At 42.6% G+C, this 144,179-nt stretch overlaps 2 protein-coding genes and 1 long non-coding RNA gene across 9 annotated transcripts; 2 read left to right on the top strand and 1 right to left on the bottom strand.

The window, feature by feature from the left end:
* The first annotated feature begins 40,111 nt into the window (after nt 1–40,111).
* SLN (sarcolipin) lies at nt 40,112–42,164 on the top strand. The gene is made up of 2 exons (XM_089775699.1): nt 40,112–40,239; nt 41,593–42,164. Exon 2 carries the CDS (start codon nt 41,690–41,692, stop codon nt 41,783–41,785), a length of 96 nt encoding a protein of 31 aa, XP_089631825.1. The 5' UTR covers nt 40,112–40,239; nt 41,593–41,689; the 3' UTR covers nt 41,786–42,164.
* Nucleotides 42,165–63,249: 21,085 nt separating this feature from the next.
* On the bottom strand, nt 63,250–127,647 carry ELMOD1 (ELMO domain containing 1). Of its 7 annotated transcripts, XM_089775695.1 has the most exons (14): nt 127,215–127,647; nt 126,747–126,778; nt 110,875–110,965; nt 107,203–107,339; nt 99,646–99,791; nt 99,488–99,516; nt 96,608–96,705; nt 82,334–82,463; nt 78,002–78,135; nt 77,012–77,080; nt 76,548–76,571; nt 72,512–72,562; nt 71,035–71,168; nt 63,250–64,580 (listed from the first exon to the last, which is right to left on the bottom strand). In XM_089775695.1, the coding sequence occupies exons 5-14, from the start codon at nt 99,788–99,790 to the stop codon at nt 64,408–64,410; spliced, it is 987 nt and encodes a 328-aa protein (XP_089631821.1). In that variant the 5' UTR covers nt 99,791; nt 107,203–107,339; nt 110,875–110,965; nt 126,747–126,778; nt 127,215–127,647; the 3' UTR covers nt 63,250–64,407. The 7 variants fall into 7 exon arrangements, with proteins under 7 accessions (XP_089631821.1, XP_089631819.1, XP_089631822.1 ...); XM_089775693.1 differs by lacking the exon at nt 107,203–107,339; XM_089775696.1 differs by lacking the exon at nt 126,747–126,778.
* LOC149525927 (uncharacterized) lies at nt 83,184–94,249 on the top strand. Its single transcript, XR_016348557.1, has 3 exons — nt 83,184–83,683; nt 87,125–87,291; nt 92,969–94,249. It is a non-coding gene; the product is annotated as an uncharacterized LOC149525927 (long non-coding RNA).
* Nucleotides 127,648–144,179: the final 16,532 nt, after the last annotated feature.

Here is a 144,179-nt window from a genome sequence, read left to right as displayed (position 1 = left end):
GTTCAGGCTGGCATGAGCCACTGGAGCTCAGTGCTTAGTGCAGTATCCAAAGCTGTGTCAAATTCCTCCTAAAAAGGAAGATGGTGAGGAGCTCCTGGAGGCGCAGGTCTCATCTCTGGCTCTCTGGTAATTGGTCTTGAGCCACTTAATTCTCTCCCTGAACCAGTCACTGGTGCAGAGGATCCCCACCACAGCCAGCTTACACATGGTAATTTCTGGTACTCTGGCACAGGAGTCGAATGTCTTGCTCACCTCATGCTACATATTTATCAGAATCTGACAGGTGTCATGAGAAGTAGCAGTCTGCTGGTTGATGGCCATAACTATCTCAGGAGAGAGGTCCTTCTGTGATAAGTGTAACTCCCTTTTTCCTCCCTGGGTTACTCAGGAGCAGGTCACACTCACAGGTGTGCCTGAGTGCCTGATGGTCTTGACATAAAAGGAGATCCTGAGTACCCCAGTGGTGATTTTGTTTGGTTGGGGAAAACCTATCCACCTCCTTGCTGCAGTCCCTTGCTCATAAAGAATGTACAATGGCAGTGCCTCCACCTGACTGGCCCTGTACACACTTACTGGTGTCCCAGGAATAAACTTGTTCCAGCAATAAACTGGATCTAACTCCAGAACAACAATTACAAATCATAAATAATATACATCTAATAGATTGCATTAGAATGAACAACTTTTACTTAACTTAAAGAAACAGGATCTAACAATTAACAGTGAATAACATCAAAGTACACAAATAAAAGGAACTTATCTAGCTGTCATTTGCACTGCCAATATTTATCCTACCCCAGGGGGTGCACACCCCTGGACTCAGAGTCCTAGACTCTTGCTTGCATGGGTACGCTTGAAGAACTGCAGCTGTAATGGAGATTCTCTGTAGGTAATGTGTATGTGGGTCCAAGCTATGCAGCAGCTCTGGTTCACCGGGTTGGCTTCTCTTTGAACCCAAAGCTAGTCTGACTCTCTGAGGTCTGTCTCAGGCAGCATTTTCCCAAAGATCCCAGTTATTCACAGTCTCCTTCTGTGTGCTGGATGCAGATTAGCTTCTAGCCACAAGTACAGCCAAACGGCCTCCCCTCTAGAACAATCAGAAGCAGTCTGCTAGATCCCAGTTCCAAAGGCTCTCTGACCCAGTCTGTAACTGCAATATAACAGCTCCTAGACTGGATAAAAACTCCTCCACAGCAGCCTGGCTCTTTTTTTTTCTTCAAAAAACAAAGGGAAGAGTCCATAGACTGCTGAGTCTTCCTCCACACAAGTGGAGAGACTCAGATCTCCAAAACAAAAGTCATTTCATTCCCGGTTTCCTCCAGGGCTCATGGGAATTGTAGTCTGTGGGGCTAGATTGCAGCACACAGGGTCTTCCCAGAAAATAAGTAGACACACTTTTAGTAAGGGGACTACATAAGGATAAAATGGAAGGGTTATGTGTTGAGTAGCTGTGGTTGAACCAATGGGTTCTTGCTGTTTCCTAGGGAAAATGGGATAGGAAGGCTAGGAACACTATTCCATGGGATTGTGGGATAGCACAGGACATGAGACTGGAGGAACTGGTCCCGAGCCATGTCCACTCTGCCTAGAACACTTTACCACATGTTTAAAATCAAATACAGTAGACTTCCGATAATCCAGATCCTTTGGGACCTAGGGGGTGCCAGATTATCCGATATACCGGACAATCAGGAGGTACTATAAGATGATTATATATATATATATATTGCTGTACATACTGTAATGCATAAATTTAGTCATAGATGAAAGTATAAATGTACAGTATAGTACTGACCATTATTGTTGCAAAGCCTTTACATACAGAAAGCAGAGGATACTATGTACAGTAGTGTACAGCACTGGCTAATCACTTAAACTAAATTATTAATACAGTAACTTAAAACACTTAATACAGCACTTTATTCACTTAAACACAAAAATTATACACTTCAACACTGATACAGTCTGTAAATTATTTACTTAAACACTAAAAAAACCCTAGGCTCTTGCCATTTTGATGTCAGACTATCGGGAGTGCCGTACAATTGGATGCTGGACTATTATAGTTTTACTGTAGTGCCTGATGCTGCTCCCACTCAAGCGAAAGGGGAAAATCCTATTGATTTTCAGTGGGAGCAAGTCTGAGCCTGAATCTGACAGCACCAGTGATAAAAGGCAAGACACAGAGATTGCTTCAATCACCATCAGTCCTATCACACATGAACAGAGTATTGGTCTTTGGGCCTATAGCCAATCTCTGCCTCTGATATATTTTCAGAACTTCCACTGTCCTTTTTAGCAGTATGCTAAGCCATTTCCCAGTCCTAGCCACTCACAGGATTACTTAAGCATGGGAGTTGTGACGTAGTGGGGGTACTTGCTGGGCTGTGGTGACCCCTGCTGTCTGGAGCAAGACCCAGCAGGGAAAACCTCACTATGCAAAGGTAATGCCAAACTTGTTGAACCAGACACCCCCCATGGAGAGGAACAAAGGAAGGTGGATGCTGCTCTGGCTGGGGGGCAGGGCTGGAAGAGGGTTAGTGAGTTGTTGGCTGGAAGCATGGAGGAGACAGCCTAGGGAAAGGGACTGGAGTTTAGGGGCCCAGTCTCCCCCATCTCAAGGGGGCCTGAGGCATCCTAGCCCAGCTCTGTGACCAGATTACATCTGTGCTGTGCTGTATCCTGGAGAGGCAATAAACAACCTCCATTACACCAGCTGGTGCAGTCTGTTTGTGCCATTTCGGGGTGCAGGAGACGGGGGAACCCCATCGCGCCGTCACAGGAGTATTTAAAATAACAGCATAAAAATGAAAGTAAGAACAAACCTATCTATTTCCTAACACTACAGAGGCAGATCCCACAGGAAGTTAAATGCCTATATACTTTCAGGCCCTTGGTCTGTATGCTTATAACAAATTTGGAAATGCAGGCCTTGCAGGGTATCAAGGGATTATCAAGATTAATGTACAGCACCTGCTGGTGCCTATTAAAAACGCCTAATAGCTTAACTACCCCAGAGATCTCAATTACAGATTCTTTCTTTTGTGCTGTTAGTAAATAAATGAAGGAGGAGCAATAAACTTGAACCATATTCAATCCAAATTCGTTTTCTGTCCAGTTATTCTGATTCTAATAGTTCTTTTGAGGTGTTGACGAAAAAGGGGGCCCATATTTTTAAAAATATTGTCTATACATGCAAATTATCCATCAATGGAATATGTGTTAATGTGTGACTTTTACTAATATTAAAGTTAGTGTATTTATTAAAATGTTTGTTACTGCCAGTTGTTTTACTGCTTTGTGCAATTTTTTCAGTGTACTGTAATTGCTTTTAGTATTTGTGCTTCTTGATTTGCTATTTCTACTGTATCATAGCTCATCTGAATCACATTTGCTTATCTCGCTTTGCTGACTTGATGACTTCAGGGTTAAAAACAGAAGTCCCATTTCCTGGTCCTAATTTATCTGCAAACAAGGTCTGATTTTTACAAAGGTATCCATTATTATTGGTAAAATGTCTGATGAATCTTTTTGTGACTAAATCAGGTTTTCATAAAGATTCAAAAGAATTTTCAGCATAAACATTATTGCAAGTATTTATTAATATAATAATACTAATTATTATTATTATTTTATTGTTCTTATTATTGCTGCTACTACTACAGGCAAGATTCTATAGGAACCAAGATGGAGCTTGATAAATTTCTGAATGGGATTATTAAACAGAATTGCATATGATAGCTGGGAGATTGGTTTCAATGACTCAAGAAGTCCCTTCCATTTCTATGTTCTAGTGGTCTTAAGCTAGTTCCTGAATGAACGTATACTAAAAAAAGTTCTTGACCTAAAGAACTTACTGTCTAACTATAAGAGTACCAGCCAGGGGTAAATGAAGCATACAGGGAAGTACAAGGAAACAATGAGACAATATTGGTCATCATGAGAAACAACAGGTGTCCCAGAAATGTGTTCATATTGTTTTTGCTTTCCTTACATATTCTTGCAACTAAAACTTTGCTCGCCCAAATATTTGCAAAGTAAAAGGGAGGCTTGGCTAGCAGTGAAATGAATCACTAAGTTTCATTCTCAAGAATACACTCAAATACTTTTTTGTTGTATTTATCTACTTCTAATCATATCACTCTGCGAGGCAAATCATGCATTTCCTTGCGCTGTTGCTGAGTCTACCAATTGAATTGGGTGTGGTGATGGGTTTTTGTGTCATGGACACGTGGGTCCTTGGGTCTGGACTGAATCATTTATATTTCACTGAATTTTTCTCTATTTTTTTCAATATATTTTTGGAAGCTTGGCAACAAAAACTGCACATGCTGAAGTAGGTCCTTGGGATAAGACAAGACAGTCTACTCAATGGAAGACTCGGTGAGGGAAGGAACTGAAAAGGTTGCATCTTTATCTCTTCCCTCCCCAATTCTGATTTCACTGGGGGCTATTTCCCCTCCCCCATGCTAGATAGAGTAGCCTCTGGGCTGCAGAGGAATGGAAAATTGGGCAAGATTCTATAGGGAGCGATACACAAAAACATCTTGATAGTAAGCAAAGGGTTACATGTAATACAGATCCACTCTTCTTCCTCTTAGGCAGTCAAAATGTTACTAAACTACTTGCAAATATATATTTATATTACAAATTACATCTGCCTCTGAGTTTCTTGCTCCAAAAAGGAAGGAGGAGCTTTAAACTGAGGACAGCTGTTCTGTTTTTGTTAATGATCAATATGGGGCCCAGTAACCAAAATCACTAACGGGCTTGGAAATTAAGACAACGCATGCCAATTAAATCATGCAAGTAATTTTTAATGGAAAAATGTAATTGCTTATTAAAATCCAGTTTACTTCACATTCATGTTTTTAATCAGACTAATTGCTCTTGCCTCTGAAATGTATAGCAAGGCCGAGATGTAATTGTCATTGAAGTTTAAAGCTAATGTATAACCTCCACATTTGAACTGTGGTCTGCAGCAGCTCAGTGGAACTGCCTTCTTGTTTGACTAGATTCAGGGAGACAACAGTGTCTTGTAAGATTGGTGATGTGTAGCAGTGCTGTGCTCTTGCTTCCTTCTGTAAATGTTAATCTAGTGTCACCAAGGGTATGTCTAACAAAGAAGTGACAAATACATGAATTGAGCGTTTATTGCAGGGCTGCGGAACCCTTTTAGGATCAGGGGCCACTGACTCACAGACACTCCCCACATTCCCCTTGCACACCAGACCCTAGGGGGGCCCAGGCTAGTAGATTTTGTGTTCTCCAGCACTGCAGGGGCTTGTCAGTGAGAGAGCTGGAGCACCAGCACAAGCTCCTCAATGCTCGTTGGGGAAGCCCTGAGCCTCTGGGGCTGGATGGAGGCAAGGGGGGAGGGAGGGGGCACATCCAGTCCCCAGGCCTTAGGTTCCCCACCCTTGATTTATTGTATTTTTGCATCTATTATCTCCTGCTCAAAGTGAAGAGCCAGAAGTTTAGGGTCTTGTAGTTAAGACTTCATGCCACATACTCCTTCTCTTCTCTCCTTCATGTTTGGGACCCCCTCTATATATTCAGGGGATATAAATTCAAAGAAATGCACCTGCCTTTCCCAGGCCTTATATACTTGGGAAAAGTGACTTTGATCTGGATCACTCAGGGAGCTATTCTAGGAATCAGGATCCCTGTGCCAGTTTGCAATCAAAGAGAGCACAACGGCCAAACACAGTCCTGAACACACCAAATTCCTCATGTCCTGCATGAAGAGACTGTCTTTCCTTTTTACAGGACTCAGTTTCATTCACTGGACATCACCTTTTAAAGCAGAAACTCCCATGTAGAATAAGTCGCATTGGAACACCCCAGGGCAGTAATTCTTTTCTCTAATTCTGTTTCACTATTTTCATGCATCGGACATTGTTTTTCAGTTTCAGGACCAGTTTCTTACATTTATACATTTAAATGTTTTTTGAGTGTAAGAGGAACAAAAAAATCAATCCTGATGTGGTACATGTGGTTTACCATACTTGTTCTTCACATTCAAGAGTAAAGGGAATCACTAACCTACCTGCAAGTCACTCCCTGGAGAGTCATTTCAAGCTGTCACAGCATGAGTCTGACCTGTGGAGACAATTTGTTCTTTTTTATTGTTCTGTTTTAAAATAAAAATCATCCAGACTGAAAGTGTGTGTTTGTGCTTTGCTTTTGAAAAACCAATTCACATTTCAAAGCATAATATATATATAAAAACCTTGGCAGCGTTTAGGCCAATGCTGCTGTAAGACCACACCCTACCTACCATGTTGATTGGCTCTGTCTCATAATTTCCTTGTACTATGCCTAATATATCTGTATCTATCTGTTGTCTCTTGCTTTATACTTAGATTGTAAGCTCTCTGGGTAAGGGAGTGTCTATATTGTTCTGTGTTTGTGTAACCTACAAACCTAGGCTATGTCTATACTGCACCCATTTTGCACAAGAAATATGCAAATGAGGCTAAGCGTGGAATATCGCCGGGTTTCATTTGCATAATTGAGTGCCTGCTTTTTGCTCATAAGGCTTTTGTGCAAAAAGGAGCCATCTACATGGCTACTTTTTGCACAAAACCCCCCTCTTGCACAAGACCCATTCTTCCTCATTTTTTTCCGGATGAATGGCTATTGTGCGGGGGGGGGGTGCACGGCGCATGTGCGGGCCGGCCATGGCCGCTGGCACGCATCCCGGGGCCCACCCCCTGGGGCGCACAGCGCATGTGCTGCCCAGCCCGGCTCGGCTAGCGCTGCTGGAACATGCACTGGGCTGTGCAGAGCCCTGCGGCCGTGGGGGGAAGGGTGCTGCGGAGGCCGGCACTGTGGAAGCCGGGCGCGTGGCGCCTGATGGCAGCTATAAGGGATGCCGTGCACCCCTTACAGTGGTTGGTGCCCCAGGCAGGGGCCTGGCTCGCTCATGCCTCAGTCCGGCCCTGGATGTACCCCTAGTGTGTTCAGCGTCCCAGGTTTAGTGGCACTGAGACCACTTACAGCAAGAGTTAAGAGCAAGGGAGTGCTACAGCCCAAGCTGAGAGCCAGCTGGTTTTATAACTCAAGCTGTAGAGGTTCTTAAACTAAATTCTAGAGGTCTCTGGTTCAAATCTGCCCAGTGGTGGTTACATTTGTACAGAACTTAGCAAAACACAGGGGCTGGTTCATGACCTGGGCACATAGGTGCTACAGCAATATAAATACTAACTAATTATTTTCCAGTCATAGGTTTTCTGAAGCACAAGAGATACCCAGAGAACCTCAGATGGAAAGTGCCGTATATGCTGAAAGGCAGAAGAAATAAACATTATAACGAAAAACTGTAATGTCTTCTGTTGTCCTCAGAAAACACACAGTTGGAGTTCTCTCTGGCAAAGATTTGTTGCAGCTGAGTTCCAAAACAGTAGCAGTTCATAATGGAAAGAAAGGTGCAAAATCTGGGCCTGATGCAACCTTGTTGAAGTCAGTGGGAATGACTAAAGATAGTTGGATGTGACTATATTTGTTATTAGATGTAGTAATAAATTAAGACTTATAGACCAGTGCTCTCATGGTACTGGGAGCCTAAGTTGAAAGCAAAAGCTGCTGCAGGTGATGGGGTGCAATAGCTTGTACACAACAGAATGATACAAATGCTTTCTCTAATCAAAAGCCTAGATAAGCTTAATTTGTTTGGGCTACAGTTTTTGTTGCAGGTGGTGTGGCTCTGAGGAGAAGAGAGATGACAAGGGACAGAGCAGGGCTGAAAATTAATGGCTGTTTAGGAGATGAGGTTTGGCTTTACATTCAGGGTACAGGAATATATTCTGCTGCACAAGCCATAAGCAATCAGGAATGTCCACTCTTTATTTGTGAGACTTCCTGAATGCCATATAAGGCAGATGGTGATGTGAAGAGGCATACCGAACAGCCATTTGAATTTAATAAAGCATTGCTTATGTTCCAGGGAAAGATTTCCTACGTGCAGAAGCTTAGCTATTTATATGAAAAAAATCTATTTTTTTTATCAGTGTGATTTTATAAAACAGGCGGGAAAGAGAGTATGACAGAGAACACATATAGACATATGCAAGCACAGATCTATATACATGCACACCTGTTCAAGAAGGAAAAATTTACAGTATATTCAACAGAGGGGTGAGAAGAGAAGCATGAAGCACAGTCATCTGTCTGCAGAAGTGAAACTTATAGAGGAGTCCCTCAAATCTAAACATGGTGAGGAAATAGAAGAGGGTGTCACCTACTTCATAGTTTCCCTCTTGCTGTCGCTCCTTTCTTTTACTAACCACACTGGATTTTGTACAAGGACATTTTTAGGTCATAGTTGTTGTTTTTAATTAATGTATTTCCCCCTCAATAACAGAAACCTAAAAAGGGGAAAAAAAGTTTCTTGTAGTTCTCCTTAAGTGGAATCCCCTCTTCAAAGTATGTCAGATAGTGATCTCATAAACAGCTGTCAGTTCTGGCAGGTGGCAAGAAGCCTAGAATGTACTATTCTTAGATCAAGAAAATATAAGTAGGTCAAGTTACAGTGGTTCTTGTAAACATCATCTCCAAGAGAATCAGAAACTGATACAAGGTCAGAAAGTTCTTCTAAGCTGAGTACAGAGAGGAAAGAACGACAGGGTAGAGTCAGGCTTCAAACATTCAGCCTTCTATTTATTCTCAAACTTTACCAAATTAGTTTTTCTTTCATATTCTGCCTGCAATGGAACTGTCTGAGGAAAGTTTTATACCACAGAGCCTTCATGCAGGCAATTGGGAAAGTGATTTTGGAACGGTTTTTTTGTTTTAGCAACCAAAGGAAAGCCAAAGAGATTGAACAGACCAAAAAAGGAAGTTGCGCCTTGATAATTAATATTTACTAGCAAAATATAATGTTGGAAGGTCTGTAATAACCATATCAATTATAGCACTTTAGAGACTCATTTTATGGTATCTAGATTAGTGCTCCTCTAAATGCATCACCTGCCCCCAGAAATTTAAAATGCAGCTCTTTGCAGACACTGTCGTGATACAACCAAGAATTATTTGCTCCAACCTATAGATTGGGCAACTGAGTCACGGTGAAGTTCAGGACCAGATTCTGCAGCTCTTGCTCAGATTTCATTAGCCTTTCCATGGAATAAGTTGCTAATTATCAGAAAAAGGGTAGTCAGAACTTGGCTTTAGGTGGTTTGCCTATGGCTGGTCAATAGCTGAGACAGGATTAGAATTTAGAAATGCCTAGTTCCCAGTTTTATTATTAGGCCAGACTATAGTGTTGTTTCTCCTGCAGAAATTAACTGGTTTTTTTCTTCCATTTCTGGTGATCAGCAAGTCACTTGCATAAATACAGTTAGCTGTGATCGATCTATTTACCTACAGGGTTCCCCCCCCCTTTAATAGTGCATCACCATTGTATCTAAGCACTTATACATCATCTTTCACTTCCCATCCCAGCCAGTCTCTCAAAACATTTTGATCTACTTATACCTCCTGGCTGTGTAATATTTGGGCAGAGCTGTAGGGGTACGGGGGCTGCCCATGTAAGGCTGCTCACTGGGAGCAAGTCTCCTGAAAAGGAGGAGTTGGGGCAGGAACAGATTGAGCAAGCTGGCCAGTTGCACAGGGAGAGTATGCTACACCTCTGACAGGGCTGTAGCAAGCTATTCCCTCCTACCTCCTCAGTACAGACAAGCAGCTTCAGGAGAGCCTCTGAAACAGAATGCTCCCAGATGCCCTGCCTGGGGTAGTGCAGCTCTGGACTGCCAAATGGCCACTGACCCAACACTTCCTTACTGCAAATACATGGAGTCACAGCCTCCAGGGTAACCAAACAGTCTGCACAGCATGACACATTCAAACACATTTACAAGAATCTACCATCAACAAAATTCCAAGGTTGAAAATAAAGTTAATGCTGTTAGTCAGCTCCTGTTATCAGTTCTAATAGACACTCTCAGCCTTGACAGACATGTACAGAGAGTTAGCAAATTCTTACTTCTCACTTCCTTTTTCATGGCAATGTATTATGCCTCCTGCTTGCTCCTTAACATATAGACCTAATAAGAACATTTGCAAATTGAAGTATTTTAAATTAAAGTGTATGGTAATCTTTTCCATAGTGAATTGAATGCAGATTTGAACCCTGCTTCCTTTCATTTATTTCCACGCTTTATTCTATGTTTTATCTCTTTGCTTCCAGGCTGTTCCCAGAAAACTTCTTAAATCTTTTTCTAGTTTCTTATGCATTAAAATGTTGTTTCCATACTTATTTTCCTGAAGTGTTATGTAATACCTCAGGGATCTCCTCTCCCTAGATCAGGCATTATCTAAATTCTTCTCAAGTTTGCATTTCAATAGCTATGAGACCCTTTTCAAGTAATGTTCAGCAATGCATTCTCAACTGTTACTTTTTACTTACAGACATAGAAGACAGAGATTAATGTTCCAGACCTTTATAGTCACCTTGAAAGAGTCAGTGAGCCAGAAACATCATGCTCTGTTTTACATTTGTAGGGATGACCCTGTGCAAAAGGGAAACTGCATGAGACAGAACTTCTGTTTTTAGTGGCAAAGGAGCACAAGCAAATGTCACTCCTCAAGGATGTTTCAAAGTAATCCTGATGGACAAGTCACCATGAGAAATATAAGCAAAATCTTTCTCTGAATGATACATTACTATTTATAACTGAATCAAGTGACCCAGTTACAGCTGGGTTGTTCCTTGCCCTCACTGAAACATGATTAAAAATTGTAGCACAGCTGAGTCCAAACTATATCCCAGAAACCCAATTAATGTCTTTGACGGTCCAGGGTTTTCATATAGACGATAGATACAGAATTGCCAACTCTTTGAGATTTCATTAGGAGTCACATGATATATAGTGTTTTCCCTTAAAGTTCTAGTTCTTAGAGTTATGCTATTTCATAAATGTCAGCTTTTGTTTTAAACAAAAAATAAATTTCAGGTGCTCATGGTTGTAGAGGAAAACTTCAAAATATGAATCTTAAGGGCTCAAAAATCTGAGGACAAAAGAAGAAAACCCAAAATTTATTTATTTTCAAATCTCATGATTTTGTGGAGTTTGAAAGTTGACAATATTGTAACGATGAGGTCCTGGGTAGTACTTAGTCCCACTAACGCTTTTTAAGGGAAGGGGACAACTGTGCTCTAACCAGCTACCCTGTTTCAATTATAGGTGTACTGTAGATGAGGCCTACAGGCAGGTGTACAGGTAAGTCAAAGAAAGCAACTTCACATAACATAAGTAAATAGTGAATCAACTATAAGAATATTCAATTGTGAAACTTCTGTGATTATTTAAAGAAAACGACACTAAAACAAGTATTGGAATGACTGTGAGCATTGCCATACAAGTTGCTAAAAGTCTTCTGATGAGCAAACAAAACCAGCTATGGTTAAACCTGACGAAGACCCACTCACCTGTGGCAAATCCCAAAAACAGCTATGTTCACAAGTAAGAGGTGTTCCTGTGTCGCGCTTTCTTCAATCACAGGTTATTAATTCCAAGTTTTATAGTGCACATGGAAATTGCTAGTGGCGGGATAAGTTCAACTGAGTCACTTATTAATTTGCATAGAAAAGACACAAGTGGTTATTGGCAGAGCTCACTGCATCAGGTGATGATGTAGCTATTCGAAATAATGACTTGTGGTCCTTTTTGAATCGGCTGTATGATTGTGCCTCAGCGTCAAATGTTTTACTTTAAAAAAATAAAACCTCTAGCTTTGTAGTTGCAAGGATAACCTTCAAAGCATGAAATGAACGTGTATTAAGGCAGCAATGACCACCTAAGTCTACAGACAGCCTGAAAAAAATCACTCTTTTCTGGTCTACACCTAAAACTTGGTTTGACCTAACTTCCTTGCTTAGGGCAATGTCATGCCTTGTGTGACTTATTAGGTTGACTTCACCTCCAGAATAGATGCAGTTCTTCCATCAACCCACCTACTGCCTCTCAAGGGGGTGGGTTTAGTACTATAGTGATGGAAAAACCCCTTTAGTGCTGTTGTGTCTACACTTCAGTAGGTAACATAGCTGCAGCATATCAGTTGGGTAGTCATACTGTGTGAGAGAGGGACAAATAATCCCATTCATTTCAACAGTTCATTGAACTGTGAAGCTTAATGACGCTAACATTATTAATGGCGAGGAGTCCTGTGGCACCTTATAGACTAACTGAAGTGTAGGAGCATAAGCTTTCGTGGGCAAAGACCCACTTCGTCAGATGCATGTAGTGGAAATTTCCAGAGGCAGGTATAAATATACAGGCCAGGATCAGGCTGGAGATGATGAGGTGGATCCAATCAAGGAGGATGAGGCCCACTTCTAGCAGCTGATCTGGAGGTGTGAATTCCAAGAGAGCAGAAGCTGCTTTTGTAGTTAGCAAGCCATTCACAGTCTTTGTTTAATCCAGAGTTGATTGTGTCAAACTTGAAGATGAACTGTAGCTCAGCAGTTTCTCTTTGAAGTCTGGTCCTGAAGAAGAAGAACTCCACATGGACTCCTCCTGAGGGCCGAAATGACAGTCTGGACCTCTACATAGAATGCTTCCGCTGATGTGCACAGGCAGAAATTGTGGAAAAACAGCATCGCTTGCCTGGTAACCTCCGTCGTGCAGAACGCAATGCCATCCACAGCTTCCGGAACAACTCTGACATTATAATCAAAGAGGCTGACAAAGGAGGTGCTGTTGTCATCATGAACAGGCCTGACTACCTAAAGGAGGCTGCCAGACAACTCTCCAATACCAAATTCTACAGGCCTCTTTCCTCAGATCCCACTAAGGAATACACTAAGAAACTGCACCATCTGCTCAGGACACTCCCTACACAAGCACAGGAACAAATCAACACACCCTTAGAGCCCGGACCAGGGTTGTTCTGTCTATTACCCAAGATCCACAAACCTGGAAATCCCGGACGCCCCATCATCTCGGGCATTGGCACTCTCACTGAAGGACTGTCTGGCTATGTGGACTCTCTGCTCAGACCCTAGGCCACCAGCACTCCCAGTTACCTCCGTGACACTACGGATTTCCTGAGAAAACTACAATGCATAGGTGATCTTCCAGAAAACACCATCCTAGCCACCATGGATGTAGAGGCTCTCTACACAAACATCCCACATGCAGATGGAGTACAAGCTGTCAGGAACAGTATCCCTGATGATGCCACAGCACAACTGGTGGCTGAACTCTGTGAATTTATCCTCACACACAACTATTTTAGATTTGGTGACAACATATACCTTCAGACCAGTGGCACTGCTATGGGCACCCGCATGGCCCCACAATACGCCAACATTTTTATGGCTGACCTGGAACAACGCTTCCTCAGCTCCTGTCCACTTACACCCTTTCTCTACCTACGCTACATTGATGACATCTTCATCATCTGGACCCATGGGAAGGAGACTCTGGAAGAATTTCACCATGATTTCAACAGCTTCCACCCCACCATCAACCTCAGCATGAATCAATCTACACGGGAGGTCCATTTCCTGGATACCACGGTACAAATAAGTGACGGTCACATCAATACCACCCTATACTGAAAACCTACCGACCGCTATACTTACCTGCATGCCTCCAGCTTCCATCCTGGACACACCACACGATCCATTGTTTACAGCCAAGCACTGAGGTACAACCGCATATGCTCCAAACCCTCAGACAGAGACCTACACCTACAAGATCTTCAACAAGCATTCTGTAAACTGCGATACCCACACGAGGAAGTGAGGAGACAGATTGACAGAGCCAGACGTGTACCCAGAAGCCTCCTGCTACGGGACAAGCCCAAGAAAGAAACCAACAGAACACCACTGGCCATCACCTACAGTCCCCAGCTAAAACCTCTCCAACGCATCATTAGAGATCTACAACCCATCCTGGACAATGATCCCTCGCTTTCACAGGCCTTGGGAGGTAGGCCGGTCCTTGCCCACAGACAACCCACCAACCTGAAGCATATTCTCACCAGCAACTACACACCGCACCATAATAACTCGAACTCAGGAACCAATCCTTGCAACAAACCTCGGTGCCAACTCTGCCCACATATATACACCAGCAACACCATCACAGGACCTAACCAGATCAGCCATACTGTCACTGGTACGTTCTCCTGCACATCTACCAATGTAAGATATGCCACCATGTGCCAACAATGCCCCACTGCTATATACATCGGCCAAACTGGACAATCCCTACGTAAAAGAATCAATGGACACAAATCTGATATTAGGAATGGCAACATACAAAAACCTGTAAGGGAACACTTCAATCTTCCTGGACACACAATTGCAGATCTAAAGGTAGCTATCCTGCAACAAAAAAACTTCAGGACCAGACTTCAAAGAGAAACTGCTGAGCTACAGTTCATCTTCAAGTTTGACACAATCAACTCTGGATTAAACAAAGACTGTGAATGGCTTGCTAACTACAAAAGCAGCTTCTGCTCTCTTGGAATTCATACCTCCAGATCAGCTGCTAGAAGTGGGCCTCATCCTCCTTGATTGGATCCACCTGGTCATCTCCAGCCTGATCCTGGCCTGCATATTTATACCTGCCTCTGGAAATTTCCACTACATGCATCTGACGAAGTGGGTCTTTGCCCATGAAAGCTTATGCTCCTACACTTCAGTTAGTCTATAAGGTGCCACAGGACTCCTCGCCGCTTTTGCAGATTCAGACTAACACGGCTACCCTTCTGATACTTAATATTATTAATGAGTCTCTGCTTTTCATAGTAGCATCAACATCAACATAACACACTTTCCTACCATTGTGTGATATAGTGAAAGCTATTGAGAAGAGGTGTAGTGGAATAGGTATTTGTTGTCATGGTTTGATGAGGTGTGGGGTGATGAACTCGACCCCAGTTGCCAAATTTAAGGTCAGCTCTAGCTCTGTCCAGGACAAAAAAGAGAAGACACATCCCCTCCTGGGTAACAGGAAGCCTGCCTACCCATCTGCCAGCCCTCTGGCTCTTCCCTTGGCAGCTTCTCAGACGCTGTTACAGGAATCTGCAGAAATTTGAGCATATGGCTACAGCATAAAATATCTACATATATTTGAAGAAGTACTGTATGGCTCATGTTGCATTGGATTATAGGTGAGTATAATCTGGGGTCAGTGCCACATTAATTAAGCCTCCCTGCTGTATTGGTCATTCAAACCAGGCACATCATTTCAAACTAATGTTCCTCATAGGACAGGTTTAACCGATAGGACATGGGGAACTAGTGAAGAGTTAGTTTAAATAATTTAAATAATCAAAGTGATAGATGTGGTTTTTATCTCAATTTTGTATTTATTGAAGGATGCCTTTTGGTTTAATTTATTTTTTTAAATAGTCACCAAGCTTGGGAGAGGAAGAGGATCAGTGTGCAAGAGAAGTTAAATAAGCACAATGTGATGTTTATGAGAAAGTAATCTAATCAGCTGTTTCATAAATTCATTGAGTCTAAGTCAGAAGAGACAACTGTGATCATTTAGTCTGACCTGGACAGCTTTTCGCCAAACTAACATCTTTTAGAAAAACACACCAGTCTTGATTTTAAAAACTGCCACTGAAGGAGAAGCTACCCTTATTATATTGTTCCAATAGGTAATTACTCTCACTGTTAAAAAATTATGCCTTACTTCCGATCTGAATTTTTCTAGTGGCTCCTACTTCCAGACACTGGATCATGTTGTATCTTTCTTTGTTAGATAGAAGAACGCAATGCTAAATATTTGTTCTACGTGTAGGTAGTTATAGAGCGAGATCAAGTCATCCCTTAATCTCTTTCTTAAGCTAAATAGATTGAGTTCCTTGAGTCTGGCACTTTAGGCCATGTTTACTAATTCTTTCATTGGTCTTGGATCTGAACCCTCTCCAATTTATCATCATCCTTCTTGAACTGTGGGCACCAGAACTGAACACAGTATTCCAGCAGCAGCTGTACCAGTGCCAAATACAGAAGTAAAATAACTCTCTAGTCTTACTTTAGATTCTCTTGTTTATGCCTCCTGGGTTACAGTAGTTCTTTTGGCCATTGCATCACACTGGAAACTAATGTTCAGCTGATTATCCCCCATAGGCCCCAAATCTTTTTCAGAGTCCTTGCTTCCCATGATACAGCCCCCCCCCCCATCCTGTACATATGGCTGACGTTCTTTGTTCCCAGACCTATACATTTACAAGTACTTGAATTAAACATGCATATTGTTTGCTTGTGCCCAGTTTAACAAGTGATTCATATTGTTCTGTACCAATCAGCTGTCCCCTTCATTATTACCACCCCCCATAGATGCAGAAACTAGGAGTGTGGGGGGTGCTTAGGGTCCAGCCCCATTGACAACTTGCTGCCAGCTCCACCAGCCCCAGGTCCCGTCAGCTGCACAATTTCCTGGGCACCACTGGCAAGGGCACCATTTTGGGAGGGCAGAGTGGGCTGCATCTGCACATGCTGGGACACTGCTGCTCTTCTTCCCATTCCCCTGACAATCAGGGAGCGAGGGAAAAGTGCACAGCTTGCTTGCATTCCTCTTACTCCCGGCCGGTGAGGGGACAGGGCAGAGGAGTAAATCACACAAGCTGTGTACTTTCTTCTCGCTCCCTGATTGTCAGGGGAGTGGGAAGAAGAGCAAGCAGCATCCTGGTGTGCGTTGCTGCAGCCCACCCTCCCCTCTCGAAATGGCACCCATGTAGTAACCCTTGGGCTTGCAGCCCACCACATTTGCCCTGGATGCTCTGCTGCTGCTCGGGGTCCCAACACCAGCCCCAGGCTTTACAGCTGCCTCCAGCTATGGCTGGATGCCGTTGCCACAAATGATGTCCAGTTTGTCCAGTCCAGGGGAACTGGCAACTCTACATGTGACCCCAGCCTGGAGAAATGAGGTGATCAGGGTAAGGGAGAGCACAGCTCAGCAACCCCACCCTAAAAATAGTTCCAGTGCCACTGCCACGCTCCCCCCTCCCCCATTTTTTTTTGTCATCTGCAAACTTTATTGAAGATTTTGGTTTCTCCTTTATGTCTAATCTATGTTTAATACACGAAGTGGGATAGAATCCCACTTGTCACTCAACCAGAGGGGCTCAAAAATGCCTAATCTGAAACAAAATACATCCTGGAGAGACTAGTTTCCTGCTTTTCTGTGGCAATGTGACCTGATGAATAACTATCGATGCTGAAGATGTGAGAAGCACAAGTGTGACACTGGACACATACTATAGGCAAGTCTCTGCCTATACTTAATATAGACCGAGATGAGTGACGTTCTGAAATGTGTATTTGGACACCAACACTCTGCTTTGCCATTTCAGTACCATTAAATAACTTCCCTCAAATCACAAGCCTCTCCGCCCCAAGGAAAGTGTTGGCAGCTAGTGCAATACTACGTGTTAAATGATTAAGGCTACCAGGTGGTGCAGCTGCTCCCATACATTAAAAAAACTGTGGATGGGAAAAAATATCCTTTGAAAAACTAATAAACCTGCTAAACGACAATCTGGCTAAAAGCAGGGGACCCATTTTTCACCTTTCTGTTCCTGCTGCGTTTGAGTTGTGATCCCCACCAATCTCACCTTCTCCACTCAGTGAGCACAAAACCCTCTGACTTTGCTGCAGAATCCATGACCCCTTGGCGGGCTGCTGTAAATGTTCATCATCTGTCCACTCTCCCTGCTATCTGGTTTTTAAAATTAAAAGTTACGTCTTGCTGTGCCCGAGGAATTCATAGCTCTGTTGTGAGGGGGGAAAATACAGACTGCACTTCAGCCCATGTGAGTTTTCTTGCAGCAAATGGCACAACTTGTAGATGAGCAACATGAAATGTTGAAACAAGACAGAGGCTACAGGAGCATGATCGCACAGTGTGCGTGTGGTAGGAGTGGTGTGCCTTAATATCAGCCTGTTTAGAGATGAGCAAAAGGATTGCAAAGAGCTGGGATTTGATATCCTGGAAGCCACTAAGAAGAATAATGATAAATAGAAAAGAGAACTTGGGAGAATATATTGTGCCAGGGCCTGCCAATAATATATAAAACTGAATTTAGTGCTTATGATGGTTTAGGACTGACAACTACCCTAAAAGAAAAACCTGCTGTCCCCAGAATGAGTTTAGCTCAGGCAGTGGCACAGCAAACTTCCCGACTCTGCCTTGGTAATATGCCTTAATCCTGTCTTAAAGGGACCACCAGGTAAGAGAGTGTTTTGCTTTTCAGGCCCATTCAGTAGTTGTCCTTTCTGGGGCACAGCCAATGAAATGTCACTTGCAATAGTGGTTCTTGTTTTGCCAGTACTTGCTCTTTAAGAATTGGCATGAGATCACTCACTGATGTCACAGAAGCCACAGAACAATTGCCAAATTCAACTCAGTGCCTCAGCAGTGTAAGTGCAGCACAGGTTGGTGGTCCCCAGAACTAAAATACTCTGTGCTTCATTACCAGCCTCCTTGAACTATCACTTTCCACTTATTTAGTGATTGTTCCAAGTAAAGGGTTCAGGATTTGGGACATGAAGATGTAAATGTGAGGATTTTTAATTCATTTTACTTTTAAATTGTTTAAATGTTTATTTCATTTTTATTGCACCAATGATGTTCTACAGGGCCCAGTCTTGTTCACCATGTGGTAAAGCTGCAATTGACCACAAAAGGAGCAGGCTCAAGGCCCTCATTCGGAATTGCCATTAGCAGATTTTAACATGCAAATATAGAGACTTGTGCTTACTAAGGCCCCGATTCAGAAAAACACTTTAAATATGCTTAACTTGAAGCACAGAAGTCATAGAAAAGCTAGCTGGACTGCTTATGTGCTTAAAGTTAATTGTGCTTAAGCACATTGCTGAATTAAGATCTAACAGTGTGGTTCATTGCACCCTAGAACATAAGTAATCAATTATTTTTGTCAAGGTCCAAATTTCTTGGTCAAGGCTTGAAAGAAATATTTTTCGCATCACAATAACAATAATATTGAAATAAAAAGATTTTGTGGTCCATTCAAAAGCATCAGGCGGTCTGGATTTGACCCATGATCCACGTATTGACTACACCTGTCCTAGAGCTGTTCAATAGCTCAGCCTGCAGAACTATGTATTTTCTGCAGTAGGGCAAAAACATTCAAATTTAGAAAACTAAAACCAATACACACTAAAATAAAACTGACTTGATATTGAGCTACTCCTACTGGACACTCAAGAGGCTTGCTGTTTTTGGACTCTAGGCCAGGGGTTGCAATAATTTTTTGCCAGGGACCACTTCAGAAATTTTTGAAGTGGCCCCAGGTCACCCCGGAAGGGGTGGGGCCTCAAGCGGAAGGGGTGGGGCCAGGATACTTCCCTGGGGTATGTCTACACTACCCCCCTAGTTCGAACTAGGGTGGTTAATGTAGTCATACGAACTTGCAAATGAAGCCCGGGATTTGAATTTCCCGGGCTTCATTTGCATGTTGCCAGGTGCCGCCATTTTTAAATGTCCGCTAGTGCGGACTCCGTGCCCGCGGCTACATGCAGCACGAACTAGATAGTTCGGACTAGGCTTCCCATTCTGAACTATCTGTATGCCTAGTCCTAACTATCTAGTTCATGCCGCGTGTAGCTGCGGGCACGGAGTCCACACTAGCGGACATTTAAAAATGGCGGCGCCCGGCAACATGCAAATGAAGCCCGGGAAATTCAAATCCCGGGCTTCATTTACAAGTTTATATGACTACATTAATCACCCTAGTTCGAACTAGGGTGGTAGTGTAGACATACCCCTGCTTCCCCACCTCCAGACAATGATTATTCTGGGGGTGGGGGAGGGCGTGAAGTCTTTGCCCCCCCCGCCAGAGGTTTCTGCTAGGAATTCATGCTCCCGGGGTGGGAGAAAACTTCACACGCTTCCTCCCACCCCCAGGCCAATCAGGGCTTGGGGGCAGGGGAGTGTGTGAAGTCTCCTTCCACCCTACAAGGAGCACGTGGCACTTCTAAGTGCCGCACACTCCTTGCAGGGCGAGGGCAGGGTGGAGGAAACTTTGCACACGCCCGCTGCCCCAATCAGGGCTTGCTTGCCATGTGCTCTTGGCAGGGCTGGAGGAAACTTCGTGCACTTACCCTCGCCCTTGACCCTAATTGGCTTGGGGAGTGTGAGAACAGCAGGGCCTCCGCGGGCCAAATCAACCCACTTGGCAGGCTGGATCCAGCCCACGGAGGCCCTTTTGCTCACCCCTGCTCTAGGCCAATGTGCTTTTTTATTCACCACTTGGTCATTGGGTAGTCGGGCACATTTTCCTGTCACTGACTCTTTGTCTGATACACCTCATTGGAAGTGGGGGTCCTTGGCGCTAATGGAGCTTAGGTATGTCTTTCCTCAAAGGCATCTAAATCCATAATTAGCCACCTAAATAAAAGTGACTTGATATTGCTGAGCAACCGCAGCTCCCATTGATTTCAACCAAGGCCCTATTTCTTGCACTGCCCCTACTCCCTGAGTCCCCCATTCCTCCCCAAAGTTCCACCCTTGCACAGACTCTTCCTCCTGAGACACCCCCACTAACTCCTCTGTGCTCTCTTCCCCCCGTTACTCACTCTTACAGCCAACAAAAAGTGATGGTGCCATGGTCCCTGGCTCCCCTGATGAAAGTGTCTAACTTTTAGCATCTGTGTTTGGCTATATGCAGGCCATCTGTAGCACTATAGACCCTCATTTCTTTCACCAAGCAATTAAAAGTATCTTTTTGCTTTCTTCAGATGCAGTCCTCTACTGCATGGGGCAATTTTAGTGGCAAACCTCAAACCATATATAGATTCATGCTCTTGTCTGTTAGGTCAACCACATCAACTAAGTACACTTTGAGCTGACCCTTTGTCGCTTCATGTATTAATACCTTATGAGGAAATGAAGGCTTTTCTTTAGTAAAATGTTGTAGTGGATTATTCTCCTGTACCCTTCAGGGGTCATCTAACCATTCTAATGTTTCTCGATATGGCTTTGTCATCTGAAAGAAAAATTAAATCTAATTTCAACTGAAACATTAAACCACAAGATCCCACTGTAACAACAATTCATCCAAGCAAGTTCTGGAGTCAGGGTTGGGGAATGTAAGGTCCAGGAGCAGGATGTGGTCCCCGGTTTGCCTCCAGCATTGGGGAGCCTGAACTGGTGCTCCAGTCCTCTGCCATCCCATTCTGGGGCTAGAGCACAAAATCAACTAGCTTGAGCCTGCTAGGCTCTGGTGTGCGAGGACAATGTGGGGAGTGTCTTTCTCCTTCTCAGTTGTCCACCATATCAGTGAGGGTTTTTGTTTGTTTTGGGGTTTTTTTTGCTTCTCACTTGTGTGAGGCCCTCGGCTGATTTTTTTTTTTATTTATTTTTTTGATCGGCAGCTACCAACCCAGACAAGGTTCCCTCTTGAAGCAGAGAGTGACAGGCAATTTGTTATCTGTGAACCCTGCTCCCCGCCCCCTCCACATACACCCATGAAGTGGTTTACCAAGGAAACTTAAATTGTAAAGAAATATGGTGACTATTGCAAAAAGATATCACAACCCTATTATTCACAGTGTGTGTTTGCTGCAAGTTATATTTTTGTTGTCTTTCGGACTTATGGACAGCAGCAATCTGGGAAATCAGCCAAGTCATATGCATATATTGAAATAGGCTCAATGTGAATACATGTAACCACAAGCAGCAATGAGAAGGGTGCTTTGAATGCAGGTCTAACCAAGTACGGAAAGCTGCACTCTCTCTGGGAAGCATTCTGGAAGACTGATTCATTTTTATCCTTCAGGAAATTATTGTTAGCTGGAGCAAGGCTGGCTGGGAGAGATTGGCCCCCAGTCCTGCCCCTTTCATCTGAGGCCCCATCCCTCCCAGGAACACAAAGTTGAGACTCTCCACTTTGCCCAGGGGCCCACCAGTTTCAGGGTAACTGCAGCTCTCTGCCTCTGTGTAGTGGACTCCAGGAGTCAGGTCTCAGGTCTGCAGCTATTACCTGGACAGGGACACTTGTCCCATTCATTTTGGCTGGGGATTTAAAGTAAGGGTGTTAAATATTGAGTAATTTATTAGTCTAGTAGTCGATGGAATTTCCACTGACTACTTGACTAGTTGATAGGCACTTCCGCATTCCTCCTTTGAAGTGTACATTTCAAAGGAGGACTGTGGAACTCTGTGTGCAGCCCAGGACCAGTGGGAAGTCCTGCTGACTCTGTGCTTCATGCGGGTGTGCCAGCTTTGAAATGTACCAGCTTTGAAAAATCCCCAGCGGGTGCTTTTAAAGGTACTTTAAAGTGGCAGCACCGCATGGAGCCTGGGGTCAGCTCCTTGTGGCTCTGCTTTGAAATGCCGAGGTGGTGTTTCAAAGGGGCTGTGCTGCACGAAGCTCAGTATGGGCTCTGCGCGGTGCTGCTGCTTTGAGGAACCTCCTCTTTCCTGCCCCCCTTTTGCTGCCTCTAGCTGATAGAGGCAGCAATAGGGTAGGGGATCGACTAGTCAACTCAACTGTCCAATAAGCATTTGCTTATCGGATAGTTGACTATTCCTTAACATCCTGGCTATGTCTACACTGGCAGTTTCTTGAACAAGAACTCTTTTGCGGAAGAGTTCTTGTGCAAAAACTCTTCCACAAGAGAGCGTCTACACTGCCATATGCTTTTGCGCAAGACGTGCTTTTGCACAAGAGCATCCATGGCAGTGTAAATGCTCTCTTCTGCAAGAAAGCTCTGATGGCCATTTTAACCATAGGGGCTTCTTGGGCAAGAAATTCATGTTGCCTGTCTACACTGCCCTCTTCAGGAAGAGCTCTTGTGCAAGAGGGCTTATTCCTCGTGGGGAGAGGAATAACTCTTCTGGAAGAAGCCCTGTTTTATGACACTATACTGTAAATTTACTCCGGGAAGAACGCTCGTGCCGTGTAGACAGCCGGCAAGTTTTTGCAGAAGAACAGCTGTTCTTCTGCAAGAAGTTGCCACTGTAGACGTAGCCAGCCTTAGTTTAAAGGCTGCACAACTTCCTTATGTTTCAATGTCCCCAAAAGCCACCTGCCTAAAGACCAGTGCCTATGTTTCACTTTCTCTTTGAGGCTATGAACACTGTGTTGCCCACAGTTACAAGCTACCACACTGCTCTTTTAAAGTAAGCACATTTATTCTTAAGGTAAGAGTTCTGAAAAGCAAAGATAATAAAAACAATAAGATTTACACCCAAGGGCTACGTCTACACTGGCCCCTTTTCCGGAAGGGGCATGGTAATTTTTGAGATCGCAATAGGGAAATGCGCGGGGGATTTAAATATCTCCCGCGGCATTTAAATAAAAATGTCCGCCGCTTTTTTCTGGCTTTGAGAAAAGCTGGAAAAGAGCGTCTACACTGGCCCTGATCCTCTGGAAAAAGCGCCCTTTTCCGGAGGATCTTCTTCCTACTTCAAAGTAAAAATCAACTTCAAAGTAGGAATAAGATCCTCCGGAAAAGGGCGCTTTTTCCGGAGGATCGGGGCCAGTGTAGACACTCTTTTCCGGCTTTTCTAAAAGCCGGAAAAAAGTGGCGGACATTTTTATTTAAATGCCGCGGGGGATATTTAAATCCCCTGTGCATTTCCCTATTGCGATTTCAAAAATTACCATGCCCCTTCCGGAAAAGGGGCCAATGTAGACGAGCCCAAAACTGAACATGCCAGGAGTCACCCCTCAGTCTTATGGGACTTCACTAGCCCAAATGTTGTTTGGCTGGTGGTGAGGCAAAAGTTCAGACCTTCATCAGGATTGAGGTCCTGTGATAGGGCAGCCAGCTCATGAAATGACATGGTGCATAATTCTCCTGTTCCAGTCTGGCTGCACCCTATAACAAGCAAGCACATGAGAATGAGTTCAGAACCCAGAGTTCAGAAAGGGAGAGGAATTCAGTGAGGTCAGAGAAGGAGCAGAGTTGGACTGAGCACTAAAGGAAGAAGATACCCCGAAGGCATCATGAGATACAGCTCACTTCCTCTGATGCTGAAGAGAAAAGAAAAGAAAAATGGGAAGGGATACAGAGATGGGAGTGTGACATCAGTGCCAATTTAATCAGAGTGGATTTGGCTCATCTCCAGCAGGGATGAGAAGGTGAGAGTACCTGAAGCGGAAATTGTATTGTAATGGGAGAATCCCTCCATGTTTCAATTTAAACCTTGTTTCAGGGTGTCAAATTTGCATATTTTCTTTTCTTTTCTCTTCAGCATCTGAGGAGGTGGGTTGTATCTCATGAAAGCTTATGCTCTAATGCCCTAATACATTTGCTAAAGTGTCACCACACAAATAATAATAAATGAGGTGTGACCACAATATGCTTTCCTTCTTAGTCAGCCTTTCCTGCCAGAGTGCGACCTTAGGCCTTTCCAGTGCATCACTTCTCAGAGGAAGTGACAGCGTATTAAAAATCCCAATCAAACTCCAGAAGTCTATTTTATAAATATTTTATAGGCTGTAAATTAAACAGCGTCTCTCTTGTGGCGATGCTAATAGCATTAGGCCAGTCTTCTGGGATTCTCATTTCTCTGATGCATGTGATGAGCATTGTGGCTCTCTCGTAAACTTTCTCTCACCTGCATGAACAATACACAAGTACTGTCGTCATCCCCCATTGTGTCTTGTTTCACTAATCCCATAGCATCTCTACAGGAGTTAAAAGGTGGGAAACCCTAGGAAAGGGGAAATGCAGCCATAGGGTAAATTTGGATTGTGCACTTCTTCAAAGTATAGAAGCAAAGGGGGAATTTGGTTTGGCACATGGTAAAATTTGGGGCCATTTGCAAAATGTGTATTTGTGTTCAGTTTTCAACATCCCTAAAATTCAGTGCAGACCCATTGTTTGTGACGAGACTGTGCCCCTTTGTGCTCTAATCTATCATTGTGGTCCCGGCCAGTCTCTAATATCTAAGCACTGTCGGCAAACCTTATTAATTTGTTAGCTACTAATAAAGAGGGAGAAGAAGATCATTTATTTTAATATTTAAATATCAATCTGCAGTTCAGAGAATTTGGGGCACCATGTTTCATTTCAGACCTCATGCAGCTCACTCAGGGGAAATGAATTACGTGATTAGACGTGATTTTATCTCTGGGTATATCTAAGTGCTCAAAGGATGGCAGAGGGAGAAGAGTGACTGCTGAGCTAAGCTCAGATCCATCCGTGCTTTCCTTCATATGGCGGAGGAGAGGAAATGGGGCCCAGCGATTCAAAGGAGCCCAGGGCTCCTGGCTGCCCCTGCCACTACTGCGGCAGTAACAACAACTAGGCCCTGGGCCCTGGGCCCATTCAATTGTCACTGGAGCCCTGTGCAACGTGCTACAGAGCCCTGGGCAGCATGCTTTGGATGGTGCTGAGGGAGGAAGTATGAGGGTTAGCTGCCCCGGCCCAGCCTGAGGCCTTTCTCCTTCTAGGAGCACAGAGCCGCACCTTCCCCTTGCCCAAGGGTCCAGCGAGTCTGTCAGCTCACCTGCCTTCATACCTCTAGAACTGGAGCCAACTTCATGTTACACAGTTCCAGCGGCTGATACTGCTCCACTGATGTAAGTGCCCGCTCAGCGCCCCTGCCTCCAAAGCCCTCAATGGCCATTTTTCTTGGTGCCCTAGGCGACCTAGGCAGTCACCTGTTTTAACAGGCCACCACTGCTGCCACCTGAGCCCTGCAAGCCTGAGTCAGCTGATCTAGGTGCTAAGATTCAGTGCTGTGCATTTATTATCACAGTGTAGACCTACCCTCAGTGGGCTAAGGAATGTGAGGCAGGCCTATAACCATGAATAGAAGATAAATGTAGCTTTCTGAACATGACTTAAATTAAGGTCATGCTTGCTATGGCATTTCATATTTCTCTCACATATCTGGCTTCTGTGTCACTGTGGTTACTTGTTATTTTGCACAAAAAAATCGATTTCAGTCTGTCAAGGAAATAACAGAACTGTAGAATTATAGGATCGAAGGGACCTTGAGATGTCATCTAATCCAGTCCCCAGCACTCATGGCAGGACTAAATATTATCTAGATCATCCCTGACAGGTATTTTTTTAACCTGCTCTTAAAAATCTCCCATGATAGAGATTCCACAGCCTTCCTCAGCAAATGATTCCAGTGATTACCTACCTTGACAGAAAGTTTTTCCTAATGTCCAACCTAAATTTCCTTTGCTGCAATTTAAGCCCATTGCTACTTGCCCTATCATCAGAAGTTAAGAAGAATAACTTTCCTGCCTCTATCCTTTACTAACCTTTTATACACTTGAAAACTGTTATGTCCCCTCTCAGTCTTCTCTTTTCCAGACTAAACAAACCCAATGTTTTCAACCTTCCCTCATAGGCTGTTTTTCTAGAACTTTAATCATTTTTGTTGCTCTTCTCTGGACTTTTTCCAGTTTTTCCATATCTTTCCTGAAATGTGGCACCCAGAATTGGACACTATTCCAATAGAGGCCTGATCAACTCAGAGTGCAGTGAAAGAATGATTTCTTATGTTCTGCTTACAACATTCCTGCTAATATATCCCAGAATAGTCTTTGCTTTTATTGCCACTGTTGACTCATATTTAACACGCAGTCCATGATTCCTTCCTCCAGATTCCTTCCTGCAGTACTCCTTTCTAGGCAGCCATTTCCCATTATGAATGCGTGCAACTGATTGTTCCTTCTTGAATTGAGTACTTTGAATTTGTCCTTATTGAATTTCACCCTATTGACCTCAGACCATTTCTCCAGTTTGTCCAGATAATTTTGAATTATAATCCTGTCCTCTGAAGCACTTGCAACCCCTCCCAGCTTGATATCGTCCACAAAGATTGAAAGAGTACTCTCTATGCCATTATCTAAATCACTGGTGAAGATATTGAACATAAGAACGGCCATACTGGGTCAGACCAAAGGTCTATCCAGCTCAGTACCCTGTCTGCCGACAGTGGCCAATACCAAGTACCCCAGAGGGAGTGAATCGAACAGGTAATGATCAAGCCATCTCTCTCCTGCCATCCATCTCCACCTCTGACAAACAGACCCTAGGGACTCCATTCCTTACCCATACTGGCTAATAGCCATTAATCGACTTAACCTCCATGAACTGAACTCAACCCAGAACTGATCCCTGTAGGATCCCACTCAGTATGCCCTTCCAGCATGACTTTGAACCATAACTACTCGCTGGGAATGATTATCCAGCCGGTTATGAACCTACCTGATTCATCTAGGTTGTATTTCTCTAGTTTATTTATACTGTACGTAGGCAGTAAAGAAAATAACACAAATTATTTATAGCAAAGATCTCCAGAATGGCTCAAATCTATAAAAAAGAGAACTACAGGTACTGAGGTAATTTCCCACTTGCTTTGGACCCATTACATAAATTATCATCTTTGCTGATTTCTCTGGAGCTGTACCCATCTATTCCAGCTGAGTATCTGGTCTGGTAATTGAAAAGTGAATGTAACAATAATACTGTGATTAACCCCATTTCAGTGAGCGTTGTGAGATACTGGCCTCTCTGGTGTTTGGTAATGTGCTCTGTTTATCACAAGCCCATAGGCAAGTGCTCTAGGGAATCTCATATGCTATCTATATTTTTAGGCACGGGTATTTTATTAAAGCATCTAAAATGTTGGTTCCTTCTTGCCTTTCTCTCTATCTAATAAGCAAGGTGGCACTAGCGTGACCATATTCCTCAAAGAGAAAATGGGACACTACCTGGAGCTATCTCAAGCCCCCCTCCCCATGTGGGGCTATCCTGAGCCCTCCTGCATGGGGCTGGCATTGCTGCTTTCCCAAGCCCTGCCTGCCCCTGCACGAGGCTAAGGCTGGCACTGCTGCTCATCAGCCCCCTGCCAAAGTCCTGCCTCCCATCCTGTGCTGTCATCTCGGCTCAGTCCCCCTCATATCCTACTTTGTGATAAAAGTGGACATTTGTCCCGTTTGCACTTGGCCAGGATGGCCGAGACAGGGCTAAAAAAAGGGCCTGTCCCAGCCAAAATGGGACCTACAGTCACTCTAGCAGTAGTCTTCCACTTCTGTGTTCAGGGGAGCCACTTTGCCAGGCTGGCTTTGTCCAGCCTTTGAGCCACATCGCAATCTGTCCATGTGGCCTGAAGAAGCCGCACTTCTCGGCAGCATCCCCAAGTATTTGCAGTGCAGTGCTGCTCATAGCCATTATTAATCTGACTCAGTGCCTCCAGACAGCCATAATAAAGAATTAAAACAGTAAAGAGTTTCACAGAGGGAGCCATTTGTGCTGCACAGCAAGAAGAAAGGTAATTGATCCCACAAAGCTCATTAATTAGAGGGTCATAGCTCTTCAGAGCCACCTACTGCCACCTTCTCCATTAACAACTTACATATATATAAGTGGTCCTGTGACACCTTAGAGACTAACAAACAAATCATGAGCTTTTGTGGGTAAAACCCACTTCTTCAGAAGTGGAATGGAAATAACAGAAACTAAGATATATAGATACAGGGAGGTTAAAATGTTAAACATGTTAAAATGTTTCCCTCCAGGTTTATGTGTGTTCCATTTCGGATACAGTAATTCCTCATTTAACACGTGCCCGCTTAACACGTTTTCGCGATAGCATGATTTTTTTTTTAGGGAATGTTTTTTTAATTACATGACTGTCCCCGGAATAACACGATTTCCCCAGCCGGCCCGTTGCTGGCGGCTGCATGGGGCTTCCCCCGCCTTCCTGCAAAGCGATGGAGGGTTTGCTGCTCGCTGTGTTGTTCCCCGCTGATTCCCCCTCGCCGGACGTCTTGCCCCTTCTCCTCCGCCCCTGCTTGCTGGCTGGCAGCTGGGTTTCCCCAGCTGGCCCGTTGTCGGTGGCTGCGCAGGGCTTCCCCCACCTCCCTGCAAAGTGGCAGAGGGTTCACCGCGCCGTTCCCCGGCAACCCCCCCACACCGGACGCAGTGCGGGTCCCGGCAGACCCATCCCAGGGGCATACTCCCAACCCAATCCCCCTCCCCTCTCCTCTCTTTCCCTTCCTCAGAGCCAAACACCTCCCCTCCCTGCTATAACCCAGTCCCCTTTCTCTCCCAACCTTATGTCCCAGTCCCAACAGACACCACTGCTAGAAACGCAACCCCCACCTTTTCCGTTATTTTCAGTGGGAAAATTGACCCCGCATAACACGTTTTCACTTAACATGATCATTTTCTGAAACATATTTATAGTGTTAAATGAGGAATTACTGTATTTGTTTTGTGTCCATTTATCCTTTGTGGCAGACATTGTCTGGTTTGGCCATTATACATGGCAGAGGGGCACTGCTGGCACATGATGGCATATATATCACATTAGAGGATGTACAGGATGTATGAGCCCCTGATGTGGTTGCTTATGTGGATAGGTCCTGTGATGGTGTCGCTTGTATAGATGTGTGGACAAAGTTGATAATGTGGTTTGTTGCAGAGGTAGTAGGTTCCTGGGTAAGTGTATCTGTGGTGTGATGTATGGCTGCTGCTAAGTATTTAGTTCAGGTTGGGACTGTCTGTAGGAGAGGACTGGCATGTCTCCCAAGTCTTGTGAGAGTGAGGAATTGTTTTCCAGGACAGGCTGTAGATTGTCAACGATGTGCTGGAAGAGTTTAAGCTGGGGGCTGTAGGTGATGACCACTGGTGTTCTGTTATTTTCCTCATTGGGCCTGTCTTATAGTAGTTGACTTCTGGTTAGTCAATATTTGTAGGTAGAGATTCAAGTAGGTGTAACCCTCATGTTGGGGTGGATAATTGGTTAAAGTAATCCATAACCATCGATAAGATTATAGTACATAGTAACCCAGTGCAAAACTTTCCATGCAGCAAGTATTTACAGGCTCCCTTGTAAATGACTCTGGAGATTTAAGACACTTGAATGACAGCTGTATGAATTAGAGATGAAAGCATCTCACATAGCAGTAGTGCTGATATGGCTACTCATAAGGATAAAAATTGTATTTCTATGTGGTGCCAAAATGTTGTTTGCTACACACCCACCTTTTGTCCTCTAAGGAAACCAAATTTGTTCCTAGGGTACATATACACAGCAGCATTATTTTGGAATAATTGATGTTATTACGAAATAACATAATGAGTATCTACACTACAAGCCTTTATTTAGAAATAATGTCAAGCTGGAGGACTTCTTACTCTGACTCATAGTAATCTTCATTTCACGAGGAGTAAGGGAAGTCAAAGGAACAATCTTTCTTCAACTTCCTGCTGTGTAGACAGCACCTATAGCTGAGTGAAGCTATTTCAACTTAAGTTACGCAATTGACATAGCTGAAGTTGCATAGCTTAATTCGACTTTAGCCCTGCTGTGTAGATCCTGTTCTGAGTATGAACTCACCTTTTTGATAGCAAAGCAGAATGCATTATACACAGTAAGAACTACTGTCTCCAAAGTACATTCAGGTGATTGCAAACCATGCAATTAAACATCTCCAGAACAAATTGTAGCCTTAATGTTATGCAATAGAAGTGTGTAAGCAGAGGCTGAACTGCTGGTTGCTATCAGCCAGCTAATAGGAGGGGTGGGTGTGCCCGCTACAATTGTTTAGCTCTGCAACGTAATTAACTGTTAACTGATGATATGTAAATACAGCTCAGGAGAGAATATGAGGTGTGGCTATGTAAATCCCATTCAGACAGGGCTGAAGGAGGGTCAGTGTTGGAATGGCATGTGGAGGATTGTAAATAATTTGGGACTGTTGTGGGGGTCACTAAGCATGCTACCCCTAAATGTGGAAACTGTAAAACCTGCCACCAGTGCTTCCAGAGAGACACCACCATCATGGTAAGAGGTCTCGGAAGAACAAGCCTCCCCCATTCCAGAGTTGAGTGAACTGAGCTGGGGGGGGGAGAATGGTTAAAGGGCTGGAGTCAGCCTGCTTCACACCTGCCAGGTGTGAGCTGTAAGACTGGCCCAACCTGCCCCTTTGTTTTAAGGACAGACCTAAAGCAGACTCCCTGAGGAGTCTTTTCTTTTGCTAGTCCAGTGGAAGCTGGATTCCTTTGCCAGTCCAGCTGGTGGCTAAAGAGTTGAAATCACTGAGAGCCAGACCCATTACAGCCAGTGAAGTGGCGGTGACCAGCAGAGTGGCTGGTGGGAATCACTGGCTGGTAGCATAATGTGGCCGGTAGGAGCGGCGGCAGGCGAGGAGCGGTGACCAGCTGCGTGGCACAGAGCAGAAGCAGGTGAGGAGGGTGACGGGCAGTGGCAGCAGGCAAGGAGCAGCAGCAGGCGACCAGCAGAGCATCCGGTGGCGTGGGATGAGACAGCTGGTGGAGCATGGCAGAGTGTCGTAAGGTGCCCCCTATCTATCTCCCCACCCCCATTTCTACCCAGGTTGGGAGGTGAAACCCTGTGAAATGCCGTATGACTTCTCTCTCTGTTTCATTAAATGTTTCTTTCCTACACTCAGACTCAGTGCTTGTGAGTGAGGAAGCATTGCCTCTCAGAGGCACCCAGGGGAGTGTGAATTTCCCAGATTACTGGGTGGGGGCTTGAGCTGGTTCTGTGTGAGATGGACCCCAAGATATTGAACCCAGCCCTGGTTACTGCCAGGCCTATCTGGCAGAAGGGTTACATATGGCTAACAATTATAAGGGAAAATATCTAGAAAATTACAAGGATGGTCACACTCCTCTTTGTGCCACTGGTAAATTCTGTAAAGACATTGGTGTGATCACCAAATTCATCACCAAATTCTTCCAGTGAAAAGAGTTGCACTGACAGCTTCTGAGGATCAACTGCTTATGGAGTAACCATTTCAGTAGTGAGCTGTCTGCACCAATGGCACATTGAACGAGGAAGGGCTTGAAGGGGTAGGATTGGTAGAAAACGAGGGAAGTAAGAAGAGTGCATTCTTGTGTCATACGCATGGACATATAGGACACTTAATTCATTAGATTGCTAAAATTCTCTTTCAAGGTCTTAGCAAATGAACAATCTTTCTCTGCATCAGCCCCAAGTGGTTCCCAGGGAAGAATTGAAATAAGAGAAGGTCAAATGGGTTGAGATAAAACATGCAAACAAAGAAACAAAAAAAGAAAACATCCTTGGAAAAGGCCAGGGACTGAATGTTAGGGGATGTTAGAGTGGCGGGGTAGCTCTAAAGAAAAGTCACAAAAATGAAACATTTGGATAGACAGGAGTAGAATAAGAAGAGCAAAGTATTTACCATTCAAGCAAACTGTACCAAGTGGCTGAAGAGATTGTCATGGTTAATGTAATGCTGGAAGTCAAAAAGGATGAGAGGAGAAGGGATTCCTAGCAATGTTCCTTCTAATATTTTCCAGCCATCTGTGGATTTGTTCCATCCATGTGAAGAATAAATTTTCATGTGCTCCAAGGCATGTGTGAATATGCACCGCCAGCAGAAACAAAATCTAGCTGTGTATGCTCTGCTAATCATCTGGATGGCATTTTAATATCTCCTGAGCAGCCACACAAGCGCACAACTTACAGGGAACACTGGTTCCCAGACCTTATTCCAGAAAGAAAGTTCTTTAAGAGATTCGCAGAGCTCACCTAGAAGGGTATATTTGATTCAGCAAAAAGGGTAAGAACAACTGTAGTAAGAGCAATGGGGTCTGTCTGGGAGAGAAGGTCAAGCAAATAAGACGATAGTCTGGGAAGATTTAGGACTATGGTCACTGAACCTGATCCAAAGTTCACTGAAGTCAATGAGAGTCTTCTAGTGACTTGAATGGGTTTGGATTAAGCCCCTAGACTGTAAGCTTTCACTAAATGAGTTCATAAGAATTTAAGACCATAAGAATGGCCACCATACTTGGTTAGACAAAAGGTCCACCTATACCAGTTTCCTGTCTTCTGGCAGTGGCCAATGCCAGGATCTCCACAGGGAATGACCAGAACAGGTATCATTAAGTGATTCATCCCCTGTCACCTGTTCCTAGCTTCTGGCAAACAGGCTAGGGACACCATCCTGCCTACTAGCCATTGATGGACCTACCCTGCACGAACTTATCTAATTTTTTTTTGAACACTGTTCTAGACTTGCCCTTCACATCATTTGGAAAGGAATTCCACAGGTTGTGTGCTGTGTGAAGACAAACTTCCTTTGGTTTGTTTTAAATCTGTGGCTATTCATTTTATTTGGTGGCCCTAGTTCTTGTGTTTCGAGGAGTAAATGTCACTTCCTTATTTACTTGTCCAAATCAGTCATGATTTTATAGACTTCTGTCATATCCCCCTGCTTTATCATATCCCCCAAAGCTCATGAAGTTGCTCAACAAGATCTTCTAGTAAAATTGTGTTTTAAAAAAGAGCAGCGTAAGAAAAACTTTGTTTATTTATTCTATTTGGTCTTATGTTAATTCTATGAGAAGGTCATATGTCATGATACTGCTTCATCAGGGTCATTGGGGTTTTGGTTTATTTTTTTTGGTTTGCAACTGTTTGGGGAATTTGTTATCTAAATGTTTCTGTTTACTTTTCATTTGGATTACACTTGGGCCATCCTCTCACTTGATCTGGATGATTAAAATGTGAACAATTAGTAACATACTATCACCTGTCCTTGGACTCAGCCAAGGAATAACCAAACAAAGGGTGAACTCAAGCAGCACTGAAGCTTGTTTATTAGTACAGATTCTTAAGGGTATGGTGGTACTCACACACACACACATCACGTTCACGCTGGCAGTTTGGAGGCAGGCTGCAAGCATGGTGTAGATTACTTTAGATCTCACTGGTGGATGGAACACTGACCAGATGACAGCTCCCTATGGATCTGCAGGAGGGCTCTACTTCTTCCAGGCTGTCCCTGGGCTTGGTGTGCTGTTATATCTTGAGAGACTTCCACTTGGCCACTTAATGTATGCACTTTGTGGGGTCCTTTCTTGCCTTACAAGGTTTCAAATCCTGGACTGCTTTTTAACTGGGTGTTTCTCATTCACACTTCCCACTCATTCCATAGGCTACATGCATATTCATAAGCATGCATTAAGCAATACGGTTTTTAGGCAAAGTCTGGCCTTATCATCTTTAACGTAACAGGAAGATAGTTCTAACATAACAGCAGGACTAACATAAATTGTATTGAGAGAGCCAGACCTAAGGGAATGGGGTAAACAGGAGTGTGTGTCCAGCCAATTGACTCCAGTGGGCACGGGGGAAGGGCTAGTTCATGTCCAGCTGGCTACACATAAAATTGCCCCAATAAACTAATCGTGCAGTACGCATACATTGTCATAAGTGGCTTTTGACTGGGGTCATTGCCCACAGGTGCATGAAGCTGTGAAAATGCACTGTTGCACTGGGGTATAAAGCTTGTTGATGGTTTTGCACACATGGGGCTATGTCTAGACTGGCATGATTTTCCGGAAATGCTTTTAACGGAAAAGTTTTCTGTTAAAAGCATTTTTGGAAAAGAATGTCTAGATTGGCACGGACACTTTTCCGCAAAAGCACTTTTTGCGGAAAAGCGTCTGTGGCCAATCTAGAGGTGCTTTTGCGCAAAAAAGCCCCGATCACCATTTTCGCGATTGGGGCTTTTTTGCGCAAAACATATCTCAGCTGTCTATACTGGCCCTTTTGCGCAAAACTTTTGCGCAAAAGGGACTTCTGCCCGAACGGGAGCAGCATAGTATTTCCACAAAAAGCACTGATTTCTTACAATAGGAAGTCAGTGCTTTTGTGGAAATTCAAGCGGCCAGTGTAGACAGCTGGCAAGTTTTTCTGGAAAAGCGGCTGATTTTCTGGAAAAACTGGCCAGTCTAGACACAGCCATGGGGTTTGCAAACTGTATTAAGGCAACTGATGGGACTCAGGTGCTTCTTATTTGTCACCCCTCCAATCAGAGTGCAGAAATTATAAAGAAAAAGGCGTATTCATCCATGGTACTCTAAGGGCAGGCAGGCTACCCAGCAGGTTACAGACATAAATGCAAAGTTGTTTGCAAAGGGACCCAGTGCTAGGATCTTTCGGAACTCAAGTCAATTTACCTTAATGAAAAAAGGGATCCTTGGCCTCTGGAGTGCGCGTTTGGTCTTTCGAAAGGAAGGTGATGCTGTTTGTGGGATAGGTTGGAAGCAAGTAAAGAAACATGCCACACACCATAGCAGCATGTTGTTTATGCGTGTGAGAGCAAGGGAAAAAGCTTTGGTGGTGGCTGGGAGACTGAGGAGCACAGTTTTGCCCAGCAGTGTAGGAAGCCAGTAAACTAGCATCCAAAAGGAAATGGAAACAGATGGGTCTATACTATTAGAGATGCCTGATGCTCATATTTTGCGCCTCAGAGCTGAAAATGTGCAGCTGTAAATTCAGCCATTAACCTGTGGAGGGAGACTGGGATGGATTGTGAGAAACGCAGAGTTGTTTATGGGTGATAGAAGTTGTACTCAGATTTCCAGAAAGCCTTTGATAAGGTCCCTCACCAAAGCTCTTACGTAAATTAAGTTGTCATGGGATAAGAGGGAAGATCCTTTCATGGACTGAGAACTGGTTAAAAGAAAGAAAACATTTAGTTAGGAATAAATGGTAAATTTTCAGAATGGAGAAGGGTAACTAATGGTCTCCCCAATGATCTATCCTAGGACCAATCCTATTCCCCTTATTCATAAATGATCTGGAGAAAGGGGTAAACAGTGAGGTGGCAAAGTTTGCAGACGATACTAAACTGCTCAGGGTAGTTAAGACCAGACTGTGAAGGCTTATGGGTTTATGAAACAACATAATGGAATCATGGAGACCAATCAATAAACTATTAAGTAAAGTACATATACTTTATTTTATTTTGTCATGGTGGCTTTTCAATAATGTGGGGTGGGGATGTTAAGGATTAGTAGACTATCCGATAAGCAAATGCTTATCGGATAGTCAACAGGATAGTCAACTAGTTGCTTCCCCCCACCTTGCTGTCTCTATCAGTAATGCTGATGGCAGCGTTTCAAAGGGGCAGCGCCACACGGAGCCCAGGATCAGCTGGAGATTCCGCAGCTGACCCTGGGCTCCATGTGGAGCTGCTCCTTTGAAACACTGCTGCGGCATTTCAAATGGCCAGCACCTCCCTATCGACTAACAGAATAGTCCAGCATTTCCCAAAGTGTGGTCTGTGGCCCAACACTGCTCCTTAGAAAAAAAATACCGGTCCTTAGAAAAATTATCATGCACGATCCTATTAATTTGTGAGATTGAGTAGCAGCACCCCACACTGCCAAGTGCAGAGGCACGGACCTTTTGGGAGACAGCCCGCTGCCACGGCATCTCTGCCGGGCATGCTCCCGGGTGGTGAGGCTAGATCTGGCAGGTGCTAGGACCCAGGGAGAAGGCTGGGCGCCATGCGCACTGACGCAGAATGCCCGGCGCCAGATGCAGCCGGGGGAGCTAGTGCTGGCCGATAAAGCGGCCGGGATTAGGGCCAGGAGGGGGCGCGGAACAACCTGCTCAACAGGTAGGGCCAGCAATACATTTTATTTGCATATTTGTCATTTGCTTAATGAATATGCAAATATGCAAATAAATGTTACTGGTCTTCCAAAAGCTTGTGAATGGGTTTACTGGTCCCCAGTATCAAAAAGATTGGGAACCACTGGAACAGTCAATGCAAAAACGAATCAACTATTCGATTAGTCAATTAACACGATACTTATCCTTAATGTGGTGCAGTAAGCTTCGTATGACTTTTAATTATTAAAGCAAATTCAGAGACCACTTGCCCATTGTTAATATGCTGAGTAATCGAAATTGGTGGATTTTTTTTGTTCTTATATCCAGGTATTGTAATTATATGCAGCAAACACACTCTAATGATTATGTACGTACTATTTTGTGTTTCTTTTTGTGTGTATAGTAAGAGGTAATTTTTTCCTCCAAGTGGATCTTTTGGCAATTCGCTTCTGTTATACTAGGAACAGAGAGTCAAAGACCACCATTGGCCCGACACTAACATTTAAAAAAACATATTAATAAGATCTTATTGAAAAACCTAAAATTACAATGAATACAATCCTCATTATATAAGAGTTACTTGGAAAGATTGCATGGTGCTTGATGTGTAGTCTAGAAAGAATTTGAGACAGACACAGCAACTTTAAATATAACCAGAGTCTTAAGTTTGAATATGTAAGGCATGAGAAGAGAACTTTGGCAGGGTATATGTGAAATATTAGAGCAACCAAATCTGTCAAAAAAAATCAAACGGTCAACTGAATAAATATTTAGTACATCATCAATACCCAGGACCCATATTTAAAATACAATCATTGGCTTTTTCCTTTGCATCCCCTCTTCTTTCTCTTCATCATTAGGGCTTTGTCTATGCTACACAGCTTTTAGCCACACACTTTTGCAGACAAAAAACTTCCAGCCCCTGCCAGGGTGTTTGCTTTGTTAGCAGAGCACTCCTGCCAAAAAAAAAAGCACTGTTTACACTAGTACTTGCTGTGGCAAAGCTTTTATCCTTCAGGGTTTCTTTTAAGTACCTATGAATGACAAAAGCTTTGTCGCTCAACTGCCAATTTAGTCTCCAGTTAAGCTCTTCATAGAACTGTCAGGAGCTGTGGTTAATCATGTGACTGATAGAAATTTTATCGGTTACACAGTTAATTTTTTTCCCCACTTTTTACATCCCTACTGTAAACCATTGAAGGGCAACCTAGGCTAATGAGTGGGCCACAAGATTTGTAGTCAAGACTGTTTCCCAGTATAGTGTAGGTTTCTAATTGTGTTTGTGTACCTAGAATTTGCAGGGTGTTTCGATTGACTTGTAGCAGTGCTTTCATTGGCTACAGAGGAAGCTCATGGCTCCCACAGTCAATGTTATGTGTACTCAGGATGCATTTCACATCATAGCCCCTTGCTTTACATGCATGTCAGGCTAGTAATATTGGTAGGAAAAAACCTACAGGGACGAAAACCAGCAGAATCTGGCAACCTGTGCATGGGCAATAGTAAACAAAATATCTTGTGGGCCAAATATAAAACCCCAATGGGCCACATGCAGCTCCTGGACCACAGGTTGCCCACCACTGCTGTAAACTCCAAGCTGTGGCATAGGTAAGTCAGAAAAAGTGCCAAGCATTGGGGTTTTTTAAAAAAAAAATTACAGTCTATGTCAATGAATGTTCCCCATCTTAATAATATCTAACATGGTGCTGATTAAGCTTAAAGTCTTTTTGCAAACCTTCTGGGTATTCTGCCAGATGGCACAAAAACTAAATGTAATACTGTAGTTTGTCTCTTCTAAAATTACTATGGACTGTATCTGCCAATCAGAAATGGTCTTCCTTTACCAGCTGTGATATAAAAAGTTCTGCCAAATGAGTTGTTTCAAAGTTTCCTATTGCAGGAGGAAAAATAAATTCCTTCTGCCTTGAAGAATACATAAAATAGAAAGGCCTAATTAGGTAGAGTGTTATTGAATTATACTTGGATAGTACCAAAGAAGTACCAATACTTTCTACACAAGCAGAGATGAAGGCAAAGTTCCTGCTCCAGAAACTTACAGGCTATGTCTACACTGCCAGTTTCTTGAGCAAGAACTGTTTTGCGCAAGAGTTCTTCTGCAAAAATTCTTGCGCAAGAGCGCATCCACACTGCCAGATGCTTTTGCACAAGAGCATCCATGGCAGCGTGGATGCTGCTTTGCGCAAGAAAGCTCTGAGGGCCATTTTAGCCATAGGGGTTTCTTGCGCAAGAAACCCCTGTTGCCTGTCCACACTGCCTTCTTGCACAAGAGCTCTTGCGCAAGAGGGCTTTTTCCTCATGGTGAGAGGAATAACTCTTGCACAAAAAGCCCTCTATTCCGACGCTTTACTGTAAATTTACTTGCGCAAGAACGTGCGTGCAGTGTAGACATTCCACAAGTTTTTGCACAAGAATGGAAGCCTGCAGTGTGAACGTAGCCTGTACAGCATAAAGCACCATTCTTAGTAGCAGCACTGAATGGGTGGCCCCTGGTATTGAAAACAATATGGCTCTAGGCCAGCACAGGTCTTGACCTCTCTGCCACTGATTGCAGGATTTGACCTTAAAGTCAGATTCTGTCAACCTCATTTGCATTGACTAGTAGTTTATTCCACAAACAGTTCCAATGAAAGCTTACTGAGTAAGGTCTTACATCACACAAGTAAGTGAAGGATATGATCCCATTTAGACACTATAGAACTAAATGAAGGGATGCAAAAGAAGTGATGATGTTTTGCATATGACTGGTTAGTTACACATTTAAAATTTTTGTGTTTCATTAGCATTTGAAGGAAGAGATTACTGGGTTTTATAGCGATCTTAGAGGAACTGTGGTTTAAAGTGGGCCTGGAGGCAGAAAGGATGGCAGGCCAGATTAGGAAAGGAATTTCTGGTATATTGAGCTTCATAGAAGAAGACATGAAGAAAGGGATGGTGACTAGATCTGCTTTTACCACTGTAATGATTTTTTACTTTGTTAAAATGTTTCAGTTTTTCCCTGTTGGGAAAACCAAAATGAAATATTTTGATTTGTGTTGGTTTGGCTCTAATCAAAATAATTCTGTGGATAGCATTAAAATGACCTAAAATGTTTCATTCTGTGTCAGTTCTATCTTAAACTATATTTCCCCTGGTGCCACAAGAGAAATTCAGCTTGGGTATCTCATGTTTCCCATCCTCTCCTGTGGGCTGAGCGGGTGGTTAGTTGTGTGACTTGGACAGGACTGTATTACTTGTTCTGAAATAATGTCACTCAGTTATGGAGTACAAACTGAGAGTCAGTATCTATTAAATGCAAAAATTTAGTGAAACATTTAAGATTATGGATTTAAATGCATAACAGTCATATGACTTTGTAAATAATTTGTGTAACCCTAGTGTGTAGTATTTGGAAATAATTGTAAGAGACTGATTTGAATGTGGATTATATCAAACACCTTTTTTACATCATGGATGAAGAGATAAACTAGTTAATTAGAAGCACAAAAGAAACATTGTAAAATCTAGCTGGTTTCAAAGGGTTTATACATATCTCTGACATTAAAGCAACTCATCAGAGAAAGAAATGAAATGGTTGCATGTAAATCCATCCATACACCGACATGCATAAATAGCCCTACTGAATCCTAGGGCCAGTGTTGCCTTTTTAAAATATTTACTTGGTGATGTCATCACTTTTGTTGCCAATACACTTGTTGCTCTCCTCCCTCACACTACTTTAGTTCCAACACAGAGATTGGGGCTCCAGACTGCACTGGGAGATAGGAAGAAGCTGAGGAAGAAATAATCTCTACATTGACCTAGGGTTCCAGAAGGTGCAGTACTGTTTCATCTACCCTCTAAGGTAAAATCATGGATTACTTTTTTGGTCTGGCTTTTCCTTTGTATACGTAAAACATGAGACTGGTAGAGCAACATGAGGACATGGGAATTTGTATACATGCATTATCATATATTGGGCTTTTAATATTTCATTATAGTAAATTAAGACAGTTTCCAGTTAAAGCCTTCTGTCTTGCTCTTGTTTTCATCATAGATGTTACTTTTTAATTTAGCTTCTCCTTTAAGAGTTTGTTTGCATGGGTGCTTTTCAACCCCCCAAACTTATTTGATTCTTCTTTTTTTCATTCTTACTTACTCAACACACGCAGGATCAGGCAGCACAGTACTCATCACTAATGTTATCACTTCTCCTTGCGTGCTCAGAGAAACATAAAAAATCTGGACTTTCTGTGATTAAAGTGAATCAGAGAAAAACCATAGCTGATTAAAAGTTTTTGAATATAGATCAAGAAGTATTACAACTTAAGATAACTGTACCAACTGGAAAGTCAGAAGAGCTCAGAGAAAATCCCATTTAATCTACAGGCATTAGCCTGCAATTTTGATATTTTTTAGAAACAAAACTATAATCCTGCCTCTCTCCCTTTGTAGTCATAACAAACATCCTTCCAGTTGTTTTCTTTTCCAAATACTGCAAAGAAAAGCTGAATTCAGTGATTCTCCCTAGTTATATTTACAGTATTAAAGTAAAACTCAGTGTTAGGGAATGAAGAGAGACAGAGAGAGAGAGAGAGAGAGAGAGAGAGAGATGTAAACAATTCAGAGTTTAAGATTAGAGTACTGTATCAGAAAAAAAATTCTAGTTTCCTTATTTTAAAATAAGGATACAATAACATATACTTTAATGTTTAGTAACTTGTAATAGTAATATGTATGTGGTAAGTATCACTGCAAAAGAATATGGCAGAAGTTTTTTAAAAAAATAACTGCCAGTCAAAGCTGACTTCCAAGGATTGCTTGTTATGTGAGATGTATTTTGGGGTGACACTGAGAACATGTTCTCTCAAATGGTGGAAATCAAAGAAGGTGATAAGCTGGTAGAGATATGTTTTGCTTTTTAACTTGTGTAGCACACACTCACTTTTAGCAATAGAGATAACATTTATTTAGGCTATGTCTACACTATGTGTTTTGTCGGAAGATGCAATGCAAATGAAGTGTTGATTAGCATTTTCTCACGCTTCATTTGCATAATCTATTCTGGTCCTTTTTGTGCAACAACATGCAGTGTGGATGTGTCCATTTTGCGTAAAAATCCCTTTTTGCACAAGATCCTTATGCCTCTCCATAGTAATAAATATAGCTATTAGGCTTCCTAGCTTCATATGTTTGTTTTGTTGGGGGTTTCTTTCAGGCAAGGCTCTGACCTGGAGGCTGATCTCAAGGACTCCCGGAGGTTTTCCTTTTGCTTCAACTGTTAGCCTCCGTGCTTCCCCTCATTATTCCTGAAAATGGAACGATCCACGCAAGAGCTTTTCCTCAACTTCATGATTGTCCTCATAACTGTGCTCCTCATGTGGGTTCTGGTGAAATCTTATCAGGAGTAAAAGACTGTGCCATAGTCTGTGAATGAGTTTAAGTTTGTGTCTGCACAAGTATGTGACATCTACTGTACACCTGTGTGATTAGCGTCATGTAGATCTAGAATGTAATCTTTTTTACTCTGAACCACCTGTTGCCTGACATACTCTAAGTGTTCTACATGGGTCTACGACGATGCGTGCTCAGATTTTATTCTTTGGCAATCCAGCTGTAAAATGTACAAGGCAAGATCCTCAGTAGTTGCTACATGTGATTATCCCTCCAACAGTTACTGTCTCCATACTGAGGCAAAAGAAGCATACATGTACTGAGGTGAAAGAAATGTTGAACCTTTTCATTTGCTCACCCCTGTACTCTTCCAAATAAAGAAGAAAATGTAAGATATGTTTTGTAGTAATTTTTATCCCTCCCTTGATCTGATTACTTTTCAATGAAAGATATGCTGTGTTTACTTGAGAAATACAGGGCAACAGCCATGTTAGTTTGGTGGCATGACTGTCGTTAGTTAAAAACTACAAAGAGCCAATTAATTGCTCCTGAGCCACTGTGGAACTCATACTGAGTCACATGAATGCCAAAGGTGTCGATCACAATACAGTAGTTAGTACAGTAAAATGGCCAGGGAAGTTTAATGGCTAGGCCATTACTTATGCTGCCAGACTTTAAAAAGAGAGCTTTTGCCTTACGGAGGGCATTGCCACATAAATGCCTCATCTAAAGATGGTTTTGGGGCATCACCCTCAGGGCCTAATTTGGGGTTTCATAGAATCATAGGGATAGAAGGCAATGCATATAGTCTAGTCTCCAACCCCACAGTTTCACCGAACTGTGATTGGCACACGAGGTGAAGGAAATAGGGGTATGGGCTGGTATAAGCTATTACAGCAGCTCCAAGGCTGCTCTAACTTCAAGAGCTTAAAAAGTTCCACTGCAGCAGCTAGGAGTCACCAGCAGCACCCCAATCATGCCACTGAGCCCTCAGCACTTCCCCTATGCAAAGGGCTATGAGTGAGTGCTGTAGAACTAACTAGGCTGGTTTTATGCTGCTTCACATCTTCTAGCAACAGAGGATTTGTCAGTTACGTATGTTGGCTGCCTTTGGGACTATTACACTGCTGTGCTTAGGTTTGGATCAAGGCAGTCCCATCCATCTCTCTCATCAGTGAATCAGTAGCTAAAGTCTTCCCAAGAATTCAAACATACCAGCCTAATGGCTTCAAAAGGTGCAACATTTTGTATAAAATTAGGCTTGCATTAAGAAGTTTGGATCATTTAAATACATCTCATTGTACTTACCTTGGATGATTAGCAATGCTTTTATTTAGAAGCATAATGGTAGCATGTTTTGGGAATCAGGTTAGTGCTTTAAAAGGACAATATTGAAAATCTCAGTCTGGAGGGAAGTGGTTCCATCTGGTACAGTTGTCCATTGTTTAAAAGTTGTGTTGTTTTCGGTTCAATCTGTATTGTCCATGTTGTTCTATAATATCCCCCCTCATCTGTTTTCTCACAGATGATTGCAAAGTTGTTTCTACAGTTAATAGACTACATCCTCTCCTGTCAAGAACTCCCCTCTTTAGCAGGCCACTTGTTAAAATCTGCAGTGCAGTTGGAGGTGTGTCGGTCCCAGGATTTTAGCAAGACAGGGTGGATGAGGGAATATCTTTTATTGAACCAATCTCTGTTGGTGAGAGAGGCAAGCTTTTGAGTGCTGCAGAGCTCTTCTTCAGTCTGGGACAGGTACTCCCAGTGTGGCAGCAAAATGCAGGGTGGGATACATTGTTTAGCATACATAGTTAGCACATGCAACCATTTGAGGTAGAATGGCTCAAACACCTCTGCAGTCATAGAACAAAATGAGGGAGTGAGTGAGTTACAGATCATTATGCCATAAATCCAGTGTCTCTATTTAGTCTATGATTTTTAGTGGCTAGCAGAGCTGTGAATTTCAGCTCCCAGATTCATCTTTTGAAAGTGTACAGGTTTGAGGATAAGAATTGGAAGGTCTGATTTAGAGTGAGTACTTTGTGAAAACGCCTCCCTCCCCCCCAAGAGACCAGGTGTTTTTGGCTTTGATAAGTTTCCTGTGCAAGTTCATTTAAGAGCATAGTGATTGTCTGCTTTCATCCACATAGTTATTGGGGGCACCTAGTGCTCTAGATGAGGTACACCACTTGTGGTAGGCATGAATAGATCTTTAAAAGGGTGTTGCGGGGGTGGGTGGTGTGTTAATCATTTGTGATTGCTGAGATGCTGGGAGTACCTTTCCTGAAGAAGAGCTGTTTGACTGGAAAACTCTGTTAACATGTAAGTCTTGAGTGCTGTTGGCTATGACTGAGCTCTTTTCCCTAGAATTTCTTTGGGCTGTACCTACTCTAGTGCCCTTACAGCTGCACCACCGTGCTTTGCCCCTGCAAGTTCTCCTGGAAAGCTGGTCTGTGGGAGAGCGTTCTCCCATAGGAATAATTAAACTTCCACCATAGGCAGTGGTATGTCAACAGGAGAGCAACTTCCACCAATATAGTGTTGTCCCAACTGGTGCTTCTGCCAGTGTAGATCAGTCTCAGCTGTGCTTTTTTCTGCACCCCGAGTGATACACATTTCACTGACGAAAGTCTAGCCAGTCTAGACAAAAGTGTAGGCATAGCCTCAGGGATGTGACATTTATTGAGAAAGCTGAGATGACATTACATTAGTCTACGCCAACAGAAACCACAACCTTGGGCTTTGACCCATCTCACACCAGGAGCTGCCATGATTTCATTAATTTACACACTTTGTTTGCATTCTAAGGGCGCACCTGAAACATGCCCCAAAGTGTGGGGAAGGACATGGAAAAATCTATTTTTAAATATAGTGAATACCTGATAATTCAATATGATTCTCATCTTTCACATGCTGTGGCCTTTCTACCTTGCTGTGGCTCTCATCCGGTATTATCAGATATACACTGTGGCTTAAAAATAGATTTTCAGATTCTCTCATGCATCACAGCTTAGATCTTAGAACACGGCAGCTGTACACCCAACTCTTGCCACTTCAGGGGTGAGAAACACACTGCTCGCTACTTGAAGTTGGAAGAATCTTTCTTGTTGATTCATATATTGCATAGTAACACAACAGCATAAGATACTGAGCCATCTTACACAACACAAGACACAGTGATCAAAAATTACAGGTACAGATTGAACCTCTCTAGTCCGACATTCTCAGGACCTGATCAATGCTGAACCAGAGATTTTGCCCAACAATGGGAGGTCAATATTGTCTAGCTGAATTATCAACACTTCCACTGCTTACCTCACTTTTAGAAGACATTTAGGTGTAAATTACAGCAGAGATCACAGAGCCAGGACTAAACTTTATAGGATGAGAAAAAACTTGGCCATACCCATGATAAGTGGACATCCGGCTAACTAAAATCATGCCAGACTATGGATATTACCAGACCAGAGAGTCCCAGACTAGAAAGGTTCAACCTATACTTCACTATCAAAGAAGCTGCTAACTAATTTGGACAGTGTTTCAGAAATACTGAACAATACAACTCTCCCTGAACTGTATGGGAATGTGAAGTATGCAAAATCTTTGGATTTCAACCTATAGTAGTAAATAGATATGCAGTATGTGCTTGGCTTTTCAAGCTTTTCTAACTTTCTGGAAAAATTTGAATGAAATTCCTCCTGCACACATGTTCAGTGCAGGGGAGAATTGTCTTTGGAAAATTGAGAATATTTCATCTGGCCTTTTTTGAACTACTAGATTTTGAAAAAGTGACAGAGTTAAAGCCAGATGTTCTCATGGTTAAGATTCTAGAACTTAGATCTAGAATCAGTTCTGCCAAGTCACTTAAGCTGTACTGCTCTTTCTTGTCCAATGGATTCTTTCTATAACTTCTGGCATGACAAATTTCAGGAATACATTTGCTTTACAAACACACTTTAGCCATTTGAAGATAAAGGTGCTGTGCACACAAATATTGGAAGCATTATATACTGAATGCATTGCATGCATGCATGCGGTGTATGTGAATATGTAATCTTAAATGAACATGAAGTCATTCAAATAAAGATGGAGCCACTTATTGGTGTCTGAAATCACAAACTCAGACAGGCCAAAGTTTTCAAACTGAGCTTCTAAACTTAGGCTCCTAAATAGATGTGGCTAGCTTTTTCTGAGAGGTCAATGGGAATTTACTTTGGAAAAATCAGGCTGTTTTTATTTAGGTGCTTAAATATAGATTAATTGGCTCGATCCAAAGACCACTGAATCAAGTAACATCTTTCTGTTAGCTTCAATCAGCCGCTAGATATCCAATTTTAGACACTGAATGCCTCCTCCTGCCACCATACTCCTGTGTTACACCATAGTCAATGACTCCAATGATGCTTCCTTCCAAGAGAATGAAATCATGATGCATCATGGGAAATGTAGTTAAATACAGGATTATAACGGAGAAAAAGGCCATGAAGCATATGGTCCTCAGAAACTTTCTGATTTTTTGGCCAATTTTTTTCCAGTTTTCAAATATTCATTGACTTTTACCAGGAAAATTCAGAAAATTATGTGTATTGGGGAAATCGATAAAATATTCCACGTGGAATCCCCTTCCACACCCAACTTTCTGACCACTTTCACCAGACATAACAGCATCACACTACAGTTTAGTTATATTGTTTCTTTCTGGACGAAATCAAGAAAATGTTAAATATCTTGAGCCAGCTCTTCAAAGGCATCTAGACATATAATGCCCATTAAAACCAATGGGAATTAGGTGCCTAAATAACTTTCAAGATTTAAACTACCGTGGCACGAAACAGTGCAAGCATTTATACAGTTCTGTTAATATAGGTCTGTTTGTCAGTACCTTAAGGGCATTGGAAGATTATTCAATCAGCAAACAACTTTGCATTGCAATCAATTGCTTTTGCTTGGGCCATGAGTGAAGTAAGATCAGAAGTCTGACAAATGCTGACACTCTGGGATTATATTGCAAGGGGCATTAAATCATTCTTCACTCATACAGCTGAGACGGTCGGTCTCCTGTGCACAGGGCTTGCTCACAGATTAGCGTCTTAATAGTCAAGATTGGCAAACAATTTGGCATTCTTCCCAAGGCCATAAAATACAGATGTGCCAGCCAATCAACTCTGACCTCACTGTTTAAAGGTTCAGCTTCTATTTTAAAAGCAAGAACAATTTTGTGTGGTCAGTAACTTGCTACCAGATTCCCTTCTACATACAGAATAGTGATAGAAATGTAGCCGTGTTAGTCTGGGGTAGCTGAAGCAAAATGCAGGACAATGTAGCACTTTGGCCCACGAAAGCTCATCATCTAATAAACCATCTTGTTAGTCTTTAAAGTGCTACATTGTCCTGCATTTTGCTTCACCTTCTACATACAGTGTGTCCGATTCTTGGCTGGTGTAAATCAGCAGGACTTGGAAATGAACAGGGGACGAGAGGAATGCCAGTTTTACATCAGCTGGCCCTTCATACAGAATGGGTTTTCAATAGACCATCATCTTAAGGATTGTGATGCAGAAGAGTAATAGTGCTGAAAGAAATGTTAGCTGTGGTTGCAATCATCTTTTCTCTGACTGCAATGAGCACTATGTGCTGCATGGGCTTCATATACAAGAAACTTAGGCACAAAGACCATTTAACTTTGCACACATCTCTCCCGTACCCAGAACGTGGGCTGAGCATGAGCTTGGGAAGAACTGTAGTCTTAGTCCAAAATGCCCTTTTCATTCTGGGTCACCTTTGAAAAGCAGGCAACAGTTCTTTTACTTTTTGCGTGGAGAGGAAGAAAGCACAATGATCCACCCTTCTGAACTACCAAATCCCATTCACATGGCTGTACTGCTAACCCTGCCAATTTATGATGAGGTGCAGAAGGAGAGCAGCCCAGATGGCATACACATTGAAGTTCAAGGTTGTCATAGCACTCACCATTCACCCAGATATTCAGTAACTTTCTCACTTCCTTAAAAGGGGTTTACTAGTCTACAAAGTTGTGTCTGGAGCTATTTACTCCTGGAGTGCTTCCCACTGTGGACTCCTTGCATTCCTTTAGACACACTACGTGACTGGCATTTCACTTTACTACAACAAATCAGGATAGGCACATAATTCTAACTAATGAGCAAGAGGGAGCCAATTTTTAAACCTAAGCTATGAGAAACAGATTGAGCAATAAATATCTAAAATGGGTTACTCTCTGCTGAAGTATTTATTTGCTTCTTGCAGATTGGTGACATTTTTTAAACCTTTGACTTGTAGTTTTGCTGATGGCTGCATAACTATGTTGACCATATTTTCTGAATAAAAAATTGGGACACATTAGCCACGCCCCCTGACTACTTAGGCCCCAATTGCCTGCCAGAGGAAGTCCCACCCCTGGGGGTAATACTCCCAGGGTCAAGATGTACACATGACTGGAAGTAAAGGGTGTCATGTGATCCCTCTAAGAACTCCTCCCACCATCCTCTACCAATAGGGATGGTTTGGGCACTATAGCTGTTCTTGCGCAAAAAGCCTAAAGTGTAGACGTAGCCCAGAAGAACCAGGGGCAACCCAATGAAAATAGGCAGAAGGAAGTTCTCCTTCCCACAATATACAGTCAACATGTGGAACTCATTGCCAGGGGATGTTGTGAAGGACAAAACTATAATGGGGTTCAAAAAAGAATTGGATACATTCATGGAAAATATTAGCCAAGACCATTGGGAATCCAACCCGAAGCTCTCGGTGTTTCCAGCTGGGAGTGGAAAACAGAGAATGGAAGCAAAATGCAGGACAATGTAGCACTTTGGCCCACGAAAGCTCATCATCTAATAAACCATCTTGTTAGTCTTCAAAGCAACTCAGTTAGCAAAAGAGTGAGAGAGGAGAATGTATGGGGCTAGGGAAGTAAATGAAGGGAAGCAGTGCTGAGTGGGCTAAATCAGAGAAGTGAATACTCGAATAGAATGATCAAGGATGGCAGTTTTCTTCATTGTTTGGACAAGAATTTAGCTGACTGACCATTTTATGCAACATCAGAAAATCTAATTTGACATTGCTGACTTCTCCATGAGACACCGAACAATCAAACCATCGGAGGTAGACATATTAGTTATAATAGATCTGAACAGAGTATGTAGCTACAATATATTCCTTCTCAGATACTGTAAGGAAAATAATGGTTTAGAAATGTGGTTGTTCCATCTGCACACAGGTTTCCCATCCATTAGCAATGGTACCGATGCTCACATCTTGCAGCAATAAGGCAGAGAGCTGGCCAAGGTACTGAAACAGTTTATAACAGCTACCTTGTTATTGCCATTTCTGTGTAGTGCAATAAATAAGCATGACACTGTAGTGACAACAGAACAAAATAAATACCTCGAGATTACAGGATATATAATTGTACAGGCAAGCATTAGCCGTGGAAGGGGAGAAAAGGACAAGGGCTATGATAATGGGGTTGATAAAACTGCTGGTGCATGCACCTGGGAAGTGGTGTTTTACATTATTTACCATACAAAAATATAGTTTATCAGACCAAATTCTGTTTGTGAAAGAATCAAACTTTTAAGCTAACACCCAGGGCTGGATTAAGACATGCTGAGGCCCTACACTATATCAAGTTTCAGAGGCCCCATAGCATTACCAAAAAAAAAAATGTTTATTATTCTAATAGAATGGACAATGAAAATAGAAATAACCAAGTTTTATATTCGCATATATACTGGGACATAGGTGAGGATACATCTAAAAATTAGTAATTTTTTTTATTTAGAGGTCCCTCACAATCTGAGGTCCTTACTTAGCTTGTGCATAAATCTGGCACTGCTCACACCTGAAGAAGAGCTTGGAAGCTGTTGCTTTCATCAACAGAAATTGGCCCAATAAAAGCTATCATCTCACCCACCTTGTCTCTCTAATATGCTGGGACCAACACTGCTACAACACCACTGCAAATTACACGTTATCAAGTGTATGCACCCAAACACTTGTTCTAAAGGAGAAGAATAGTTTTGGAGGCTCAGAGAAAAATGTGTTTTGAGAAGAGATTTATAAATTCATAGGCCATAAGGGACCTTTGCAATCAGCTTGGCTGATCTGCTGCATAACATAACCATTGAATTTCCCCAAAATAATTCCTCGCTCATAGCTTTCAGGAAAACATTAAATTTTGATTTAAAAATTGTCAAGGAAAGAGAATTCATCACAACCTTGGTGAATGGCTCCAATTTTTAATTCACTGTTATAAATCTATGCCTCATTTCCAATCTGAATTTGTCTAATTCAGAGGATTGCCTACGCATTTACATTTCTTCCTCCCCACCCCCTTCCTTATGAAGGGGCATATTCTGTGCACCCACTGGCACCCAATAATGACAGCTTAACTATTTCACTCCAAGCAGTGTCAGGAAAAAATCAATAGGAACACAACTATACAATGTGATCAAGGATTAGATGCAAGTTAAGTGTCCTGTTGTCTAACACTGCAGTTTATTGGATTTAAGCGCACACAGAACAATAATAGGTTTACAACATCCCAGCTATGTATCTAACATCTGGAACAGTATTGAGTAATTAACACCAAGTTCACAGTAGCCAGTTCCAAACCCACCAGAGATATCTGGAAAAACCCCTTTCAAGATGAGTTCAGTGAATTATCCAAAGTACGTTGGGTTCGTTAATGTTTTATAACTTGCTTCTACAAAACACATAGATCACAATGACTCTACTGGATCAGCACTTTTCTAATTCCAATTAACTTTTAATACGAGATGCATCTAGATTCAAGCTTTTCCAACCACCAGGGTTTTCAGTCTCAGTTGTTTACTTGTCTGTTTCCTCCTCCTATTCTGATAAGCAGAAAATGTAGCTAATTTTGACCTTGCTCCTGAAAGCCTGTCTTCAAACGAACTCTTAACTACGTGATGTTTATTTCATTCATTCGAGGCGGTGCTTACCCAGGGAATCCACCCTCTGGCAGTGGCTCTTAAGCAGTGGAGCCAGGCATCCCCTCCCCACCAAAGATCCCACTGACTGTAGAAGCTCTGGGGACAGGGCCAGTGCACGGACACTCCTCCCCCCTCTCATCCCTCCAGGGGCTGCAGGGATGTGCTGGCAGCTTCACAGAGTGGGCAGGAAGCCTCTGTAGCCCCACTTTTAAACTGCCCGGCAGAGCAAGGCAGGCTGGGGAATGCACCAGAATGGGGGAGACCACTAGGGTGGCAGGCAGGGTCAGGGGAGAGACCTGCTCCTGAGTTTTGTTGGAGCAGGACCCCTGAGCTAGGAATATTCCTGGAGCCTGAACACCATGGGCCCATATAACTCACTGCCCTTGTCCTGCTTGAATTGTGAGCCCCAGAACTGGACACAGTATTCCAGCAGTGGTTGTACCCATGCCAAATACAGGTAAAAACCTTTTTACTGCTCCTTAAGATTCTCCTGTGTATGCAGCCCAGGGTCACATTATCACACTGGACACAGTATCACCCTGGGGGCTGTAGGTGCATGCGGTGTGTGTGAGACAGAGAATGAGAGAGAGACAGGGCCAGAATGACCGCTAAGAAAAAAAGTTAGCTGTATTTTGTTTAGACTGGCAGGGGTAACATGAGCTCTGGGGAATCATCGAAGAGGCCATTACCGAAAATAAAACTGGAGATTATAAGACTTTCCCCTGCTTTCCCTGCCTTAATAATGACTCCCAGCTGATCAAAAAAGGGCACTGATGGCCGTCCAAGAGAGTCCTAACCACTCCTCTCCTGCAAAGGCTGTCTCAGGGATCCTGGGTGTTAGTCCTGATTCTATCAGTGACTCCCTCTACAAATTAACTCAGAGAGTAGGCCTGTAAAACAAGGTCCGTGGTTGACAGATACAATGTAAGTGGCCAGTATAAATTATGTTTGTTTATATTAATCAGGTTACTTCAAAATCCTGCTTTCCTTTATTGCTAGAGGGTCCAGCGCATGTTTTTTCTGCTGCAGTGCTTGCTGCGGGTAATTTAATAAGAAGGAAGCTAATTTTCCACAATCTGTTTTGATCCTAAAAAGCAGTGATTTGAAGTGTCCTGGAATTAACTTCTGGCACTTCAAGGCAGGCATAGAATTGCAACTGTCACATTCAAGCACACAGATAATACATCATCTGCCATTTCAATTTGCCTACGGAAGATTCAGACCCACCTCCTTTTAAAGAGATACACACACTGATAACCACCAGAACTTCTGATCTAACACAGATGATGCCTGGGCATCAGATACATGCCCTAGCACTGACTGTGCCCAGGGGTTGATTCCATATGGCCTCATACATGGAGGGTGCCATTTTGCAGAATTTTGTGAAATAGCATCCTCTGCACAGCGTAACCTTGCACACACTGCACACATAAGGCCATGCTGCATGGAGGATGCCATTTGGATGCAAGGGTATAGATGCAGGCCTTACTAAAAATGTTATAGCATGCCTCTGCTCAATCTCAATTTTACACAGGTGATTACATTTTTAGCAGTATCAAATTATATCCCCCACGAGTAAAATAGGCTTCTTTTCTTTACATTGCCCTGCACACTTATTGCCAGTCTATCGTGGGTTTTTGTCTATAGCCCTGTCATTTTAGTATCTAAGTGCAGTCACCATGGTATCTGTAGAATGATGAAATTGGAACAGAACTTAACGTAATATACAAGAATGGCAGATGATCATTATGGACAGCCATAATGTATTTAAGGTAATTATATACAATGCTTCTGCTATTACTGGTGCTTCATCTGCATATACTGTGGAAGAGGTGTCAGAGTAGGGGATAAAGATTCAGTCTCTGCACAATTTTGCAGCTCAGCCATGTGCGTGCTTTAGTTTTCTAACTGCAGTGCCAAATTTTCATGTGATGTTTGGTTCTTTAGGAAATCCAAAGGGAGTTCTGCATTTGTAAAGCATTGGTATTCCTACAAGCTGCCTCAATCCTTGAATGGATTTTCAAGGGGGAATCAGGTATTCACGAGATACTCAACTCTCATACTGCAGCTCAGGGAGACTTTAGCTAATCATGGGTGAGGGAAACCCCCTCTGCACTAGCGAGCAGATATCTGACCTTTCTAACATGGCCTTGGATCATCACTCTTCCCCAGCCAGAGGAAACAAGAGTGCTGTTTTCTGGATGCTGCTCCTTAGACTTATTCCCCTGCTCAGGAGCTACAGCTCCAATTATGAGCTAAGTCAGTGTCGATTTACACCAGCTGTGGAGTTGGTTCATGGACCGGGAGAATGAATCCCATTTTCAGCTGGTGGAAAGGGCTGACATCCCATTCCTGGGGGCATGAAGATGCTTGGGAAGGGGCAGGGCAGTACCAAGCTGTGTGTGACCACCAGGGCCACACAGGCTGCTTGTCAATACTGGAACCCATCCACATCCCAAGAGACCCTCTGAACTCACCTGTGGCCTCTGAGAGGCAAGCAGAGCTGTGGCCACCAGGTGGGCCTGGTGCAGAGCAGGAGGGGAAAGCATGAAATCTCCTGCTAAGAAGCTGACCCACCTGCTCTCAAGCAGCTGGTTGTTGTTGAAGCAGCACAAGCAGGAATGCTGCCCAGGCACCCTTTCACGTAGAGCTGCTCTTTTCTGTTCCTGGTGGCAGAGCAAAGACCCTGCTCCAGCCTGGCTCTCTTTGCAAAGGTGGGGGTGGGAAGAAGAGAAAGCAGGAAAGATTCCCTGAGGAGGGCAAGGAACCCTGGGAAGCCAGCACAGACATTGCTTCCTAGTTTATCATTAGAAAGGGGGGAGAACAAGATGATAGAAGAGAGAAAAGGAGAAGGCAGGTAAAGGAGAGTAACAGGAGCTCTCAGGGATGTGGTGGGGTACCGGGCAGCTAACCAGCACTGTGGGTGTCTCCAGCCACTAGAGGCTGCCAACCACTTGTGGGCAGAGTGAATCAGTCCTGTCACTGAGCAAGCGCATTCAGCTTCCACTTCCCCATAACTCAGGAAATTTCAAGACTGGCTCTAAGGTCCTGATCCAGCTCAGCAGTGAATCAGGTCCCTACCACTAAGCCAGCAAGTAAGCCACTTTGCTTCAGTGCAACTACCCGTGTGGGTCAAGACCCTGCAGAGCTGGATTGGTGCCTTACTTTGTAAAGGGAAGGAGACTAGGCCCTTGAGACATTGCTGATTTACTGTATTTGAGTTAAGCTTTTACTTTGGTTGCTCTGTGTGGGGTATTGACTCATCTAGGGGGAAACAGGAATGCAGAGCAGAGGCTTTGAGAAAAGGATCAAGCTGTTTTCATGAGGCGGAGGTAGGTATTGCTATCCCTTCCCTCTTCCTATGGCAGTGCATCTCAGTGAACCACTGCAACTGTCCCTATGGCTCAAAGGCCTGTGCTGCATTATAAATTAATGGAGATTGCCTATCTCCTAGAACTGGAAGGGACCTTGAAAGGTCATCAAGTCCAGTCCCCTGCCTTTCACAGCAGGACCAAGTACCATCTGTGACAAATTTCTGCCCCAAATCCCTAAATGGCCTTCACAATGATTGAACTCACAACCCTGGGTTTAGCAGGCCAATGCTCACACCACTGAGTTATCCCTCCCCCTTTCTTTCACTGAATGCTTCATTGGATTATTGAACACTTATTAAAAACACAGCTGGCCCATGGAGCACTGGGCTCCCACATTTCCCACTCCCAGTTTTGTCCTGCCTTTCTTTCTGCTCAAATCCCTGGCATCTTTTCTCTGCTCCCTTGTCTCTTCCCTCCCTTCTTCCCCTTCCATTCGCCTCTGCTCTCACCAGCTCCACCTCTTCATCTTCCTTATCCACCTTTGTCTCTGGTAACCTCCACCGAAACTCCAGCTCTCCATCCCTGCCCTTAGAGTAATTCTAGGGCTGGAAGAGACCTCAGGAGGTCATCAAGTCCAGCCTCCTGCCCAAAGCAGGACCAACCCCAATTAAACCATCCCAGCCAGGGCTTTGTCAAGCTGGGACTTAAAAACCTCTAGGGACAGAGATTCCACCACCTCCTTGGATAACTCATCCCAGTGCTTCACCACACACCTAGTGAAATAGTTTTTCCTAATATTCAACTTATACCACCCCCACTGTAACTTGAGACCACTGCTCCTTGTTCTGCCATCTGTCACCACTTAGAACAGCCTCTCTCCATCCTCTCTGGAACCTCCCTTCAGGAAGCTGAAGGCTGCTATCAAATCCCCCCTCACTCTTCACTTCTGCAGACTAAACAAACCCAAATTCCTCAGCCTCTCCTCATAGGTCATGTGCTCCAGATTCCCAATCATTTTGGTTGCCCTCCGTTGGACCCTCTCCAATGCGTCCACATCCCTTCTATAGTGGGGGACCCAGAATTGGACACAATACTCCAAATGTGGCCTCACCAGTGCCGAATAAAGGGGAATAACCTCTCTAGATCTGCTGGAACTGGAAATTCTCCTCCTAATGCACCCTAATACACCAGCAGCCTTCTTGGCTATAAGGGCACAATGCTGACCTATATCCAGCTTCTCATCCAGGTCCTTTTCTGCAGAACTGCTACTTAGCCAGTAGTTCCCAGCCTGTAACACACCAACCCCTACCCTTCTGCCTTTTCCTCATATCTTATGCCCAACCTTCCCCCTGGAGGGTTCTGGGGGCCCTGGGGAATACCTACTCCATCTCACAAAAGACTACTGATATCTTTGACCTTTTCATCTCTTGCTCCCTCTGGTTCCTAGCAGGTATTTAGTTCTGGATCCCCGCTCCCAGTCATGTGCTTTGCTGCAGCAAGCCTTTTCTTGCATGTCACTCACTGCAGATCCACTGCAAGCAATCAGCACAGAGGGATTGGGGCCACTCTTCTAGCTCACTGAATAGCAGGTGCAAGGAGGTGGGGGAAGGACAGGAGAGAAGGGGGTTAAAAGACTTAAGGTTCAGAAGGGGGATTTTTCAGCTCTTCAAGCCCTTGCACACAGCACCACCATTACTCAGGCTTTCTGATGTGGAGTAGGTTTGAACCCTAACTTCATTAGTGTTTGTACTCCCCTCTGGAAATGGAATATATACATTACTTTAAGTAGCTTCAGGGGGTAGCCGAGTTAGTCTGTACAGGATAAACTTAAACAACAAATGGTCTGGTAGCACATTATAGACTAACAAAACATGTAGACGGTATCATGAGCTTTCGTGGGCACAGCCCACTTCTTCAGATGATCAGAGTTTTACTGAAGTGGACTGTGCCCACGAACGCTCATGGTACCATCTACATGTTTTGTTAGTCTATAAAGTGCTACCAGACTATTTGTTGTTTAAATTTATTACTTTAAGTGTTCACTGTCACAGAAGCAACACACTAAAGACCTGATCCAACTCACGGGCAGTCACTCCTCTGATATAAATAAGTTGCTTGAGATTCAAGATGAGCTTTTATTTCCCCTTCTCTGCTGCTTGAAGGATTCTTCAATTATTAAAAGCTCGAAACCAGATCTTCATCCTCATCTTCCTTGAGCTTTGACACTGTTGAACACTTTCCTTGAAATATTGTGCTCCTGTGGCCTTTAAAAATTCTCTTTTCTCCTTGATGTCTTCCAATCTCTGGCATAGCTCCTTCTACTCTCTCCTCATTCCCATCATGCTCTCTCTGTGTCTGCCCCTCACACTTGAGAGGAACTCCCCATAAACACCCTTCAAGCTACCTCATTCTCCTCCTTCAAACCCTGCTGAAACTCTCTGTTGCTATGAAGCCTAAAAAAAACTTGACAAGAGGTTGGCCACTGGTGTGCTGAGGTCACAGTCGGTCATGCTAACCTGTCCTGTCTCATTGTTTCCTTGTATCCCCTCCGATGTTTTCTCGTCATATACTTTGATCTTAAGATCAATGGGGCAGAAGCTGACTGTTAGAGCACAATGAGTTTCTGCTTCATGACTAGGGCTCCACATGCTAGGGTCAGACTCCAACTAAGAAAAACTAATTGTTCCAGGGAATGTAACCAATTCCTACAGGTCTGTCTCTTGGGCCTGGGGTGGCGGGGTCTGAATTTGTATTCACTAATGACAGTTAAACATTTTCTCTAGTTGAATAGGTAATGTTGTGATTGATGTTTCATGCACCTAGTAGAGGAATGCACACAACTAGTCCTGGTATCTTTAAGACTTGTTAGGGAAAAAATCTTACTTTTTGCAAGTCTTGTATCGACCCTGGACTGATGCAAAGGAAGGAAAATAATGACTTATTCATGTTCTTAGCACATATGTTACAGGGTTTTTTTCTACCTCTGTTTAAATAATTCATGTGATTTTTAGATACACTCAGAGGCTAAGACCGTCAAAACTTCAGCAACTGAACATAAACACTCTGCATTATTATTCTCACCATAGCCCAGAGGTTTAATTAGCACAACATTCCAGCCAATATTTGGCCAAAATCCAATATAAATTAAAATCTCAAAACATTTAGGCAGACGTAAAACTTCTGAAAACTGGGACAGTTCTATGCAGCAGCATCAAACGACAGCTTGGATCAAGCAGCTTCTAAAGATTTCTCCAGAAAGGTCAGGAGAAGTCTTAGGTTTGCAATTTCAGATCCAACCGGGGGTTAGGGTTGTGGAGTGGAGAGCTTTGCCACTCCCTAAAAAAAATTATACCAGATATAACTGCCTCCCACAGCCTGATCCACATTGAGATCAGAGCTGTGAAAGCAGGCTCTTTGCTGGCCAGGCCTCTCTTGCATATTGCCATCCAAGCAAAAGGTCAACTTCCCCTTGATGAAAAACCCTTACACTATGTAACTTAAAGATCAGCGACGAACAGGAACCAAAACCAGACCTGAAAAGTTCATGTAAAGTTCGTGCTGGTTGTGCTGACTGTGCCATCCCCGATAAGGCAGAAAAGGAAAAACAGGAAACCATCTCACCCCCTTACTCCTGTCACTTAACAGACAGGGTCTGCTAGCCTATCACAAAAAGCGCGCAAAAGCTCTCTCTATAAAACAGCTTCCCCTCCTGTATCAAATTGAGGAATCCCGAATAAACACTGGATGGCAGAATATGAGCCAGGTCTGAGGACTGATCACCCAAGGGCCACCTCCCGCTCACCGAACCAAACGAGTTCCTGTAGAGCGTAACGTATACCAAACATAACGAATACCAAATACGTTGTTGTTGTAGTTTGTGTGTCTGTTAAATGTAAGTATTGTTATCTGAAATTGTTTAGAGGTATTGTTAAGTAGTAGTGTTAAAAGTTTTAGATAAATGATTAGTCTTATCAGTAACACTGATGCAAATGTAACTGTTAATAATCCCTAGTCCCTTGTTAACAACTATTGGGATTTAGAAAAACCTCGGGGAATTTTCTTTAAGCATTTTGCTTATTGGACATTCTAATAATTATTTGGTGCCTACGTATGTAAGAAATTTATAAAATCATAATTTATACGTAGAAGCCCTTTAATAAAAGTTTAAAAGATATTTAGTAATAGTTTGCCTGTTTCTGCGCCTCCCTGGGACTAGCCACATTTCCGAACCTTTTACTTTAAACCACAAGAGTGATGGATAGATGTGGAGGCAAGTTGGTATTTACTTCCCAGCTCACACCCAGACATCCCACAGCTCGCTGAGACAGCCACCTGTAGGCCTGCATGACAGCAGCGTTGTCATCCTTAGAGAGATAAACAAACAAAATCCAAGGCCTGAAACAAAATTATGTGAAGCAAGTGCATTGACAGACACAAAACACCTTGGGCCAGAATGGAGAGCAACTAATGCCTCATAAAAGCCATTGCCCATTGTATAATCAAGTAACGTGACATGGGAGAAAGGAAGGGGGAAATCACAGTATTTGTGAGCTCTCAGGTGTAGCAATAGTGATAGAAATGTAGCCGTGTTAGTCTGGGGTAGCTGAAGCAAAATGCAGGACAATGTAGCACTTTAAAGACTAACAACATGGTTTATTAGATGATGAGCTTTTGTGGGCCAGACCCACTTCCTCCGATCAAATAGTGGAAGAAAGTAGTCACAACCATATATACCAAAGGATACAATTAAAAATGAACAAATATGAAAAGGACAAATCACATTGCAGAACAGGAGGGGGATGCGGGGGGGGGGGGAAGGAAGGAAGGTAAGTGTCTGTGAATTGATGATATTAGAGGTAGGGAGAGTGGGATGTTTGTGTGTTAATGGTATTAGAGGTGATAATTGGGGAAACTATCTTGGTAATGGGTGAGATAGTTCAAGTGTTTGTTGAGTCCTTTTTGGAAAGTGTCGAATTTTAACATGAATGACAGTTCAGATGACTACTTTCTTTCACTATTTGATCTGAGGAAGTGGGTCTGGCCCACGAAAGCTCATCACCTAATAAACCATCTTGTTAGTCTTTAAAGTGCTACATAGTCCTGTGTAGCAATAGTGATGCAAGATCTAGATTGGCTGATCCCAGATCAGAGCCACCCTGCCATTCAGTTCTCTCACACACGCTCTCTCTCCCCCCCCCCGCCCTTCTGCAAAAGTCTGCAACAATCCCAAATGTGCTAAAAATTCCCCACTGGTAGGGCAGTGCTCTGGCCAGCATTTCCACGCTGCTGTCTCTCCTACATGGTCTCTTGCAGCAGATGGCACAGACTCTCCCATGCACACCAATCATGTGGGCTCTTTAAATTCACTGAATGCTCAAATTTATGGTACATCCTCCACCCCCCTCCATCCAGCCTGGGCAACTCTCCAAAGCAGCTCCAGTGCAGGAAGAAGCTAAGGGATAGCATATTTGAAGAGCCAAGGCTCTGGAGGGAAATATATTTTATTTATGTATTCATAAATACAGACTGGTGCCAGCAAATGAGTAAACACTGCATTGCCTTGGAAAAGAAAAGCAAACAAAGAAAAGTGAAAATAACTCTTCTGAGCTATTGGCCAGAATGGCAACAACTTACTAAAGCCCAAAGAAAGCTAGAACTGCAAATGAAAGGCTGCTACTCAACAGCAACACCTCCCACTCACACACCCCATCTGCTGAGGGTTAAAAGCCAAACAAAGTCCTCACACTCTTCTAGCTCCATGGCAGTCAGTGCCATACAATGCTGAGAGCGCCCTGGCAATAGCTACAATTCACAGCTTCACAAAATTCATTTAAGCCATGGGCTTTAGGTATGTGTCTTAGCCTGGTCAAAAATATGGGAAACCCTCATGTTATGTCTCACAGACGGAAGTTATTGTCATGTCACTCATTTCCTATACCCATTTCTCCATCTTCCATCAGTATCCACGCTGCTATTTCTGCATCACACTGCACCACATTCTACCTTTCTGTGCCAGGTTGGTTTTCTTATCTCAATGCCCAATCTCAGCACGTAGTATGAAGCAGCGTGTAATGATCGGCCAGTGCAGAGACGAGGAAAGAAGTCCCACAGGCCACAACTCTGGGTCGCTGCTATTGAGCACTTGGCAACATCTGTCTGGCATCTCTCTCTGGATCCTCTTTACTTCAGCAGTGGTGGCTGAGTGTAGAAACACAGAGAACATATTTGCTACTCTTGTTAACCTGTGGAATCTCTGCTTGTGTATCTTTTAGAGAGGTCATGGGATAGTCGGGAAAGGTACATGATACATGCATCTTTAGGAATTCCTGCCTCTTCAGCAAGCTACAAGATGGAACTTTTTTCCTAGACCAGAAAATCACCACTGGAGACATTGAAATGCCAATAGTCATCCTTGGTGATCCAGCCTACCCCTTGCTTCCATGGCTCATGAAGCCATACCCAGGCAGTAAGAAGTTCAGCTACAGACTGAGCAAGTGCAGAATGGTGGTAGAATGTGCTTTTTGGGCATTTAAATTAAAGTTCCAGAGACCTATTGACTAGGTTAGACCTCAACAACTGCAACATTCCCATTGTGATGGCAGCTTGCTGTATGTGCTCCATAGTATTTGTGAAAGCGAGGGGTTTTGAGCTGCTAGACACCCAGGCAACAAGGCGAGCATAGTGAGGGGCGGTACAAAGCATAGAAGCTTTGAAAGCGTTTTATGAATGGCCAGATTTGAGAGTCATGCACATTGCTCTCAGTGAGGTGCCCCTGCTTTCAATGAGCTTGTCTGTAACCCCTGTTTTATTTAGGGAACACAGCAGGGATAGAAAAGGAGTCCAGGGCTAGGGCCGCGTATGTGTGTGTGTGTGCGTGTGTGCGCGCGCACGCACGCGTTTGGGGGACATCCCTAGGGATTAAATGTGAGGCTTCTCTTTACTCTCTAGGGCCCCTGGTTTAGGCAACTATGGAACCTGGTGAGTAGGGAACATTGATCCAAAAGTACTGGAGGGGTTGCTGTCATGAGGTCCATTACATCCACCATGGACAAGACTCTCTCCTGGGGCTTCACATCTAGCTCCCTGCATGCTCTCCATTCCTCATGTTCCAGTCGCACCTCCTCCAGGAGCATATTCCTCCACTAATTTATGCAGTTCCTGTCCAAGTTTGCAGACTGCATTTACTCCTTCCACATCTCATCCTTAGTCCATTTTTGCCTGAGGATTTGTGCCAGGTGGATAGCTGGTGGGTGGGGTCGAGGGAGTGTGCTGCAGGCAGAACAAAGCAAAACTGAAAAACGGAACATGAAAATGATTCTAACCAGAAGCAAAACAAGCTGCACTAAATTGGGGGGAAAACAGCATAATCAATGAAATGGGAATTGAATTTGAAAATTATTTCAGTCTAATTTAAAAGGTATTAACATCAATCAAAAAAAAGGGGGTTCACTCCCTCCCCCACAGCTAAGATGCTGCTTCCTTTACTCATGTTTGTTCCAGCAAACTGACTGGAAAGACAGCTGCAGCACCTTTTCGAGGGATGGATGGAGAGAAGCAAGACTGAGCTCATTTTCTTGTGTGACAGAATCCTAAGTCAGAATCCAAATCTCAGTAGGAGAAAGCACAAAGACTCATTGAGTCACTCACTCCTCATGGCTCAGAGCCATCTGGATGGAGCCACTCTGTGCTCCAGATAGGACAAGGAAAACGAGTGTGCTGCCCATCAAAACTGAGGAAAACATGGACTGCAAAAATAAAATAAAATACAAAAATAGTGAACAGTGTTCCCTGTAAGCTGAGCTCTTGGGTGGCTGCCCAGGAGAGATTCAAATGCAATCCAGCTGATTAGCAGAGCACCGACAGCCCCTCACAGCTAACAGCATGTATTTCTATTGGTGGTACACACAACATTTATTCCATACAGATAAAAAAATAGAAGGAACATTCGCAGTGGGGTTTCCTGGGGGCAATTGCGATATGAAGTGTCTCCAAAGAAAAGGGAAATTATGTGTTTAGCATCAAGTTTCTCTCTGCACACTACTCGGTTGTTGGACCAACTTCTGTCGGTGAGACACACCAACTTTTAAAAACTTACACAGAATTCTTCTTCAGGTCTGGGAAATTAACCCAGACCTGAAGGAGAGCGCTGTGTAAACACAAAAGTTGGCCTGTCTCACTGACAGAAGTTGGTCCAAAAGGTGTTGCCAAATTCACCTTGTCACTAATATCCTGGGACTGATTTGGCTACAGCAACACTGACACCACTTGCTCTGTATAGTAGCACAAGTATCACAAAAACAACTGTGTCATCATAATGGTAACCCATCACTACATGTTATTTTTCTGAACACATAGGCAGCTGGCACCCTGAGAAAAGACATATTATAGTTGTGAAGGTCACACTACGTGGATTGTGCTCTGCAAATTCAGAATGTAGAGGATTAAATATTGTGCCTTCTTTGAAGGTCTCAGCAGGCTGCAGCTGTGTGCAAAATACTGCAGTCTGAATGTGATTGTTTTGCTCAATGAATTAAATGTAGAGGGAGATATAATTCTAAAACAACAATGTTATAAACCAAGACACCATTTCAGATGTTTTTTCAAGTTTGAGACAAAAAATTTTTAAATATAATGTTGGCAGCAATATATGCCTTAACCTCACCAATACTGTAAGTCATCTCTCTCCAAATCAACACTAAGTACCAAAAAAATTGAACAAATATTATATTTTTTCCATTTTCACATATATCAGACCATGGGCATTCTGAGTCTTTCTAGTTTCTGAAGTCATTGGGGTAAAACTGTGGTCCTCAAAGTCAAAGGGAGGTTTGCCTATGAAAACAGAGCAAGATCTAGGTATTTAGCTCTTTGTGGGAGACGTGATTCACATTTGTATCATTTTTGTGAAGGACAGAAGTGACAGCACCAAAACCTAGATAAGAATTTCCTAAAAAAAGCTAATTTCCTCGTTTTCTAAGAGTCTAGCGCAAACTATCAAGAGAAGTAGCTACTTCTACAACACAGACCAACGTGGTTTAGATTAAGCCAAGGATGCTTTTCACATTGACCAGAGACACACACTGCTGACTGCTGGTTACATTTACTTTCACCCAATCACATCCTTGAAAGCACAGAAACATTCATTTCAAATGTACATGTGTGTATATTAGAAATAAAATCCACAACATTTCCCTGTTGAGAATGACAGATAATTTATTCATTTAAATACACACAGTTGGGCAATACTCAAAATTTGATCTCAATATACAAGTGATTACATAAAGTTTGACTAACACTAAAATATATTGTTCACAAGGTAAAAAAACACTTTAAGTATGAAACGCCATGGTAAATGCTGGTCAATCAGTGACAGACACCTTTTTTTTTTTTTTTAAAACAGTGATCTAAGGAAACTCGTGTGGTTTTTCTTTAAACCTTCTAATCAATTATTTCTCAGTTCTTCAGAATGGTGTTGACAACACAAAGCAAAATTTTCCAGTACTTCAAAGACTGTTTTTGCTCCCCTGAAGTCACAAAGCAAAACATAATCAAATCATGCTGCATTCAGACATTGAAATATTAACTCTTTGTTTTCAAAGCAATGCACAGGAAATCAGATGTACTAGTGGGTGGGTGCAAGGGGACTAAAAGCCTATGCATATTTTTTTTTTTAACAGATGCCACTTTGAGGTGTTCAGTCATTATGAATGCATTTACTCTCCACTATGAATGCAGAAAAGTCTTCAGCTCATTTCATATTCATGAAGCTGTGCAGTCCCATTGCAATTCTGCATATTTTAAATAAATTGTTCCACTGAAGTTTGTGTCAAATCTCATTAATTTTTCATGAAGCATGTATGATTGCATGGAAAAAATTGGCCTTTAATGTGTTTGTCTGCATTAAAGTTACATACATTATCTTGTAGATGAAATCCAAACATGTATTTTGCTTGAAATGTCAGTCGTTATCACAAAACATATCAATAAGTTAAAAGGCATTCACAATACAAGATTCAGATAATTATTCCACATATACAAAACACAGCTAGGGAAATACAATTCTTCAATGCTGAATTATGGGAAAAAAGTTCTAAAAAAATAGAAAACTCTTGATAGCTGGACATCAATTTAGAATGTAACACTGCATAATGCCGCAATATGAGCACCCATTTAATGAGAAATCCCCTGGAAAGAGAAGTGTAAGGGGATCTAATATTTATGACAAAAATAGATGAATACTGCACCCAAAGGCATGCATACAATCGCCATGGTCATTCAATATGTTAGTGATGATTTAAGAGTGACCTAAGAGAAGAGTGAGGCAGTGTTTTCAAATCAAAACCAAGTGAATGACTATATGTTGACTAAGCTTTCTGAGGCAGCAAAGTGAGGGCACAGAGCCATGTCTGGATTCTGGAGTTGTTTTAAAATTCGCTTGTGAAATTTCTCTCGCACACGGTTGAATTCCATTATGTCCAGTGGATCCTCTTCAATCCAGAATTTGTGGAATTCATGCATCAAATAGCCTAATAAAAATAATTCAATATTTAAAGAATTAGAACACAGGTAAAGCTGGCCCCTCTTGTCTATAGAATAGCAAGCACTGCCATTATAAGTCACAATGCATATTGTGGGGTAGCTGAAACTAGTACTATTGAAGTCTGATGTATTATTAAATGAAGCTGTGAGAGACATACTAAGAAATGAAGCACTACAGTATACAGTATTAAAAGAAGCCTCTCTAAGGGGTACCTTCAAATAATTAAAACAAACCTCATAAAAATCTGCTAGCAATAGTAACAGAATCACTCTAAGGGTATGTCTACATTGCAGAGTTTCCGGAAAAATGGCATTTTTTCTGGGAAAAAAACTACACTTACGTCCATGCTGCAATTGCGTTTTCGACAGAAAGTTGAAAGAACACAGGGGTTTTCCTGACAGCAGTAAACCACTTTCTATGAGGAAGAAGCCTTTTTCCAAAAGAGCTCTTTTGGAAAAAGGCATGTGTGGAGGGGGAAAAGAGGGTTTTTTTGTTTTGTTTTAAAGAAGAGGCCTCTAGGAAAAAGCACAGGTGCCCTGGTGTCTACTCTCTCCATAGTAATCACAACTTAAATGTGAGATAGTGTCCAATCAATGCGGACACTATTTTGAAAAAGCAGATCACTTTTTCAATGAGCTTTTGCTGTGTGGATGCTCTCTTTAGAAATACGTTTTTCTGGAAGATCTCTTCCAGAAAAGCTTCTTCCAAAAAGCTTGCAGTCTAGATATAGCCTAAATTAGTTCTTAACAGAAGAAAATGTCCTAATTTTATGACACTGTAGTCCCCTTACTAAAGGGGCCTCTGTTTTATTCTGAAAAGACCCTGTGTGCTACAATCCAGACTACAATTCCCATGAGCCCTTGGGAAAAACAGGAAAGGACTCTTGTGTGGGAGAGGACTGCTCTCTCCATGTGCATGGAGAAAAGAGGCCTAGTAGTCTGGGACTCTGCCTTGGAGTTTGGAACTGAAGGGGGAGCCAGGCTGCTGCCAAGGACATTGATCCAGTCCAGGGGATGCAGCTACAGATGGGGACTAGATGCCTGTTGAAACTGGAAGTTAGCAGGCTGCTTCCGATAGGCACAGCATGAGGCAGTAGGTTTCCTTGTTGAAAAAGTGCTGCCTGGGACAGAGCTGCTGTCTAGCCTGGACCGAATCCCCACTACAGCTGCAACATCCGCGCGCCAACGCAAGCAAGTGTCTGGGACTGTGGGTGGTATCACTGTTAGTACAAATGTTAGCTATATAAGCTTCAATTATTGTTACGTGGTTTGTTAATGCTGTTCATTGCTAAATCTGTTAATCCCTGTTTATTTAAGTAAAGATTGTTTATTTTAAAGTATTCTATTAGATGTATATGATTTGTAGTTGTTCCGGAATTAGATCCAGATTTATGTTGGAATGAGTATGTTCCTGGAGGCTCTCAAGGCACACCAGTGAGTGTGTACAAGGTCAGCCAGGTGGAGGCACCGCCATTTTACATTCATTACAAGCAAGGGACTGCAGCAAGGGGGTGGATAGGGCTTTCCCCAACTAAACACCATCACCACTGGGGTGCTCAGGATCTCTTTTGGGTTAAAACATCAGGCTCCCAGGCACACCTGTGAGTGTGACCCTGCTCCCCAGTAACCCGGGGGGTAAAGGGGAGTTACAACACCAAGAGCCTGCACTCAGGATAGCACTTACTCATGTATTTTAAAGCTTTCCCAAATCAGGATGGCTTGAATTAAGACAAACATTTCCAAAAGATTACTCAGTTGCTAATGCAAACATTACACAAAACGGTTATTGCTATTCACATCAAGATCATGGCTAATTCTTCCCAATAATTAAAATCAATCTGTTAAATTACTAGATCTCTCCTCTTCTGACATGCAGTTAGAGAACTGTTAACGTGAGCCTAGATAATCTAAGTTAAATACAAAATATATTAAAATACCATACAGGTTACAAGTAGTAAAAGAGATGACATTTAAATAAGTATAAGTATTTACCAAGTATCTTATTTATATTCAGTTATTCTCATATTCAAATATCTATGAAACAACACTTACTGTACATTATAAATTGACATTAGGGAAATGTCTGTTATAAAATATTTATTGAATAGGCCCTTCTTAAAGACATTTAATATATGAATTGTGAATTAACATAACATACAATCGGCAAACACCTAATCATTAGATATTTTCCAGGAAAATTTGGTTTTATACTTGTCTTACATGAATAATGGTTTCCACCATGTGATGGACCCCCTCACCACACAAGCTTTATAAAATGGACTTATGGACACAATATGCATAACTCAAAAGATTCTTTGGACAGAATATCTCATGTAACCTATCAGTTTTAATGTCACAATCTGCTGGATCTGTATATCGTATTTAGGTGCATGTATCATTCTTGTGTATAAAGTTAGATATATGGAGTATGGAATGGTTTTCCATGTGCAAATGAAAGCCATCAAGGGTGTTTCCCTCAATGTTTGGGTGATCACCTGTAAACAGCCCCTTTTGTCCTTTAAGTCTTAGTAGTGATTGAGCTTAGGGAAGCATGTGACCTCCCTAACTGGTAGGGTCTGACCAAGTAATTTTCCATGTGAAACAAAGAATTCCCACTTAAAGATAAGGCTATTTAAGATGCAAAGTTTTTAGTTCTTTGTCTCTGGCTGGCATGGCACACCCAAAAGGATAACTGAAGATCCCAGGGAAAAGGGGGCTTCCCTGGTTAGGAGGCTTAGCTGGAAGAATAACAGTTTTAGGGTAAAGTTTGTACTGAGGTTTTAGTTTTAGAATTAGCTATGCATTTTTTGTTATTTTAAATTTGTAACTCACTTTGCTCTGCCTGTTTTCACTTGCAACCACTTAAATCCCACTACTTGTACTTAATAAAACCATTTTTATTTACTATCAAGCCCAGTGTATATAATTGTCACCTGGGGGAGCAATCGGCATGTACATCCTCCTTTCATTGTTAAAGGGGGTTTACCTAAATAATTCATTTAGGGTTCTAATCCCATTTAGGACTAGTTTCCCTGTAAGCTGGGCCCAAAACTGAAACGCTTCAGGTTAGAGGAAAATGCAGTGTCTGTATTGCTCTTTGGGGGTGGAAGAGTGGTGATCTTAGTTCTGTGCTTTGGCTGGGGGAGGCCAGGCAGGGTGGTAATAAGCCCCAGAGAGCAACAAGGCGAGTGTTAGTGGCTTTGCCGGTATTCCAGGGAAGTACTCCAAGGGGTCTTCTGTGACCACACCCTGTCACACACCATATTGGTTTTACAGATAGCCCTGGTTAGACAAATACTAGGGGCGAGAAACAACTGGCTCTGGCAAACCCTCCTTGTGTAAGGAAAAGGCTAGCGATAAACATATATCCTATGACACCTGTCCTTGTTCAAGTCATTTTTGTTCTTTTCTCCCTCCGTGACCATCTGTGATTTGTGCATCACTTTCCCAGTAGTGGTCTGGAGAGAGACCACTATCAAAAAACAGCTGTGTGTCAAGAAATACTATGGGTTGTGTGGTCCAGTTCAGCAAAGCACTTAAGCATGTGCTTGAAGCCAATGTATCTTAGGCACATCATTACATGCTTTCTGGAAAAGGGCTGGACTTAAGTACATGGCAGGGGCTTTGCTCAATAAGGACTTATTACAGGACACTTTACTTTCTCTTTGATTTGAGAAATATCTCAGTTTCTTCAGTTCCAAAAGGTATCTTATTGCTAGACTTTACAAGCTACACAGTGGGCTCCACGGTCAGATTATAAACTAAATCACTTTCATGTATTTGGGCAATGAAGCTGCAAGATTTTTCCCTTGAAGGAAAATCCTAGTTCAGAAAGATAACTTTAAAAATTATCATTGTTAGATTAATTAGGGATGGTATTTTCACACTCAGATCCAAAAATTTCAAAAGTATTATTTATTCAACATGAGAAGCGGCTGTGTGTTCAGTGTGTAGGGTCATTTTTATTATGTCAAAAGGCGCTTCATATTAATTAATGTGATTGAACTGAGTGCATTGCCTATAGCATCAAGAGATGACAGTGCTGCTGGAACTAAAGAATCAAATTCTGCACCCTGCAATACTCAGGCAAACCCACCAAAGTAAAGGAGAATTGAATGGGTGCAGATGAGAATAGAATTTGGCCCAGTGTTTGTGAGGGCAAATCAGTACAGCTATTGTATTCTTTCACCTAGAAAGAGTGCTTGCTGTGCACTGTAATTTTGACTTTCAGATTCAGACATGCAGCCTGCAGGCATTTACTGAAGCCTAATTGTGTTTCAATTTTTCTCAGCTGCATTCAATTAATTGAAACCCAGGATAACTAAAGGTCCTGAGGGAAAACTGTTTCAGAGAGTACTAGGGAAGAATACAGAACTGTCAAACTCAAGAGTGAAAAAACCTCATTTCATAAGGTTGTTTCTCCCTCCCACATCCCTAACAATGATACTTGCTTAACAATAATTTATAATTTGGCATGGTCAATCTGTCAGATATTTGAAAGAAAACTGCACTCCTCCTCCACATATGTCCTGACTTTCTTCCCACACACAATCCTATCACCTTGGGATTATGCCAGCCTCAACCCCATTTCCTACTACCTCTCCAATCAGCAGAGGAAGTCTGCTCCATTCTGGAATTCTTAGCTCTGTGGTTTTTATCTCACTGCAGCATAAAGCTAGGAGAGGGAGGGGTGAATACCATTACTTGGCACTGTTGGGTTGCTCCCAAGCCATTCCCAGGCCTGATCAGGGAGCTCCCCTGGTTTTGTAGCACACTTTGTTGGCAGTGAAATAAAATGGAATTGTGGGTAGCAGTAAAGATGGGAGCAGAAAGAAGCATCTGCAATCATCTCAAGCAGAACAGTGACACCTAGTGGCTGGAGCTGAGCAACAGAGCACAGAAGACAAGCAGTCACCTTTGGAAAGGCTTTTTTACAGTGTAAAAATTACTTAAAGCTTTGTAAATTTCCCAAGACTTTGAGGATCCAGCCACTGACAACATGAAAACAAAATGAGACTATCCATAAGAGCCACTCACTCATAAACCTAACACACTGGCCAAGAATGGATTTGCAGAAACCAATGACTGGACAGTATCAATTGAGAAAAGGCCTTTGAAATACTGAAATATCTGTTCCTATTTGCTTCACAAACTGTTCATTGTAAACTTACCTTACACACACACGTTCAGATGTAGTCTATAGAGATTATACTGGAATGTTTGTGTCTGACTGGCACATACCACACAGTAAGCTGCTCCCCTGAACTTGTGGCAGCCAGTTCTAATCAGCTGTAATAGCACTGAATCCATCACAAAAGCACATGAACTGATTCCTGCTTGTATATGGAGTTTGTCCACAGGGACCTGGGTAATGAGTCATCTTATCTAGCACCACAGTTTTAAAAAGCATTAGCAAATAGATACAGTAAAAAAGTGTTTAACAGATCAGCCAGAAGCATGACATGCACTTTACAGACATAAAACGAGACAAGTCTCAGCCTCAAAGATCTTACTGTAACCTAACAAAACATCATCAGAAAGGGTGAACAAGCAACAGTCATTGACACTGTTTCCATTCCTCGTCTCTAATACTCTAACATCCCAAATTCCTCTTGCAACCATATGCTAGCTTATATATTTTCCATTTTATTTTCAGCTTTCTCTCATTCTAATCCACGTTCCCCATCCTAGTCTTCATGCATTAATTCATTACCCTTTCCTATCCTCATCCATCAGCTGTTACCAACTCCTGACTAGTAGTTAATTCGAGATTTTACCTTTCATAATTCAGTCAGATGCTTTTCTGATTACTTCCAGACCGCTTTTCCCTGTGCCCTGTCACCAGAACATCCAAACCACTTACAGGATTTCTCATCCTGAAAAGCCCATTTTTGTAAGTCCAATTTTGATTTTTTTCTTGAAAGCTAAAATTCAGATCCTCATTCACCAGCTGTGTGGGGATAGAAGAAGGCTGTCAAAAGAGAACAGGATCACCTATACCATGTGGCTGACAAAAGAGCTGGAAACATTCACCTCTGAATCCTATTTCTGAAAAAGTCCAGGTGCCAATGCATCAGTTCACTAATATTATTTACAGTGCTTTAGCATATCACTATCATAGAAGTTTTTCAGGTAAGTACTACAGAGCAGATAAGAGATTATATTGAGAGCACGAGGAATGGCTTGGATAGATAGGAAGGTCCCTTTGTATGGCTGTCATTTTTTTTCTTCCTTTTTACTGAACTAGTACACATGTCTGTTTTGCATAATGACATGCACAGTTATGGAGAGATGCAGTATGTTCCTGGCTCCAGACATCAGAAAGATCCAATAATGAGATGAAGATGCCATCACTGGTGCTGCACCAACATTGTTCTATGCAATTTACCCGCCCTGAGTGATTTTAAGGAAGTGTTACTAGTAATGCAAATACAAACTTACAGAATGTCTGCTGGAAATGGGATAACGTTGGAGCCTCTGGAGCAACATTGTAGAAATGGGTCTTCAGCGCACCACTCACAAGTAGGTTGTATGCAAGGTCAGTTATGTTAATGCCAACAATAGCAAAAGAGTAACTGGAAGAAAAGCAAAGAGTAGGATTTATAGGAAATGCTGATGCCTTCCCAACTAAAGCTAATAGGCCCGAGGGAAGTAAATGTTTTGATTTTAAGAATACTACCTGACGGTAGGTTATTTTTCTCTTATCTGACAAGGTTCTTAGTACAATGAGAACAAAATAGTATAGATTGTACAGTTTAACATCATTGTTACCCTTTGATATCTGCCTGTACCACAATAACCGTTTTGTCATCTTGTTAGTCATTTTCACAGAAGCACATGGAACTACTTCTATGGAGGAAGAGCAAGACCTGCTTATTAAAGCCTCAGTGTTCTTGAATTCATTGTAGAAAGGGAGTGCTACACATTTTTCAGTATGGTAAGTAATTAGTTATTATTAATGTCCTGTTACACTTTAGACTACAACCTGTATTGTAGTATATGTTTACCCCTATTGAAGAACATCAGACTGGGACCAGCATGAGAAGAAAAAAGCTTCTACCCATAAGGATATTAAACAGTCTCTTTAAACATAAAAAGAACCAGTTGGAAAATATGCATAGGTTCTCTGTCTCAGCAGACACTGGAAATGATAAAAATTGATAAAATATTCTTTTAACACCCATAGGTTTACTTTGCTGTTGGGAAAAATCTCAGACAACATGTAAATAGATCTCTTAGTATAAATGATTCAGTTACTTCACTGTAGATCAAAGACCTGTTTGAAATGGAAATGAATTATCTGTATAAAGGGGCAACATTCTATACAGTCAAGAAAGTGAATAATCAAGGAAACTGCATTTTAATAAGTAGTCAATATGGTCTTCATGTTAAGAAAAAGGACATTATCTCTTGATTTGTGACCCTCAAACAAAGGAAGTGATACAGTCATCCCAAAATCATGGCTAAGTTGTCTCACATCACTAATCCCAGGTCCCCCACGTGTTGTTATAGTTGCTGGCAAGTGTCCCGTTCATTAATCACAACCTGTCTATGCCGAGTCAAAAATGTGACCCCACCACATGAGGTGTATTCAACCCTTGATAAGATATGTGCAGTTACACACTGTCTCAAGTAAATGCTTGTTATCATTTTAAGAAGTTTTCACTTACTAAGAAGCAATTAAAAAAGCAGTACACTAGCTATAATCAGTGTATGGCTAAGATAACACCATTTACTGTTTTATGCTAATACTGAGATTTCATTAAAAATTGAATTCAAAAGCTATCCCCATTCAGCTCCAGGCTCAAGACACCAGAAAGAGAAAATATTTTATATAAAGTGAACAGATGTTATATGCATAAAATCTATCAGCATAATTGTGCTTTTATCATCTTTAAAAATAAGATCTTGTACTTACCCAATTGCTTTATCAAATTTTTTCTTCTCCCATTCAGCTTTGCTGATCTTACTGAAAAAAATGGATTCAGATGTTGCCACACACAATTTTTCAATTTGTTTTATACTGTAACGTATCAGAGGGGTAGCCGTGTTAGACATGCATCTGACGAAGTGGGTCTTTGCCCACAAAAGCTTATGCTCCAACACTTCAGTTAGTCTATAAGGTGCCACAGGACTCCTCGCCGCTTTTATACTAAAATGTTATCTAGCACAGGCTGGGTATTTTAAGCATAGTTGATCTGTCTAGTAGTATTTTACTTTGCTTCTATGATTTTGCTATAGTTTGATCAAACTGGCATAAAAGGTATGAAGCGAGATAAGCCTCCTTGACTTATAGCATCATGCATGTACTGTTCTCATCAGTGCAATCTGAAAGGAGGGTGTGGCTATGCTAGTCTCTCAGTCAAAATCAGTTTATTCTATATCCCCTTCAAAAAGATGGTCCACCACAGTTAAATTTGTTCAAGTGTTGAAAACCCTACATTTCTTTTAACTCTGATCCAGGATGACTTTAGCCTTTGGTGTACTCCAGGATATACATGACATTAATCACTTGAAACAAACAGGAAACTTGTACTTCTCCAATAGTGAATGGCTAAGGGAAATGATATAATAGATAATATGCTTTTTATTAATCTAAGTTAGAAGCTACAATTTAAACAACATTATTAGGCATTAAATATGGCTACTTGTTAATTACAAGGAAGTCCAGTTTTTAGATGTTTATGTACCACTCAAAACAGACAATTAAGAAAGAAACTATCTTCCAGCAATTAATACAATACATTCTAGGGCATGACAATGGAAAGATTTCTAGAAAACTATTTGATACAGTTTACACATGGCCATACCTGAACTGTATATTGCCAAACTTCAATGACATTAATCCGAGTTTTGCCTGAATGAGCACCAAGGAGAAATTTCAGACTTTGGATCCACTACAGGGAAATATTCTTAAATACAAACCATACAGCCACGTTCCATGTTTAGACTGCCATGTTCAGACTGATGACTTGTTAGAACTCAGACTACACGATACGATATAATACATACTCCCATGTACACATACATCATTTAGAACAATTTTGCACCATTAGAAATACCCAAATTCAGCCCTTCCAAAGATACTACCAGAACACAGACCGTGCCCATAGGAATGCTGATCCACTGATCTTCCCTAGCTAACATTGTTTTCATGCCATACAACTAGGTGAAAAGCTGAAAGAGGTTTATTACCTCTATGGCTCAGGGAACAAGACACCACATTTAAAAGTGTCCACATTTAGTGCTATATTATCATAGTGAAGGTGACCTAGGTTCAGTGGTATCTTCAAATGAAGATAGTTTACTAAATAAGAAGATACAGTTCAGTAGAAACAGAAACAATGTTCATAATTATCATGCGAACACCAGCACAGCCACTAAAAAAACCCACATACCCATCATAAAAACATAAAGAGCATCACTAGAAGCATTTTATCCCCCTGTGGATGCTCTTTCAAGGATGGAACATTCGTGCTCATATTCAGCATTCCAAAAGGTTTCTAAATAACAACAGTAAATGAAAAATACGAATGGCATTAGTATTCTCTGTCTCACAAAGATGCCACGGGAATATACAGAGTGCTTGCATAGCTACCTTGGTGCAAAATTCCCTAACATGGATAGATTCACAATCCAATTTCAATTTGTCATGTAAACTAATGGATGCTTTAATTAAAATCTTTGTTTTCCAAGTTGAAGGACAAAATCATTTAAAAATGAACATGACACATCCTTTTTCATTGGCAGATACACATTTCCTTTCATGAAGATGTTAATGGTAATAAACCAAAAGCTGTCCCCCATCTAAGGGGTGAGCAATATAAAAAGAGTAGGTCAGAGCAACTAGAAATGAAGCAAATTCTTCTAAAAATAAAACAACCTAAACTTAATAAAAAGATTAAAAAGAACTTGTGCACAATGATAACAAATATACATAGCTAATTTCTGTAGGAAACTGCTCATTTCAGATTCTGTTAAGATTAAAATGTCTTTGACAATAATAGTGTTCTCATTTTGAATCAATTTTATCTAATATTAAATACTGCTACTGGCCACCATGCAACAGAAATAGTTCTAAGAGAAAGCTCACATTAGATGCAAACTAGTATGTGTCTTGAACACAAAAACTGGTTTTATGTTTATGATATTGCAAATCAGGGACTAATTTGTATTTAATTATAAATAATTTCTATAAAGAAAAAACAAACAGAACAAAGCTTTCACAAACTAAGATGGGTCAGGCGAACCTACTCGTTCCATAAACTTCTAAGGAAACTCCTGGAAGAAGCGGCTTTGGCAATTCAATAGCAACACAAATCCACATGCTGAGAAAGAAGAAATATTTCACTGTGCAGGTGAAATAAAATCATTATTCTAACCCAGTTCTTATTTAAGCAATTGCATTTTGTCTGCTTCAATACCTCTCTGATGTCTTCACTTCCTGCCCTAGACAGTTGTGCTGTGGGAGAGACATGGCACTCCATTTATAGGTGGGTGAATTCTTGTCTGTGCCTAACACCACAACAGATTTTATCTTTGGTTGCTTATCATTTTTTTGAGAACTGAAAATGATTTGCACTACAGCAATGTTTCTGGTGCTATTGCTGCAGATATTATTAAGAAATAATCATAAACAACAGCAAAAGAAAGCATAAGAAGTCAGTCTACCAAAAGTAGCTTTCCTATTGGTTTGATTTAATGGTTAAGTGAGAATGTATTACCAATGATGACTTTTTAATACTGCCGGCAGGCTGAGATTATTTGTTTATCATTTATTTATGATTTTGTTTAACACTTCAGGGTGGTTATAATTAGGTTGTCATTTTGTTAATAAATCATCAAGGTGCTTGCAACTTCTATATATACCCCAATACTCCCATTGTATTGCAAGCTGGTGTGTAAATCAAAATAAATAAGATATAAAATCTATTGACCTAGGAGCCAGGTGGTTGCAAATTCTATTCCTATTCCCACTGCTGGTTCTAGCAGGCCTTTATAATATTTTGTGCTTGCATTGTACTATACAAACATTTAGTGAGGAGATGAATTAAAGGGGACATGTAACAGATGTACATAAATTAAAGCATGGCATAGAGAAGTTAAACTGGTCATTCCTATTTTCATATTCTTTTACTACAAGAGGAAAGGGACATCCAATCACACAAACAAGTGCTTTCTTTTACAATGTGCGTGGAACTCATAGTCACAAGATATTACAGAATCCAAGCAAGTAGCAGGATTCAAACACTGATTCACTGTATGATCACACAAAGAATAAACATTCTTGTTTTTTGGGGTAACTAACTATTTGCGGGTTTGAAGCGGTAGGAAGAAACTTTCCATACAGGCAGGCTTATCATTATAGACTCGTAGAACTGGAAGGGATTGCAAGAAGTCATGTAATCCAGTTCCCCTCCACTCATGGCAGGACAAAGATTTATCCATTACACAAACTTCTTGCATCTTCTTCTAAAACATCTGACATTGGCCATTGGTATGTCAGTGCAAACATACCCTGGTGATCACAATTCAGGAATAGAAGATAGGTGACATGAACAACTCGTAAACCAAAAACTGCTAGCCCAAATTATTTGGCAAACAGTTATGACTAGTAAGTCAGGGTCACAGAAGTCAGAATCTGTTTGCATGAGCTGAGAATTTTCATCGAAGAACTAAATTTATGACACTTTTTATTTGCAACCAACTTGACCAGTTGTAGCCACAATACACACAATCTTCTATAAATATAAAGAAGCAAGGCTGACATCAGCATGCTTAATTGGACCATATCCTTGAGTAGCCACCAAGATTTGGTGTCCACTGCAGCACAGAGCTAGAGAAGGGAATACATCCAGTACACCCTGGGAGAATGCTTGGATACATGTTGTGTTTACTGTAATTTATTTACATGTAAAAGTTTTACAAAACTGAAAGAAAAGAAAAAAAAATACCTTAGCTCCTCTTTAGTGACTTCCCTTCATTGTGAAAGATGAGAGAGTTAAAGAAAAGCACATAAAAATATAAGTTGTTTAAAATTAAAATATGGAATAAAATGAAAATATTTAGCAATAAAATAAACGTGTCTGATTCAGTACATGAAATACATGAGTTTGTCCTCTCAATTTGATTAATTTATAATCAATAGTTATTTTAAATTTAATTTAGAGATAGGGCTTGTCTATAAGGAGAATTAGTATTTCAAATAGAAGTAGTGAAAGTGCACTAGGGACTGGCAGTAGGGTCTGTATGCTCAATTAGTAGGTGGCAGGCTAGGGGTCTGTAGATTTCCACTCCAGTTTGCCATGCACTAACTCCTCACATAGACAGCCCCCATGACAACATGTGGCAATACCCAAGCACACAAGTTTAACAAAAAATCTTTTGGAGACAATTTATTGATAGCCTGAAGCATTACCTGTATTTTGGCTGAAGGGAATCAGAGAGAACTTGCTGAGCTACTGCAGAATCCCATTCGGCAAAATATCTGTAGGTGCACACATTTAAATGTTTAAAGCAATTTGTGAACAAAGTCAGGAAATTCTTAGCAGTCTATACTTATACAATAGTCCCAGTCCTTTCAAATATTGCCACGGGCAGTTCTGCATAGGTACAATGGTAGATGTGGTCCCTGGGCCTCAGTGCTCCTCCCCCCCAGTATTGGGAAGCCTGTGCTGGCACTCCAGCCCCCGCTACCCCTCTGCCCAACTGATTCTTCTGTGGGATAGTGGCTCCCACCCAAAAAAGATTCCCTGTTCCTGCTTTATATCCAAGGACAGTAGAAGCGTAGGGTTTTTGATTAATATTGACAGAGGTAAAAAAAAAAAAACAATCAATGAAAAATAAATTATTTAAAGTTCACCAAAACAATCACAGCTATATTTTTTTCAGTACCTAATTATAAGAATGATTGTGATCTAACCACCCACAACTAACAGTGACTGCATTTTATCAGTTCCTGTAAATCCTATAACTCTCAGAGCACAATTTCCCAGAGGAACAAACATATATAGGGAGACAGACAAGTTTAACATTTTATACAAAGTACACCTTGACACAAAGAATATGATAAAGCAAAATAAATGTTATATGCCCAATGGAAAAGTTTCAATTCTCATGTTTAATCCATGTTTTGCAAATGACTCCAAATATAACATAAGAAACAGAATTACCACAGTAAACCAGCATCTAAATTTCAGGATTCATGAATTAAGCACAAAGTTTTGGGTTGCTAAAGAAACAATTCCATCTAAAAAACAACCCTCATTGTTTTTGGCAATTTTCTGAGATGAGAGTCTTTATAAGCATAATTCCTGAAACGACCTGTTAAAGATGATATTGACATTTGTGTTGTATTAGTGGAAATGGTATTTCACCTTCAAACTCAAGTATCTGTGTATCTACTTACAACAAGTTATATAATCCCAGGAGGCCCATCCCTCTAAAATCTGTTTTAGGATCGTCACCTTGGAAACCAATTTCACACCACTGCTTCGAAATCCGAGCTTCTAATGGGGAATCAGGCTTCAAACATTTCCATAACTAGGAATATTACAGATAAATTATGATTAAGTTTTCATTTACATAGTAGGTCTTCATTTTTATGAAATTTTCCATGCAATCTAAAAGCATCATTATGCATAGCATTCAGCAACCAGAGCCTGTGGCTATGTATCAGCCCCTAACAAGTTTTTTCTTTAATACTGCAAACAGTCCAAATACTACCACAGGAAACCCCCTTTGACCTTATACAATAGTTGTAACAAACCTTCACAAGGACTGGTTTCTTTATACTTTATGCATCAAAATAGAAACTGCCTCCATAAGCAGAGTCAGAAATACATTAGCATTTTGCTGTAAATAACCGACAAAACCACTGGGCAATGAGCCCTCTCAGTTCCCTAAGGCTCTGCAGCAATCTTTTCTTATACATCTTTTGCAATACTCCAGAATGATCGGAAAATGAGAGCGCTGACTGGGCTAACATTATACTGAAAATATAAAAGAGAAACCCCTAAACATGAATGATTTAGTTCACCTTCATACCTAATTCAAAGATGAGGCCTTCACTGAGCTCACATAAAAATAACAAAAGGAAAAAGTACCTTGATTTAACAAAATGGTGTAAATGAAGTTAGCTTCATTGGTCCACTGTATCTAGTTTGGGTTACTGATAGTAAGAGGGTCATTTTCCCTAGGCATTTTAGATGCTTTTGGTCCTACGTATCTTTTTACAGTCTCCATTTTGACATCGTTTATTAAAGTACATCCACAGTGAATATCGTGTCTAGATATCACATTGATGGGAACCCAATAAAATGCTTAAATTGGCAGACTTACTCCAAAAAGATGTACACAATGTACATAAAAGAATATGTGCAAATGTACTTCTTTACACTGTGAATGAGTAAAATTGTTAATCTAAAACCACTGTAATCAGTTCACTTTCATATTCTCAATCAATGTCTCATATTAAACACTCACATGAAAATGCCTTCTTGAAATTCAAAAAGCCATTAAATACTAGGAGGAAAAAATGAAATTCCAAAACATCACATTCTAGAATTCGAAACACATTTTCATTTTTAACATTTTATAAAAATCATTTATTCGACTTTTTAAAAATAATGCTTTGTCTTTGTTAATATTTCCTGTTTTATCATAGAATGCAATAGCATGATATGTTTAAAGCCCATTTCCTAATTCTTACTTGTACAGCCAGCAACAGTAAATGCATCAGTATTCTTCACTAGTTCAATGACATTGGATAAATCTTTATCTCACAAAATGTCCTCCTTGTAACATGAAATAAAAAACATTAAGAGCATGGAGATTTTCCCACTGGAAAGCTCACTTAATCAGAATATCTAGAAACAATGAGGAATCAACCTAATTTTCCCTAATGTAAATTGAAAAGAAAACCAAGTTCCAGACAGACCACTATTTGATATTCACTAACTCTCATGTCTCTAACACATGCTTGATAAATGGCATAGGAGGCAAATATTGGAGAATGGACATCAATATCCTTATTTTTAAAACAGAAAGATCTTTAAAATAATATAGTAACTTGTCGCTTAATGTTGTAGTTGTGTTCCTAAAAAATGCTTCTTTAAACAAAAAGATGTTAAGTGAATCCAATTTCCTCATAAGAATTAATATAAATGGGGGGTTAGGTTCCAAGGAAAATTTTTCGACAAAGAACACTATCTATATATACAGCATAAGTTTTAAATAACTTTAAACTGTACTCACCAATGACGATTGTGCAGTTTGGTTGAGGAAGGGGTGTAGTGGGGTTGGGAATGGGGGTTTGCCCTACTCTGCCCACCCAGTGCTACTCCTGAGGAGTGGGGCCAAGGTGTGGGAGCTTGCCCCATTCCGCCTGCTCAGCACTCCTGCCAGAAAGTGGGGTCAATGACTTGCCCACTCCCCAGCTAGAATGCAAGACACACGGAATGGGTTAAGCCTCTCTGTGTCCTAAGCCCGCTCCCTGTCTGGAACGCTGGTCAGGCAGAGCAGGGCGATCCAAACAACCTTATAACAGAAAACTGTGTGACTTAAACAAGTATGTCCTCTATACATCAGCAACCTACTAATGAAACAATGTTAATCAGGATGACTTTAAGTGAAGAGTTACTGTATGCACAAAAGTTTCTCTCAAATCAGTTACCATGTGGCTTTAGTTCTAATTTAAGAGAAAAAAATTAGAAAAGCAACTATGTGATTTAGGAGCCTATACCCCATTTTCAAAAGAGATTCAGGAACTCTGAGGAGGCCAGGCTGTTAAAAATATTTAGGGATCTAAAAATGCAGATAAATGCTTTCTAGACTTTTCAGAAGTACTTTGGTACTTTACACTCATGGATTTCAGTGACTCCCTAGTGGCTTCTATTGTAATGGGACATACATATTTGTGAAATTTTTACTCATATGACTCACCCTAGGCTACAATTCTGCAAAATTACAAAAAATATGTTGCAGATGATGGTTGTACCAGCTACCAGCTATAACTTAACAAAAAAAATTCAAATGTTTGTTTTTCAAAGACTGTTCAAACGTATTTATGCTGAGTTTTCTATTCCCGGAGTTTCTTGGGTTTGACAGGTGTATTAGGAGGAAATTTTAACTGGGGGTATGTTATCCGCTATCCACTTTTGCAGGGCTTCTTGTACGTTCTCTGAAGATCTTGTCCTGGTCACTTTTGGGGACAAGATACTGGACTACATGAAGCATTGGGGTAAATCATCATTGCAGTAGATACTTTCTCCCAATACTCTATCCCTTCCTCTGCTCTAAGTGAGACAAGGAAGGCGTCTTTGCTATCACACCCCATTTCAAATCTTCTGTTTTTGAGCCCTGTTCATTATGAATAATGTGAGTGCTGGCTTCTGCTCAAGTACAGGGCCTTTCCCAAAGATCAGCAGACAGTCTGATTCTTACCAGTTTTATTGCTGCCTACAATGATTCTGAAGAGCAGCACTGAAACCTCACTAGACTGGTCAGTTTTGGCCTTTCATAACCTGGACACCAAAGTTGACTGACTGTAGTATTACTTCAATTGTAGATTATTAAATATGAGTTTTCATAGATTCAACCCCTCTCCCCCTCGCATACAACCACATCTGATTTTGAAATATTGATTGCAGGAGGTCTGCTTCTGGTGAAAGATGTCAACACATTCAAAAAGCAAGAGAATCTACTTTGCCTAATGCTGGAGAAAATAAACTCTCTTTGCTTGAAAGAAATATTCAGACAGTCCTTCACTACAAAACTGGTAGCTTGGTCTATTTGCTAAAGTCAGGGAGATCACAGGGTTGTTAATCCAGTAAATCACTGACATCTGGGGGGCCAAATGACAGAACATTTTTCTAGGTTTTTGTGTTTTGTGCCAAAAATTCCCACTTGTCTCGCACTTTTGTGAGCGTATGTCTCTAGTGTCAGACTTTGCGTTCGTACCCACTGAGAATAGAGGGGTTAAAAATGTTCCTTCAGGAACAGAGGGAGACCAGATACTAGGCCATGTCAAGGTCCCCAGGCCTCAACTGAATATTGTTAGAAAAGGCCTGTGAATTACATTAATGTGTTTAAGATTAATTGAATACTTGTGAGCTGCTACATGCATTAATCTCATGTACATCTGTATCCCACATTATAAAATAATATTTAAGCATTTGCATTGTAAGCCTCTGTAACTATGTAGGCCAGCCTTAAGGTTGGTACTCAATATCCTTGAACCACAGCATGACAGCCTGAACAAGAGGAAAGACACGAAGAGCTTGGAATATGTAGGTGTCCTTGGTGGTATGGTGAATTAATTCACTATCAAGAAATGTTTCTAATCAATAGGAAGACTTTAATAGGAAACAAAGCTCTGTTGCTGAAGATTAATTCCTATGGCAAATGACTTCTCTTCCTGCACCTTTCTGCAGGGAAGCAAACCTAAAATCCCTAGCCAGAGAACAATGGAGTGAAGGTGGTAGGCAAGAACAGGGTTATCTTGAAGGAAGGGTTTTCTCTCGAAATAATCCTTTTTCCCCCCCTCGAACTAGCACTATTCTGCAATAGCGCCATAAAGTGATTATGCAAATGAAGCGCAGGAAATTCAAATTGCGCTTCATTTGCAATTTTGGGTGTCTGCATTTGCATTCCTCTCTCAGAAGAGGAATGAAATGTAGACATACCCTTAGGGAATATGGAGCCACCGGGAAACAAGTGTCCAAGCAATTTCAGCTCTCACCTTTAGAAGCAACTCTTCATGTTGAGGATTCTCTGAATCATATGGCTCTCTGCGTAGCTTTTCAACCTCTGCGATCAGATTTCTGTACCCTACAATCTGCAGGAGGCAGGCCTGAAGAGATACTCCTAACCTAAGCAAAAAAAAAGTCAAATAAGGAGGTAGTGTAATTTATATTAATATCCTCATTAAATGAAAAACTTTAATAAGCTTAATTATGTAGGAAGATTTTAATGGGTTCACTTTCCTCTCACCAGAAAAATTATATTTAAAAAGAGATTTTGTACATATCACAATTTTGCCATTTACTAGCTTTCTACGGTATTTGGACTTACTTTGCAACGAAATCTCACATTTGTTAACACACCACTCTGATGATATACAGCAGCTGTGTCGATGGTCTGGTAAAACAACTGTACCAAATCTTTTCCTTCATGCAAAACAGTTTCTCAAAGAAAAAGCCCTGAGACTGGCGATCAACTAAAAAATTCACATTGAATTAATCATTAAAAAAGGGAGTTACTCACCTCGTGCAGTAACGAGTGTTCTTCGAGATGTGTGTCTCCGTGGGTGCTCCACTGTAGGTGAAGGGTTGCCCTGAGCCGCAGATCGGAGCTTTGTATAGCAGTTTCCCCTGTTGAGCCACGCATGCCCAGGAGGCGTCTCGAGCCCTTCCCGCCTCCTGAGAAGCGTGACTCAACCCCCTCCCTTTCAGTTCCTCGTCTCCGCCCGAGAATTTTGACTCCGAGCAGAGGGGAGCTAGGGAGGGTCGGGGAGCACCCACGGGGGGACACATCTTGAAGAACACTCGTTACTGCACGAGGTGAGTAACTCCCTTTTCTACTTCGTGTAGTGTCCCCGTGGGTGCTCCACTGTAGGTGACTACAAAGCAGTATTCAATGTAAGGCTGGAGGGAGCCGGAGTCATTGTTTAGCAGTGGTAGAAAGTACTGCTGTGGCAACTGCTGAATCACTCTTGAGTTGTGGAAGGACAGCATAGTGTTTAGCAAAAGTATGATCTGAAGACCATGTTGCTGCTCGGTAAATGTCTCTTAAGGGGACATTGCCCAGAAAGGCTGTAGAAGCAGCCGTGGCTCGAGCAGAATGCGCTCGTGGTGGGCGTTGTAGCGGTCTATTGCCCAGAGAGTGGCATTTGATTATACATGTCGATATCCACTTTGAGATTTGTTGCTATGATATTGGTGTCCCTTTGGATCGTTCAGCAATGGAGATAAAAAGTCTTTCAGATTTACGAAATAGTTTTGTTCTTTCTAGGAAGAAGGCCAGAGCCCTCCGGATGTCCAGAGTGTGCAGGCTGGCATCTGTGTGCGAAGAATGCGGTTTTGGGAAAAAAGTAGGTAATACGATCGGTTCGTTGAGATGGAATTCTGTACAGATCTTTGGCAAAAGCGTGGGGTGGGGTCTCAGTATGACCCTATCCTTTGTGAAAACTGTGTAAGGAGGTTCTGACATTAATGCTCCAAGTTCGCTCACCCTCCTGACGGAAGTAATGGCTAATAGGAAGCAGACTTTCATAAAAAGGAAGGGAAGTGGTACTGTTGCCAGTGGCTCAAAGGGAGGTCTGGTGAGGCAGTTCAAAACAAGATTTAGGTCCCACAAAGGGCGTGGGGCCTTATGTGGTGGGTACACATTCTGGAGTCCCTTGAGGAATCTCTTCGTAATAGGATGGTTAAAAATGGAGAAGCCGTCTACTGAGGTATGAAATGCTGCTATTGCAGAGAGGTGTACTCTTAGAGAGAAGATTGACAGTCCTGATGCTTTAAGCTCCAGAATGTAGTCTAGGATGGTATTTAGTGGTGAGGCACAGGGCTCCACTTTGGCTCGCTGACACCAGTGACAGAAATGTGTCCATTTCTGTTGGTAAGTTTTCCGAGTAGATTGTCTCCTGCTATGGAGGAGGACGTCTTTTACTCGCTGGGAGCAGCGCTCTTCTACCTCCGAGAACCAGTGAGAAGCCATGCATGAAGATGCAGGGTATTGAGTTGTGGATGCAGTATCCTGCCGTCGTCCTGAGATAGTAGGTCTATCCGGTATGGTAGTGGGTGGGGTGGCTGGACCGCTAGCCTGTGAAGGTATGGGTACCAGGTTTGGCGAGACCATGATGGTGCAATCAGGATGACTAGGGCTTTGTGTCTCAGGATCTTGCGCAGAACTCTTGGGATGAGCAGTATGGGAGGAAAGGCGTAGTGTAGGGGGGCTGCCCATTTGATTAGGAAGGCATCCCCCAGAGAGTGTTTGCCAAGTCCCGCATGTAAGCAGAATTGGGGACATTTGGTGTTCTGGGTAGAAGCAAAGAGGTCTATCAATGGCCATCCCCATTGGTGGAAAATTGAGTTCGCCACCTCCGTATGTAACTCCCATTCGTGGTCCGTGGTAAAGTTTCGGCTGAGGGAGTCCGCTTTGGTATTGTTCACTCCGGGCAGGTAGGATGCTATAAGGGTGACTTGGTTACGGATACACGCGTTCCACAGGCGAATAGCCTCCGCGCATAGCGAGCGGGAGCGGGCTCCACCCTGTCTGTTTATGTAGAACATCGTGCAGATGTTGTCCGTTAGGATGCGGACTGTGTGATTGGCGATGTCGGAGGCAAAGTGTGCACAGGCATTTCTTACTGCCCTCAATTCGAGGAGATTGATATATAAGAGTGTCTCGTTTGGGGACCACCTGCCTTGAACTTCGTGACCATCCATATGTGCCCCCCAGTCGAGCAGGGAAGCATCTGTGGTGATTTGAATAGTGGGTTCGATTTGTTGGAACGGAACCCCCGCCAGAAGATTGTTTGGCACTGTGAGCCATCGTAAGGATGCGAGCATGTCTGGTGGGATAGTAACCGTTTTGTTTCGAGGGTGTCGTGATGGGATATAAACGGTTGCAATCCAGAGCTGGAAACATCGAAAGTGCAGACGAGCATGGTGGACTACGTAGGTGGTGGAAGCCATGTGTCCCATTAGACGGAAGCATGTAAGTATTATGGTAGTAGGAACTGTGAGCATCCCGTTTATAATTTTTTGCATGGTTGCAAAGCGTTGTTGAGGTAGGTATGCCCAGGCTGTAACTGAGTCCAGGTGTGCGCCAATGAACTCTATATCCTGAACCAGGTGCAGAATTGATTTGTCTTGGTTGATTAGAAGGCCTAGAAAACTGAGGAGGGCCGTGGTCGTATGTATCATAGAGGCGGTATCAGCGTATGAGGATCCCTTTAGAAGGCAATCATCTAGATAGGGAAATATGATGACGGTCTGCCGTCTGAGATACGTGGTTACGACCACCAGTACCTTCGAAAATCCCTTCGGTCTCTCATCAGCTCCGAGGGTAAGAACCTTGTACTGGAAATGGTCCAGTCCCAACGTGAAGCGTAGGTAGCGTCTGTGGGCGGGGTGGATGGTTACATGGAAATAGGCATCTTGGAGGTCGAGGGTTGAGAACCAGTCCCCTCGATCTAGCGCAGGAATGATTGCGGAAGAGTGACCATCTTGAAACGCTGTCTCTTGAGAAATTTGTTCAGTCTGCGGAGATCCAATATAGGTCTCCAGTCCCCTGTTCTTTTCTCGGTCAGGAAATAGTTCGAGTAAAACCCTCTCCCGTGGAACTCTCGGGGTACCCTTTCTATAGCCCCAATGACAAGGAGCCGATTGACTTCTTGTTTTAGAAGGGTTTCGTGAGAGTGGTCCCTGAAAAGGGACGGTGTAGGGGGAAGGATAGGGGGGATAGAAATAAAAGGGATGGTATAGCCCACTCGAATTATCTCTAGGACCCAGCAGTCCGATGTTATGGATTCCCACTGTGGGAGGAAGGCACGCAAACGATGGTTGAATAGATGGCCATGTTGAGGTGCGAGATCGAACGGGAGGTCTTGCAGACCCTCGACCAAATGTTCAAATTTTCTGTTTAGATGGTTGGTTAGCTAGCGGGCAGGCTTGGTTGGGTCGCCTTCTGGGACCTCGCTGTCTTGGTCGTTGTCTTCATAAGGCCTCTGTGGTCGATTGTATTGTCCATACCGATATCGATTATATGAGTTATACTGGGTGTATCGCCTGCGTTTATAGGGTGGCGTGCCCATACCTAGCGTGCGAAGTGTGGACTTAGAATTTTTGCTGTTGTGGAGCATTTCGTCCGTAGTGGCTGCAAATAGCTTTTGTTTGTCAAATGGCAAGTCCTCCACTTTGGGCTGGAGTTCGCGTGGAACTCCAGATGACTGGAGCCAAGAAGCTCTATGCATCACCACCGCTGTAGCTATAACTCGGGCTGCAGTGTCAGCTACATCCATTGCCATTTGGAGAGCAGCGCGGGCGATCATATGGCCCTCATGAACTATTGATTTTAAGATGGGTCTTTTGGAGTCGGGGAGATGCGCCATTAGTTCTCCCAGTTTTGAGTAGTTGTCAAAGTTGTGATTTGCTAAGAGAGCAGAGTAATTTGATATTCTGAGTTGCAGGGTTGAAGAGGAGTATACTTTCTTGCCAAAGGAGTCCAACTTTTTGTGGTCCTTGTCTGCATTGCCTATCCTATACTGTGGAAACTTCGCTCGTTGTTGTACTGAGTCCATGACTAGTGAGTTAGGTTGTGGGTGAGTGAAGAGAAAGTCGTTGTCTTTTGAGGGGACAAAGTACTTTCTGTCAATTTTCCTGTAAGTTGGTTGGATAAATGCAGGCGCCTTCCACAGATCTTCTGAGGTCTCCATGACTGCCTCATCTATGGGTAGGGCAATCTTGCCCTGTAGTGTCGGATGTAGATTCTTTAACAATTGGTATTGTTTCTTCTGCACCTCTTGCAGGGAGACATTCTGGCTTGTCGCTACTCTCTTGAATAGTTCTTGGAACTGTTTTAGATCGTCAATCGTTCCAGTGTCTGATGGTACTACGGCGTCCTCTGGTTGTGCATCAAGGGAATCAGAGTGTTGACAGACGGGAGAAAGCCGGTTCACTGGAGTCCTGGTCTGAGGTAAGTTCAAGCCCCCTGAGGGGGGGATTTAATTAATTCTATTTTTCCTATTTCTAGGTTTTTTTTTTTTTTTAAATAAAGAAACAAGGAAAGAGTAACTAGGATAAAACAGGGGAAACTAACTATGCCTAAATAACTAAGAGGAAAGTAGTCAGATAATCTGACAGGGAGCTCCTGACTGCTCCGTCCGCTGACGAGGGTGGTTAAAGAGGAACTGAAAGGGAGGGGGTTGAGTCACGCTCCTCAGGAGGCGGGAAGGGCTCGAGACGCCTCCTGGGCATGTGCGGCTCAACAGGGGAAACTGCTATACAAAGCTCCGATCTGCGGCTCAGGGCAACCCTTCACCTACAGTGGAGCACCCACAGGGACACTACTTGAAGAAGAACTATATGTTTTGTTTCCATGTCAGAAGAGTCCACACAATACAGCATAAAACCTGAACTAATGCATCTTATGCAGCCCTGAGGTTTTCATTTTTTGCTTCAGATGCTAGGAACGGCTAAAATGGCTCTGTTTTCACACTGTATTGTAAGTCAAAACATTTTAGATTTTTATGCACCATTTAAAAATCAACAGGCTTAAAACTAAATGCTTTAAATTAAGATAATTTATTCAAGTGTTAGGTTTGACAGACTACAGCACATTATTAAATGCAATTATATACTGAATGTAACTGAATACAAATACTTTTTGCATCTCCGCAAAACGTGCTATGAATAACTAGGCAGGATTTTTTTTTTAATTCCATAAAATTTCAAATTAATATAATCCCTAACATGAACAAGGAAAGCACAAACATCTTAATTTCAATGCAAGTTGGATGTCACTAAATCACAGATATTAGAGACAACAAATATCTATTAGGTTATTTTGTCCAACTCTCTAAAAATGCAGCATTAACACTGAACAGGACAAAGTACTCTGTCTAATCTACTGTACTATTAAATGACTGTGTCATATTAATTGAGAAGACTTCCCCTTTTTATCTTTGAAGACTATTCCACTGAGTGTAACAGGTATCACTATTCGGATAATTTTCCTTACCTCAGTTTAATACTAGTCTCAAAGGGATAGCTGTGTTAGTCTGTATCAGCAAAAACAACAAGGAGTTCTGTGGCATCTTAAAAACTAGATTTATATGCAAATAAATCTGTTAGTCTTTAAAGTGCCACACAGGGGAAGCTTTAGGCCGATTCGACCGATTCCCCCGAATTGGGCTCGCGCTGGCTGCTCCCCTCCCACAGCTCTGTGGTGTGCTGGGCGCGCTGTGGTAGGGGGAGTCGGCCCGAGGAGGAGGAGTGCAGCAGCTTTCCTGGATTTAAAGGGGCTGTGACTCTCTTTTGTGTGTGGTGTTTTTTTTTCTTCTTCTTCTTCTTCTCAACAAAAAAATCTTGGCTGCCGTCGAAACTGTTCAAATTGGGCCCCGCACTTCGTAAAGCTGGCCCTGGTGCCATAGGACTTCTCATTCAATTTAATACTATGACTCCTGGTTATAAAAACAATTCTTCTCCTCCTTTGGTGTTTACATGAATCACATTTTATACCTTACATCTGTAGAATAGCTTTCATTCCAAAAGATGCCAACATGCTTTATTAAACTACATAGGAATGCTTTCACCTCACTGCTAAAATGCTGCTACAATTGAGCTTAACAACAGCAGTGAGACAGAGCAGTTTAGAGAAGGGAACTAAAAATACCATTGGCAGATGAAATCATAGATTACTAGCACTGGAAGGGACCTTGAGAGGTCATCAAGTCCAGTCCCCAGCAAGGCTAATTTAGATAGACAAAAATTAATTATTAAAATTAGAATTAAATTTATTTTTTTTAAATCATATTTATACAGGTCTTACAGACACACTTTTAAAATTTGTCTGCAGTATACATGCACTATATACACAGATAGATGTACAGACAGATTCCAAGGTGAGAAGGGCCCATTGTGATTACCTAGTCTGAACTTTGATACAACACAGACCATAGAACTTCCCCAAAATAATTTGTTTGAATAGAGCACAACTTTTAAACACAATTTTGACAATTGCTAGTGATGAGAATCTGCTACTGTATATAGAAAATGCAACTGGAATCTCAGTTCCCCTCCCTATCCCCCAAGTTTTCCCTCTCACGTCTCTATTCCCTGACCCCCTAGGCCTGGCTCCTCACACTTTGCATTCCAGTCAGTCTCTTTCCTCTCTCATCCTTGTTGCTATGGTGACAGCAGAGGGTAGCACCCAAGAGCAGAAATATTCCCCATCCTTTGCTCTAAGTTCCTTTTCTTGGCACCAGTAACCCCCAGCTTGCAGCGGCAGCAATTGCATGAAAAGTCCCCATCACCTCTGAAGCCCTGGGATGAAGCACACCCAGCAAAAATGGACTTTTTGGAAAACTTTGTTGCCAAATTTTAACAAGTCTGCTAAGCGAATGTGCAAACAAATTTTCAGAGGCACATGAGCTTGACCAAATTTGAGCAACTTTTTACAGAGATGATGAAAGACATATCACTAATGCCAGGGGCAGATGACCGTTTTGCGGGGCCCCGGGAAGCATAACTCCGCAGGGCCCCCCATTTGCCACGGCGCATGCGCGGGGCTTTTTTAAGCGCGGGGCCCGGGGCGGCCACCCCGTTCGCCCTGCCCTATATCTGCCCCTGACAAATGCTAAGACAAGGCCCCTTTCGCCATTTCCAAATCAGAAGTCCTAGCTAAAAAGCATCGGGCACTAAAGCTCCTCAGCAAAACAGTCTATTTTTAAATATGACAATTTTTTTTCTAATCTCCTTTGCAAAAGTGGCTGAACAATTTTTGCTGAAAATTCCCCACAAAAATCAGCCCAAGTCTGTGAACCCACAATGTGATTTTTCAGCCCAAATGGCTAAAAACTGACAGTTATAAACAACCAAACACGAGGCCTTATAACAGAAAGTGTTTGGCAATTTAACTATAGTCCTTGTTACTTGTGCTGCCTATAACAAGCAAGATGTATGCAAATACTTCACACACACACGCCTCTAAATTATGCATGCTTTTGGAAACACTTTCTTTCAAAGGAGATATTCAATCCAGGGTTAAACAAAACATGTTCGCTAGGAGCTCAGATGTGCTGGTGGAGCACACTGGAATCCAGGAAATCACTTAAGCACATGAATACTTCTGAGTTAAGATAAAAATGTGCTTCAATGCTTTTCTAGATTGGGACCAAAGTGCTTAGCATGATTGAGCTCTGTCGCTCTGGTTTGAATGGCCACTACTTCTGTGGACCTGGATGTTAACTCTCTTCTGAAAGATGGCATGTCCAGCATCAGAGACCCCACATCATCATGCTGGGTCTCAGTTTGGTAACTCCATCTAAAGCAAAAATGATGTATTGATGGATATCCTTTCATTTGCCACATCTCCTGTCTGGGCCTATGCGAGCATACATCAAGTACTGTGCAGTGCTTAGGCAACCTCAGTATCAGAAAGACTTTGATATGTTGGGGGAAATTCATAGCAAGATGGTAAAAGGTCAGACAAGACTGAGTAAATACTATAAAAAATACTACTTCTCTGGACCTGGACGTTAAATCTCTTCTGAAAGATGGCATGTCCAGCATCAGAGACCCCACATCATCATGCTGGGTCTCTGCCTCCCAAGCACCATTTCCTAGGTTTTCCTTGGAACTATCCCACCAAATTAACAAAAAGGCCTCACCTTGCTTAGTCTGTGAGAAAAGTGAAATGTCTGAATTGGCCTGGCTATCATGTCAGCAGTTAATGGAGTAGTTAACCTATTTTTTTTTATAGTATTTACTCAGTCTTGTCTGACCTTTTACCATCTTGCTATGAATTTCCCCCAACATATCAAAGTCTTTCTGATACTGAGGTTTCCTGAGCACTGCACAGTATTTGATGTATGCTCACATAGGCCCAGACAGGAGATGTGGAAAATGAAAGGATATCCACCAATACATCATTTTTGCTTTAGATGGAGTTACCAAACTGAGGATTTTAAGGCTTAAGGCAGAGGCTAACCCATTTCCTAACAAATACACTAAGGGCTGCAGTGACATCCCATGGGGGACAGAGGAAACAGAATATTAATTTGGTTGGTGATTCACAAATCAGTCTGGGATAATGAAAGACTATCTACATATTACTAAATAATCCAAGCAGAGAAGGGAGAGAGAGAGAGAGAGAGAGAGAGAGAGGGATGAGAAGAAAGGCAGATAACACCCAGTTTTCAAAATGGATATGCAACACTCCAAAGGCATACACATTTTTACTCTGGGAAGCAGAGGTGCACATAGCACTGGGGAAAACAGGAATGTGCTGCTGAGTAGTTTTGAGAACTGATTAAAGCGCGCGCGTGCCATCTGGGCAAACACTGGGGTGACTTCACAACAAATATATTAATGCAAGCTCGCACCTGCCTGTTTGAAAGAGTGTGAAGGCTATACCTGACAGGGCTGAGGAGCATGGAGTTCACACAGAGAGTAGAACACCTACTCAGTGGGGGGAGGGAGAGAGGAGGAGAAGGACTGCTAAGATACTGAAATGCTTACAGGGAAAGAGAAAGATTCTGATTACACATGACAAACATCTGAACCCCAAGATGTCAAGTAAATTGCTGTGCTCTCACTGCAAGAACTGTAAATTACTACTCTGTATTAGGAGACAGAATTTTATACTGATCACTGTTTATTGGATGTGATTGTCTCACCTCTCTTCTGTGAGCTTTATTGTAACTAAGGATCCCTGCAGTTTAAAACCCAGGAATTGGGAATATTCCCCATCAGATGTTCCCAGAAATGAAGGCGAGATCTAGACAATAACATTTCTCAGGTCCCTGGTTGAAAGTACGACCAGAAAGTTCTGTTCCCCAAGGTGGATGATGCTGCCTAGATTAGAGGGAGTATAATGCCTAGGAAAAGCTGAAATATGAGGAATATGAGAAGAATTTGAATAGGAAAGGAGCTACTGCCTCCCTAGTCTGAACATGCCACAACATTACAATGATTATTACAGGAGTATCTATAGACTGGGGCTCCATTTTGCTAAGAGCTCTACAAACATATAATGAAAGAGTCCCCAAACAGTCAAGACAAAGAGATGCAGGCCAAAGACAGGGACACTGTGATTACGTGATTTGCCTAACACTGTGATCAGACTATATCCCTCTGTCAACAGAGGGATGTAAATGAGGCACTTTGAAAGTACAAATGAAATGGGGATTTAAATACCCTGCGCTTCATTTGCATAATTGCATCATGGCGCTTTTTCGAAAAAGTGCCATTTCAAAAATAAAATCGCAGTCTAGATGCGGTTCTTTCGAAAACGGCAGGCTTTCGTAAGAACCTATAAACCTCATTTTCAAAAGACAACGGTTTTATTTTTGAAATGGTGCTTTTTTGAAAAAGCGCTGTGAAGCAATTACGCAAATGAAACACGGGATATTTAAATCCCTGCTTCATTTGCGCTTTCGAAGTGCCTCATTTACATCCCTCTGTCAACAGAGGGATGTAGTCTAGACACAGTGTAAGATCAAGCAGGTCAGTACCATGTCACTTGTCAGCAGTATTCTTTGAACCACACCTGCTTCACAAACACAACCTCATCAATTCGTATGAGTCCTTCTCTTAAACAGTTCTCAGTTTGATACTGAGTTAATCAATGTTCCGTTTACTACTCCTTCTAGGTCATTGATGAAGATGTTAAACAACAATGGACTTCGTGACAATCAGTGGGTCTCTAGACATCTTCTTACAGCTGGATTCATTGATTTTAACTTTTGTTTGTGGGCCTTTAGGCAGTTTTTAGACAGTGTTAATGCTAGGGCTGTTGATCAATCACAGTAAACTCATGCAATTACACAATTACTCATGATTTTTTAAAAAATTAAATGTGATTAACTGTAGTTTAAATCACACTGTTAAACATAACCAATTGAAATTTATTAAAATATTTTTGATGTTTTTCTAAGTTTTCAAATATATTGATTTCCATTACAATGCAAAGTATACTATGCTCACTTTATATCTGTATTACAAATATTTGCACTGTAAAAATGATAATAGTATTTTTCAGTTTACTCCATACAAGTATTGTAGTACAATTTCTATCATGTAAGTGCAATTTACAAATATAGATTTTTTTTGTTACATAACTGCATTCAAAACCAAAACAGTATAGACTATGAAACTTTACAAGTCCACTCAGTCCTACTTCCTGTTTAGCCAATCGTTAAACAAGTTTGTTTACATTTACAGGAGTGTAATGGTTCATGTCAGCAAGAGGACACGCTGACGCACTACAAGCCCCAGAGTTCAGGGCCTCAGACCTGAATGCAGGCCAAATATCAGCTCTAGAGGCCATGCCCTTGTTTGGGGCAGGGCAGCCAATATACAGTTAAGCAGTCTCTGGTAACCCAGGTGGCAGTGTAGAGGCCACGTCTGCGTTCGGGGCGGAGCAGCAAATAAGAGTTAAACAGTTTCTGTTAAGCCGGTCTGCAGTTTATGCGCCCAGGCCCTGGGTCAGGGTGGGGCAACAAAGAAACTGGTAAACAGTAGTCTGATAGGCTGCATATCAGTTTATGATCCCAGGCCCTTACTGAGGGCAGGGCAACGGACAAACAACTTAACAGGTAAGTGGTCCAAAAAGTTCAAAGGCATAGACCTATTTGCAGGCTGAGCCAGGGGTCGGGTCTCCTTGCTGGCGGAGAGCCGACAAGCGTAGAGGCTTCTTCTCCTACGGGGGAACCTGCCATCCAAGGGAAGAGGGAGTGGGGGGGACGCAGGCCCACCCGCTCCACTGCGTCCCAGCCCAGGGTCCTAGCGATGGCAGGGATCCAGGCCGCAACCTGTCGTCTGGGTCTGTGGGTCAGCAGGGGTCTGAGCCGCAATGCATTGCCCAGCTGACCTCCATTTCCTCTGCCACCCCGGGATTGGCTGTTCCTGGACCACTGGGGGCCTACCTGACTCGGGTGCTGCTCCTTGGTGTCAGCTGGGGACGGAGGCACCGGCAGCACGCCCATAGGCTTGGAGTCCTGTGCAGTAAGGGTCCAAGCAGTCTAGCCCACTCGGCTGGGCCTGGTAAGGGTCCTGGTGGTCCGGGCAAATCTGTGGGCCCGGGCAGTGGCTTCCGCAGCTGTGTCTCATTATCTGGGTCAGGAGGTGGCCATGGCGATCTAGGCCAGTGCTCAGGGCCTGGCAGTGGCCTGGGAAGCCCAACCCAATCCTCGCTCTGAGGACAACATGGCAGGGCCTTCCTTCACCGGGACTGGGAAAGAGCCTCTGCTCTGCAGCCGAGCTCTAACTGAGCTTGGAGCTCCTCTCTTTATACCTCCAGCCCTGCCTTCCTGTGGGTGGGGATGGGTGTGTCTAGCACCATCAACCAAGGGGTTTTGGGGGGTTTCTTCTTCTAGGTCAATGGGAGGCCATACTGACTCACACTACAGGGAGATAATGCTGCCTGCTTCTTATTTACAATGCCACCTGAAAGTGAGAACAGGTGTTCACATGGCACTATTGTATCCAGCATTGTGTGTGACAGATATAAAACCATTTGTATAACTCTTCATGCTTTGGCCACCATTCCAGAGCACATACCTTCATGCAGATGACATTCATTAAAAATAATTAAATTTAACTCCTTAGGGAAGAAGTGCATGGCTCCTGGTTTTTTTACCCACAGTCTGCCATATATTTTATTGCACAGCAGTCTTGAGTGATGACCCAGCACATGTTGTTCATTTAACACAAAGAAGGTACCAATGTGAGATTTGTGAAGATAGCTACTGCATTTGACCCAAGGTTTAAGAATTTGAAGTGCCCTCCAAAATCTGAGAGTGATGAGGTGTGTTGCATGTTTTCAGAAATCTTAACAAAATACTACCACTTCAATGTAGAAACTACAGAATCTGAAAATTAAAAAAGAAAATCAAGTTTTTGCTCGTGGCATCTGACTCAGATGATAAAAATGAACACAAATTGGTCCACATTATCTTGGATCATTATCAAGTAGAATGTATCATCAGCATGGACACACATCCACAGGAATGGTGGTTGAAGCATAATTCTACATTAAGTTCAACTTTCATGATAAAAAGATTGCACTACAGTACTTGTATTAGGTGAATTGAAAAATACTGTTTTTTAATGTAAATATTTGTACTCAAACTGATTAAGTATGATATTTTTAATCGCTTGACAGCCCTAGTTGATACACAAGCCAATTCAAATTTATTTTCTCACCTTGTAACTGGTGATGCCATATTTTAATTCTGCCTCAATTACTGCCATTGTCACTTAGTGATTTGAACTTAAAATCATTATTTATGAGCATGATGGCATTCTTCTGAGTTCTTACTATATCAATTCCCAGCCAGGAACCTGGAGGTATTGTGCTATTGAACATGTTGAGTAACATTTTTCAAAAGCAGCTAGTGATTTTTGGGTGTAGAATTTGAGTCACCTTCACAGATTTGTAAAATCAGAAGGGACTTTTGTGATGATCCTATGCAGACTACACTTGTGTTATACAGATGACCCGCATAACATAGGCTATATTATTTCACCCAGGGGCTTCCTGAATCTAGTCCATCCACCTGTGATGAACTACATTATTTCTTTCACGAATCAGCCAATTTTTAACTTGAAGGGAAAAAGCCTTAGAAGGATCCAGTTTTCAGAAGATGATCATCACTTTTTGCAAAAATCAAGCCCCTGTGTCTCAAGTTGGACACTCAAAATTGAGGTTACCTGAAAACCAGTACTCCCCTTTTGAAACACCATCTTTTTCATGAGAAATAAAACTGAAGCCTTGACCACTTTCAGTCCTTAACATCTTATGGCATTTAAATGAAAACAAACAAGAACGTTAATTATATTGCCACAGCCAAAATTCCACCTGGGGTAACTTAGAAGGACAATTTTAGTTAGAATTCAAAATATTACTTGAATTGGTTGTGATATGTTTTTTTCTTCCGTACCCTAAACTGCCATATAATATTGCTATACATTGCTAAAAAGCCACCATTTTTATTGCCATGAACACCAAGCACAGTTGAATTTCTTCCCAGGAGGAAGTGAGCACTGTTTAGTTTGTATATCAGCTTATGAAAAACATCAAGATTCAGAAACAACCAGACAGAAGCACAGTACTGCTGCCAATTAGACACCATAAAAGATTTCTGTAGAATTATTTTGACAAGTAGCACAAAGTAGTTTCACACAGAAAAATAAAGCTAAGCCTGAAGGCCTGGTTCTCTATGCAGATAGGCAGTGAAGACAGCAACAATTCCAAATTTTCAAATAAAATAAAAAAAATCAAAACTTACTGTGGATTTATATCCGGGTTAATCTTTTTCAGTTCCATGATGTCATCTATAGTTTTTTCAATGGCATCTAGATGAACACCTACTGAAGTTTGCAGCAGCTGGAAATAGGTTTTAACAAATTAACTACTGCAAGATATTTAGTGGATACTCATTATGGTGAAATGTGATGCACATGAGAGTTTCTTGACTGACAGCCCTGGAAACCCAACTTTCTATCTGCTCACAGAACAAGTACACCCTGAGCAGCCCCTCCAAAATGTTTAACACCTCACCTTGACCCTGATCATCCTCCCTCCTAGTGAAGAGCCAGGTCACTTTCACAGGCTCACCCAATGCCATACGTCTCCATGGTGGCTGCCAACTGTGAAGATGTTTTGTATTGTGGACTTTTCTCTAATAGGAACTAGGGATATAAGTGACTATTCCATCAGTCACTTCCTCTCCCCCTTGTTGCCTCTATCAGGTATCGAGTACAGGCAGTCCCCGAGTTACGCGGATCCGACTTATGTTGGATCCGCAGTTACGAACGGGGTTTGCTGCCCGTCTCCCTGGTCTGCTGAGATGGGGAGCAAAGCCTCTGAGGACGCCGGCAGCGGGACAGCCGCGGCGCGTCTGGGCTGTCCGCTGCCCGCGTGCTCCCCGGCTTTGCTCCACGTCTCCCTGGTCTGCTGGAGACCAGTAGACCAGGGAGACGGGGAGCAAAGCCGCGGAGGACCCGGGCGGCAGGACCGCGGTACGTCTCAGTCCGCCGCCCGCGTCTCCCTGGTCTGCTGGGGGGGGGGGGGGGCACAGCTAGTACGCCCCCCTCCCCCTCCCAGCAGACCAGGCTTTTCTCCGGACGCCTGTGGTAGAGCAGCTGGGGCGCTGCCAGTTGGTCCCGCAGCGCCGCTCTGGGCGCTACTGGACCAACCCGGCAGCACCCCAGCTACTCTGCCCCAGGCGTCCTGATTCAGCCGCTGCTGGTCAGTTTCAGCAGCGGCTGAATCAGGACGCCTGGGGCAGAGCAGCTGGGGTGCTGCTGGGTTGCTCCAGTAGCGTCGAGGAGCGGCGCTACTGGAGCAATCCAGCAGCACCCCAGCTGCTCTGCCCCAGGCGTCCCCAAGTCAGCCGCTGCTGAAACTGACCAGCGCTGACTACAGGAAGCCCGAGGCAGAGTTGCTCTGCCCCGGGCTTTCTGGAATCAGCCACTGATCAGTTTCAGCAGCAGCTGACTTGGGGACACCTGGGGTTCTTAAGGTGAATCTGTATGTAAGTCGGAACTGGCGTCCAGATTCAGCCTGTTGAAACTGATCAGAGGCTGATTCCAGGAAGCCCGGGGCAGAGCAACTCTGCCTCGGGCTTCCTGTAGTCAGCCACTGGTCAGTTTCAGCAGCGGCTGAATCTGGACACCAGTTCCGATTTACATATAGATTCAACTTAAGAATAAACCTACAGTCCCTATCTTGTACATAGCCCGGGGACTGCCTGTAATTCAACAATTTGCCAATAGTCACACAGAAAGTCTTCGGCAGAATCAGGAAATGAACCAATGACTCCTAAGTCTTAATTCAGTGCTTTAACCCCAAGATCATCCTTCCTCCCTTTCTTGTCTCCATTACTGCCTACAATGTGCTAAGCACTGTATAAACACAAAAACAGTTTCTCTACATAATTTTGTTAAACTCTTCAACTCTACTTGCAAAACCACCTGCTACTCTAGCCATAGATTTCCACTGAGTAGAATCTGCTATTTCTGTGAAACTGTGTCAGTATTTACACGGCTTGTATTGAAAACCATTGTGCTAATTTTGACAAGTGAATACTGTGATGGGGTGCTCATCCCAAACAGGCATAGAAGAGGTTAATCATGTCCTGCCCTGGAAGGAGCAATGGATGTGAGTCCTCCAAGCAGCCCAGAGAGGCTGTGTGAAACACAGCCAAACTGAGAACAGTTGCAGAGAGAGAGCACCCAATCTGGACTCAGCAGGCTGGAATGAAAAGGAGCCCTGGGAGTAAGGAGTGAGTCCCTGGAGGGCAGAGAGAACTATGCACCTTAGACAGAGCAGCTGGGAGAAAGGGAGTTCCTAGCTGGCTGCTTGGACTGAGCAGCTGAGTGCTCTCAGGTGAGGGTGCTCTCAGGTGGGGCCACAGGCAAGTTGCCTGAGAAAACATAGCAGCATTGACAGAGGTTGAACAGGACATATATGAGGCTGCTATGGGCTCCTGGGCTGCAAATTCTCCCAGCATCTCCACACTCCTGATTACTAAGGAAATGGCCGGACAGAGTTACCCTTCTCCCCTCCAGTGGACGGTGGAAACAGGAGGGCTGAGTTGCGAAGAGGATGCTTGTGTTTCTAGGAGTGTAGACAGGAGCAGTAGGGAGGAGCAGAGGCAGAGATGCTAGTGTGCTGACCACGGACACGTGCCCTGGCCTGGAGTCATAATCCCCAGCTCAACCAGGAGGCAGCAGTGCCAGTCTGGAGATGAGGACTGCATCCCATGACAATCACCTTTTCATTTAAGTTAGGTCTACATAGTAGCACATACCTTCAATTAAGATATGCGATTTGAGCTATGCAAATCGCATAGCTTATTTTGAAATTTGGCGCAGTGTATATAGTGCTAAATTTCAAAATAAAACCACTATTTCAGCATCTTCCCTAATTCTCATGCAATGAGGTTTACAGGAAACTGGAATAAGAAGCCTGTTATTTTGATGTATTTTGAAATAACAGGCTTCTTGTGTAGATAGCACAGAACGCTATTAGTATCCCGAAACAGGGCTGGTGTGTAGACGTACCCTTACAATTAAATTACATTTTACTAACTGCAGAGAGGCATACTGTGAAATGCTAAGTGGAAAAGTATATGGGAGAAAGAGGGAGACAGACATTCACTCACCTTATTTTTTGAACCCCTCAGTGATGTCTCTGTTAAAAAAAATTAAAAATTTAATTCTCAGTTAATTGTTAAAGGCAAACAACATAAACTATGCATGTTTAGTGGCCACACTTATGGACAAAGAACAGAGTGAGGAATACCAGGTATTTTACACTTACCTATCTTCATAGTTCTGCTGGCTCCAGGTTTGATATTGTAACAGATCCTTTGTAATTCACATCGTCCTGTTAATTTCCTCACCACAAATTTCAGACAACGCCATAAACACTTACAGTAGAAGTACAGGCACACCTGAACAAACATTCTGTCAAAGGATAAAGTGAGAATTTGGAACTGCATTTGTCTGAACAAAACAAGTATTATTTTAAGATGCCTAACTGTATCTCTGAAAGGACAAAACGTTCATGCAAGGAACACATGGAATCTTTTTCTGCAATAGATTACACACAAACAGGTTTGCAGAATCAGGCCCTTTAGGTTAACCCAGTTTAAAAAAAGGCAGACCATGAATCAGCTCAGAACAGTATCCCCCAAAGAACTTTAGTTCTATGAAGTTTTTTTCCCACCATCTTTAATATATGAGTTTGTGTGCACAAGTCTTATGTCAACAGGAATTATACCCATATAACAAGGGCTTTATGGACCTCAGAATGATTGTAATACTGTAACATCTAATGAGCCACAATCCCTTTAATTTTAATTTAATTTTAAATCCTACTTTGAAACAAACACTTTCTATAGCCTTGTGCCAGTCATTCAATCTCTCATCTTGACTGAGAAGTTCAAGGACTGTTAAGACTGATTAATGATTAATACAATGATGATACTTACCTAAATCCTGGGGTGCCTGGAATGAATGGCTCTAATTCAGGAAAGCACTGAATCCTCCTTTAACCATCTGTTTAAGTGGCTATCCTGAGCAGAGAGGATTCCTGAATAAGGGCCAACATTTGTACAGCCTCCTAATGTTGGGAACTGCAGTGTTCATAAAATTCAAGGTCATAGGAGCCTGGATAAGCCACATTTCTAAGGCATAGTCTATTTTACATTCATGTTTATTTTGTTATTAAAATAAAAATTCAAATACTATATTTGAGTGTGTTTATTAGAGTCCTGTTTACGGACCAATCAAGCATATGGACTGTACAAATACCAGGTAATAAATGTCCCTGCTCCAAAGAGCTTATAGTCTAACTAGTCAAGACAGAAAGATGGGGGAAAGGCTATGACACACAGGCTACGTCTACACTGGCCCCAAATTCCGGAAAAGGGATGCAAAGCAGGTAAGTCAGCATAGGGAAATCCACGCGGGATTTAAATAAACATGTCCGCCGCTTTTTTTCCGGCTTGGGGAAAAGCCGGAAAAAAGCATCTAGACTGGCGCGATCCTCCGGAATAAAGCCCTTTTCCGGAGGATCTCTTATTCCTACCGGAAAAAAAGTGGCGGATATGTTTATTTAAATCCGCGGGGGATATTTAAATCCCCCGCGGATTTCCCTATGCTGACTTACCTGCTTTGCATCCCTTTTCCGGAATTTGGGGCCAGTGTAGACGTAGCCACAGAGTGAGCTATGTGATGGTAGCAAATGTTCTACAAATCTTATTATTGACTGTGTCTAGTTAGGAAGATAAAAGCTAAGTAAAGTCACCATAGCATACCTTCAGTTCAAACAATTTTCAAAGAACTGTGACTACTATGTGAAGAAAAATCTTCAGATGCAAGAATTCTCTGATCAAATCATCCATGTACAGCTTTTACTGCTGTTGATATGAAGGAACACATCCTGCAGAATGTCAAATAATTCTTAACTCCCTACCGCTTCACTAGGAGTTGAGGGAAGTGTAGGAAGTGCTCAGTGCTACAAACAGTCAGCCCCTAATTTCGGAAGCAACAATGTACTTACAAAAATAGTTTTGATAATTTGAAGAATGACTCACTTGTTTTCAGTTGTATTATGTTAAAATGGCTCAAGAGGAGCAACCATTTAAGTTCCAGGTTTCATTCTCCTATAATTTTATATAAAGGAAGTAACATGATGAATGCTACATAAGTGTCAAGAATATTTGGAAAACATATTATAATGAATCTACATATTTGACAATAGGCCCCAAATTTATGCTTCTATATCAAATAGGGCTGTTGATCAATCACAGTAAATTCATACAATTCACAAAAGTTAATTGCAATCAGTTTTTAATCACACTAATAATTCAAATTGATTTGCTATTTAACAATCATGTTTTTCTACATTTTCAAATATACTGATTTCTGTTAAAACACAGAATGCAAAAAAGTACAGTGCTCCTTTATACTTGATTACAAATATTTGCACTGTAAAAATGATAAAGCCTATAAGTTTACGCAGTCCTACTTCTTGTTCAGCCAATCTCTGAGACTAACAAATTTGTTTACATTTACAAGAGTCAGTGCTCTCTGCTTTTTTGACCTCTGTTCATACTTTCAGATGACGTTCTCATGACACTTTTATAGCTACTATTGTAAGAAGGTATTTACGTAGAAGTCAAGCTAAATATTTGTATGCCCCTTCATGCTTTGGCCACCACTCCATTCAAAAATAAAGCATTAATTATATTCGGGGGAGAAGTGTATGTTGCCTGCTCTATTTTACCCGCATTCTGTCCTAAATTTCATTTTATATCCCTTTTGGACTATGACCAAGCACATGTTCATTTCAAGAACACTTTCATAGCAGATTTGACAAAACGCAGAGAAAGTACCAATGTGAGATTTCTAAAGATCTCTATAGCATTCCACCCAACATTAAGAATTTGAAGTACCTTCCAAAATCTGAGAGGGACGAGGTGCGGACCATGCTTTCAGAAGTCTTAAGAACAACATTACAATGAGGAAACTACAGAATCTGAACCACTAAAAAAGGAAAATCAACCTTATGCTGGGGGCATTAGACTCAGATAACAAAAAATGGATCTGCATTGGTCTACACTAGAGATGTAAGTGACTAGTTGAGTACTCGACTACCCGATAAGCCTAAACTTATCAGGTAGCTGAGTCGACTACTTGACTTCTCACATTTCTCCCCACCCTTGCTGTCTCTGTATTGGCAACAAGGAGGCAGCAAGCGGAGGTAAGCAGGAGCTGGTGCTGGAGGGACCCGGCACGAGCCAGGACAGAGTGCCTTCCTTTACTGACTAATCATGTAGTGAATACAAATTGTAGACTAAGCAGGGTATACTAAGAATATTAAGAGGCTGGTAACTGGCTAATTGCGTAGGCGATTAGCCAATTGCCTGCCTCTTAACATCCTTAGTCTACTTTGCCTTTGATCATTACTTGACAGAACCTATCAGCATGGACGCACATCTACTTGAATGGTGATTGAAACACAAAGGGACATATGAATATTAGCACATCAGGCACAAATATCTTATGACACTGATATTTGAATACCTGTTCTTATTAATGTCACCTGAAAGTGAAAAGCTGGTAGCATTATTTCCTGCAATTTTCAACAACCTTGTTTGTCTTAACAAATGGCTGAACAAGAAATAGGACTGAATGGACTTATAGGCTCTTAAGTTTTATTTGTTTTATTTTTGAATCAAATTTGTTTTATGCTAAATCCAGGATTTTATTTTAAAAAAAGATTAGTTCTATTTAAATCATATTTTTATTTAAATTGGATTTTTTAAAGTAATCAATAAAATACTAAATTTTTCATTTAAAAATAAGTTACAATTAAGTCTCATCACAAACATGCCAGACCTATACTTACAATCTCATACAAATGAATTATTGGATCTAGTCTCTTCAGCTTGCCTACTAGCTCTTGATTCTTGAAAATTCTGGGCTGTTTCTCTGCAGACTAAAAAGTACCATGTGCCTAGAAAGACACAAGCTGGATAGGATTGTTTTTGTTCTGTGCTTATATGGTGGTGGACCTGGGCCAAGCACAACAGAGAGTTAATTAAAATATTGTCTTAAAGACAGAGAAATAGCAGAGGCAGCAATAAAAACACAGTGGAATGGACTGGAAGGAAAACAGGAAGATGTTCAGCATACACACAACTTCCTATACTCTGCCACACTTTTGCCACAGAAAAACTGTCATGGCTTCTGGGCAAAAGAGAGACCTATTTGAGAATATTTTGAAGAAATTGTTTCCCTGGGTAAAAAAGAAAAATGTTTCAAGTGTAAGCAGTGCAAGAAGTTGATGCAGGGCCTAGTTGCAAGAATCAAACATAAGGAAAACTGCTTATTGGGAGAAAGTGATGTGGATGAAGACATGGATTTGGCTGAGTGGATCAATTAGTTAGTAACTTAAACTCACATTGCAATATGTCATTTTTCAAGACTTTCTCTATGCCTTTTAGTAAAATGTGAGTTGACAAGTACATTTGCAAGCTGTTTGCTGTGTTGGATGTTGCTAGAAAAAAAGAGATTAGCTTAGCTAATCCTTATGGTTGTTTAATTAGTTAACTAGGTTTGGAATCTATCACTCAAGTATGCAATAGAGAAAGCTGCAGTAAGAGATGAGTTGCCAGTTGCTACTTCATGCCATTTTCTTATTTTATATTACATAATACACACCTGTTATTTTGGAGCATCATGGCCACAGACCACAATGGTAATATCAAAAATCTATTCCTTATTTCACTTCAGCATAACCCATCTCTTCTAAAGGAACCCAATCTATACTTGTTTTCTCAAAAAATACAAGTGCAAGTGGGTTCAATGGGGTTTACTCCAAAATTAAGTGCACCCTAAGCAGTCACACTTAGTATTTTTGATCACTTAATTTAAATCAATGATATTGTTTTGATGATTTAAATTGCCTTGATTTAAATCCATCTCCTTTAAATCTACATTTGTAAGTTCTACTTTCATGCTAAAGAGATTGCACTACGTTATCTGTATGAAGAACATTGAAAAATACTATTTCTTTTTTTTACAGTGAAAATATTTGTAATAAAAAATAAATATCAAGTGAGTGTTGTATACTTTGTATTCTGTGTTGTAATTAAAATCACTACAGTTGAAAATGTAGAAAACAGCCACAAATGTTTAAATAAATGATATTCTATTATTTTTTAATAGCACAACTTACTGTTATTATTTTTTAATTGTGTTATTAATCCTGGTTAATTTTTTTAAATTGCTGACAGCTCTAATATCAAGTTCGTGAAATTAGTTGTACTGAAATACTAAGGCCTTGTTTATACTTCGAATGCTTTGGAAATACAGCTGTACAAGCAGAGTCCTCTAATGCAGAAATAATTTATGCTGCCAGAAGAAATTTTCTGTAGACTAACCATGTCCCCACATAACAAGTATGTCAACAGAAGCTCTATTCTCTCAGCATAGCTACATCTACACTGGGGGTTGGCATGCATAGCTACACCAGCTGGGATGTTTGTTTTGTAAACACAGTCCAGACCAACATAACCAGTTTGACTAAACTTTGTAGTATAGATCTGACCACTGTCCAAGATCCTCAACCCATGTACTTTGATGCAGCTCTAGCAGAGCTCCATCACAATAAGCAAAGATCAGTCCTTATGGGCGCATCTACACAGGGAGACTAATGCCTGGCCTACATTAAAAAATTAGATTGGTGTAACTAGGTCAATCAGGTGCATGAGAAAGACACACCTTATTAGTGGCCTAGTTAAGCCAACCTAAATCCTCATTCAGGCAGCACTAGATCAACAAAAGAATTCTTCCAGCACCATGGCCACTGCCTGGAGTAAAGGAGGGGATTTCACTGATGGGCTATAGCTGTGCCATTTCAAAGTGCAGATATACCTTAAGGAAAATTAAGTCACAGTAAATAAATGTGTGAAGATAAAGTGCATCAAACCTCTATGCAGGTGCTTATTTTGCTTTAGTTTAAATGTAATCCCCTTTGAAGGTGGATTAAGCTAAAACAAGGAAGGTCACTTTACATCTGAATGAGAGCATCCATATGAGGGTTAAATGCACTTTAATGTAGTTTGACTTTACACCATTAGTTAACTTGTCTTAACTTGCCTACATGTCCTTGTATAGATGCGCCTTTAGCATTTATGCCACAGTAAGTCTGCATTTTTTAATCAGTCAGCAATCATGAAGAATTCTATGGCCTTGTCCATACAAGTGGTGTAGTAGTAAAACTGCATCAGTATACAGTGGTGTAGTAGTAAAACTGCATCAGTGCCAGCTGCACTCGGTCTAATGAAGATGCTTTATGTCAGTGAGAGAAGCACTCCTGCTGACAAAATGCTGTCCATACCAGTGCTTATGTCAATGTAACTTCTCTCTCACAGGAGGCTTGTTTATTCACTGTCCTGAATGACAAATTGTGCCAAAAAACTGTAGTGTAGGCATAGCCTAAATGACATGTCCCTTCCCAGACAAACATGAATCAGATATACTCAGATTAGGATATTCTCCATATTGCTAGCACTAACTTGAACAAGAACACATTAAAAATGTGAGGAGTTTGCTCAAATATGCGCCAGGCAACCAATTTCTTAGTATTAAGAGAGAAAATGAAACAGCAGCCTAGAAAAAAAATCCCACCACTAAACAGATGCATAGACATTTTTAAGATCTCTGCAGCAGTCAGAAACATAAATCAGGCAAAAGGAGAAAATAAAGTGTGTCACACAAAGCCAGCCAATGTCTTATTCCACAATTTTAATTTCTGCTCCTGCAAAAATTGACCCTAAATCTGGACATTTCAGTACTCCAGCAATCACATATGCCTTGCGAGTCACTGTGGTTGTTGCTATCCCTCAGTTAGGTTACTACCTTCAAACAAAAAAACCCAGCACAACCCAGCAACTGACCCCTGACAAAACTGAAAGAGCACAGAAGTGCTCATTTGTATTCCTACCAAGGTAAAACTCTCCACAAATCAAATGGCAATTCTATCTGAGAGCACTTCTGGGTGGGATTCAAATGAAGCAAGACAAAAAATTTGCTTTTTGATCACTGATTTATGCTATAAATTAAAAATCAAACATTATTAGCGTGCATTGTATTCCATGATTGTAATGTACTTCTATTTTGGCAATGTCTGCAGCCCACAGTGGTTGTCTCTTCTTTGCATATAGATAAAAGATCAAAAGCTGCTCAACTAAAATGTTTATTTCCAAAACAGAATTACTCTTATAAACAGCATAGTTCCTTTATAACAACTGTATGATTGTAGTTAATTCATTCCCTTGGGCTTAAACATTACAATTTAACTTTCATTACTGGTAAAAATCTGGTTTCATGGAGAACAAATGTTCTTAGAATTGCATAAAGTGTCAATAACAACTTGCTAGCTGTGACATGTCATTGTGGCATTGCCTTTAGGTTCAATGATGAAAAATGCTTATAGTGGTACAAGCAGTTGGGACTTTTCACCTGTTTCTCCTTTTTCCAAATTATGTTCACCATTATAATTTTGTGTATGGTTTGTACTAAAAATGGGTATCCCACCTATAAAATGGGAGATAATTAAACTGATCTCCTTTGTACAGCATTTTGGGATCTACAAATTAAAAGAGCCAGATAAAAGTTAGATTATTTATTTTATTAACAGCCAAAGTACAGCTATTAAAAATGGATCACAGCACTACAGAACAAACATACTGCATTTGAGACTTACCTTTAATACATTTAATAGTAGCTGTTTTCAATAAAGCAGACTACACTAATTTTAACTAGGAAGCTAATGTAAAAAAAATCTGTTTTTTGTAGATACCTGTATTGTTACACTACTCGTCCATCTTAACCTTGTGAAAGAGGAAGTCTTCTTTACAACAAGAATGGTATGAGAGTTACTGAAATTTGCTTTCAATTATTTTTTTAAATAAAAATGTATTCTTGCTTGCAGACGTCCTGTAATGAAAGCACACTGCTGATGAAATGAGTGATGTTTTATTTTAAAATAAACTGAAATTCCTAAACACCAAGCAAAACAAAGAGATTGAGAACTTCTAGTGCAGCACTATAGCACGATTACTGAATTAAGTTGGATGACACACAAATGACTGACTCTGGCAAGATATCCAAATACAGTACCTTCCAAATTACTGTGGAAATAATTTCCCTGTCTCCTCCCCTCCTCTCAAGCCTGCTGTGGATCTGGCTGTTTTCTTAGAATAGAAAATGTAGAGCCATTTACACCTGCTTAAAGTGGTCTAAAATGATACTCAAACTTCTCCTCTCAAGTGAGTGTTAATTCATCATTAGATTTCAGAAAAGCAAGTTTAGAAATGTCTTGACTTTTGCATAAGATGAGATTTATTCCTCCACATCATGAGCTCTACAACACCGCATATATGCATGTTATATACAACACACATACTGCATTATGCATAGTTAACAGAGAAATAAAGATTTTTTAAACTAAAAATTCCTAGTTACAAAATCTATTTGCTTTCCTTAAAACTATTTTCACCCTGATTTTGGACCACTAAGTCCATGAAAATATTCATTATAATATGAAAATCCAATATGTTAAATTTGGATGAAGATTTTATGTTAACAATAAAATTACTTAGTAGAAACGCAAGGCTGTCTCTTAACTAAGGCAGTGTAATGGAAGATACACACATGCATGCACATACGCATGAGTACACTGGTGATCAAATCTGGATGGAGATATATACGGTGGCATGGCAACATGGGCCACTCAGGTTACAATATGCCATCTCTATTTTTTCTGCCCTCCTGTTCCCAATATTTAACCATGCATACTATAAATAGCACTACTATTGTATACTATAATACTATGAAGTTTATTTTTTGCCCTTATTTTCAGTCTTTTTAACATTTTTGTAATAAACACTAATAAATTCCTAGGAAATATTAAACAACAACATCAAAAGCCTCTAAAACGAAGCTAACCTCGCACATAAGTTAGCTGTGCTGTTTAATCAGGAAAAACACAAATCTAACATGACATACAATATGAAAATTGCCATGTAAATAGCAGTAAACTTGTAAATTGTAACTGTCTTAATTTTCATTGTTTGAGGCCCAAACCTTAATGATTCATTCAAACTAGTTCATACATTTGCATATGCACACACATACTCGGCCCTCCACAAATGTGTCTTGTGATTGCATAAATGCGTGTGCGCGCGCGCGCACACACACACATACACACACAGTAAGAGGGGGAGTTAACTACTCAGAGGTGTCTCCTTTTCACTCTCCGTTGCTGCCTCCAATACCACCTCCCTATTTATTCAGGAATGCTAAACTGGTCGTGTGTGTGTGTGTGTGTGTGTGCGTGCGTGCGTGCGTGCGTGCGTCACACACACCCCACCTGGCACAGCAGCTCTGAAGTGCCTCCTGCAAACACTTTACAGCTGGTCAGATGTGTTAGAATTCATCAAATCTGCCAGTGTTCAAAGGGAAGTACCAGTATCAAGCTTCCCGTTCTTTTAAAAACATAATAAGAATTACCATACTGGGGCAGACCAAAAATCCATTTAGCCCAGTATCCTGTCTTCCAACTGTGGTCAGTGCCAGGTGCCCCCGAGGGAAAGAACAGAACACGGAATCACCAAGTCATCCATCCCTTGATCTCCACTCCTGCTTCTGGCAAACAGAGGTGAGGAACACTATTCCCTCCCATCCTGGCTAATAACCATGTCATGTAAGGCTTGTCTACCAGAGACATCCAATGAAGTTAAGACAAATTAACTAAAGATGTGAAGTTAATGTGCATTAATTCCCCAAGTGTCTTGTACTCAAGTAGCACCTAGAGGCCCTGGTATGCATATGTACAGCATCTAGACAACCAGAGACAGCCCCTATCCTGAGGGCCTTGAATTTAAATAGACAAGACAGACAAAGGTGCAAGAAAGTGACTATTGTACTTCTCATTATGTGACCTGTCCACAGTCACACATGAAAACTCTGTGACAGAGCCAGAATAGACAAGAGTTCCAGGCCAATGTGTTAACCACGAAACCACAAGACCACACTATCATTGTCTAGCTATATAGTCTCCCATCCACATCATTTGAGGGAGGGTGCTTGGGTGAAAGGGTGAGACTGCCCCTGCACTCACCAGCAGCGGGAATCAGAGCAATGCAGCTGGGAGCCAGGGAAGTAGAGCAGGTTGTGGCTGGGTCACTCCACTTCTCATCACCACCAGTGAGCGCAGGAGGGAGGGGGAAGAACCCTGCTGCCAGCACAAGTGCCCCACTAGTCCCCAGGCAATGTTGCTCGGGGAGAGGGATTGGGGGAAGAGGTGGAGTGGGAGCAGGGCAGAAAGAGGAAGGGCTGTCTAGACTTGTGATGACACGAGGGAGTCACATGGTTGGTATCCCCCTTGTGTCCCTCCCCAGCAGTCAGATGTGGTCTTTCCAGAGCCTATTCTGGTTCTTAGTGTCTCTTTCCAAGTTGTCTTTATATGGGATGGAACTCTACTCAAACCCTATGGGCTTCCCACTTTACATTTTGGTTCAGAACGTACTCCCTCAGCAGAAGCAACTTCAAAATACTTCTGTCATCCTCAGTTTCTATTTAGTCTCCTTACTCTAGGCAGAGCAGTGGTTCTCAGTTTGTGGCCCACAGGACACTTGTGGTCCAATCAATACACAGCTACAGCCCATGTGAAATCCTCAGAGCGTGTGCACGTCTGTATATTAGTGTAGATGCAGCAAACATAGCACAGAGAGCTGCATATATAGCCCACAGTGACAGATTGAGAACTATTCTAGAGCAGTGGTTCTCAAACTGGGGTCTGCGGATGAGAGCAGCAGGAGGCCATGCCTGGGACTCGGTGCCGTGCCTGGGAGCAGAGCAAGGTGCAAAGGCAAGTAAGTGCCCTTCTCATCCCCTCATGTCCAGACCCTGCACTTCCCCCGCAAACTCACCCCTACTGAGACCTATTGCACATGTGACAGAATTATTAACTTGAAGTCCGTCTGACAGAGCTCCTACACTATAAAATTTAGCACTACACCTCTACAGACAGAAGTAACGAAGGAAACCCATTTCAACAAAAGAGTGATGGCAGCCAGGTTGGCTTAGATACCAGATCATTATGGATGATCAACTTCATGTAACAGTACTGAAATCTGCAGTACAAAAGGGACAGCCAATTCTTTAGCTGTCCATTTGTGAATGTCTTTAACTTTCTTCTGAAGCTGACTGGTAACATGCTACTGGATTAGATACATCACCGACATGATTCAATACACCAGCTCCTATATTCTGTACAGCTAAAAATGAACTTAACAGTATCTAACAGTTTGATAGTTTTAATTAAACGGCAGCAGCAAAGTGGCTGAAAAGCAAGCAAAAAGCAGCTATGTTCCACTAGTAACACAGAAAATATTGGATAAAATATAGCAAAATTGTTGTACAATGTTATCGTCAGTTATAATTACAAATAGTTTTGGAGAAGGGTTACCTCAGGAAGTGCTTCATTGTGGTGGCTTTGATGTTCCAGACACACAATCCTATTCAACTGATCACAGATGAAATTGTTCTTGAAGAAATAACTGATGTTGTAGAAAAAAAAAAGCAAACAGAATTTACTTACAGAAATATATCTCAGCATTTTCACTTGCTCAATATTTTCCTTCTCCACACCTCCCACAATTATTTTAAAAATTCCAATTCTAACAAAAATAATAAGTTTATGTTCAAGTCTTCAGCCTGAAAGCTTACATATAATACTTGGCTCTATGCCTTTCTTTTCAGATTATAGATTTTTTTAGATAAAGCCCAGGATTAAAATCAAGAAAGCCTAGATTCCCAGCAAAAACTCTTTCAAACTTCCTTGAAACTCAGGAAGTTGAAACATCCTCCCCATTTGTAATTGCAAAAAATATATATCTAATCTCACACAGGCATTGTAAACCTGAATTCTTAAGCACCTGTAGCAGTATTTAGAGATTTGTGGTTGAAAAGCACTAAATAAGTGTAAAACATTATTATTGGATCCTGATTTGAGACATACATGAGACCTAGGACAGCTAACTACTCTTCCAGGCAACAAGAACCTTGAGGATGATATGTTTGCTGTCTTGCAATTTATTTCCTCATTTTTTTTCCTCACCATCGTCACTAAACTCTTCTCAGACCTGCGAGCCTAGTTAAAGTTCCTTTGCAATTACTAGCTCTCTAAAAGCCGTGGGCAGGTGAAAAGTCTGCTGCCTTTACTAGAGGGGGGACAGGGGAGGCTGCTGCAAAATAGTCTCTGTCTATGGCAGTCCGGGCTCAAATGGACAGAGGCTGATCCGCAGCAGCAGCTCCCGTCCGTGGCAGGGGTTGAAGCTTCCTGCGGACAGGGTCTGCTGCTGTGAAGCAGCTTCTGTCTGCAGGGAGCTTGGACCCCACACAGACAGGGGCTACCACCACCCTGTGTTGTTACCTCAGTGCAGAGCAGCAGGCAGCTGGTCTGTGCAGGGAGCTGTTCTTTAAACTGGCTCCCTTGGCAGAATGACTCTTGCCTGCCATCTCACGCTCTGATAGAAGCAGCAGCGCAGGGTGGCAGGAGGGTCCCCACGAGTGGGGCCAGGAGCACACTGACTGCTGGCCCCGCCCCCGTGAACTAATGAATAGTCTTATAACTACTAATATTTCATGTGGTTACACGACTATTCAATTACACAATATATAACATCCCTAAATGATACTACTAATCTAAAGCAAAGCGCTCTCCCCCCACACACATTCTTTCTTCCACCTAGGGATCATTTTCCTTTCCTTATTTTGACCTCTCTGAATATTACATTATACTGTCACCTGCTGACAAGAAAAGAACAAGTGCTCCATTTATAAAACCACAGCTATCTGGTTGGATCACATTATGCTGTTTGCTAAAAATATACAATTCCCTGAACTGTGAAAACTTCATTCATTTAGATTGTTTTTGACTGGCTGAATCATGCTACTGTCCCCTGAATACAGCTGTAATTGCTATGCACTGCTGTGACACCTGCTTGAAAGGATGGACAGAGGCTAAAAACAAACTCTGGTTCATTAAAGGACACAGCAGGAAGGTTTCTAATTCTCCCTGGAGAAACTTTTGCTGTTCCTTAGACAATATCAAATGCAGGGGAAAAGGGAGGAGAAGGGCAAAAACTGAAGAAACAGTTTACTGTTTACACACACTAAATTTCTGTCCAAAAATATAATTTGTGCAGTACTCTCACTACTGGGTCTTAGCTTCTTAGCATAATACAAATGAAACACCCTTTAGTCTTAAGCTATTATGACCCTTAATGACAATAGATGCAGGACCAGGACATAGTCCAGATACTCCACACCACCTCTTGCTAAGCAAAGGCATTGCCTCTGAGCATCCCCAATCAGTTAGTGAAGGAGCTTCCTGTTGGAGACTGTGCTTATGTTACCTCAGCTCCAGATGGGAGACCAACTTCACGTACAGTTCTGTACCCTAAAATTGAGTGTTGCATTGCTGGGAATCATTAGTACTCCAGATTTGTGAAACCTGTCTACAAGTGCCAAGGTCAGATCCTGTTGAAAAACCTGAGCTGACTGGAAGTTTTTGAAGGTTTGTAACTAAAAATTGGTCTGTTAAAAAACACATACACACCACAACCCACAGAGGTTTCTAAAAGGTCAATATTGCTTTGGGGCTTCCCATCACCCCTTCTATTTTTCATGCCTAAGTTAATGTTTTAAAGGCAAATACCTCAATAACACGTGTGTATCAAAACAGTTTTGGCAAATTAAAATGTTGATAACTAGGGCCTTACCAAATTCACGGTGCATTTTGCTCAATGGTCATAGGATTTTAAAAAACAGTAAATTTCACTATGTCAGCTATTTATATCTGAAATGTAAGTGTTGTAGGGATGCTGATCCAAAAAGGAGCAGGGGACACAAGGTTATTGTAGGAGGGGCTGCAGTACTGCTACCTTTACTTCTGTGCTGCTGCTGCTGCTGCTGGCAGCTCGGCCTTCAGAGTTGGATTGCTGGAGAGCAATGGCTAGGAGCCCAGCTCTGAAGGCAGAGCTGCTGCCAACAGCAGCACAAAAGTAAAGGTGCCATGGCATGATATTTCCACCCTTACTTTTGCACCACTACTGACAAGATGTTGCCTTTAAAACTGGGTGGCCAGACAACAGTTGCTGCTCTCTAGTGGTTGAACTCTGAATGCTGTGCACAATAATGACAGTACTATGACTCTCCTACAATAATCTTCTGACTCCCCCACAATTTGAGAAGCGCTGATCTCTGTCCCCCTATAACATCTGCATAGTATAGGATAAAAGCACACAAAAGACCAGATTTCAAAGACAGGCCATGGGCAGCAGGTATAAGAGGGAGGGGAAGGCACTGCCTCCCCAAATTGACAAGTATAGCCCCACCCACACTCCATCCCCTGCTTTAGCATGGCTCCCTTCCCCTGGGCTTCTGCTGTGCAGAGGGTAGGGACACTGGAAACATCTGTTCTCTCTGTGCTCCAAGGCTGGGGAGGCTGGGGTCGTGCAACGCTCACCCTCCCTGTGCTCTGGGGAGGCTCATGTGGGAGGTTGGAGATTTGCCTCTGAAGTGGGGGGGGCTTGGTCTTCAGATGGAAGAGCAGAGGCTGGGAAGTTGCCTCCCCCAGCCCTAAAGTCACCACTGCCGGTCAGGGAAGCCAGATTTCATATTCCATGTGTTTTTCAGGACTATGAATATGGTAGGGCCTTATTGATAATACTTTTAGATAAAATGTGTCTAAAATGCATAAATCAGTCTACTTCAAACCATATGAAACAAACAGCATTGAAATTACTCACAGAACATCTTTTTCCCCTTTTAAAACCTGTTTTTTTTGTTTGTTTTTATAAATGGTTAGGACTGAAATTCTACCCCTTTTAATGTCAATGGCAAACTCTCACTGACTTCACTAAATTCCAGGATTTCACCCTAGGAGCTTTTAAAAGATAGTATCTAAATCCATCTGAACACAAAATATGGGAAATCTATAGTGTGAATGAGATGGCAGCAGAGGCTATAATCTTAAGGATGCAAGTTTCTCTCTCTGCTTGGCTACAGGTAGCCAAACTTCACCAGAATGGCCGAAGGGAGCAGAGCAGATGGAGGCCTTTTAGCAGAGTGGGAGAGACAAAAATAACAGTGGTTTCTCGGTCCTGAGTCTCATGTAGGTGTAGAAACTTATTCTGATTGGCAGGCAGTATCCATACTCAGCATGGGATGGCCAGTCAGGGACCCAGATTCTTGTCCTCAAGCAAGTTAATGCCCCCAAAACCACCATTTTAAGATCGAAAAGATTGCCGCCACCGCCACCACACCCATGCTGGGAAACTAGGCCTGGGGTTGACAGTTCTGTAAAATGGCATCTTTGGAGAAGCAGAATTACAGAGTAGTTTTCCTCTTATCTAGATTATCCCCTGAAGTGTGGGATTTTTTTTTAAATGGAGCCAGCAGTCTTTCAAGAAAGCCTTTTACTGAGTAACATTCTCTACTTTTTTAAATGTTAGTAGCATTCACTTCCAGAAAGTGGTTTCTTACACTGCAGGAAGACATACCTGGTCTTGACTGAATACATACTAACTATTCATTAAATTATAGCAAATTAGAACAACTAGAACAATCCCATTTGATATCTTTTCATCCAGAATCTTTATAATGGATTTTCACAAAAACGTAACAACTCCAAAGTATATCTTTTGCTACCAGAAAAAGTAACATGTCCATTTTTAAAAAACCCACATACCATAATTTTAACAGAACTTATGAACAATAGGATTCCATCAGCTTGAAACTTTTCAGATAAATGTAACTCTCTGTTTGGGAAAGTGCCCTGTAATAGTGAAAGAGACTCAGCTTGTGGTCTCCCATTTTTTAATCAAAGAGATACCAGAAGAAAATAGATGTTTTCTCTTTAAGTTGGTTTCCTGCAAGTCAAGAATGTTTACATTGGCACGGACAACAAAACAAAAAACTAAACACCTACCAGTGGTATGGTCCAAGTGCTAACAGATTTATTGGAAGATGTATAGAACAGGTGGGGAACCTAACGCCCAGGAGCAGGATGTGGCCCCCAGCTTGCCTGGATCTAGCCCCTGAAGTTCACAGCCTCCTCTGCGCTGGTGCTCTCTCCCTCCCCCCGCCCCCCCCCCACACACACACACCCACACCCACCCCCTCCCCCCCCCCAGGGCTGGAGCACACAGTCTATGTGGTTGGGCTCCCCTAGGCTCTGGTGTGCAAGGGGAATGTGGGAAGTATCTTTCTCCTTCTCAATTGGGGACCACATATGTGAGCTGTGTGACCTCCAACTGATTTTTCTGTGGATCAGTGGCCTCCAACCCAAAAAAGGTTCCCCACCCCAATCTAGAGAGGAGAATGCTTAAATAAAAGAAATCAGGGGTTTCAGCACAATGTGGATTATCAGCAATGAAACGCTTTAAAGAAAAATATATTGTTTATAGCAAATATTGACTTTTAGCTTTTAAATTATTCTTATGGTTGATTACATGCCATGCTAGCTGGAAACCAAAAAACATTCTGAAAGGTTAAGATTTGCTAGAGGCAGGGAGAAATCAAAGATAAACTGCTAGATTTCACAACTTAACTCTAATGTTGTCATTTTGTATAAGGGAGAAAAAGGCTCCCCTAGGCACAACAGAAGCAAAAAATCACCCTGTTCAAAAAAAATTAAATTTATCATAGAAAAAGAGAAAAACCAAGGCAGTTCAGTTTGTTTCACAGAGGCATAAGCATGCATTTGGCTAGCAAATTTATCTGATCCACTAATTCTTATATAAATTTCAAAGACTTCTGTTTGAGTCATAAGAAAGCATTTGTACTGATTATGCAGTGTACTGATAACATGCGAGTGACCCATGAAGACAACATACAAGTGGCTCCACATTAATAGAAAATTGTAATTGTTGTTTATCTACATTCCTTTAAAATGAGACCATCAGCACAAACCATGTGGTTTGCCGTTGAAGCTACTTCACTAAACAAAATACGGGAGTTGTATAAGGTTTTATTGGTTTTGGTTTTTAGAATCAACCATTTCTGAAATTTCAGAATCTAAACTTTGTTTAAAAAGTATTACATCTAGTCCTCATGGTTGCTAACTGTCACATCATAAACTGAGTCTAACCAAAGTAGTGATGTCTGATTTGGGCATAGTCTACACCAGTGTTTCTTAGACTTTTTAAGACTGAGGAACATCAAACAAGGATTTTTTTTGTTGAGAAAAAAGAGTCTCCTGCCTCTTTAAGGGTGGCCATTTTGAACTCTGTTCTCCGTGGCATACCTCCGACTGCCTCACAGCACACTGGTGTGCCACAGAACACAGTTTAAGAAACACTGGTCTACACTATCAAATTAATGACATTATTCAGGCATGTGAAAAAATCCATAACCCTAAATAGGTCAGTTTAACTATGCTATATCTGCTACTGCCTCACAGGGAATTGGATTACCTATGTCAATGAAAGAACTCTTCCCATTGGTATAGATACTGTCTTCACTGAAATACTGCAGACACGGAACTGTGGTACTGTAGCCTTTTAAGTGTAGGCAAGCCCTCTACCTCAGCCAGTCTGGAATACCTGTAAAAGGTATGAATGTCCCTCAGAAGCCGCAATGCAGGGTGACAGACAGCTGGTCTGTGCAGGTAGCTGGTTTTTAAACTGGCTCCCCTCGTGGACCAGCTCATGCCTGGGGATTATCTAATAATAATTTCATGTGGTTACACGACTATTCAGTTACACAATATCTAACATCCCTAATCTCTGGAAGCAACATCTGGCAGATACACCTGGTAGTTACATGGAAAAATCAAAGCTTAGATTTAGATTCATTCAATCTTCTACTTAGTAACTCTGTAGAAGACTGTTCAAAAACTGCCTCCCCTTTGACAAATCACATATAGATCAGCTGACACAGATTATACCAGATTGAAACAAGCTCTCCTAGTCCATGGCAGAAGAACAGGTGACACATGGTTTTGGCCGCAACAGTTTCTAGTAACACTGGTTAGCTGAGTAATAATGACCACATTTTACATTGTGAGATCAAACTCTTTTATATAGGCATTTTTGTCCTTTGCTATGAAAATTGATTTTTCAGAAGACAGCGAAGACTTCAGAATCCAACACTTTCAACATTGCCCTTTCAAAATTACTTAGTACGTGAAAGAAGTTAAGACATTTTAAAATTATTTGGTTGCAATTACAAAAGGCACAAAAGTGCACTCAGCAGTTTGTTGTTACCATGGCTTGTTCTCTATAATATGTATTTTAAAAGTTAACAATATCATCCAATATGCAATATTCCTGTTATTTATACTCAAAGGGAATGATAAATGATATTTTCTGTACAGTGTCTGAGATCAGATTTGGTAAATATACTCAACGAGTTTTGCCTCTTTTATTCTAACTTTACTATGTCTTCTATTAAAGAGTGTCCTAGCAAAAACGTAGCACAGCGGTCCCACAGTCCCAGAGTACCATCATGAGCACCAAACAGCCACTCGGACAACTGTTTCCAACTGCAAAATGCTGCTGCCTCGTTTTATGTATTGTCTGAGAGCTCTAACAATTCCTAGTACACAACAGTTTATAGGGCTGATAAATACTGGCAACCCTCTGATAACAATGGGTTAAAGGGCCACGTGCATCTCTGGTGTAAGTTAAATGAAGTCAGTGGAATTACACAAAAGACAAATTTTTACTAGCATCTTTTGTGAGGCTTGCTTGGAGCAAACAGGATTAAATTAGCCATTCGATTACCACAATACTGAATGAGTTGCCAGTCAATAATCACTTTAATTGCCTTCACAATTGATTTTGGGTAACAACTGACATGAACATCTAAGTCTTGCCAAAGTGATGCAACTTGACAACGCGGAACAGCTTTTTGAGGAGGAAGGAATATAATACAGCAGAACTACCTAAAATTCAGGGAAATTCATAATGATCTAGCAATAATCCTTCATATGGTGAAAACCTCTCCTATCGTTACATCCAGACTGTTTTTGTAATCAAGTGACAACTTAACCCTCATGCTACAAGAGGCACACAAACTGAAATGGGACAAGACAGAGAAAACAATCTTTGTGTTAATGTTTCATGGAGCCAATCGATTGCACCAGGACTATACCTTACTCCAGTACACAAAAGTTCTCCAGCAGGATGGCATAGCAGAGTGTTATGTTTGTGAAGCACTGAGATCCTCTGATGGAAAGTGTTGTGTAAGTGCTAACTATGTATTACATTGCCTCTGTAGACAGCAGAGCCCCAGACAGAATTTCTCCTGATAAATCTACAGCTGAGCTAAGAAATGAGAAACTGTGCTCTAGGAAATTCTTTGGCCTATTGATCTGGCCCCTGCTTGATGCTCAATGAACTGTTCTGCATGCTAAAGAAACCAGAACAATTCTGTGAATACGCAACCTTTCTGAGAGCAGTGTGTGCACAATGCTCTGCAACACACATTTTAGGATTACACTGTAGATCAAGGTCTATGTATTTTAATAGGGTTTGGAAGAATGCTACATGCTTATGGTGAGTAGAAAGCTTTTCCAAGCAAATGCCTTCAACTTCTGTGGACTATAAGCTTTAATTTTATTTTAAAAGTTTGTATATTGTAAAGCAAACATGCCAAATGTGAACCAGGTACAAACTGATTCAGGGCCATCTTCCCAAGGCTGCAAACATGCTCAGTGTTTCTGCTTGTCCTGATCATTTCCCCAGCCTGCAGCAGTAACTATAGTCTTGTCAGTTTTCACTGTCACTATTCACAACCCTCTAACCATGAACTGACAAGAATTAGGTCAATTTCACCCTTCTGCTGCTTAAAAGGGCTGTAAGCAGTACCAGAGGCAGGAACTGGAGCTAGTCAGGGAAAAAGAAAACCTCAACAAGGAAACTATGGGGTTGAGTAGGGTAGTGGGAACATTTACAGAGTAAATTTACAGAAACAACCCACTCTCACAGTAGCCAGACAACTTAGGTTTTTGGGGGCAGGAGGCATGCAAGGGGTAAGGACAGAGAATGCTTTGTCTTCTTTGCAGAAGAAAGAAGGTTCTGGAGACCAGAAAAGAAATTACAATTTATCTGCCAACTAATAGTCAGAGACTGACATGAAATACAAAACAGGGTCCAGAAATAGCATTCTGTTAAGAATCACATACCATGCCCTCCCCGCATCCCCACGCCGGAGAGGTGTATGGAAAGGAAGAGCTATTTCTCACCAGGGTGTTATTCCTGGGCAGTGACTATTCCCACTCCCTTTTTGAACTGTTAAGTGTCCCGTAACGTTTCCAAGCTATATTTAAGAGCTGGGGAGGGTGTGTGTGTGTGTTGATAAACAGATCTTTTAGTGTAATAGAGTCAGGAAGGAGGAAAATAATACAATATGGCAGAAGGGAAGAGAAAGCTATAAGTCAATCAAGGGAGAAAAAAATACAAGATATACAACATGATCTACTGAAGGAAAGAAGTGGAGTGAAGTCAGGAAAAGAAAGCAGCTATACTTAAAGCAAGAAATAATCAACAGCAATTTTTTTTTAAGTTAGAGAAAGTTGATTGACAACATTGTCATATTACTCAAAATCAAATTTTACAAAAAACACAACTGTCCTTTGCGGTGTAACAGATAGGTGAAGATATTTTCAGCCTAGTGTTGTTGGTAGTGGGCACATTTTCAAGCTCCATCTATTTATCACTTTACATAGTTGTATTTTCAACATTAGTTTCATTGTCTTTTTTACTGAAAAGGAAAAAGTGAACAGTCACAAAAGCCCATGTCTTCAGAAAATTTATGACAGGAAATATGATAGGTATTCAGTAAGGTTATACAGTCCATGCCACCTTAAGTAACTTTCGTGCTGAAACTGTTAGCAATAACTTTGGCAGGAGAATCATCTTACCATTGCACTGTAGTAAGAGACAGCTGTGATCTTGCATCTTTGTGATACAATGGAATGAGTCCTCTTGGACTGCATATGCAAATCAAATAATCCTGTCACTAGAACATAATAATTCCGACACAGACGCTCCAGACATCACAAGAACAGGAAGGTAGAATTTATCATGAGCACCAACATCGCTTATGGAAGAGGCGCTAACACTCCATAAACATCTACAGGGGAAGTGATCTGGACCAGATGGGCCTATGAACTTTTACAATAGCTTGTGATAATGATATGACATGTGCTATGTTCCATCAGTTGCTCTGGTGATGAGGAAACTCTGCAAGGTAAAATTACAGTATTCCCTCCCTTTCACTTGGATTTCCCCCACAAAAAAGATGAGATCTCATAGTTTGTAAATTTCTATTTCATTCTGTGTACCGTAGATCTTTTTCCTTCTCTTCATCATAAGCAGCAGCTTAGGGTGCCATGCAATCTGTACGTAACAACGAATATTTTGGTGTCACATTTCCCCTTCTGCACAATACAAACAGAGCTGGAATAAGGTTTCTCGTTTTATCTTTATTCAGTGTCAAGTGTAGTACAAACACAGGGTACATCTACACTGCAACACTATTTTGAAATAACTAGCACTACTCAACTTAGTCCGCGTCTACACAGCAGGCAGTTATTTCGAAATAGTGTCAAAATACTGACAAGCTGGAGGGCTTCTAACTCTGACTGCTATAACCCTCATTGTATGAGGAGTAAGGGAAGTCAGAGGAAGAGTACCCTATTTCGAAATAAGTGCTATGTAGACACTCCCTATTTCAAAATAAGATACACAATTGACAACTCAAAATAAGCTATGCAAATTGAGCTAAGCCCTGCAGTGTAGACACACCCACAGAGTGATAGTTCTTGCCCCCAAGAACCCAGAATCTACACAGATTAACTAGCAGAAGAAGAAACATGGGCATCTCACATAGGCCCTTTGAGTTTTGACCACAGTGCTTTTGCGGAATAGCTTCCATACACGGTAGGGAGGTGGGAGGCTTGTTGTGAAGTCACTATTTCCTATTCAGTTCATGCCCAAGATTAAAGGACATGGAGGCAAGCACAACTTCATATCCTCTGCCAGGAGGTAAGGGAAAGCTCCCTTCTTCTTCCCTGGCTCTGGCAAGCTGTGCTTCCCCTCTTCTTTTTGGCTGGTGCGGTGACAGTTCTCCCCGCTCTCTCCCCCACACCAGCTCAACTCCATCTTTTCATTGTTGCCTATTCCAGTAACTATCAAATCCCAATTAACTAACAATGGGGGTGGAGGTAGTAGAAATCAGCCTGAAGAAATAATTCTGTCATGTTGCAAAGACCCAGAACCTGTTCCATCCCACATGTGCAAGTCACCGGTGTTATGGGTGGCTGCAGGAAACAGGGTGACTGAACAGTGTCAGTTATCAGCAGGGCTGTAGTTTTATCAAAGCAAGTTTTGGGGGAAGCAGCTCTGTTTAATGTAATGATCATGTCAGAGACATGGAAACTGAGGAGAACTTCCAAGAATAACAAATACTGCTTTGTATCCAAAACATTTCCATTCTTAGGATGTGCCAGTCCTCCTTGTTGGTACTGTGATCATAGAGCAGTGGTACCCAAACTTTTGAGCCAGTGGCCCGCCTTGCTCAACGCAGACCTTTTCACTGACCACCAGTCAGCCACCATGAAGACAAAATGGGTGAAGGAGGGGTGAGGATGTGGGGTCTGGCCAGGAAGTTGAGTACAGGAGTGGGCTAGGGGTGGGGAATGGGATCTGTCTGGGAGGTTGGGTGCAGGAGCAGGATGGGGATGGGGTCTGGCCAGGAGGTTGGGTGCAGGTGCGGGCTAGGGGTGGGGTCTGGAAGGAAAGGAAGGTGCAGCAATGGAGTGGGAGTGGGGGGTCTTAGCAGGAGAGGGGGTGCATAAGGGGAATGGGTGTGCGAGGTCTGGCCATGGGGGGGATGTGTTTACCTGGCTTCCTGCACTGCTGTTCCCCCAGCTGGTGGGAAGGGGAGTGGCAGCGCTTTCTTCCTCTGCAAGCCAGATCCGCCCACAAGGCTTGCCCCACCCCACAGTGGGAAGCCAGTGCTGGCACTCCAAACTCATGGGTGGGGCTGGAGCACCAGCACAGGCTCCTCGCTGCCGGCGAGGGCGAGCTGTGAGCCCGTGGCCCACCTGCAAGATGGTCATGGAACACTAGTGGTCTGCAGACCACACTTTGACAACCACTGTCATAAAGTGATAGTGGACACAGAAGTTGCCACACTACAGATGGACAGACACTCATGACCTGAAACACTCTGGAGGAAGAAGGTAAGAAGCACAGATCCCATTATTTTTATTTTTCTATCATATTTGCATGCTACTGTTGATGCAAGTAAATGATACCATGCTCAGTGAAGTCAATGCAAAGAGTACTATTGTCAATGCATTTTAGAAATGACCCATAAAGCAACCTATTCCGGGTTCATGGACCAGCATGGCAGCATTATGATCATGGAATGACCTGAAATCTATGCATTCTTTTCCTTTTCTAGATTGAATGACTTAAAACAGACACATCCTACTGGCTGTAATTAGAGATTTGTTTACACATATAAGAGGTAAAAGCTAACGTGGCTTCATCTGATTTAGTAATATACTTCACAGGCATGCTACATTTTCCCCAATGGACATTTTCCTTCCCTAATCACCTCCATAAAAGTATTAATTGTGAATGAACAATGAACTAACAAAGAGGCAGCATGGTCCAAGGGACTGTGGTCTGGGCTATGACTCAGGAGTTTGAGAGTTCTAATCCTAGCTTTTACATAAGTTTTCTCTGCAGCTTTGGGCAAGTCACTTAATCTCTGCACCTGTCTCACCAGCTATAGCTGATGGATAAAAAAATTACAATTACCTACCTTACAGGGCGGTTGTGAGGCTTACCCAACAACAGTAAAGCACTTGATTTTAGACCCCTGTATGTGTTAGCCCCCTCCAAGACAGTTCCAATCCTCCAAGTATCTCTAACACAGGGCTCGGCAAAATACTGCCCGGGGGCCAGATCCAGCCTGCCAAGCCATGGGTCCAGCCCACGAATCCCCCTGCTGCCACGGTTTCAAACACAGTCCCTGAGGCTCTTTGCAATCTCTGCCTCTAGCCCAAACCTCAGCCTCTATTGGCCAGAAACAACCAGCCAATAAGAACTGACCTCAGCCAATCTCTCTGCTCTATTAGCTGGAAACAGCCAGTCAATTGCAGCTGAGAGATTGACCTGAGAGACTGGGGCAGCGCAAGCCTCTTCCCCCACCCAGAGCGGAGAGCCACGTGAAGGGAGCAGCCTGCATTTTCAAGCACCCTGGGGCTGCAACAGGCAGGGAGCCCAGTCTGTTGGCCAGGAGACACTTAGGTAAATGCCTCCTAGCCAGCGCCTGCCTCTGGCACCCCAACCCCTCCTGTACCCCAACTCCCTCCTCCAGGTCACCATCCAAACCCTCTGCATCTCCTGCCCCAAGTCACAACTCCCTCCCAGACTCTCTACCCCCTCCCACACTCTTCCCTTAGGCCAGAACCCTCTCCTGCACACACATTCCCTCCCAAACCCAAAATCCCAATCCCCTGACCCAGGTCACAACCCTCTCCTCCACCCAAACACCTTCTCAGACCCAACGCTGTCTCCTGCACCCCAGTCCCTTACCCCATGCACCCTTCTGCACCCAACCTCCAACCTAGACCTCGCATCCTCTCTACAGAAAAGTGCAGCCCTTGACCACTTACGAAAATCTTGGAGTGGCCCCCCCACCAAAAATTATTACCCACCCCTGCTCTAACAAGTCAGTTTCCTTTTATTCATATATCAAGTCTGCAAACCCTCTTTTTAACCTCTTGGTTCCTTTTCATCACCTCTCTATCCCCACACTTTCTTCTCAGACACTCAATCACTTATAACTCTGTGTAAACCTCACCAGCATCAGTTATTCCCACACTCCATCTTGTTTTTCCCAAGTCCAAAAATCGACCATCATTTTATTTGCTCTCCATTTTGGAGCTCCTCAAATCACCTAGTTTCCTTCTCAGGACTATAGCAAACCTCTTCCTCCGAATCTTCCATAGGAGTAGGATCTTCTTCCTTCTATAAACTGAAAATGTCCTGCTCTCCCTGGGCTTGTGGTTCTATTATGATCTATACCATCCAACAAAGACTACAGAAGAGCATTAGGCAAACCTTCTCAATAAAGCTTAGCAGACATTCACGAACAGTACAGAGACCAGCTGTCCCAAATGACTCAATAGGCATGTAGAACCAATAGGACTTGCTCTCCAACCAGTCCACATTTTAGAAATTTTTAGCTAGTGCTGTAAGTGGCCCATGGAACAAATAAAAGTCTCCTGGGTCTGTTCAGCCCTGAGTACAAATCAGCTCTGAATAGGTTTAGAATACAAGGTATTTAAAATGTCAGCAGCCCGGAACCTTGCATACCTTACTGTTGCTACTGCTGAGCTACACAGCTGCTAGCAACAAAGGGAATTTTAAGAGTGCAGTACAGCAGGCATAATGCAGCCTGGAAGTGTAGTAGCTGAAGTATGCTTAGAGCTTTCTGGGTGTGTTAGCAGTACTAGTTTCATCAGGTTACAATTCTGTGGCAAGGACAATAGAAAAAGATCTTTTGTCATTCAACAAAATTCTTAGCTACATGAAAGTAACTTTAGCCATTTAGAACCAAGGACAGTACTGTATGTATCTTCTGAAACTTTCTGCAAGACCTGTCCGGTGGGCTGACTCACAAGGGGTTAGCAGGCACTTTCTACATGGCTGACATAACTTGATATACCACATACTCACTAAAACGCAACAAAGCTAGAAAGAATGTTAGAGTTTTGTAGGAAAACTGTAGCATTCATTCATATTCAACAGTTTCCTGAAGTTTTTTTCTATAAATGGCCATTTGTCTTATGTTGTATTTCACATCTGAAAAACATTGCCTATCAATTTCAGGCAGGAAACTGGATAGGCAATAAACCATCTCTTCCAAAAGAAGAAACTGACAACCACACTTAACATTTCCAGCAATAGTTTTCACTGAAGTATTACACCAACTCTAAAAACTAACGCATGAAATTATATGTGGAGATACACAGAAATGTGACTGGTCGCAAAGATATTTTTAAAAGGTAATCACAGAAAGATGTTATTGTCAATTCATTGCAACACTGCTCCTAAAATTTAAGTTATAGTATTTATCACCATGTATTGTAACAGGAGGAAAAGCATGCAATATATCTTCCCAGAAATAACTACAAGTAGCAAGCCCTTCACTTTTAGGGCATCATTACTCAATTAAGAGAGATGAGCAGCACATGCACACTGAACCATTTCAACTATTCATTGCTGGACAAGTGGACAAAATAGTTATTTCACTGTGTAACCAGATGTCAAACAGGAGAGGACAATAAGCCAGTAGCAGAGCACCTGGTAAATACATGCTTTAGAGAAAGGAAATTTAACTTTATTGACTCTATTTTAATTCTACATTTTTTCAATTTTCCACTCTCCAAAACAATATGACAATTTAAAAGCGATCTCTGGGTTTACAACCACAAAAGCATGGAGAATAATAATTTCCCAAGCATTTTCTAAAATGGCTCCTTTGTTTTAAATGCCTTTGTCACCAGATCTGTTCCTTATCTGAATGCTGAACTGTTGGGGACTTGGACAGTAATAGTACATCTCATCAATTATTGAATGCATCATGGCCTCTTTCCTCTAATACTTTTTCTTAAAGGAAAGGAGGGAGGGGGAGGCAAGGGAAAGGGTACAGAACACTAGAGATGTAAACCACAATATATTATTACAATTATGTTGACTGCAAAGCAAACTTTAGAATGGAGACTATAATATCCTGTGGATTTACAGGAGATAAGCACCTCAAGGAGCCTGATTCTGATCTCACACCAGGATAATGCCATTGACTTCCATGGAGTTATTCACAATGGTGCACCTGAGATGAAATCTGTCTTCAGGTTTCTGCTTCCCACCATATTGGAAACTCCACTTGCATTTGGATGAACTTGTCAAGCCATCTGCATGTCACAAACACTGCAGAGCTGCGGAGCAAGGCACCTGGATATCTGCCCAGAATGTGCTATAGTCCTTCTCAATGCTTTAGCATTTTGTTTGCTTAAGCACAAAAAGCAACCGCATTTATCTACCACATAGAAGTGAAACCCAAAAGTCCAAATGTAAAGGGACACTGGAGATTAGTGACAGTTACTCAACTCAATTCTAAAAGAAAGGGAGACTTTTTCACGCCCGTTTGGATTACGAATGTGTGTCGCTGGGCTAGACTGTCAATGTAACGATGTAGACCATTCTGCCAAAGAGACAAATAAAGGCCTTTTGCTCCAGCACTTACCTTAGCTGGCTACTCCCTCTCCAGCCAATGCCCTGGGAAAGGAGATAGGGCCGTGAGTCGCGCCCTGGCACGAAGACAGGCTGTAACTACAGTAGCCAGAGTCCTCGGATAATCAGAAGCGCCAAGAAACTGCTCCACACACTTGGTGTTTACAGCCGCAGCATCCCCTCGCTGCCCCTCCGGCCGCGATGCGGCTGGCCCCGGATCACATTTACCGTCGCTAGGCGACCCGCGCGGAGCTAGCTACCGCGGAGCCCAGCCCCGGCGAGCGAAGGGAGGGCGGGCGGGCGGCGGCTGCTCCAGGATCCATAACGCACCACGCCCGGGAGGCTGCACAACCATCACCGGGGCGACGTGCCCCACGCACCGGGCAGGGTCTGTCCGGCAAGCGCCCTGCTGCCGGGCCGCGCGCAGAGGGGAGGCATTTGCAAGGCGCCCGCTTCCTCCCCCGCATGCTGCCCCCCTCACCTCGCTCCTGCCTGCCCGCGGCGGGTGCTATGGTCCCATCGCGCTGCGGAGCCTCCGCCGCTCGCCAGCCTCCCCCGGGCAGCTGCCGCAATGAGCCGCGGCTGCGCCGGAAACAGGCGGGAATGTGGGTCAGCAGCAGCCGGGGCGCGGGAGGGGCTGCGGCTGCACACGCGCTGGCGGGGCTGCCACCTGCTGGCGAGGGCAGAGGCGGCGGGGCTGAGTTGCGGGGTCGAGGGCCTGCGCCTCTGCTGTTCTTGGGGGCGGCGGGAAAGATGGGGGTCGGGCCTCGTCTGCAGTGCCGGGGGTGGTGCCCGTGATAGCTCCCCCTGGCAAAGGCAAAGATAGACACTGCCATGCCCTGCAGGAGGGTTGTTACCAGGCTGCCTTAGCTCCGACCTAGCTCCCTGCACTCTAGGGGCATGAAGGGCGAGATCACTCTGGCCCTTATCCTGCAAATCAAGCGCCTGCTTAGCACTGACATTAATGGGTCTGTTCACCTGCTTGAAGTCGGTCCTGTGCTCAGGTGCTCTGCTGGATGAAGGCAGGGTGCCCAGCACCATAAAAGATTGGTGCCTCAGCAAGGGTCTGATTTTGTGGCCTGTTTTACACTAGGGATAAACAGCATTTGCAGTTCTGTGCCCACAGTCAGTTCATGGTTTTTTCCCCCTGGCAATGTGTTGCATACACAATTTGTTGTAGGCATTAAACTACAGCAAAGATGAGGAAAGTGCTGTATACAAAAATAACTCAGTAGTGGACTACTGAAACTACTATACATTTAAATAGCCTTAATGGCATTGGTCATACTTACATGCAAACACTAGAAATGTGCTAGTGCACCTAGTACTGTCTATAATCTTTTGGTTCCCTTTTTTCCTGTGCTCCTACTGAGTGGCATTTTGAGGGTTGTTTGTCTGTGTGTAACAGATATCCTCAAGTGCCCTTCTCAGGAAGGTCTCTGCTCTTTAAGGACATAGCACAGGGACTGAGCCTTAAAAGCAATCTAAGGTCATACATTTTTGCATTTTGCTCTACATAGGCATTAGGCTGCTCCTAGGCAGAGCCCCATTGATTTAAATAGGGCTTCAAGTGTGTACAATCATCTGCTCAGTTAGGATTGATTTACTCCACATAGAAACAAGGCTAGAGGAAAAATATGTGAGCAAGCAACCAAGGAGCTTGCCAATAGGTGAGTGCTAACAGAGAGTTTTGAGAGGGAGTTCTCCAGGCAAAGGAGAAGCAGATACAGGACTCCTGAGGGAAGTGGCTGTCTGCAGTGTGTGTTGTATTTGGGGCTTTCTTGCTATGTGCTGAGCTTGTGTTTGTGAGTGAGGGTTTCTTCTTTTTTTTTCTTCCTTCCTCTCTCTTCTCTTCCCCTTCACGGAGTGTGTGCTGTGACTGGCAGCTGGAAACTGTTGGCTTCTAATTAAAGTTTGGATTCTAGAAGCCTCTGCTGCTTGGCTGAGCCTTGGTAGGGGATGGGACATTCAGGCAGTCCAGGGCTTTATTAAGCAGTGAGCAAGCAACCAAAGAGCTTGTGAACAGGTGAGTGCTAACAGGGAGTTTAGAGAGGGAATTGGGAAGGGGGCCTTTCTTTTAAATCCTTTTTCCAGGACAGCAGGTATGGATAGTGATAGGTCTGCTGCTGTTACCTGCACAGCATGTGCCATGTTTGTCGTCCTTCCGGAAGAAAGAACGGATTTCATCTGCACTAAGTGCAAACTGGTCACCATTTTGGAAGAAAAAATTAGAGGATTGGAGGCCCAAGTGTTGACTTTACACTCGATCAGAGAGGATGAAGACTTCCTCGATAGAAGGCAACGTTTAATCCTGCAAGCACGGCAGGTGGAAGAGCCAGAGAGGGCAGTACGGGACCAGGAAGAGAACTGGCAGCATGGAACGTCTAGAAGGGGGAAAAGGCCAGCACAGGAATCCCCCAATGCTATAGAGGTAAGTAATCACTTTCAGGCTCTCTCCACAGGCTTTGCGGTGGTGACTGCTTTGGAAGGGACCTCACAAGGAAGAAACCTGAAGGGAACACCATCTACTGGAAGGCATGGGATGTGTAGTACTAGGGATGGGGGTTCCATGACCACCACCCCCAAAAGAAGATGGTGGGTGGTGGTGGTCGGGGACTCTCTCCTAAGAGGGACTGAGCCATCCATCTGCTGTCCGGACCTGGAATCTCAAGAGGTGTGCTGCTTACTGGGAGCTCAAATTCAGAATGTGACTGAGAGGCTTACAAAACTGCTCAAACCTTCGGATCACTACCCCTTCCTGCTTCTCCATGTGTGAACTAATGATACGGCCAAGAATGACCTTGAGTGGGTGACTGCAGATTATGTAGCACTGGGAAGAAGGATCAAAGAATTCAGAGCACAAGTGGCGTTCTCGTCCATCCTCCCTGTTGAAGAGAAACGACTGAGCAGGGATCGTCAAATTGAGGAAGTAAATGAGTGGTTGTGCAGGTGGTGTCGGAGAGAGGGCTTTGGTTTCTTCGACCATGGGACTCTGTTCCGGGCACAAGGATTGTTAGGAAAAGATGGGATCCACCTAACACAGAGAGGAAGGAGCATCTTCGCGGGCAGGCTTGCATACCTAGTGAGAAGGGCTTTAAACTAGGTTCGTTGGGGGACGGTAACCAAAACCCTGAGGGGAGTGTGAAAGTTGAATACCGGGAAGAAATGCAAAGAGGAACGAGCAACAAAGCAGAATCCCTGATTCGAATGGAAAAGGTAGGGCTATCAACTAGTTATCTGAAGTGTTTGTAAACCAATGCAAGAAGCCTGGGCAGCAAAAAGGAAGAATTGGAGGCCCTGGCCCAGTCCAAGAAATATGATTTAATTGGGATAACAGAGACTTGGTGGGATGACTCGCATGACTGGAGCGCTGCCATGGAAGGGTATAGACTGTTCAGGAAGAACAGGCAGAGGAGAAAAGGAGGCGGATTTGCACTCTATGTAAGAGAGCACTATGATTGTTCAAAACTCCAATATATAGAGGGAGAAAAGCCCATTGAGAGTCTATGGGTTATGTTTAGAGGTGCAAACAACAGCAGTGATGTTGTGGTTGGTGTCTGCTACAGGCCACCGAATAAGGTAGATGAGGCTTTCTTCGGACAATTGAGAGAAGCTTCCAGATCGCAGGCCCTGGTTCTTGTGGGGAACTTTAATCACCCTGACACCTTTTGGGAAACCAATACGGCAGAACACAGGCAATCCAGGAAGTTTTTGGAGAATGTTGGGGATAACTTCTTGGTACAAGTGCTAAAGGATCCGAACAGGGGCCATGCGCAGCTTGACCTTCTGCTCACAAACCAGGAGGAACTAATAGGGGAAGTAGAGGTGTGTGGTAATCTCAGAAGCAGTGATCATAAGATGGTAGATTTCAGGATCCTGACCAAAGGAAGAAAAGATAATAGTAAAATACACAACTTGTACTTCAGAAAAGCAGACTTTGACTCCCTCAGAGACCTGATGGGTAGAATCCCCTGGGATGCTAACATGAAGGGGAAAGGAGTCCAGGAGAGCTGGCAGTATTTTAAAGAAGCCTTATTGAAGGCACAGAAAGAAACCATCCCGATGCGCAGCAAGAGAAGCAAACATGGAAGGAGACCGGATTGGCTTACAGGGGAAATCCTTGGTGAACTTAAGCACAGAAAGAAAGCTTACAAAAAGTGGAAACTTGGACAAATGACCAGGGAGAGCTATAAATGTATAGCTCGAGAATGCCAGGGGTTATCAAGAGGGCAAAAACGCAATTGGAATTGCGACTGGCAAAGGATGTGAAGGATAACAAGAGAGGTTTCTACAGGCATGTTAGCAAGAAGAAGCTGATCAGAGAGGGTGTGGGGCCCCTACTGGATGAAGGAGGTAACCTAGGCTGTGTCTAGACTACATGGCTCCATCGATGGAGCCATGTAGATTAGGGTTATAGGCAAAGGCAAATGAAGTCGCGATTTAAATGATCGCGGCTTCATTTAAATTTACATGGCTGCCGCGCTGAGCCGATAAACAGCTGATCAGCTGTTTGCCGGCTCAGCGCGCTAGTCTGGACGCTCCCGCGCTGACATCAAAGCCCTTTGTCGGCATCCCCGTTATGCCTCGTGGGATGAGGTTTACCGGGGCTGCCGACAAAGGGCTTTGATGTCGGCAGGGGAGCGTCCAGACTAGCGCGCTGAGCGGACAAACAGCTGATCAGCTGTTTGTTGGCTCAGCACGGCAGCCATGTAAATTTAAATGAAGCCGCGATCATTTAAATCGTGGCTTTATTTGCCTTTGACAAAAAAACAAATCTACATGGCTCCGTCGATGGAGCCATGTAGTTTAGACGTACCCCTAGTGACATGATGTGGGGAAAGCTGAAGTACTCAATGCTTTCTTTGCCTGTGTCTTCACAGACAAGGTCAACTCCCGGACTAATGCACTAAGTGACGCAAGATGGAATGAAGATGGACAGCCCTTGGTGGATAAAGAACAGGTTAGGAGCTATTTAGAAAAGCTAAACGTACACAAATCCATGGATCCGGAATTAATGCATCCGAGGGAACTGAGGGAGTTGGCAAATGTCATTGAGGAGCCTTTGGCCATTATCTTTGAAAAGTTGTGGAGATGGGGAGAGATCCCAGATGATTGGAAAAAGGCAAATGTAGTGCCCATCTTCAAAAAAGGGAAGAAGGACAATCAAGGGAACTATAGGCCAGTCAGTCTTACCTCAGTTCCTGGAAAAATCATGGAAGGGACCCTTAAGGAATCCATTTTTAGGCACTTGGAAGAGGGGAAAGTGATTAAGAATAGTCAGCATGGATTCACAAAGGGCAAGTGGTGCCTGACCAATCTGATTAGCTTCTATGATGAGGTAACTGGCTCAGAGGACATGGGAAAGTCAGTGGATGTGATATACCTTGACTTTAGCAAGGCTTTTGATACAGTCTCCCACAATATTCTTGCCAGCAAGTTAAGGGAATGTGGATTGGATAAATGGACAGTAAGATGGATAGAAAGCTGGCTAGAAGGTCAGGTAGCGATCAATGGCTCGATGTCAGGATGGCGGTCAGTTTCTAGCGGAGGGCCCCAAGGTTCGGTTCTAGGACCGATTTTGTTCAATATCTTTATTAATGACCTGGATGAGGGGATGGATTGCACCCTCCGCAAGTTTGCAGATGACATTAAGCTACGAGGGGAGGTAGATAGGGTCCAGAGTGACTTAGACAAATTGGAGGATTGGACCACAAGAAATCTGATGAGGTTCAACAAGTTCAGAGTACTGCACTTGGGACAGAAGAATCCCAAGCATTGTTACAGGCTGGGGACCAACCAGCTAAGTAGTAGTTCTACAGAAAAGGACCTGGGGATTACAGTGGACGAGAAGCTGGATATGAGTCAACCGTGTGTCCTTGTAGCCAAGAATGCTAATGGCATATTAGGCTGCATTAGGAGGAGCATTGCCTGCAGATCCAGAGATGTGATTATTCCCCTTTATTTGGCTCTTGTGAGGCCACATCTGGAGTACTGTGTCCAGTTCTGGGCCCCTCACTACAAAGAGGATGTGGATGCATTGGAGAGGGTCCAGCGGAGGGCAACCAAAATGATTAGGGGCTGGAGCATTTGACCTATGAGGAGAGGCTGAGGGAGTTTGGTCTGTTTAGTCTGCAGAAGCGAAGAATGATGGGGGATTTGATAGCAGCCTTCAACTTCCTGAAGGGAGGTTCCAAAGAGGCTGGAGAAAGGCTGTTCTCAGTAATAATGGATGGCAGAACAAGGAACAATGGTCTCAAGCTGCGGTGGGAGAGGTCTAGGTTGGATATTAGGAAAAACTATTTCACTAGGAGGGTGGTGAAGCACTGGAATGGGTTACCTAGGGAAGTAGTGGAGTCTCCATCCCTAGAGATTTTTAAGTCTCGGCTTGACAAAGCCCTGGCTGGGTTGATTTAGTTGGAATTGGTCCTGCCTAGGGCAGGGGGCTGGACTTGATGACTTTCTGAGGTCTTTTCCAGCTCTATGGTTCTATGATTCTATCAGTAAAGTTAAAAAAAAAAAGGCTTCATATCTAGTCTGCAGCTAGCAAAACAAACTACATTAGTACAATATATACCATTACAATACAGAAGCATTTATGAAGACCAGAGTACTTCTAGCCCATCTGTTCCTTTCTTCTGTCCCCTTTCTTGCCTAACATTTTAGTGAGATGTCCCTGCCCTCTAGCTGTCATCTGCTCCTTCCTCAGTCTCCAGGCCCCACTACCAGAAAATCAAGTGTCTTGGATTCCTTTTCCTGACCCACATCCCTGTGGTAGCCTGTGATCCTTTTGATCTTCAAAGTGTAAATATCAACATAATTTCAGGCATTCAAACAAAGAGATTTAAATAAAATAAGTATTCCATTCAAGAGAAGATGATTGATGGGTTTTTTTTTTAAATAAATGAAATGTCCATAGAATGCTTTAAAGTATCTCATTGTTATGATGATTGTCATTGGATAAACATGTCTAGGTTACAGTTTTCCCCCAGTTACTATATTTCTCCACATGGTTCTTCAGAGCTGTATGCACATTTTCAATCCACCTTAGATCCATTCACTGTCCAATTGGTTGTCTGGTGTTGGAGGAATTCCCTTGGAAGGCTAATTAACGTTTTCGTATTTTTCCCATCCGTGACCAAAGGTGTGAACAGGAAAATAGCACTCTGACTATCTGTTAAGCAGACACGGTTTATATTTCTTCTAATTCCTTCTTTACCCATTATTTGTATTCTATATCAAACATTACATTCACAAATCTTTGGCAAAAATGTTGAAGTTGCAAAATCAGGCACTTTGTAGTTAGAAAATCCCATAATTAAGGCTGCCTGTGCACCCTTAATTCAGCTCCCTTGTGTGTATGCATTGTGACACAGTCTTTAATTAAATGATCACATACTGTGTTTGTTCCACAGGAGTCCTGCTCTCAGTTCTGATACCTCATCCTCAGCTGCGGGGAGCAACAACTGTAGGGAAAGTCTTGTTCAGCCAGTGCTGCCCTTCACTGGAGCATAATCAATTCAGACGAATACTTTAAGGAATTTAGCTACCAAATCTTTACTGAGCATGCATAAACTGTAGTATACCAGAGGCTATACACTACTGTATAACGTATCCATATTTTAATGAGTCTTCACACAGAGCAAAAAGCACAACATTGACACTACGGATGTGAATAATGGTGAACTGGTTAAAAGTGGCCTCATCATTAATGGGTGAGCCTTACCTGTTCCGGTTAACTGATAGGGACTGGAGCAGCTCCCTACCTGCCATCGGCAGGGAGCTGCTTAAGCCCTACAAGTCCCATCACAGGCAGGAGATCCTCTGACTGGACCATCCAAGCAGCCCCTGTCCATGGTGGGCTGGGCCCAGGCAGTGCACCACAGCTGCTTTGACTGGCCAGTCAAACCATCCCTATCCTTGGTGGGCCTGGCCAACCCCCATCGGCAAAGGCTACTCCATCTGGCCAGCCAAAGCAGCCTTTTCCATGGTGTGGAGGCCACTCCAGCCCAGTGGAGGTGGAGTGCACATACCTCCCCTGCATGTTATGTTTAACTGGTTAACAAATGAGATTTTACATCCTTATGTGAAATCAGAGCAACCCAGCTGACCCCTTCCTGAAATGACAAGCCTTTGTTCCAAAGCATGGAGATGCTAGAGATTCTCAGGAAGAGTTGTAAAGTTTAGTGATAGTTAGGGTTTTTTTGTTTGTTTTTAACCTGGGCAAAATAGTGTAGTGTTACCCTTTTTGACCTGAGTGGCTAAACAAAAATTTGGGTGGCTGTAGGTGTTCCAGTTAAAAGTGGATATTTAGAATGGAGTCTGGTGTTTTCTTTGATGCAATCTTTTTTTATTTACAAGCAATGTACAGTTCTTGTTCTGTGAACACACTAGGACTCAAGTAGTAGGATAAAAACAGTTTCCTTGTTTGTGGTTCCAAGTCTTCCTTTCCAGTCAATGCTCTGTACCCAAAAATAATTTTCTATTAGATTTATCTAAGGGCTATATCATTGTGTTTTCATGTCATTTATGCTTGGCTTTCACTCTTGTGCTGTCTTGCTGCTACTTATGTCTGATTGTGTGGTCTTTCTCTGTCCCATCCCAACACACATATGCAAAAATTGTGAAGCTCCCTCCTCAAAGGTCAAATTATTGGATGGATTTGTATTTCTCCTTGTTTTGGGTGGGTTTTTAAAAGCTATTAAGCTTATATTGTAAATAAGGGGTATAGGTCAAAATTGTTTAGAAGAGGTTTAACCAAATCAATTTAACAGTATATCCCCCAATGTTATTCTAAGAAACATTCATTTGTTTTAACTGAAACCAAAAGAAAAAAGCTTAGCCGAAGGCATATATCTGGCAGTGAGAATTTCAACCCAAATGGTTTAAATTTGGCAAAGTAATAAGCAACTGAAACAGATTCTTATCACAGGGAGGGTTGGCCACCCATAGAAATAGGTGGTGCTTCCAGGCCCTTCTATAACGAATCACTCACAGACTAAAATTAATGGGCCTGACCCTTAATTACACTAGTCACTTCATAAGTCCCTGAGAATAAACCCTGTACACGGACCCTCTTCAGCCATTGTAGAGCTGGCAGAAGGGTGCTATGCCTGCCTTCTTTTAAGCTCCTGTGCTGTAAGGGACAAAGCAGGAGCATGAGATGGAGAGATGGGGAGCACACTACCCTACCACTATTCTTTCCTTCATGAAGCCAGTACGAAGTTGTGGGAAACAGAATACAAGTTAAACCAACTCTTTGCTGCTCTACTTTGAACTAGTCCACACAATGGCTCCTGAATGGTTCCATGAATCTACAGGGAGCACAAATGTGACTTAGAGCCACCTTCTTGCACAACTCAGCCCTTCTTTTTCCGACTGAAGGATTGGAATAAGTGGGAATTAGGTCGTCAGTGAGTCACATCAACTACCTTCCAGCCCAAAGAACAGCCAAAATCTCCCAAGGCAGACCTATTTCCCTATGCTACATCATCTGGTCCCTAACACCACAGTTGTTGTTAGGTATAAAATCCCAATAAGAAACACAACAGACCAGCCATCAGTATAAATCTCATGCCCAGGACGTTTATGGCATGGGTCTACCTACACTCATGTATTCAGAAATGGTAAAAAGTGTAAAAATAAACAAACATATTTAGCAGAAAAATACAAGCTCCCAGTAGTTGAGTAATGCCACATTCTCCAAGCAATGACTCATGGGAACCTGCTGGGAGTCATGAAGAAACAGCGAGATCATGAGCAAGATTTATTTATTATTGGAAAGAAGGTGATAGGAGCAGCCTAAAAAGCATACATCAGCACAACTAGCTCAGATATTAATATAAATCAAAAGCCAAAGCTACTTATTATTTTGGAAGGGAAATTTTTGTTGTTGCACATTTTACGGATGGAGATAAGGTTGATACAAACTGTGTATGATAGGCCCCTAAGAAGAAACAAACCTGTTTTTAACACTTAGCAGAAGTTTTCCTTCCTCATTGCCAATGCCACTCAGCTACTATTAAAACATTGTTTGAAACTGCACTTTCCCTTAGTCTGGGGCCTAGCGGGGAATTGCTCAACACCTGGTGGGGAATTGCTCAGCATGAATTTAAACAACTTCAGAGTGCTTTAAACTCACACTCAGATGCTGTCTGTGGCTTCAAGGGGCCCTTTTTTCAGCAGAGAATATAGCACGGCTGGTCACACCATCTTCCTCAGTCATGCTATTGACACACTTCCTGTACCAAGAGCTGTTTGCCATCCAGAAGTCCTTATTTCTTAGTGACTATGCCACTGGCTTGATGCCATAATTGATTTAATGGGTCTTAATGCAATAGGTAATTGGGCCCAGTTTTATTATACATTTAATAGAAATGTGCTGCCACATATGATTAAACTGGTGACAGTAGAAAAGCAGCAGTGAAATAAATACAGCTGAACCGACAGCTTGTGCCTTTATTATTGCAGCAGTTTCCTAGCTCTGAAAGACAGATTAAATTAAGGTGATAGACTTCCCAGATTGAGGGAATATACTCCTTTAGCAAGGCTATCCTGGTATCACAGTCTGTGAAATATTTTTTATCCTAATTTCAATTTAAACAGCCATTTGACCTTGCCCCATCTGCTCCATAATCCCGTTAGAGACAAAATAGCGGTGGATAGAGTGCGAAGAGTCACATACGGGGGGTGGGAGGGAGTTGTTGAGTCCCCCTCCCCCCCCCCAAAAAGCCACACTGGGGGAAAATAGGTGCTGGTACACTGTCCCAGAGCATACCGTCACAAAAAAAGCACTGGGAAGGGGTAAGAGGTGCAAGCTCTGGGAGGGAATTTGGGTGCAGGAGGAAGTAGAGAAGAGGATGCTGGCTCAGGGAGGGGGCTCCAGGCTGGAGAGTGTTAGGGTCAGGGGGAGGGTTGGGGTGCTGAGCAAGCCTCAGGCTTGTGGCTGTGAGGGCGCAGGAATTTGGGCTAGGATGCATGAGGGGCTCAGGGCAGGGAGTTTGGGAGCATGATGGGCTCAGGACACAGATTTGCAGTCTGTGGATGGTGCAGGAGTGTTGTGGCAGAAGATTAGGTATATCGGGGTGCAGGAGTTTGGGGATGTGAGAGGCTCAGGACAGGGGGTTCCAAAGTATGATAGGCTCAGATTTAGAGTATGGAGGGGTGCAGGAGTGTTATGATGTTGCAGCCAGATGGGGGCTTGGCCCCAACTGGCCAGCCTTCATTTTTAAATAAAATATTATGTCAAATACAAAATGTTTCAGCGTTGTCTTTATTTATGAGAGGGGCGGGGAGCCTGTTTTGAGTCAGGGGTCACTGACCCACAGAAAAGTCAGTCGGGGCCACACAAGTGAGATGCAAAAAAAGAACCCCTCCAAAACCCCCCAAGCCTCTCTAATGTGGCCCCAACTGTGCTGGTGGGTGCAGGAGACAGGGTGCCGGGGCAGGGTGCAGGGGCCTGGGACAGGAGAACAGCCTCCGTACTTCCAGGACCTGGCGCACAGCTGCAGAACTCCCCCCCACCCTGTAGGAAGCCCTCGTTACCTCGGTTGTCCCTGGAGGTAGCATCAGCACGGCATTCATCTTGGGGGCAGCACCGGTGAGCACAGAGGAGCCAGGGGCAGTTTGGGGTGTGTGTGCAGGGGTGGCTTTCTGAGCCACACTTTTGTGAGGGAAGAGTCGCATGTGTCTCGCAAGCCGTGGGTTGGCCACCCCTGCACTAGGTGCAACTGTGCTAGGTCCTGGCATGATAGGGCCTTCTAGTCAATAATGAAATGCTGATGTGTGATGAAATCTAGGTGCCCACCAGATTGTAAAAGACCTTGATTTAGCAAGTCTCACACCAGAATTTGTACAATAATTCACCTGACACTAGTGCTTTGCATAGACATAGCAGGGCCACAAGTTCGCCTTTTGAAAAGGAAGTAGATACATTGGAGAGAGTCCAGTTGACAAAAATGATTAAGGGTCTGGGCACATGACTTATGAGAAGAATCTGGGGGATTTGGGCTTCTTTAGTCTACAGAAGAGAAGAATGAGGTGGGATTAAAATGTATTATTTCAGTTGATGGAGTGGACAAATCATAGTGTTCCATTAAAATGTTTATGATATGTGAATACCCTCACGGTTTACTCTGAGAAGTTATGGTTTATAATGAGATGCAGGAAAACAGAATGCCTGCTTAGCAAATAGAGTAGTGAGGTTACTTGGGTAAGGTTGCATACCTTTCCGACAGCCTGCCAAATCCTAATTGTTTGTGACAGAACTGGGTTTTGTCAGGTTAGTGAAAGAATTTGACTGCAGAGACAGAAGAGAATAATATTATTGAAAATAAGCAATTTTGCAAAATAATACTTCATGTCTCACCTTCCATGAGGAGTAATGAGCGCAAAAGGAGAATGTAATGTACCTGTGCTGTGCAGGCTGGCCTTTGAAAAAGAGGCAATCATTTTCAGTCTTTGGTACGCCTGAGAAAGCCCTAGTGTTTTCCAAATAAATTGCTTACAATTAAGATATTTGTTCATGGGTATAAGATTCTGGACAAATTATTCATGTTGCAGCCAGTGATTTGGTGGGAAATCAATAGTTCAAACTAATCTTTAAACACACCCTGACTTTACTAAGAAGTGATCTAAAACACTAATAAACCTGCCGAGTCATTCTGCAGGGCTATTCAACATGCGGCCTGCAGCCTGTTTGTTTGTATCACCTGGTGCAGTTTGGGTTGATATATGTTTTAGTAGTTAAATTACTGGACTGTTGTGAAGCCAAAACAAAAAAGTCATCAATATAATGGTCTTCTGTTGATATGCGTTTTAGTAGTTAAATTCCTGGACTGACATTGCTTATTAAAAGTGCTGTCATATGGGTGGAAATTGTGTAAATATTGCATTTTATTAATATCAGTAGAACTGACTTAAATGGAACCTGCGTGTTATGTAATCTTGCCTTAATTTTTGTATTCTTGCCCGTCAGTGTGAAAGAACTTATTTGCATATATTTGCATATATATTTGCATGTATATGCAACCACACTTCAGTTGCGGCCTTTGGCACATGCTATGAGTATCATTGTGGCCCCCAGGGCTTCCAAAGTTGAGTAGCCCTGCATTACTGGATAACTTCCTCCAGCCCAGCTGAGTTGAGAGAAAGGATCTTCTAGATAGTGGAAAGCCCTGTGTGGTCCAGTTCAGCTCCCAGTCAGTAGAGGACCCTATGACTACTACAACAGAGAAAAAGGAAGAACTATCCTGAGACTATTGAGGACCAGGCTTAGGGGACAGGTAGAGGTTGTGTGTGATCAGGAGCATCTCGCTGAAGGCAGCCGCCTGCGAATGGGGCTAAGGTTGGGTTTGAATCCATTGGGTTGAACTTCATTGTTGCAGTGATCTGAAGTAATCGTGCCTAGGGTATTCACACCTTTTAGTTTCTAGCAGCTGTAGGCAAGAAATCCTCAGAACTCAGAATGTGTGTGGGTTGGGAACCTACCAATGGCAAGAACATTATTTTTGGAGTGTTGCCAACACTTGCATCCAAACTTGTAGTACACAGACCGTGTGCCACCAGACATCTAGAGGGGACTGCTATACTGCAACACTCAGAGCACCCCCTTTGATGAGGTTGATATTGTACATTGGGCTAGTGTGGGTTGATTTTTCTGTACCTCTGCAGGGTATAACAGGAAGTCAGAATCTCCTCTATGTTCCCATGTAGGCTACCCAGACTCAAGATCTGGATGTACAGTGGTAAGTGAGTGTTACACAACTGTTATTTGCCCACTGCAACAGGTGAGCAGAGAGGAAGGTGGGAGGGCATGGGAATGGGCTCAATACTCCTTATGGCCAGCCATCAAGCAGTGCTGGATTTCATTTGTCTCCACTACTCCCGGGATTGACACTGCAGAGATCGATCCACCCGCCATTGATTTATTGCATCTAAGCAGACAAGATAAATTGATGAACATAAGAACGGCCGTACTGGGTCAGACCAAAGGTCCATCTAGCTCAGTATCCTGTCTACCGACAGTGGCCAACCCTAGGGACCCTGGAGGGGATGGACCGAAGACAGTGACCAAGCCATTTGTCTCGTGCCATCTCTCCAGCCTTCCACAAATCTTGGGCAGGGACACCACTCCAAACCCCTGGCTAAGACCACTCCATGGACCCAACCTCCATGACTTGATCTCACTTCCCTTTAAACTCTGTTCCAGTTCTAGCCTTCACAGCCTCCTGCAGCAAGGAGTTCCACAGGTTGACTCTTTGCTTTGTGAAGAAGAACTTTCTGTTACTAGTTTGAAGCCTGCTACCCATTCCTTTCCTTTAGTGTCCTCTAATCCTTCTTTATGGGAACTAATGAAGAACTTTTCTGTATGCACCCTCTCCACCCAACTCCTGGTTTTAGAGACCTCTATCCTGTCCCCCCTCCGTCTCCTCTTTTCTAAGCTGAAAAGTCCCAGTCTCTTTAGCCTCTCTTCATATGGGACCTGTTCCCAACCCCTGATCATTTTAGTTGCCCTCCCCTCTCCCAGCCTCTCTCTTCCCCTCTCCCACCTCCTTTTCCCAGTCTCCCCCAGTTTTGTTCAATAAAGACAGATTCCATTTTGGAAGACACATTATCTTTATTTTGTACATCAAGAAGAGGGGCTAGGGAAAGGTAAGTGGAAGGAGGTGAGGGAGGAATGGGGCACGAGCCCATGATGGGGAGGACTGGGCTGGCTCTGCAGGCTTCTGGGGGTGGAAGCTCTCCTGCAGCCCCCCAATTGCCCCGTCTCCCCAGATGGCAGCCTGCGGCAAGTGCAGCTGGGCTGATGGCCGAGTGCTGTGATGTGCCCAGTGTGGGCACTCAGGGCACTCCAAGCTAGGACTGCTTTGCAAGTGGGGCACCCCTGAGAACTGTCTGTCCGGGGTGGGGGTCGGGACCCTTTAAGCACAGCCCTCGGATAGCCTGAGACAGCATCTCCATGCTCTAAGTCCTCCTCTGATGCCCTGCCGGCACTGCTTCCGGCCATCCTTAACCCCGCTTCAGGGTCAACTTAATGTGGACGCGCTAGTTCAAATTAGCAAAACGCTAATTCAAACTAGTTTTTAGTTCTAGATGCGTTAGTTCGAATTAGCGCTGTAGTGTAGACATACCCGGAGTGCTCTCCCATCGATGCCAGTACTCCACCAAGACAAGAAAAGTAGCCAGCATTGACAGGAGAGCAACCCCCACTGACCCTACCACACACACAACGCTGCAATAAGTATGTGACTTTCAGCTATGCTATTTGTGTAACTGAAGTAATTTAGATTAGCTCAGTGATGGGCATTAGTGTAGACATTAGGGCATTAGTTTTCTGCAATAAAGAAGTGTTTTTGTTGTTTTGTTTTAAAATTAAGTTGGTTTTAGAAAAGCTTTCAAACTAGGAGAGCCAGGGAATACATATGATTGGCCAGCTATTCAGTAAAGAAACACTTCTAACTTATTTAGAGATAAAAGCTAATTTCAGCTGGCTCACTCTTCTATGGCATGAGTACTTTTAAGTCAGGCATCATGTCTGTCAGCTTTCTAAGAAGATTGTTTTATACGCAAAGGTTACTTTAATAGAATTATGGTGTAAATTCAGAAAGAAAAAAAAGATAACTAACTAGCACATTTACCTGGCATTGCTCAGGTTATTTATGAGGAGCTTAGGGCAAGGGGCTGCAGGTGTGTGGGAGAGTAGAAGTCAAAGTTGGGGGATGAGGAGGGATTCATGGCAGGTGGCTGGGGGCAGGAAGTGCAGGAGTCAGGGTTGGGGGTGAGGAAGGACTCAAGGTGGGAGGGGGTGCAGGAGACAGGGCAGGAGGTTGGAAGGTGTGGGGGGGCTCAGGGCATGCAGTGAGGGGTGCGGGAAGCTGGCCAATTCCTGAGGCTGGCTGGGTGTCCGGGGGCTGTGTTGCCTGGGAAGTGGTTCCCTGGAGCTGGCTGAGGTTGTGAGGGCTGCATTGCCCAGGCAGTGGCTCCCCCGGGCAGCAGGGACCACGCTGCCTGGCTGCTGGTTCCCTAGGGCTGGCTGGAGCAGTGGGAGCCACCCTGCCTGACCTGCAGCTCCTTGGGGCTGGCTGGGACAACAGGGGCCACACTTCCCAGGCACCAGATCCTTGACGCTGGCCAGGGCAAGGGGGCTGCCCTGTTCAGTCAGCAGCTCATCAGCACAGGAACCCTACCTGTTACAGTGACCAGCAACATCCAGAGCCCATCCTCCATCCAGCCGCTCTCTTACCAGTGCATCAGGCCCTTTGTGGTCATTATGCAGTATAACTGTGCCTGCTAGCAGTAGCAGGCCCCTCTCTTTTGTGTTTTCTGAGAAACAATTGTATTCCAGGCAAATCCCATTGTCCTGGCACAACCAGACCTTTACCTTGCTTAAGTTACGATAAGAGGAAGCTGCATACGGAATTTGGCAATCCTTGCTCTTACCATTTAGGAGTTCTTGAACAAACAAATTCACAGATGAACAGACGGATGTACACACACACACAAACTTTCTCAAATATACAGTACAGTTATATCAATCTTTGCAGACAACTTCCCTAACAAAAAATGTCTATATATGTTATGCTGGGAAAAGGATCTAGATAGACAGATTATCTCAGATGAATGGGGTTTGTTTTGGAAAAGAGGACCAGCAATCTCATTCTGTAGCACAATAAAAAATGTTTAAGATACTGTTTCAATGGTACTTCACCATTGAAATATATGGAATGGGGATGAGTGTTGGAGATTATGTGGCGAGAGGGGATTTTATATATAAATATATGGTAGACATTTTCAGTCATTAGAGAGTTTTTGGATGCAATTTGTAACCAAATATAATAAATTGGTAGATATTTACTGCCAAATTATGCTTTGGCAATGCTCCCAGGGCTTTCTAGCCGAAGTGGTCATGCAAAAGGAAATGAAGAATTAATCTCTTACCTGCTAGTAGTTGCTAGATTGCTGACAGCCTCTTATTGTAAAATAATAATTGGCAACTCTAGAGGAATGATTAAAAATGTGGGAGATTGTTATGGGGAAATTAATGCACCCATCATATACCCAACAAAATAGACCAAGGAGAAATAGATTCTTAGAAATATAGGTACCATTTATTCAATGCTCAGACAAAGTACATTCATCTACCCAAAACCCCACACATCTATCCATTTTAAAAAATATGAACATTTGATAGATGTCCCTGGTTTGTAAAATATGTGAAAATAAAAGCCTTTGGCATTGTAAAGATTTATTATGGAGAATTCTACTATCCTGACTGGCAGCTATAATAAATTTTGAATTTAAGTCAACAAATATTTGTCAAACCTCCTAAATATTGCACTATTTTCCTGAAATAATCTGCCCCGTTTTATAATTTATGATAATACTCTTTAGCACTATTCTTCTGTTGTTGTTCTAAGCAGGTCACAGGTCTCTTGTTTTTGTAATGGAT

The sequence above is a fragment of the Pelodiscus sinensis genome, chromosome 1 (genome assembly GCF_052426305.1).
Source record: "Pelodiscus sinensis isolate ZL-2025 chromosome 1, ASM5242630v1, whole genome shotgun sequence".
In the NCBI taxonomy this organism is placed as follows: domain Eukaryota; kingdom Metazoa; phylum Chordata; order Testudines; family Trionychidae; genus Pelodiscus; species Pelodiscus sinensis.
This window is presented reverse-complemented; position numbering and strand designations above follow the sequence as displayed.

Bases quoted from the DNA above. Each gene is read 5' to 3' on its own strand.
- SLN (XM_089775699.1), top strand. From the start codon at position 41,690: ATGGAACGATCCACGCAAGAGCTTTTCCTCAACTTCATGATTGTCCTC.
- ELMOD1 (XM_089775693.1), bottom strand. The intron at 96,706-99,487 runs GTGAGTGAATGT...ACCTATTTCCAG, and splicing joins TGAGGGGTTCAAAAAATAAG to CTGCTGCAAACTTCAGTAGG. The intron at 72,563-76,547 runs GTATTTTTTTTT...CATTTTTTTCAG, and splicing joins GTCACTAAAGAGGAGCTAAG to TAAGATCAGCAAAGCTGAAT.